The 144,179-nt window shown below is 40.4% G+C and overlaps 3 protein-coding genes, 1 long non-coding RNA gene and 2 pseudogenes across 14 annotated transcripts; 2 read left to right on the top strand and 4 right to left on the bottom strand.

Moving 5' to 3' along the window:
* Positions 1-16,241: 16,241 nt before the first annotated feature.
* On the bottom strand, positions 16,242-25,845 carry LOC115029032 (uncharacterized). Of its 3 annotated transcripts, XM_085841856.1 has the most exons (5): positions 18,508-18,628; positions 18,243-18,303; positions 17,059-17,459; positions 16,360-16,890; positions 16,242-16,279 (listed from the first exon to the last, which is right to left on the bottom strand). In XM_085841856.1, the coding sequence occupies exons 1-5, from the start codon at positions 18,539-18,541 to the stop codon at positions 16,242-16,244; spliced, it is 1,065 nt and encodes a 354-aa protein (XP_085697982.1). In that variant the 5' UTR covers positions 18,542-18,628. The 3 variants fall into 3 exon arrangements, with proteins under 3 accessions (XP_085697982.1, XP_085697980.1, XP_085697981.1); XM_085841854.1 differs by lacking the exon at positions 16,242-16,279 and adding an exon at positions 25,810-25,845 and having other exon boundaries at positions 16,334-17,459; positions 18,508-18,634; XM_085841855.1 differs by lacking the exon at positions 16,242-16,279 and having other exon boundaries at positions 16,334-16,437; positions 16,522-17,459.
* A 26,872-nt stretch (positions 25,846-52,717) lies between these two features.
* Positions 52,718-87,914, top strand: LOC110297180 (uncharacterized). Of its 2 annotated transcripts, none has more exons than XM_085841837.1 (7): positions 52,718-52,858; positions 56,733-56,800; positions 66,172-66,446; positions 66,896-67,022; positions 67,710-67,805; positions 80,382-80,491; positions 80,910-87,914. In XM_085841837.1, the coding sequence occupies exons 3-7, from the start codon at positions 66,402-66,404 to the stop codon at positions 83,034-83,036; spliced, it is 2,505 nt and encodes an 834-aa protein (XP_085697963.1). In that variant the 5' UTR covers positions 52,718-52,858; positions 56,733-56,800; positions 66,172-66,401; the 3' UTR covers positions 83,037-87,914. The 2 variants fall into 2 exon arrangements, with proteins under 2 accessions (XP_085697963.1, XP_029335194.1); XM_029479334.2 differs by lacking the exons at positions 52,718-52,858; positions 66,172-66,446 and adding exons at positions 52,867-52,927; positions 55,259-55,326.
* Positions 83,053-95,520, bottom strand: LOC147003305 (uncharacterized). The gene is made up of 3 exons (XR_015047967.1): positions 95,412-95,520; positions 94,767-94,908; positions 83,053-83,114 (listed from the first exon to the last, which is right to left on the bottom strand). It is a non-coding gene; the product is annotated as an uncharacterized LOC147003305 (long non-coding RNA).
* A 501-nt stretch (positions 95,521-96,021) lies between these two features.
* LOC110297179 (uncharacterized) lies at positions 96,022-114,701 on the top strand. Of its 8 annotated transcripts, XM_021165918.3 has the most exons (6): positions 96,022-96,171; positions 97,147-97,177; positions 106,358-106,457; positions 110,707-110,833; positions 111,035-111,095; positions 111,409-114,701. In XM_021165918.3, exons 3-6 carry the CDS (start codon positions 106,395-106,397, stop codon positions 113,810-113,812), a joined length of 2,655 nt encoding a protein of 884 aa, XP_021021577.1. In that variant the 5' UTR covers positions 96,022-96,171; positions 97,147-97,177; positions 106,358-106,394; the 3' UTR covers positions 113,813-114,701. The 8 variants fall into 8 exon arrangements, with proteins under 8 accessions (XP_021021577.1, XP_021021578.1, XP_085697956.1 ...); XM_021165919.3 differs by lacking the exon at positions 97,147-97,177; XM_085841830.1 differs by lacking the exon at positions 106,358-106,457.
* A 15,221-nt stretch (positions 114,702-129,922) lies between these two features.
* On the bottom strand, positions 129,923-131,551 carry LOC110299327 (D-3-phosphoglycerate dehydrogenase pseudogene; annotated as a pseudogene).
* A 249-nt stretch (positions 131,552-131,800) lies between these two features.
* On the bottom strand, positions 131,801-132,742 carry LOC147003304 (CTD nuclear envelope phosphatase 1 pseudogene; annotated as a pseudogene).
* Between the last annotated feature and the right edge of the window lie 11,437 nt (positions 132,743-144,179).

Below are 144,179 nucleotides of genomic sequence, written 5' to 3'. Positions count from 1 at the left end.
TTTCACCCAATGGGAAAGAATATACCATGTTCTTAGAATTTCATGAAACTTTCTCCAAAATTGAACACATACTGGCACACACTAAAAGTCTCAATAAAAAAAAAAACCCTGAAATGACCCACTGCATCCTATCAGATCATCATGGATTAAAGCTGGATATCAAAAAGAACACAACAAAAAGCTTACAAACTTGACAAATTGAACAACTAGTTACTGAATGAAAAATGTTTCACAATATAAAGAGATATATGAGATTTTCTAGAATTCAATAAAAATGAACACACAGAATATGCAAAATTATGTGATAATATGAGGAATGTAAGTGATGGTAAGAGAAAAGCGCATAAAACAAAGAATATATATATGTATATGTATATATATATATGTGTGTATATATATGTATGTGTATATATATATGTGTGTATATATATATATATACATATATATATTTACACACACACACACATACATATATATATATATATTTCAGTGGAAATTCCTAGGAATCTATGAAGGTGACCCTAGGGAGGACTTCTGGTAATGGAGGATATGAAGTCTGAACTGGCTATCTTTTACAAACAGGCAGGACTTCCAGTGCTAAGACTGGGTGATATTCGGTTGAGTTGTTGGCCTAGGAGGGCATGTGGGGAACACTAAACAAATCAGGCTGCTGCTAGGACAAAAGATTACTTTCTGAAAACTGAAACCGGTGCCCATTGCTCAGAACAATTTCCACAGTTTCCTGAGGTCAAGTGCATGCAGGCTTGGGAGCCCTCACCCTTGTGCTCTATTCTCTTTGTGGTGAGAAGGCACTCTATAGGCCATGGAGAGAAACTTGGAGAATAGACCAGGTAAAACATAAAACCCTCCATGTACAAGATATGCTGGAACATGAATGTCCAATGAATGGTTGGTTTAACTTGAGACCACACCATGCGTTACACTGCCTGGATGACCAGAAAGCACACAGAGATTAAATTGCAAGCCTTGAACATGCATGGGTGAAGTGGAAGTTCTGGTTCCTTTAAAAACTCTGGTGTATCCGGGTGTTGGTGGCACACGCCTTTAATCCTGGCACTTGGGAGGCAGAGGCAGGTGGATTTCTTGAGTTTGAGGCCAGCCTGGCCTACAGAGTGAGTTCCAGGACAGCCAGAGAGAGCTACACAGAGAAACCCTGTCTCAAAAAACAAAACAAAACAAAAGCCAACCAAACAAAAAAAAAAAAAAAAAAAAAAAAAAACCTCGGATGTATCACATGATTTTTTTTCTGGAAGCTGTCTTGGGAGAGAACATGTGATGTTTTGCTGAAAACAGACCCTTGAGAGGGCAAGTGATTTTAGAATGGATGTAAATAGATCCACACAGACAGTGAGAGGGCGCTCTTGCATTGCTACATGGTGCAATGCTTCACTGGTCTTTGCTGGTCTTAGCTGGTTTTGGATTCCTAGAGAGAAATGTGCCAAAGAACTTCTCATGGTTCAGAACAACAGCTGATTCTGGCCACTTTCACAGACTTGTCAAAGCTTTATTGTTTCTGCTGGATCATGGAATCACTACTAATTTGGTTTTGCTATTGGACTGAACTCCTGGTGTCTTGACAACAAAGAGTGGACTAGCCCCAAGTAACTAGTTTTTAATAGGTCCACAACCCCCTTCTCTAGTAACCTTCATTTCCTTCTACCTCTGGTCCATGGGCTAGAAGTGAGACTGAAGCTAAGTAAAGGGTTTGAAAATTCTCAGCCTATGCATGGTTCTGCACCATGTCCTCTGCTGATGTCTTAAAGCTGTTAGCTTGCTATTTTTGTGGTACCCCTAACAGCGTTAGCCAGTGTAGCTCTGACATTCATCTGCTCTTTAGATCTGTTTCCTCCTATTGGGTTGCTTGTCCAGTCTCAATATGAGGCCTTTTGCCTTTCCATTATATTTAGTATGACCTTTTTTAGCTGTCCTCTCGTAGAAGCCTGCACTTTTCTGAAGAGGAATCAGAGGAAAGGAAGAGGATCTGGGGAAGCAGGGAGGTAGGTTGTACCTAGAAAGAGTGTGTGTGTGTGGGGGGGGGGGAGATGGGGGAGTGGTCAGAATATATTGCATGAGTGAAGAATCTGTTTTCAATTTAAAAATGTGAATTCAATTTTTGCTAAATGAAAACACAAATGGAAGCAAAAATGAACAGAGAAGTGAGATAGTGAAGACAGGGAAAGCATGGTTTTGACAGAGACATGAGAATCTCATTTTTAGCACTTTCTAGATCTGTAAAGTCAGAAGTTTGGCTCTCCACAATGTGAAATATATACCATGGATGAAACACACTCAGGTCATTTTCTTGTGTTAGTCCAGCTCTTGCACAGCCTCTCAGGGGACAGCTATACTAGACTCCTGTCAGTAAGCACTTCTTGGCATCAGCAATAGTGTCTAGGTTTGGTGTCAGCAGATGTGATGGATCTCTAGATGGGGCAGTCTCTGGATGGCCTTTCTTTCCCTCTCTCTCTCTTCCACTCTTTATCCCTGCATTTCCTTTTGACAGAAATAATTCTGGATCAATTTTTTTAAGGTGGGTGGGTGGCCTCATCTCTCAAATGGGGGCTGTGCCTATTCACTGAATATGGTCTCTACAGGTTCTGTCTCCCCTTTGTTCAGTATTTCTGCTAATGTTCTCGCAGTTGGGTCTTGGGAACCTCTTGGGTCCCTGGCATCTTGGACTTCCACTGTTTTTTTTTTTTTTTTTTAATTGAGATTCTTGGGTGCCTGGTGTGTGGACATAAAAATGGCCAGTCCAGATACTTGTTGATCATCATTGCTAATATCAACAATTATCAAAGCAGGAAAATTTTCAATATCCTATCTTCCACATACCACTATTTGCTATGACTATACAAGCTTCAAAGTTAATCATAGAATGTAATTCTTGCATAGGTCTATTTTTATTTCTAAGTCCAAATAAAAACCAGAGAGAATGGAGGACACTCATTCACAGGTCTATTTTTCCTTTTCAGTGACCAGTCAGGGCCCTGCCTGGAAGAAGTTGCAAGACTGTCTATCTTCCCAGCACTTGGCAGCAGAGGCAGGGTTGCATGGTCAAAGCAGTTCTCAACTATATAGCAAAACCAAGCCTGAGATACAAAAGACACTGCTCTAAAAAAAATAATCAATAGCATTGTGAAAAAAGGAAAGAAATTCTTTTTTGTTTGTTTGTTAATTTGTTTCGAGACAGGGTTTCTCTGTGTAGCCCTGGCTGTCCTGGAACTCACTTTGTAGACCAGGCTGGCCTCGAACTCTGAAATCTGCCTGCCTCTGCCTCCCAAGTGCTGGGATTAAAGGCATGTGCCACCACCACCTGGCTAAGAAATTCTTAATAACCAGAAAACATTGGAGAATAAAATTAATTATGATAAGAGCAGTGATTTCCTGACATGGGGATGGCATTAAAAGATATGTTTGATCAACCAAACACAAAGCTACAGCCAATGTCCTTTTCAATTCTGTGTTGACTTAACTGTGCAAATAGATTGGACTAACCTACAAAGGAATGTCTACTAGTTGGAAATTCAATATCTATTGGATGAAGCTAATCTCCCCAAATAGTATACCCACCAATCTGGTCACCCTTCATTCACATAACATGGAATTAATACATGCTGGGAATTTTTTTTTAAAACTCTGCCACTTTCAGGTCCTCTTTCCTAACAGTGACTCCAGAAGCTGATTATCTACCCTGATGACTCCCACCAGTGGACACAATAAACTATTCCTCCTATTCTTGTTTGAAGGCAAAACCCATGCTCCTCTTGCAAATCCTTCCTGTGTGTGTGTGAGTGTGTGTGACTGTAATGGAGAGTTGACTACATGACTCAGGACTAGTACATCATTGTAGAGAATTCTGTTTTAAGCTTTTATTTTATGTATTGGGTACTTTCATGCATGTGTCTGTGAGCTATGTGATGCAGGTGCTATTGATCAAATTCTCCAGCTCTCAAATGTGTTACTGTAATGAAAAAAATGAAGGTGCTCCATTACTCCTGTGTCTGGATCACTTGAAAGTTATGATGGCTAGATGGCTGATGAAGGATTCAGTAGATTTCTATCCCTCTGTGAAGGGACTCTCCACATTGCTTATTTTCATGGATAACACAATTCTTTAGATGTGAGTAAAGTTTTACAAAGGTTTCCGTTTGGCTGGGTTTTCATCTGAGTCAGCTCATGGGTAAAGCTTCTCAGCACATAGCCATGCTAGATTCCTGTCTGCAAGCATTACAGAGTATCACTAATAGTGTCAGGAATCGGTACTTACCCATGGAATGGGGTCACTAGTTGGGCCCTTACTGGTTTGTCATTCCCTCAGTCCCAGCTCCTTCCTCAATTTCTGCATTTCTTATAATCAGGATAAGTTTTGGGTTGAAAATTTTAACAGTGGGTGGGTGTCCCTATCACTTCACCAGGGTTCATGCCTGGCCACAGGAAGCAGCCCCCCCAGAATCTACATCCCCAATGCTGTGAGTCACAACTAAGGACACCACCATTGATCCTTGGATGCCTCAGTTATCCCAATGGGAATTCCATAAGAAGACCAACAGAATTAACTAACCTGGACCCTTAGGGCTCTCAGAGACTGAACCACCAGCAAGGCCCTCCCTCACATATGTAGCAGATATGCAGCTTGGTCTTCATCTGGGTTCCAAACTGGACATGGGATTATACCAAAAGCTATTGCCTGCTGTATGTGGAATATGTTCTTCTAGCTGGACTGCCTTGTTTGGCCTCACTGAGAGGAAGCGCCTAGCCTTGTAGAAGTGATGTTTTAGGTTAGGGGGACATCCAGGGATGGGGAAAGGATGATGGAAAGGGGTAACTGGAGGAGGACAATAAAGAGAATGCAAAACAAACTAACTCACCAACTAAAGAAGGATTCTTTAAAATCAGTCAAAGTACAGCCAGATTATATAATTTGAGATATATTCTTTATTTAAGACAGGATAGCCTATACAGCCATGGCTGTGGTAGAACTCTGCATGGACCAAGTTGGCCTAAAACTCAGACAGATTGATCTGACAGTATCTCCCAAGCTCTGGGATTACAGGAAAGCACTTGTAAGCCCAGCTGAGAAACGTTTTTTTTTTGTTTGTTTGTTTAAATGACTTTCTTTTGAATAAAACAGTAAAATAATATTTAAAAAGAAACTATCACTGTCTTGATGAAAAGGAATATTTCCTGACACTCAATAACAACTTAAATTGGTGAATCACTCCATACATTCTCCTTAATTGGGTTATCTTTTTTACTCTGCTAATTTTACCAATTTAAAATCTTGGGCTCTTCCGGTCAGAAAAGCACCGGGGCAGCTGGGGCGCAGGGTCTGCTGACACTCGCCAGCTACCCACAACACCCGCCACAGGATCTTAAGACTTCTGGTGAGTGGAGCACAGCTTCTGCTCCAATCCAATTGCGCGGGACCTGAGACTGCATTAGTTAGGGAAGCAGAAACCGGCCTGAGTAGGACCACAGGCCTCATCCGGCTGGATCAGTGCCGGGGTAGCGGGAGCGCAGGGTTGCCTGACACCCGCCAGCTACCCACGACCCCCGCCGCAGGATTTTGGGACTGCTGGTGAGTGGAACACAGCTTCTGCTCCAGTCCAATCACGCGGGACCTGAGACTGCTCTGGTTGGGGAGAGAGAAATCCGGCCTACATAGGGCCACAACCCTCTTCCGGTCAGAAAAGCACCAGGGCAGCTGGGGCTCAGGGTCGGCTGACACTCACCAGCTACCCACAACACCCACCACAGGATCTTAAGACTTCTGGAGAGTGGAACACAGCTTCTGCTCCAATCCAATTGCACGCGGGACCAGAGACTGCATTAGTTAGGGAAGCAGAAAAACGGCCTGAGTAGGACCACAGGCCTCTTCCGGCTGGACCAGCACCGGGGTACCCTCAGCTACCCACGACCCCCGCCGCAGGATTTAGAGACTGCTTGTGAGTGGAACACAGCTTCTGCTCCAATCTTTAAACAGTGACAACGATAACAACTAACCCCAGAGATTACCAGATGGCGAAAGGTAAACGTAATAATCTTACTAACAGAAACCAAGACCACTCACCATCATCAGAACCCAGCACCCCCACTTCGCCCAGTCCAGGGCACCCCAACACACCGGAAAAGCTAGACATGGATTTAAAAGCATATCTCCTGATGATGATAGAGGACTTCAAGAAGGACTTTAATAACACACTTAAAGAAATGCAGGAGAACACTGCTAAACAGGCAGAAGACAATAAAGAGGAAGCACAAAAATCCCTTAAAGAATTGCAGGAGAACACTGCTAAAGAGTTACAAATCCTTAAAGAAAAACACGATAACATAATCAAACAGGTAGAAGTCCTTACAGAAAAACAGGAAAACACATCCAAACAGATGATGGAAATGAACAAAACCATACTAGACCTAAAAAGGGAAGTAGACACAATAAAGAAAACCCAAAATGAGGCAACACTGGAGATAGAAACCCTAGGAAAGAAATCTGGAACCATAGATACGAGCATCAGCAACAGAATACAAGAGATGGAAGAGAGAATCTCAGGTGCAGAAGATTCCATAGAGAACATCGGCACAACAATCAAGGAAAATGTAAAATGCAAAAAGATCCTAACTCAAAACATCCAGGAAATACAGGACACAATGAGAACACCAAACCTACGGATAATAGGAGTGGATGAGAATGAAGATTTTCAACTCAAAGGACCAGCAAACATCTTCAACAAAATTATAGAAGAAAACTTCCCAAATCTAAAGAAAGAGATGCCCATGAACATACAAGAAGCCTACAGAACTCCAAATAGACTGGACCAGAAAAGAAATACCTCCCGACACATAATAATCAGAGCAACAAATGCTCTAAATAAAGATAGAATACTAAAAGCAGTAAGAGAAAAAGGCCAAGTAACATATAAAGGCAAGCCTATCAGAATTACACCAGATTTTTCACCAGAGACTATGAAAGCCAGAAGATCCTGGACGGATGTTATACAGACACTAAAAGAACACAAATTCCAGCCCAGGCTACTATACCCAGCCAAACTCTCAATTAACATAGATGGAGAAACCAAAGTATTCCACGACAAAACCAAATTCACACATTATCTCTCCACGAATCCAGCCCTTCAAAGGATAATAACAGAAAAAAACCAATACAAGGACAGGAACCACGCCCTAGAAACAACAAGAAGGTAATCCCTCAACAAACCTAAAAGAAGACAGCCACAAGAACAAAATGCCAACTTTAACAACAAAAATAACAGGAAACAACAATTACTTTTCCTTAATATCTCTTAATATCAATGGACTCAACTCCCCGATAAAAAGACATAGACTAACAAACTGGCTACACAAACAAGACCCAACATTTTGCTGCTTACAGGAAACTCATCTCAGAGAAAAGGACAGACACTACCTCAGAATGAAAGGCTGGAAAACAATTTTCCAAGCAAATGGCATGAAGAAACAAGCTGGAGTAGCCATTCTAATATCTGATAAGATTGACTTCCAACCCAAAGTCATTAAAAAAGACAGGGAGGGACACTTCATACTCATCAAAGGTAAAATCCTCCAAGAGGAACTATCAATCCTGAATATCTATGCTCCAAATACAAAGACAGCCACATTCATTAAAGAAACTTTAGTAAAGCTCAAAGCACACATTGCACCTCATACAATAATAGTGGGAGACTTCAACACACCACTTTCACCAATGGACAGATCATGGAAACAGAAACTAAACAGGGACACAGTGAAACTAAGAGAAATTATGAATCAAATGGGTCTGGCAGATATCTACAGAACATTCTATCCTAAAACAAAAGGATATACCTTCTTCTCAGCACCTCATGGTACCTTCTCCAAAATTGACCACATAATTGGTCACAAAGCAGGCCTCAACAGATATAAAAATATTGAAATTGTCCCATGCATCCTATCAGATCACCATGGACTAAGGCTGATCTTCAATAACAAAATAAATAATAGAAAGCCAACCTTCACGTGGAAACTGAACAACACTCTTCTCAATGATACCTTGGTCAAGGAAGGAATAAAGAAAGAAATTAAGGACTTTTTAGAGTTCAATGAAAATGAAGCCACAACATACCCAAACTTATGGGACGCAATGAAAGCATTTCTAAGAGGAAAACTCATAGCTCTGAGTGCCTCCAAAAGGAAACTAGAGAGAGCACACATTAGCAACTTGACAACACACCTAAAAGCACTAGAACAAAAGGAAGCAAATTCACCCAAGAGGAGTAGACGGCAGGAAATAATCAAACTCAGGGGTGAAATCAACCAAGTGGAAACAAGAAAAACTATTCAAAGAATCAACCAATCAAGGAGCTGGTTCTTTGAGAAAATCAACAAGATAGATAAACCCTTAGCCAGACTCACTAGAGGGCACAGGGAAAGCATCCTAATTAACAAAATCAGAAATGAAAAAGGATACATAACAACAGATCCTGAAGACATCCAAAACACCATCAGATCCTTCTACCAAAGACTATACTCAACAAAACTGGAGAACCTGGATGAAATGGAGAAGTTCCTAGACAGATACCAGGTACCAAAGTTGAATCAAGATCAGGTTAATGATCTAAACAGCCCTATATCCCCCAAAGAAATAGAAGCAGTCATTAATAGTCTCCCAACTAAAAAAAGCCCAGGACCAGATGGGTTTAGTGCAGAGTTCTATCAGACCTTCAAAGAAGATCTAATCCCAGTTCTTCACAAACTATTCCACAAAATAGAAACAGAAGGTACTCTACCCAACTCATTCTATGAAGCCACAATTACTCTGATACCTAAACCACAAAAAGACCCAACAAAGATAGAAAACTTCAGACCAATATCCCTTATGAATATTGATGCAAAAATCCTCAATAAAGTTCTTGCTAACCGAATCCAAGAACACATCAAAACAATCATCCATCCTGACCAAGTAGGTTTCATCCCAGGGATGCAGGGATGGTTCAATATACGGAAATCCATCAACGTAATCCAGTATATAAACAAACTCAAAGACAAAAACCACATGGTCATCTCGTTAGATGCGGAGAAAGCATTTGACAAGATCCAACACCCATTCATGATAAAAGTCTTGGAAAGATCAGGAATTCAAGGCCCATACCTAAACATGATAAAAGCAATCTACAGCAAACCAGTAGCCAACATCAAAGTAAATGGTGAGAAGCTTGAAGCAATCCCTCTAAAATCAGGGACTAGACAAGGCTGTCCACTTTCTCCATACCTATTCAACATTGTACTTGAAGTCCTAGCCAGAGCAATTCGACAACAAAAGGAGATCAAAGGGATAAAATTGGAAAAGATGAAGTCAAAATATCACTTTTTGCAGATGATATGATAGTATATATAAGTGACCCTAAAAATTCCACCAGAGAACTCCTAAGCCTGATAAACAGCTTCGGTGAAGTAGCTGGATATAAAATTAACTCAAACAAATCAATGGCCTTTCTCTACACAAAGAATAAACAGGCTGAGAAAGAAATTAGGGAAACAACACCCTTCTCAATAGTCACAAATAATATAAAATATCTTGGCGTGACTCTAACTAAGGAAGTGAAAGATCTGTATAATAAAAACTTCAAGTCTCTGAAGAAAGAAATTATAGAAGATCTCAGAAGATGGAAAGATCTCCCATGCTCATGGATTGGCAGGATCAACATTGTAAAAATGGCTATCTTGCCAAAAGCAATCTACAGATTCAATGCAATCCCCATCAAAATTCCAAATCAATTCTTCAACGAATTAGAAAGTGCAATCTGCAAATTCATCTGGAATAACAAAAAACCTAGGATAGCAAAAACTCTTCTCAAGGATAAAAGAACCTCTGGTGGAATCACCATGCCGGACCTAAAGCTCTACTACAGAGCAATTGTGATAAAAACTGCATGGTACTGGTATAGTGACAGACAAATAGACCAATGGAATAGAATTGAAGACCCAGAAATGAACCCACACACCTATGGTCACTTGATCTTCGACAAGGGAGCTAAAAACATCCAGTGGAAGAAAGACAGCATTTTCAACAAATGGTGCTGGCACAACTGGTTGTTAACATGTAGAAGAATGCGAATCGATCCATTCCTATCTCCTTGTACTAAGGTCAAGTCTAAGTGGATCAAGGAACTTCACATAAAACCAGAGACACTGAAACTTATAGAGGAGAAAGTGGGGAAAAGCCTTGAAGATATGGGCACAGGGGAAAAATTTCTGAATAGAACAGTAATGGCTTGTGCTGTAAGATCGAGAATTGACAAGTGGGACCTCATGAAACTACAAAGCTTCTGCAAGGCTAAAGACACCATCAATAAGACAAAAAAACCACCAACAGATTGGGAAAGGATCTTCACCTATCCTAAATCAGATAAGGGACTAATATCCAATATATATAAAGAACTCAAGAAGGTGGACTCCAGAAAGTCAAATAACCCCATTAAAAAATGGGGCTCAGAACTGAACAAAGAATTCTCACCTGAGGAATACCGAATGGCAGAGAAGCACCTGAAAAAATGTTCAACATCCTTAATCATCAGGGAAATGCAAATCAAAACAACCCTGAGATTCCACCTCACACCAGTCAGAATGGCTAAGATCAAAAATTCAGGTGACAGCAGATGCTGGCGAGGATGTGGAGAAAGAGGAACACTCCTCCATTGTTGGTGGGATTGCAAGCTTGTACAACCACTCTGGAAATCAGTCTGGCGGTTCCTCAGAAAATTGGACATAGTACTACCGGAGGATCCAGCAATACCTCTCCTGGGCATATATCCAGAAGATGTCCCAACCGGTAAAAAGGACACATGCTCCACTATGTTCATAGCAGCCCTATTTATAATAGCCAGAAGCTGGAAAGAACCCAGATGTCCCTCAACAGAGGAATGGATACAGAAATTATGGTACATTTACACAATGGAGTACTACTCAGCTATTAAAAAGAATGAATTTATGAAATTCCTAGCCAAATGGATGGACCTGGAGGGCATCATCTTGAGTGAAGTAACACAATCACAAAAGAACTCACACAATATGTATTCATTGATAAGTGGATATTAGCCCAAAACTTAGGATACCCAAGATATAAGATACAATTTGATAAACGCATGAAACTCAAGAAGAATGAAGACCAAAGTGTGGACACTGTGCACCTTCTTAGAATTGGGAACAAAACACCCAGGGAAGGAGTTACAGAGACAAAGTTCGTAGCTGTGATGAAAGGATGGACCATTTAGAGACTGCTGTATCCAGGGATCCGTCCCATAATCAGCTTCTAAACGCTGACACCATTGCATACACTAGCAAGATTTTGCTGAAAGGACCCAAATATAGCTGTCTCTTGTGAGACGATGCCGGGGCCTAGCAAACACAGGAGTGGATGTTCACAGTCAGCTATTGGATGTATCACAGGGCTCCCAATGGAGAAGCTAGAGAAAGTACCCAAGGAGCTAAAGGGATCTGCAACCCTATTGTTGGAACAACATGATGTACTAACCAGAACCCTGGAGCTCTTGTCTCTAGCTGCATATGTATCGAAAGATGGCCTAGTCGGCCATCACTGGAAAGAGAGGCCCATTGGACTTGCAAACTTTATATGCCCCAATATAGGGGAATGCCAGGGCCAAAAGAATGGGAATGGGTGGGTAGGGAAGTGGGGGGCGCTATGGGGGACTTTTGGGATAGTATTGGAAATGTAATTGAGGAAAATATGTAATAAAAATATTAAAAAATAAATAAATAAAAAAAATAAATAAAAACAAAAAAAAAAATAAAATCTTGGGTCTGTTTGTGTGTACACTCCCATTCCATGGTGTGTATGTAGTAAGTTGTTCTGTTTCCCTCCATCCTTAACAGTGCAATACGTTTATAATCTGAAGACAATAACTTACTGATGTAATATTTCAAATAATCTTATTTGAGCATCAGTGAGATGGCTCAGAAGGAAACATCTATGGAGTGCAAAACTGGCAAGCTGATTGTGATTATCATATAAAGATGGCCAAAAATGCACCTCACTAAGTTGTCTTGCAGTCTCCACATAGCCACCATGGCCTCCTAACAACTTATAAGCTAATTGCATGTGTGTATGTGTGCGCACGCCACCAGATTTTTTAAATAAATCTTATTCCTGTTACATTGTCTGGCATTTCTAGGTAATTCTCTTAAAACTTCATAGTTCAAGATGATGTGTTCAATGGATAACTAAAGGGAAAATGAAGAGGCATGGAACACCAAATAATATATGCATATTTATAGCACATCATGCTATGTTGTGAATCTACATCTGATTGCAGATGATTCTACTTTCTTACATCTCTATCAGATAGGTGAAAACGTTACTTTGCTTACACAAATAATTTATTCATTTTTTCTTATATTCTCTTCTATTAAGCATTTTAACATTAATGTTGTTAAACTGTGACAGACAAAACAGGATATATTGTGGGTAAATCTTCTGTTTTTGGATTTGTACTCAGAAGGGTGACACATGAAAATCTAGAGTTCTATGCAGCCCTAATTACTGACATCCAAGCCAGGCTGAATAACAAACAACATCTCTAGGGAATTTGTGAAAATATGATGAACAATATCAAGAACAAGAGCCTCCACCCATTCACAGACACCCTTACTTGAAATGTATGATTACACACAGTCCAAATTTTAAATAGACAATGAACCATTTAGTTGACAGACATTATATTATATACATTGAAGCAAAAAGACATCTGCCACCAAGTAAAAACACAAGAGAAGACAACAGTAGCCACAGAAGCAATGTAAGAACCATCAAATACATGCTGGGGCCTAGCAAACTCAGAAGTGGATGCTCACAGTCAGCTATTGGATGGACCACAGGGCCCCCAATGGAGGAGCTAGAGAAAGTACCCAAGGAGCTAAAGGGAACTGCAACCCTATAGGTGGAACAAAAATATGAACTAGCCAGTACCCCGGAGCTCTTGTCTCTAGCTGCATATGTATCAAAAGATGGCCTAGTCGGCCATCAGTGGAAAGAGAGGCCCATTGGTCATGCAAACTTTATATGCCCCAGTACAGGGGAATGCCAGGGCCAAAAAGTGGTAGTGGGTGGGTAGGGGAGTGGGGGGAGGGTATGGGGCACTTTTGGGATAGCATTGGAAATGTAAATGAGGAAAATACCTAATTAAAAAAATGGAGCAATAAAAAAAAGAAAAGAACCATCAAATACACTTTAGGCTACACAGAGAAACCCTGCCTCGAAACAAACAAACAAAAAACAAGTATGCTTTAATAAAGGGATTTGTCACACATACAGCACACTTCAACACCAACTTCAAAATTGTCAAAACATAAACCACATGTGGAGATGAGAACCATCAAAAGTGTGTGAACATGGTGAATTATTTACTTGCTTCAAGGCTATTTTGAAAAAGAGGTGCAACAATAATTTTTCTGGTGATTGAATGTGATGTCAAAATCCTTACCAAATTGTTTGTAGGAACAGGATTTTTCTCTTGTATGAATGTTTTTATTATTACCTCATCTCAACATAATAGATAAATGCTTTCAAATATTTAAAGGGCTAGATACATGGCCAGACAAACATTTAAGACAAGTTTCTTTCTATGACTAAGGATCAGGATTTTTTTTTTTTTTGCCTTCCTGTACTTCCTGCTCCAAGATGACCCAAAGGGTTCTTGGAACCATCATGTATATGCACAAAGCCATATAAAAATACACTGACATCACGTAATTAAAATTAAAGAAATTATTAAACAAATTTTTGCTCACGAATATTTTTCTTGTGTAAGCATTCATTCCTTTAACAATGGTGTTGAGGCATCTAAAGGCTTACCTACAGTTTTTATTATCATGGTTTGATTCATGTAAGAGCAAGAATATATGTTTGGAGTCAGAAGAATCAATCCTTCTAATTGATTGTATTATTTGGGAAAATTGAAGAAATGCTGCCCTGGTGGAGGAAATATGTCACTTGAGAGTTTACATCTGCATGACATTTCTAGTTCCCACTCCTAGATACATGCTGCAGGTTGGAGATTTGAGCTCTGAGCTTTCCACTTTAGCTGCCATGTCTCACAACTGATTTAGTGATACTTAAATGGTGTGGAACCATAAGCCAAATTAAACTGTTTTATAAGTTGCCTTAGACATTGTTTTATCACAGCAACAGAAAAGACTTTAATACACACCTGGATATTAAAACCTGGATGAGTTTTTTGTGTAAAGTGAAGTGTGAAATCTAAAAGGGTTATTATTACCTTATCACTTAAATCCATAGTGATTTTGTCCAGATGAGTTTGCAGATGCATTTAAAATAAAAAGGAACACTGTGCTTGATTGAATAGAAGGATGACACTTGTCAGATTATTTTTCTCCACAGAATCTTGTGTAGCTGAACATAATGATCTTACCAAATCCTTTATAGTCAGATTCTCTTCATTATGAGCTCTTTCACATGCTCAAAGACTACTGTGATACGCAAAGGCTTTAACAGATTGGTTACACAGTAAAGATTTTACTGTTTTGTAAAAACTAAACTGAAATGTAAGAGTTTAACACATTTAATTACATTTATAGGGTTTCTCTGCTCTATGATTTCCTTTTATCATGAAAAACTACTGCTATATTCAAAGGCTTTACCACATTGTTTACATCCATACAGTTTCTCTCCAGTATGTGTTCTTTTATATATTCAAAGACTATTGTCGGGGCTGGAGAGATGGCTCAGTGGTTAAGAGTGCCGACTGCTCTTCCAGAGGTCCTGAGTTCAATTCCCAGCAACCACATGATGGCTCACAACCATTTGTAATAGGATCCGATGCCCTCTTCTGGTATGTCTGAAGAGAGCTACAGTGTACCCACATACATGAAATAAATAAATCTTTAAAAAAAAAAAGACTATTGTCACACACAAAAGTTTTATTACATTGATTACAATCATAGGGTTTCTCTCCAGAATGTGTTCTTGTATGTATTCAGACTCCTCTGATGTGTAAAGGCTTTAACACATTGAGCCCATTCCTATGGTTTCTCTACAGTATGTGTTCTTTTCTGCATTTGGTGATAAAAGATTTGCAATATTGCTTGCATTCACAGGACTTCTCTCCAGTAAGAACACTGTCATGGTGATGATTACAGAAATTTAGAAAGGCTTCACAATATTAAATATATTCATAAGGTTTCTCTCTAGTAAGATTCTTTGCATGCCTTTGAAGATGACTGTCATGTAATAAGGCTTTATCACACTGCTTACACTACTGGGGTCTCTCTCCAGTATGTGTTCTTTTATATATCTGAAGATGACTCTGATATGCAAAGATTTTACCACAGTGAGTCCATTCGTAAGGTTTCTCTCCATTATGCATTGTTTTCTGCATTTGCTGATAACAGTGATATTGCTTGCACTCACAGGGTTTTTTTCCACTATGAATACTGTCAAGATGATGGTTACAGAAATGTCCAAAAGATTTACAATAATATATACATTTATAAGGTTTCTCTCCAGGATGATTTTTTGCATGCCTTTGAAGATGACTGTGATGGAAAAAGGCTTTATCACACTGATTACATTTGGAGGTGTTTGCCCCAGTATATAATTTTTTACATATTTGAAGTTAACCTTAATATGAAAGGGCTTTACCACATTGCTTACACTCATGGGGTTTCTCTTCAGTATGTGTTCTTTGTTGTATTCAAACAAAACTGTGTCATAAAAATGGTTTATCTTGCCAACTATTATTTGTAGAGTTTCTCTCCAGTATTATTTCTTTGTGTATCTGGAGACAACTGTGACATGCAAAGACTTCACCATATTAACTACCTTCATAGTGTTCCTCTCCAGAACAAATGGTTTTATGCCTTTATTACATTGCTTACATCCATAAGGCTTCTTTCCAGTATATGTTCTTATATTCAAAGATGACCTTGTTATGCAATGGTTTCACTACATTGATTACATTCATTGTGTTTCTCACCACTACATTTTCTTTAATGTATTCCGGGATAACTGTGTTGTAAGAATGCTTTATAACATCTGTCATACTTGTATGATCTCTCTCTAATATCTGTTCTTTTCTACATTAAGAGATAACTTGATATGCAAAAGCTTTACATTTCTTTTGTTCATATGGTTTCTCTACAATATGAATACTTTCATAATGATGAAGAATATAGAAATGTGCAAAGACCTTACCATGTTAAATACCTTCATAGGGTTCTTCTCCCAAATGATTCCATTTGTTTCAGGAGACTATTGTGATTTTCAAAGGCTTCACCACAGTGATTATATTCACAGGGCTTCTTCAGTATGATTCTTTTTATGGTACTGGAGAGTACTGTGATATGCAAAGGCTTTACCACAGTGATTACATTCATAAGGTTTCTCTCCAGTATGTGTTCTTTTATGCAAGACCACAGAGGATCGATGGGTAAAGGCTTTACCACATTGATCACATATATAGGGTTTCTCTCCAGTATGTGTTCTTTTATGATATTGGAGATTACTGCTTTGTGCAAAGGCTTTATCACATTGATTGCATTTGTAGGGTTTCTCTCCAGTATGTGTTCTTTTATGCATTTGGAGACTATTGTGTTGTGAAAAGGCTTTATCACATTGATTACACTTGTAAGGTTTCTCTCCAGTATGAATTCTTCCATGACTTTGAAGATGACTATGAGATACAAATGATTTACCACACTGATTACATTTATAAGGTTTCTCTCCAGTATGTGTTCTTTCATGTATTCGGAGATGACTCTGTTGTGAAAAGGCTTTATCACATTGATTACATTTGTAGGGTTTCTCTCCAGTATGTACTACTTTATGTGTTCGGAGATGATTTCTTTGTGCAAAAGTTTTTCCACACTGATCACATTCATAAGGTTTCTCTCCAGTATGTGTTCTTTTATGCAAGACCAAAGCAGACTGATATGCAAAGGCTTTACCACATTGATCACATTCATAGGGTTTCTCTCCAGTATGTGTTCTTTTATGCAAGACCACAGTAAAGTGATGTGCAAAGGCTTTACCACATTGATCACATTCATAGGGTTTCTCTCCAGTATGTGTTCTTTTATGCAAGACCAAAGCAGACTGATATGCAAAGGCTTTACCACATTGATCACATTCATAAGGTTTCTCTCCAGTATGAGTTCTTTCATGTGTTCGGAGATGTCTCTGTTGTGAAAAGACTTTATCACATTGATTACATTTGTAGGGTTTCTTTCCAGTATCTGTTCTTTTATGTATTTGAAGACTACTATGACATGCAAGAGCTTCAATATGTTCAAAGCCTTCAGAGGGTTTCTCTTGAGTTTGAATTTCTTTATGCTTGTGAAGATGACTGTGATATGTGAAGACTTTATCATATTGTGTATATTCACAGTGTTTCTCTCCTGCATGACGTCTTTGGTGCCTGCAATAATAATTAGAACATGTAAAAGTTTTATCACACTCATTATACTGATGAATATTTTTTATGTGTACAAATTAATTTTATAATTTGGTCTAATTGTAAAGTAGAATGAGATCTTAAGGCTTTATCACATTGTTTACAGTCTTGATGTTCCCCTTCATTGTGGCTTGTTTTGCATCATTAGAGATAACTGTGATGGTAAGGGCATTTATTACATGGCTCACATTTATACTAGACTTTTTCTATATTAAGTTTGTCAGATATTTGAAGAAAACTGCAAGAATTCACAGATTTACCACTCTACATTCATAACTTTTCTTACACTGTGAGTCATACAATATTGGAAAAGTGAAGGACAAACAGAATTTCCATATTCCTAACGCTCATAGCAATTTTCTGCAGTATATGTTTGAGGTTGTGTTCCAAATGAAGTTGAAAAACTAAGTGATTACAAACTTGTATCACATTCTGAAAGTCTCCTCAAAGTCGGGACTACCAATAGTTCTACAAAAGAAAGATACTCTGTTTCTTTCAATATCCCTATGGTCATATGGCCTGTATCCATTATGACATATGATATACCTATTAAAAGAATAATAAAGGGTTTTGACCTTGTATTCACACAGCTTGACTATTTGTTCCTCATAGACATGAAGTATAAGGTAGGGACTAAGGTTTCTCTACAACATTCTTAACTCTCATAAACTTCCCCTCTCATTAAACATAGCAATTTTTCTTCAAAAGCACATTTGAATCAGGTTTCACAAAAAAAAAAAAAATTACCTTCCATGTCTTCTACCACTTTGACAATATTCTTCAATATTATGGTCTTCCCAATTGTATCCTAAAATGTAGTACCAGAAAATGTGTGATATATTGAAAATTAGTCAGTAAGCCATTATCTACAGTGAATCTTAGAAAATGCCTTTGTTCACCTTGTTGTTCCTTATTCTCATTCAAGATGACAGAAGAGCATCAATAATCAAGAAACAGCTGTAACCCCTCCCTGCCCCCTTATTTTAAAACTCAGAGGAAAATTCAGGTTTACCAATAGTGGTGAGATTCCTGTAGGTGTCCAGCATCACATCTTTGTAAAGTCTCTTCTGAGATGGATCCAGCAAGGACCACTCCTCTCGAGTGAAGTGTACATGCACATCATCAAAGGTCAATGAATCCTAAAATCCCATACATGTGTACAACACAAAGCATGATAGTGATAACACTGTAAGGAATACTTCATTGACAATATATTCATATAATTCTGGTGATTTGCATACTTAGTCCATGATAGAGAAATCCTGCTATAATCATGAAATCATTTTAGAAGAAAACCAAATTATGAGGTTCACCTGCCATTGCTGTGCCATTTGAACAGCAAATAGCCTAATAAACAAAATGCCACTTAACAGAGAGACAGTGACACAGACAGACAGATACAGAAAGGGAGGGAGGGAGAGAGGGAGAGAAAGAGGGAGAGAGAGAGAGAGAGAGAGAGAGAGAGAGAGAGAGAGAGAGAGAGAGAGAGAGAAGCAAACAGATTAGCACCACTGAGAAATCAATATAAACAATTATGAACTACAAAAAACTATGAACAAGCTGGGTATAGTTGTTCATGCCTTCAACTGCAGCACTCACCAAGTAGAGGCAGGTATATCTCGTTGACTTGGATGTCAGCCTGGCCTACTAAACAAGTTCCAAGAAAGCCAGCAATACCTATTTCAACCCTGTCTCTGCTGCAAAAATCATCAAAAAAATAAAAAAACCCAACCCCCCAAAAATAAAACAAACAAATAAACAAATAAACCCAACAACCAAAAAAAAAGGAAGAATGAAAAGAAAGAAAAAGAACAAAAACCAACCAACCAACAAACAAGAAAGATAGAAAGAAAGAAAGAAACTCAGAGGGTTTTACTGAACTTCCTACAAAGAATTAAACATTCACTATAGTACTGTATTTATAGTCTAGGAACATGATATTCCCCAGGTTAAACTCTAACATTAATAAGATCTTACTTTTAGGCAATAGATGTTTAAAGTAATAATGAACAAATGAAAACATGTAAATGTTGATCATAAATAAACAACTTAGTGCAAGAGAGATGGCTCAGTGTTTTATAGCTCTTGTTGGTCTTAGATATAGGAGGACTCAATGGCCGGTACTCAGAACTATTCATTACTCTAAGTTCAGGAGTTCCAGGGCCATCTTTTGAGTATTGTGAGAACCAGACACACAGAGGTACACATACATTCAAAATTATCAAAACAAAAACATGTAGGAAGAACGTCTCACTCTTAAAAATCAAGTGAATCAGAAGGATCAAGCAGTATTAATATCATGAATACATGTCATCACGGGAATTAGAATAATACACTCTGGTAAATTTCATTATTCAAGATGTAAGTGAAGTAAGCTAGAGAGATGGCTCAATTGTAGAGCACTGACTGCTCTTCCGGAGGTCCTGAGTTCAATTCCCAGCAACTACATGGTAGTTCACAAATATCTGTAATGGGATCTGATGTCCTGTTCTGCTGTGTCTGAAGACAGCTACGGTGTACTGGGTTTATCTATACAAAACTTCACTAATAACTTAGTTATGATTTTAAACCTTCAGTGAACCTGTGGAGCTGAGACAGATGATGAATGTTTAGCCATGGTAATGGTAATGCATGCTAATGGATGCATGTAAACATTCACTGTTGTAAACTTCTATTTATTACAATTTTTTATTTGATTTTTTGTATGAACTTGTGATGAACTTTGTAACATGTGATCATGTATGCTGAAAGATGTATAAGTACTGGGGACAAAGAGATAAGGAGATTCAGAAGATAGAAAAGAATTTTTTGCCTTTCCCCACTTAGAGTAGAAATCTTTTCCCTTTCCCCCCACTTAGAGAATGATTTCCCTTTCCCCGCTTAGAATCTCTTCGCTTTTCCCCTTAGATAGCTTTCATAGGATACTTTTATAACTTAGTAATAAATTCTATAATCACTTCTCTAAGTGTCTTCTTCTTCCTGCTGAAAGTTAGAGCCCAGCAGCAGTTCCAGACAGAACAAAGGCTATTTACTTAATCCTTTGTGGCTTGAGGGAGAGGTGCTAAGTGCCAGAAACTGCAGGTTAGCTACAGTAGCATAGTAACTTAGAATTGGACAAGTAAACTTTTTAGTATACAGCAACCCTAAATATCTTGTAAGACAAAGTCTTAACCCTGCCAACACTCTTGCACCTCCACTGCCTCAAGAAGAACAGACCAGAAAGAAGAATCCACTCCAGGGCTGGCCTCTGGCAACTCCAATCATCCAAGTCATACAACGACCCCCCCACCCCACCCCCACCCCCCCAAAAACGAGAACAAAACGAAAAAACAAAGCAAAACAAAAAACTCTGTGTAAGATTTTAGCTACCTAAAGTCCTGATATCTTCCACATTTATCAAAAAGACAAATTCTCAAGTTTTGTCCATCAACAAGATGACCTTTAAGGGACATTTTTGTCCTAATTTGCATCTCTGCTGTTGCGATTAAATCCTCTAACCAGAAACTTCTCACGTAATGAATGGGTTTATTTTGGCTGATTCTGTCAGACCACAGTTTATCACTTTGGGAGCTTAGAATAGAAACTCAAGCTACAAAATGAAGGAACAAAGATCATAGGCAAAAATTGTTATCTGGCTTTCTCTCTGGTTTGGTCACTGTCTCATGCTCAGTTATCTATATAATCTAAACAAGGACTACTTACATAGGGATGTTTTCACCCTCAGTAAAGGGACCTTTCTATATACATCACCAGCAAGTGGGGCTGAGCAAGTCTGACTAGAGTGAACAGGGCCAGAACCAACAGGACCGAGAAAACGGAAAAAACAAAAGTCCCCAAACAACAAAACCCAAGGAACTAATAACATAATATAGCAAATTTTCAAAGCACAAAAGTAGGTAAAGGTCTATCATTTTTCAGAGAAACAGCAATATAATTAAATTAGTTAGTAAAATAACATAACATAAATGGCACTATTGATAAAAGAAGACACAAAGATGGGCCTATACATGCAATAGTCCTTTGAACAAAACTCCACAGGACTATAGTCAAAATCAAAATCAAAGAAATCACTAGCCAGCACGGACCCCATGCACTCTGGTTCATTCCTTTACCAATTATAGATATTGTATTGAGGGTAGAGGAGTATCCTGATTGGGAGAGATTTCCTTAAAGCATTCTAATGTTTCAAAAACTGGACGACAACAGTTTTTACTGCTAAAAGTATCTCATTCTCTGATGAGAAAGAAAAGGGTGTCTGTTAGGATCACTTAGAAATCCTTTTGTTTCCTATGATTGATGATGATTGGATGTAAGTCTACAGCAGAGTGAGGAAATGCACACTTTTTAAAACTAAATGAAAGATAACAGATAAAGAAAAAACCTTGTCAGGGACTAGACAAGTCTGCCCACTCTCTCCCTATCTATTCAATATACTTCTTGAAGTTCTACCTAGAACAATTAGACAACAAAAGAAAGTCAAAGGGATACAAATTGGGGAAAAAAGAAGTCAAAATATCACTATTTGCAAATGATATGATAGTATACATAAGTGACCCAAAAAATTGAACCAGAGAACTCTGAAACCTGATAAACAACTTCAGCAAAGTGGCTGGATATAAAATTAGCTAAAACAGGCCGGGGCAGTGGTAGTGCACACCGTTAATCCAAGCACTTGGGAGGCAGAGGCAGGTGGATTTCTGAGTTCGAGGTCCCTGGTCTACAAAGTAAGTTCCAGGACAGCCAGAGCTATACAGAGAAACCCCGTCTTGAAAAAAAAAAAAAAAAAAAAAACCAAAACAAAACAACGAAAAAAAAACCCACCCTAAAACAAATCAGTAGCCTTCCTTTACTAAGGACATAGCAGGTGTTTGTGAGCGTCCTCACTTGAGTGTTGGTATCTGAATTCAGGTCAACTCCAAGAAGAAAATTTACTCAGTTACCTGCCCAGTCACACAGTACTTTTTATCTCATAAACAAAACGTCTATCACAGATCAATGACAACAAAAACCTAAAGAAGTAAAGAAATGAAGAAGTAAATACATGATCCCTGGGAACCTGATGTCTCAGTATTAAGATGTTGGGTATGGGACAAGGTAGGATGCCTCCAGACCTTCCCCACTCTCTGTTACCTGGGACCCAATACTCATGGTTGGCCCTAGTGCTGCAGCTTCCTCTCCTACTGTCCATTCCTCAGGCAGACACCACAGACAATCCCACCTTCCCATCCTGTAATGGCTATTCCTGTTTGTCAACTTAACTATATCTGGAATGAACTACAATCAAGAATTGGAGGGTGGGGGATCCCAGACCCAGGCATGCTGGTACACACCTTTAATCTGGGCCACACCTTCCCCTGGAGGCCTACATAAGGACACTGAAAGAAGGAAGATTCACTCTTCTTCACCTGCTTGCATTTACTTGTTGGAATCTACTTCTACACAAGACCAGCTAAAACAACTAGCCTCATGGGACTGAGCAACTACTAGATTCTTGGACTTACTTGAATTTACAGCCAACCATTGTTGGGAGGTAGACTACAGACTGTAAGTCATCACAATAAAATTTCCTTAATATAGTCAGACATTCCATAAGTTCTGTGACCCTAGAGAACACTCACTAATACACATCATTTCCTGGTGATCTCTTTGTCCTAGCTACAACCTATGATCAGACACCCCCTGATTAAACACGCGTACCAGAAGACTGGGTAGTCTGTACAAGACTTACCCCATTACCAGTTACCAGAGATTAATTCTCACAGTTTCCCTTAGCACTGGAACAGAATACCAGGGGAAGCTTCCTCTTCCCCTGTTTATGCCTTCATAGAAAAAACATACCATCCGGACTTGCCCTTCCTGTCCTACTTCATTTCTGTGTCCTAGCCCTAACTTGAGCTGTTAAACCCTGTTAAACCACATGCCATGCTTGCCAGAAGACCAGGTAGGCTGTCCACAGATCTACGAATGTGATGTTACCACAGACCTAATCTTCACAGTTGTCCTTAGCACTGGAAAAGAACAGCAGAGGAAACTTCACCATCCCCCTTCATCTATGCCTTGAAGGAATAGCTAAGATCGTATCTCCCTAGCCTTCCCTTCCTCAATCCTCTAACACCAGGAAGCATTCCCACTAGAACACACCAGCCAAGCATGCCAGTAAAGTAGGCAACATTTAGCCAACACACTCTGGAAATACAGAGGGCAAAAAGAACAGCAGGAACAAAACTCCCATTCAAACAAGACAAACCCAAAAATCAAAACCTAGACCGACAATCACCCCAAACCCAGATGCCTAGACAACAGCATAGGCAGATAATCATCAACACCCAGGGAAACAGGTGAGCAACAGAGCCAAACTATCCTATCCCAACAGGTCCTGAATATTCCAACATAGCTGAAAGCACAAGAAAAAGTCCTTAAAACCAACTATATGAAGATGATACAGGTCCTTAAAGTGGCAATGAATAAATCCCTTAAAGAAATCCAGGGAAACACAATCAAACAATGAGAGAAAAATCAACAAATCCATTAAAGACAGCCAGAAGGCAAACAAATAATTGGAGGAAACCAACAGCTCCCTTAAATAAAGCCATGAAAAAACAGTTGAAGTGAAACAGTTTAAGACCTTAAACTGAAAATAGAAGCAATAAAGAAAAAAACAGACTAAGAAAATCATGGAAATGAACAACTGAGGACTGTAAAGAACTACAATGGCAAGGTTGACCCACAGAATGGAGATGGAAGAAAGAGTATCAGACACTTATGATATAGTGGAAGAAATGGATACATTGGTCAATGAGAATATTAAATATAAAAATGTTGTAGCACAAAATATCCAGGAAGTTTGGAGTATTATGAGGAGACAAAAACTATGAATAACAGGAATAGAGAAGGATACCAGCTCAAATGTCTAGAAAATATTTTCAACAAAACCATATTTAAAAAAAATTAACCTACACAGCAAAACCCTGTCTTGAAAAACCAAAAAGAAAAAAAAAAAAAAGAAAGAAAGAAAGAAAAGAAAAAGAAAAAGATTTCCTAAAAGGCTGAAGATGCAGCTGTTCTAGAATTCACATGCCTTCTGTCTTAGTCAGGGTTTCTATTCCTGCACAAACATCATGACCAAGAAGCAAGTTGGGGAGGAAAGGGTTTACTTGGCTTACACTTCCATACTGCTGTTCATCATCAAGGAAGTCAGGACTGGAACTTAAGCAGGTCAGGAAGCAGGAACTAATGCAGAGGCCATGGAGGGATGTTCCTTACTGGCTTGCTTCTCCTGGCTTGCTCAGCCTGCTCTCTTATAGAACCAAGACTACCAGCCCAGAGATGGTCCCTTCCACAAGGGGCCTTTCCCCCTTGATCACTAATTGAGAAAATGCCTTACAATTGGATCTCATGGAGGCATTTCCTCAACTGAAGCTCCTTTCTTTGTGATAACTCCAGCTGTGTCAAGTTGACACACAAAACCAGCCAGTACACCTTCCAAGGGAGAAATCACTACACACATAATGAGAACATTAATTAAGAAATATCTCTTGGGGCTGGTGAGATGGCTCAGCAGGTAAGATCACCCGACTGCTCTTCTGAAGGTCCTGAGTTCAAGTCCCAGCAACCACATGGTGGCTCACAACCATCCATAAGAAGATCTGACTGGTGTGTCTGAAGACACCTTCAGTGTACTTACATATAATTAATAAATAAATATTTTTAAAAAAAGAAAAGAAATATCTCTTGGAGCTGGAGAGACGGCTCAGCGGTTAAGAGCACTGACTGCTGTTCTGAAGGTCGTGAGTTCAATCCCCAGCAACCACATGGTGGCTCACAACCATCCCTAACAAGATCTGGCGCCCTCTTCTGGAGTGTCTGAAGACAGCTACAGTGTACTTACATATAATAAATAAATAAATCTTTAAAAAAAAAAAAGAAAAGAAAAATAAATATCTCTTTAAGCAGACATGGACTGGTTGGAGGCACCTAGCACAAATGCAGGAGAGGACTACCTAGTCTGGCCTCACTGGGAGAGGTTGAGCCTAATCCTGGAAAAACTTCATGCCCCAGGGAAGAGGGATGGGGGGGGGTGTGTGGAGGTGGGAGTGGGGCTGTGGTTGGGGGAGGAGAGACTCATCTCAGAGGCCAAGGAGAGGGGGATGGAGTGAAGACTTTAGAAACCGGCCCAGGAATGGGAGCAACAATTGGAATGTAAATAAATAGAACAATTTTAAAAAAGAAAAGAGAGCCGGACTGTGGTGGCGCAAACCTTTAATCCCAGCACTCCGGAGGCAAAGGCAGGCGGATTTCTGAGGTCGAGGCCAGCCTGGTCTACAGAGTAAGTTCTAGGACAGTCAGGGCTACACAGAGAAACCCTGTCTCAAAAACCAAAAAAAAAAAAAAAAAAAAGAAAAATAAAAAGAAAAGAAATATCTCTTAAATAAATGCATGCATCAAGCACTGGTTAATGCTCAAAGAGGAGCCAGCATAGAACAGATTTTGCAGTCCAGATGCCACCATTCATAATTGTCTCTTATGTTCAGTCTCCAGGCTACACTTTGAACAGTTTAAACAGGGACAGAAGACCTCAGGTCTAGCTACTTAGGCAGAGGGAAGATGTACACAGCAAAGATATGCCCAGAAGTACTTCTTTTTTATATATATATATATATATATATATTTTATTACATCTTTTCCTCAATTACATTTCCAATGCTATCTCAAAAGTCCCCCATACCCTCCCCCTCCACTTCCCTACCCACCCATTCCCATTTTTTTGGCCCTGGCATTCCCCTGTACTGGGGCATATAAAGTTTGCATGTCCAATGGGCCTCTCTTTCCAGTGATGGCCGACTAGGCCATCTTTTGATACATATGCAGCTAGAGTCAAGAGCTCCAGGGTACTGGTACTGGATGTGGAGAAAGAGGAACGCTCCTCCATTGTTGGTGGGATTGCAAGCTTATACAACCACTCTGGAAATCAGTCTGGCGGTTCCTTAGAAAATTGGACATAGTACTACCGGAGGATCCAGCAATACCTCTCCTGGGCATATATCCAGAAGATGTCCCAACCGGTAAGAAGGACACATGCTCCACTATGTTCATACCAGCCTTATTTATAATAGCCAGAAGCTGGAAAGAACCCAGATGCCCCTCAACAGAGGAATGGATACAGAAAATGTGGTACATTTACACAATGGAGTACTACGCAGCTATTAAAAAGAATGAATTTATGAAATTCATAGCCAAATGGATGGACCTGAAGGGCATCATCCTGAGTGAGGTAACACAATCACAAAGGAACTCACACAATATGTACTCACTGATAAGTGGTTAATTAGCCCAAAACTTAGGATACCCAAGATATAAGATACAGTTTGCTAAACACATGAAACTCAAGAAGAATGAAGACTGAAGTGTGGACACTATACCCCTCCTTAGAATTGGGAACAGAACACCCATGGAAGGAGTTACAGAGACAAAGTTTGGAGCTGTGACGAAAGGATGGACCATCTAGAGACTTCCATATCCAGAGATCCATCCCATGATCAGCATCCAAACGCTGACACCATTGCGTTCACTAGCAAGATTTTGCTGAAAGGACCCAGATATAGCTGTCTCTTGTGAGACTATGCCGGGGCCTGGCAAACACAGAAGTGGATGCTCACAGTCAGCTAGTGAATGGATCACAGGGCCCCCAATGGTGGAGTTGGAGAAAGTACCCAAGGAGCTGAAGGGATCCCCAACCCTATGGGTGGAACATTATGAACTAACCAGAAGTACTTCTTAAGTACACCAGAGACCTGAAGCAGTGACAAAGTCCTAAATAGAAGATCCCAAAGAATGAAAAGAATAAGAAAAGTACTGCCAGGAACCACCCCAGCTAGGTATGAGAGTCCCTGGGTGGAGGGTCCTCGAAGGCTATGTGAGTAAGAATTCAGCAGTGACAAACAGAAAACAAACACAGAGGCAGTTTGAATCTGAATGTATTTTGCAGTTCTCAAGCAAGGATTTTTATGCATAAAGAAACAAGTATTACAACTCTGTCAGTTATTGTTTAACATCTAGTACCTGATTTTTTTTGTAAATCTTCAAAGAGTAAATTTAAACTATTTGAATTCTTTGTATTTAAGGCTTTCTTAAACAATACACCAAAGCCCACACGTGCGGCCATATGAAATTTTATTGTTGAGAAAGTTTTTATCTATCATGATAATATTATGTAATTTGGTAAGTGATTTATGAAGTAAAGCACTGGTTTTCTTGGAGGTAAGGTCATGGTTAGTGACCCCATCTCAAGGGGTGGTTTCTTACTCATTAGTCTTAAGATCTTAGCCTAGGCTATCAGGCACATCTCATAAATAAGAAAAAGAATAGAAGATAAAACAGATAAATTTCCATGAGAACCAATGCTCAATATTTTTCTTCCGGCCAAGATTTCCACAGCAGGGCTGGTGAGATGGCTCAATGGTTAAGAGCACTGACTGCTCTTCCGAATCCTGAGTTCAAATCCCAGCGACCACATGGTGGCTCACAACCATTCGTGATGAGGTCTGACGTCCTCTTCTGGTGTGTCTGAAGACAGCTACAGTGTAGTTACATATAAAAATAAATAAATCTTTAAAAAAAAAAAAAGATTTCCACAGCAGGTTCCAGGAGGCCTCCTTCTTTTGAAGTTTTCGCCTCAGTCTGTGGAACTTGTCACACAGATTCTACTGAGGTTGGTGTGGCAAAGTAGAAAGTACAAGGTACAAATGTTGGGATGGAGCGGTCTTACAACAGCTGCAACTTAAGACAAGTAAGCATCTTATGAAGAGTATCAGCTTTTATACTACCTACTGGCAGGGAAGGGGACGACCTGTGTGCAGTCGGCAGACACAATTACACAATCGGATAAACTAGGAGGAGTCTAAGACAGCTTCATATGGGACTGCCATGCAAGAGAAGAGGTGGCATTTACAACTCTCTCATGTTAACTCCAAATATATCTTACATCAAAATGTTAAAACAAAGTGCAATAATTGTAGAAGACACTGGCATTTCTGTGTATGTCATCTTGCCAAAGTTTCCACACACAAGCCCAGGCTCCAAAACCTGCACAAATGAAGCCCCGGAGCAGAGTTATTCAGAGCAGCTAAGACCACAAACAACCTCACACGTGGCCCTGTGGAGCTGAGGTTTGCGGAGCGCACTCAGCCCCAGGGAGGACTCACCATACTCGCTCCAGTTGTTCAATCGCCTGCCCCTTCCCATTGGAAGCAGCTGCCATATACTCACCATGTCGCGAGGTCAGAGCTCGCCTGAATTCCCCTCACAGCACCCAGCAGTAGCACACAGAGCAGGACACACAAACCTCTCCAGCCTCCTCAGCTACAGCATTGAACTAGCAACATGGCGCCTGGAAGCACCCACCTCCACTTCTGACTGGCAGCTCAGACTTGAGGCCCTGATTGGCCAGTGTGTCTTGAGTGACATGAACGCCTCCCTTAAGGTTAGAGTGTGATGAAGGGACACAGTATAAGGCTTCCAAGCCCATGCTGCTGGTCCAGGACCAACCCTTTTCCAGATAAGTAGGGTGAGAGTGCACTGAAAGGATAAGGCAAAGTGGTTCCAGTACCAGGCGTCCATTCCAGAGCTAGACCTTTTCCAGAGCTGGAGAGATTTGCGTTTCAGTAGCACTCCTGCCTGCCCTCTAACCCCCTATCCTTCTTGCTTCCAGCACTTTCCCTTCTCCATCCTGGAATTAATGCCAATAGCTTTCAGGGCTCATTATTCAACATGCAGTGAAGTAAACAATCCAGCTCACATGGGAAGGGTGCCCAGAATAGTAACCATTCAAGAGAGATTTTTAGGAAACACTAAGATTTTTGACCCATGGTTTCATGGTTGGGTCAGGTAAATTGCAGCTCCTTTTCCCTTGGTTAGCATGAGACTTTACACAATCCTGGGAGAAAAGCAGGAAGCAGATGGCAAATTCTATGGGACAGTATTGCTATCCAGCGCATCTTCCTCAGTGGGAAGGGGAAAAAAACCACAGCTGTATTAATAAGGGTATCTAGATGAACAGAACTGATGGAATGATCTCTCTATGTACGTAGAAAGTGGATTCATTGGAATTTCTTGCAAGCTCTGTCTGTTCCAACAAATCCAACAATGGCTGTGTGCAAATGAACAGATGAAGAATACTGTAGTGCTTCAGTCCATGTGGCTGGATATCTCTGGTGGTCTTCAGTCAATACCAGAATTACAAAGAAGTAGGCTCTAATGCTGGTTTTTAAAAATATATACTTGCTAGCCAGAGGTAGATCGTGAAGACAGAGAGAAAGAATTACCATCTTCAGTGACGTTTATAAATGAAGGCTACGTTAAAGGTATTTTTTTTTTTTTTTTTTTTTTTTTTTTGGTTTTTCAAGACAGGGTTTCTCTGTATAGCCCTGGCTGTCCTGGAACTCACTCTGTAGACCAGGCTGGCCTCGAACTCAGAAATCCACCTGCCTCTACCTCCCGAGTACTGGGATTAAAGGCGTGTGCCACCACGCCCGGCTTTAATTAGAATTTTTTAAATTATAAAGACCCCCCTCTTAATCTGGAACTTTTGAAGTAATAAGAAATACCTTTAGGGCTGGTGAGATGGCTCAGTGGGTAAGAGCACCCGACTGCTCTTCCGAAGGTCCAGAGTTCAAATCCCAGCAACCACATGGTGGCTCATAACCATCCGTAACAAGATCTGGCGCCCTCTTCTGGAGTGTCTGAAGACAGCTACAGTGTACTTACATATAATAAATAAATAAATCTTTAAAAAAAAAAAAAAAGAAAGAAATACCTTTAAACTGGGTGTGGTGGCGCATGCCTTTAATCCCAGCACTTGGGAGACAGAGACAGGCAGATTTCTGAGTTTGAGGCCAGCCTGGTATACAAAGTGAGTTCCAGGATAGCCAGGGCTATACAGAGAAACCCTGTCTCGAAAAACCAAAACCAAACCAAACCAAACCAAACCAAAACAAAACAAAACAACTCTAATTAAGAAAAATCCCTCACAGTACTGAACTGTTAAAGTTTTAGTTAATTCCATGTATAGCCAATTTGATCACCAAGAATAGCCATCAGGAGAACTAAGCCAGGCCAGGCAGTGGTGGTGCACGCCTTTAATCCCAGCACTTGGAAGGCAGAGGCAGGTGGATTTCTGAGTTTGAGGCCAGACTGGTCTACAGAGTGAGTTCCAGGATAGCCAGGGCTATCCAGAGAAACCCTGTTGAGAGAGAGAGAAAGAGAGAGAGAGAGAGAGAGAGAGAGAGAGAGAGAGAGAGAGAGAGAGAGAGAGAGAGAGAGAGAGAGAGAGAGCCAAGACAGAAGATCTGAGAAAGATTTCTTTCCTGTTGCAGGAAAGGGAGTCATTTCCAAAGCAATGCTTTATTTTTTATCAACAAAGGAAGCGTTAGAATTCTACTTAGGGAGTCTGGATATGTTCACATACAGAATCATTTATTCCTAAGAGTGCTAAGTTAAATAAATATAATTCTGAATGTGGTCACAGTGTAAAAAGCAGAGATATTTAAGGGCATTCTTAATTCAAAGTCCCTCAGGAACATATGTAAATTGTAAAAATGATGGACAGAAATCTCTCAGGAATGTTCACCTTATACTGTAAGGTCTTAGCAGAAAATCAAGTAGATGATGTTGTGAAAGTAGATTTCTGAGGAACCAATGTTACTTCTTAATCATAATGTCTGATTTAACAGATATATGCATCAATCAATGCCACAATTCTCATGTACAAAGAACAGAAAGCGCAAATATAGAAACTTCAAGGAAAAGTCATCTATCAGCACTGTGAATGTTGTTCTTAGATGAACAGCTATGCTGAACTATTCTAACTTCAAAACAAAGCTGCTTTTGCCTGTTAGGAGGCTGGCTCAAAGGAAGGCCATAGCTGATTCCATGAAGGACCAGAAGGAGTGTATTTTAACTAGCCTTGAGTGCTATCTATCTTCTTGCTATGACATCAAGGTAGGGTATGCTACTTTTTTAAAACTTTATTTTTATTTTACATGGGGGTGGGTGGGTATTTGCCTGCACTTGTCAGTACACAATACTAGCAGAGGCCAGAAAAGGACATTAGATCCCTTGGGACTGGAGTTCCAGCAGTTACTGGTTAGCTACAATATGGTTTCTGAGAATGGAATCTATATCCTCAGTAAAAACATGCAATGCTCTTGGCTGATAGGCCATTGGTCTAGCAACTGTCTTTTGCTTAGCATTTATTTATATATACTTCAATTAAATATGTTACATCACTTCCCACTTTCTCTCTCTAGCCCTTCCTAAATTCTACCCAGCCAATTTCTTTCTTGTTACATATGTGTAAATATGTCTGCTCAAATATGTTAATGTAATTTTCTGTCTCCATTTCTGTTGGTTGTGTGTATATGAATTCACTGAACATGTTGTATTTTGGCATAACCATGTAGGGAGCTCATCCTTGGATGAGGCTGCTTTTCCCACTTGCAAGAGACCTCCACTCCTTAATGAAGAACAGGATGTTGGGGCACAAAGGTACTTGTATCCACAAATCACCAGGGAAACCACAAATCTTAAATTTCCAGAGGCCTGCACACAGTGAAGAAAATAAGAAACCTACATTCAACCTTAAAGGCTGGAGGTGGATTTTCTTGTTTTTCTTTTTTTTTCTTCCTTTCTTTTTTGTTTGTTTGTTTGTTTGTTTTTTGAGACAGGGTTTCTCTGTGTAGCCCTGGCTGTCCTGGAACTCACTCTGTAGACCAGGCTGGCCTCGAACTCAGAAATCTGCCTGCCTCTGCCTCCCAAGTGCTGGGATTAAAGGCGAGCACCACCACCGCCCAGCCTGATCTTCCTTCTTCTTAGGCTTTATATGGTCTGTGAACTGAATCTTAGATATTCCAAACTTCTGGGCTAATATCCACTCTCAGTTAATGTATACCATGTGTGTTTTTTTGTGATTGGGTTACCTAACTCAGGAAGATATTTTTTCGTTCCATCCATTTGCCTAAGAATTTGATGAATTCACTGTTTTTTGTTTGTTTGTTTGTTTGTTTGTTTTTTTTGGTTTTTCGAGACAGGGTTTCTCTGTATAGCCCTGGCTGTCCTGGAACTCACTTTGTAGACCAGGCTGGCCTCGAACTCAGAAATCCGCCTGCCTCTGCCTCCAGAGTGCTGGGATTAAAGGCGTGCGCCACCACGCCTGGCTCGAATTCACTGTTTTTAATAGCTGTGTAGTTTTACATTGTGTAAATGTACCACATTTTCTGTATCCATTCCTCCGTTGAGGGACATCTGGGTTCTTTTCAGCTTCTGGCTATTATAAATAGGGCTGCTATGAACATAGTGGAGCATTTGTCTGTATTACATTTTGGAACATCTTCTAGGTATATGCCCTAGAGTGGTATAGCTGGGTCCTCCAGTAATACTATGTCCTATTTTCTGAGTAACTGCCAAACTGATTTCCAGAGTGGTTGTACCAGCTTGCAATTCCACCAGCAGTAGAGGAGTGTTCCTCTTTCTCCAAATCTTCACAAGCATCTGCTGTCACCTGAGTGTTTGATCTTAGCCATTCTGACTGGTGTGAGGTGCACTCTCAGGGTTGTTTTGATTTGCATTTCCCTGATGATTAAGGATGTTGAACATTTCTTTTTTCTTTTTTAAAGATTTATTTATTTAATGTATATGAGTACACTGTAGCTGTACAGATGGTTGTGGGCCTTCATGTGGTTGTTGGGAATTGAATTTTAGGACTTCTGCTCACTCTGGTCAACTCTGGTCAGCCCCGTTCTGGCCCAAAGATTTTTTTTTATTATTATTATACATAAGTACACTTCAGCTGTCTTTATATGTGCCAGAAGAGGACATCAAATTTCATTATGGGTGGTTGTGAGCCATCATGTGATTGCTGGGATTTGAACTCAGGACCTTCAGAAGAGCAGTCAGTGCTCTTACCCACTGAGCCATCTCACCAGCCCCTGAGCATTTCTTTTTATTTATTTATTTATTTATTTATTTATTTATTTATTATATGTGAGTACACTGTAGCTGTCTTCAGACACTCCAGAAGAGGGCGCCAGATCTTATTACAGATGGTTGTTAGCCACCATGTGGTTGCTGGGATTTGAACTCTGGACCTTTGGAAGAGCAGTCGGGTGCTCTTACCCACTGAGCCATCTCACCAGCCCCCCCTGAGCATTTCTTTAGGTGCTTCTCAGCACTGGAGCTTCCTCAGTTGAGAATTCTTTGTTTAGCTCTGTTCCCCATTTTTAATAGGGTTACTTCATTCTCTGGAGTCTAATTTCTTAAGTTTTTGTATATATTTGATATTAGCCCTCTATTGGATGAAGGGTTGGTAAAGATCTTTTCCCATTCTGTTGGTTGCTGCTTTGTCCTATGGGTCCTTGATGGAGGAGTTGGAGAAGGAACTAAAGGAGCTGAGGAGGTTTGTAGCCCTATGGAAGGGTCAACAGTGTCAACAAGCCAGATGCCCCCCACCCCAGAGCTCCCGGGGACTAGACCACCAAACAAAGAATACACATGGAGTGACCCATGGTGCTGGCCACATATGTGGCAAAGAATGGCCTTGTTGGACATCAGTGGGAGGAGAGGACCTTGGGCTTGAGGGTGTTTGATGCCCCATTATAGGGGAATGCTTGGGTGGAAGGATGGGAGTGGTTTGGTGAGGGAGCACCCTCATAGAGCAGGGGGAGGAGGGATGAGATGGGGGTTTCTGAAGAGGACACCTAGAAAGGGGAAAACATCTGAAATGTAAATAAAGAAAATATCCAATAAAAAATCAATTAAAAAAAAAACATATTGCTGTAGACCCTCTTGGTCCCTTGTCTGCGTGGAATGGGTCTCTGGTCACAGGTGGGAAGGAGTTGGTGGGAATTGACAGAATTGTCACAAGGGAGTGTGGATCTGAATGTAATTTGTCAAATCAAACTTTTTACACAGAAGCATCAAACTTTTTACACTGAAGAAAATAGGGAAGTTGGGTGACACACCAGCAAGGTACAAATAGGTTACTGGATTCTTACACAAAACAGAGGAATGCAAACATGGAAGAACTGGCAGGAACTAACTGGGTTAACAACTGGGATCAAAAACAGTTCCACCTAAGGTCCACTTAATCTTAGAAGCCAGGGGCTTCCTACTCTAGTCTATTGTATAGTCCTTCCCCCTAGGCCATTGTAAATACTTGTGCATGGGTGTAACTCAGCTACCTATAGTTCTAAGTATCTACTCTGGTTCCTCTTTAGGTCACAAACTTCCTTCTTCCTAGATAATGGTAAATTTCTGTGTAGGGCAGTGACTTAGCTATCCATGCCCAAGATCGGATCAAGGACTGCCTAGAATCTAACTTAGCTATATGTCAAAATATCAATCTTTAGGAGCACTTGTAATAAAGCAATATTAAGGGAAAGCACACAGATCCGTTTACCAACTAAAGCAAGGACATTGGAGCATTCTTTATACAGGATGCCACGGTTCCAGGAGACTAAGTTTCCATGAACTTTTCACCTAGGGACAGCGCCCAGGTTTTCGGGGCCTGTCACGCTTGTCACTACTGGGGTGCATGTAGCAACATATGAATCTATGGGAGCTGTACATAAATACAGCATAATGCAAAGTACTTGTAGTGTAAATTCAAAAGTCCCCATAGTCTTAAGCTGTCTCAAAAATGTTAAAAGTGTAAAGTTGAAAGCCTCTTATGAGATTCATCTAATCACTTAATTGTAGTCCCCAAAGCAAGGCATAAAACCAGCTGGGCAAACTCCAAACTCTGCATCTCCATTTCTAATTTCAAAGGGGTCTTCCATATTTCTACTAGGACAACCAATTAAGTCCCATTTAGAGCATTCCACTGTGTTCCAAATCCAAAGTCCCCAAATTCTTCCAAACAAAAGCATGGTCAGGCCTATCATAGCAATAACTCAGTTCCTGGTATCAACTTCTGTCTTAGGATTTAATGCTGTGAACAGATACCATGGCCAAGGCAACTCTTACAAGGACAACATTTAATTGGGGCTGGCTAAAAGGTTCTGAGGTACAGTCATTTATCATCAAGGCAGGAACATTTACCAACATCTAAATGTGCATTGGAGATTCAGGGACTTGCCTTCAGTAGGTGTGATGATTTGTATAAGCTTGGCCCAGGGAGTGGCACTATTGGAAGCTCTGGCCCTGTTGGAGTAGCTCTGGCACTGTGGGTGTGGGCTATAAGACCCTCATCCTAGCTACCTGGAAGTCAGTACTGTGCTAGCAGCCTTCAGATGAAGATATAGAACTCTCAGCTGCACCTGCACCATGCCTGCCTCCACATAACACCAGATATACTGAATCTAATAGAAGAGAATGTGGGAAGTAGCCTTAAACACATTGGCACAGGAGAAAATGATCTGTACAGAACACCAATGGCTAAGGATCTAAGATCAACCATTGTCAAATGGGACCTCATGAGACTGAAAAGCTTCTTAAGGCAAAGGACACTGTCAATACAGCACATGTCAACCTACAGTTTGGGAAAAGTTCTTCATTCACTAACCCTATATTTGATAGAGCGCTAATATCCAAAATATATAAATAACCCAAGACATTAGACTCCAAAAACATAAATAAACCAATTAAAAAATAGGCTAAACAGAGAATTATCAACAGAGGATTCTGGAATGGCCAAGAAGAAGCACTTAAAGATATATTCAACATCCTTAGTCGTCAGGAAAATGCAAATCAAAACTACCTTGAGTTTCTACCCTACACCAATAAGAATGGCCAAGATCAAAAACTCAAGTGACAGCACATGCTGTCAAGGATGTGAAATAGAGGAACACTCCTCCTTTGCTGGTAGAATTGCTTGTGGGAAGCCACATGTGCTATTACAGGGTGGCGCTGGCTACTGCTGGCCACCACACATACATAGGCAGTAAAGTTTTTTTGCCAAGATGAGGTTTTGAGAATTAACCAATCAGATGAGAGACAAGTTAACCAATCAGATGAGAGACAAGTTAACCAATCAGATGAGAGACAAGTTAACCAATCAGATGAGAGACAAGTTAACCAATTAGATGGGAGACAAGTTAACCAATCAGATGTAGACATGCAAATGAGGTGGTAAGCATAACCTATGCATAGCCAATCCGGGTGTGGGACATGCCTCTCCTAGGCCTATATAAGCAGCACCAGTTCTGGGCTTGTGGTCTCTTCGCCTCTGCAATCAAGCTCTCCCAATAAATGTGTGTGGACACACGTGGCACATCTCCAAAGAACGCATGCAGACTCTACATCAATTTTCAATAATTACTTTGTTAGCAAAAACGAGACTAAGACCTAAAAGAATGTATAGGAAAGTATAGAAAAAAACTTTTTGAAGATTGTAGATGTAAGATTGTGATAGAATCTTTGCTAATTCTACATCTGCAAGAGGATTAGTCTCTAAAATTTATAATGAACTCAAATTCTGTAAAATCAACAAGGTCCAAATAAAATAGCCCATTCAAGGGAGGTAGCATGCTAAGTAAATAGGTCATACTTGAAGAGGGAAGGAGAAAGAGGAGGAAGAAGAGGAGGAGAAATATGTCTAAGAAAGTTTACCATGTCTAGTAAGTGGAAAATGCAAATCCTAACAACTGTGAGATTTCTTCCTATTCTAATTTGAATGAGAAGAACAACAAAGCGTAGCAAACGTTAAGGAGGCATGAATGGAAAAGATGTTGTTTTAGAAGTGCAACTCCAGACAGACCACACCAGAGCAAACAATTCCACCTGAGGTTTACTGAAGGAGAAAAGGGCAAAGGTGGCAGAGAAGAAGAAGCAGGGTGTGTGTGGGTGGGGGTGGGAGGGTCTTCCTTTTATTTGGATAATGACGTAGCCATTCACAGGTAAAGGTGGGAAAGGAGCCAAGTGGATTTTGGGAATAGGGTGGTCGTCACCTTGGCTACAGATGTGCAGGTCGCTGTCACCTAGGTGTGATGTCACTGGTTTCCCAACCAATCCTGAAACCAACAGGACACAGCTTAAGGGATGTGTTAGAAAAACCAGAATTGCTAAATATCTAGGCTTTTTTCTCAGTGGGAAGAAAATGACTGATGCCTGTTCACCTGGAAGGCGGGAGTAGATCCTGACTAACAACCTGGAAATCTTTTGCTATTCTGTTCAGCTAGCCTTCACCTACATCCCTCAGATCCTGAACATTGTTAGGCCCTAATTCTGTCTCTGCCTCTAAGTGAATAAAAGCCATCTTTCTGAAACAAGTCCCACAATAGAACCCATTCTTATGCATATTACAAATCCTTTCTCCAGAGGGCCCCTGAACTGTTATATCTCAGTGTATAAGAACACATTCATATGGTAAATATCACAGGTGCTTCACTAAAGAGATGTACTTCACCTAGGAGTTTCCATGTAACTTTGTCTAAAGCTTTGTTGTGATCATTGTCACCAAGAATCCATTCCTCAAAGTTTTACTGTGTTTAAATGTGTAAGGAAAATAAACTACTTGGTTAGACTCTAGAGACTTTTGTCCTAGAGTCTAACCAAGAAACAGGATCCTCAGTCAGGTACAGGTTCAGGGACAGCTCCCATTCCAGTTCTTGGGGTATCACCCCACAAAGACCAGTCTGCACATTTGCTACATATGTGTAGGGGGCCTAGGTCCAGCTCATGCTTCATCTTTGGTTGGTGGTTCAGTCTCTGAGAGCCCCCAAGGATGTAGGTTAGTTGACTCTGTTGTGTTGGTCTTTTTGTGGAGTTCCTATCCCCTCTGGTTTCCTAAATCCTTCCCCCAAGTCTTTTTTTTTTTTTTTTTTTGGTTTTTCAAGACAGGGTTTCTCTGTATAGCCCTGGCTGTCCTGGAACTCACTTTGTAGACCAGGCTGGCCTCGAACTCAGAAACCCACCTGCCTCTGCCTCCTGAGTGCTGGGATTAAAGGCATGTGCCACCACATCCGGCCTTCCCCCAAGTCTTACACAAGATTTCCTAGCTCAGGCTAATGCTTGGTTGTGGGTCTCTGCATCTGTTTCTGTTGGTTGCTGGTTGGAGCCTCTCAGAGAACAGTTATGCTAGGCTCCTGTCTACAAGCTTAACAGAGTATCATTAACAGTGTCAGGGATTGGTTCTTTCTAATTGGATGGGTCTCAGTTTGGGCCAGTCATTGGCTGGCCATTCCCCATGTCTCTGCTCCATCTTAGTTCCTGTTTTTCTTGTAGGCAGGACACATTTTGTGTCAAAGGCTTTTTTGGGTGGGTTGGTGTCCTTTTTCCTCCACTGGGAATTATGCCTGGTTATAAGAGGTGGCCATTTCATGTGCCATATCTCGCAGTGCAAAGAGTTTCAGCTGAAATCACTCCCATAGACTACCTGAGATCTCCCTCCAACCCCAATATCGGTCACTTGCTAGAGATGATCCCTCCGCCCACCACCAATTTCCTTTCTCACTCCCCACATTTCCCTAAACCTGATACCTTTGCCCTGTTCCTCTCCCCATTCCTCCTCCTAACTAGTTCCTTCCTTCCATGTACCTTCACTATCTATTTTATTTATTTTATTTCCTATTCTGAGAAAGATTCAAGCATCCTCCCTTGGGCCCTCATTGTTACTTGGTTTCTTTGGTACTTTAGGGTTAATATCCACTAATAAGTGAGTATATGCCAAGCATGTCCTTTTTGTCTGGTATACCTCACTCATGATGATGTTTTTCTAGCTCCATCCATTCACCTGATTTTCATGCTGTCCTTTAAAAAAAAATAGCTGAGTTTATTCCCTTATTTAAAAGAACCACATTATCCATTCTTCAGTTGTGGATTATCTGGTTGTTTCCAGTTCTTGGGTATTATGAATAAAGCTGCTATGAACATTCTTGAGTAAGTGTCTTTGAGGGAGGTGGAACATCTTTTGGGTAAATGCTACTCCTGTGGTATAGCTGTATCTTGAGGCATAACTATTCCCAACTTTCTGAAAAACCACCAAATTGATTTCCAGAGTGGTTGTACAAGTTTGCAAGCCCACCGGCAATTATGAAATGTTCCCTTTGTTCTACATCCTTACGAGCATGTGCTCTCTATTGAGTTTTGATCTTAGCCATTCTGATGGGTGTAAGGTGGAATCACAATGTCATTTTGATTTGCATTTCCCAGATGACTAGGGACATTGATCATTTCTTTACCCACTTTTCAGCCACTAGAGATTCTTGTGTTGAGAATTCTGTTTATCTCTGACCCAATTTTATAATTAAGCTATTTTGGCTTTTCTTGAGTTCTTTATGTATTTTGGATATTAGCCCTTGGTCAGCTGTAAAGTTGGTGAAGATATTTTCCCAACCTATATACCTTCATTTGTTTTATCTTACTGATGGTATCCCTTTCCCTACAGAAGCTTTTCAATTTCATGAGGTCTCATTTATTAATTGTTCATCTTAATGCCTGAGCTATGGCTGCTTTGTTCAGGAAAATGTTTCCTGTACCAATATGTTCAAGGCAATTCTCCACTTCCTGTTATGTTAGATTTAGTCTATCTGGTTTTATGATGAGTCAATTTTGTATCCAGACACTTTGCTAAAGGTGTCTATCACTGGTAAAAATTCTCTGAGTTTTTCGGTTCATTTATATATACTATCACATCATCTACAATAGAGATATTTTGATTTCATCCTTCCAAATTTGTATACTATTGATCTCCTTTCTCTTTCTTTTTTTCTCTTTCTTTCTTTCTTTCTTTCTTTCTTTCTTTCTTTCTTTCTTTCTTTCTTTCTTTCTTTCTTTCTTTCTTCCTTCCTTCCTTCCTTCCTTCCTTCCTTCCTTCCTTCCTTCCTTCCTTCCTTTCTTTCTTTCTTTTTTTTGTTTTTTTGTTTGTTTGTTTGTTTTTTCGAGATGGGGTTTCTCTGTGTAGCCCTGGCTGTCCTGGAACTCACTCTGTAGACCAGGCTGACCTTGTACTCAGAAATCCACCTGCCTCTGCCTCCCTAGTGCTGGGATTAAAGGCATGAGCCACCACGCCTGGCTCCTTTCGGTTTCTTATTGCTTTAGCTAGAACTTAAAGTACTGTATTGAGGACATATGGAGGAGTAGCCAGCCTTGTCTTCTGCCTGATTTGAGTAGAATTGCTTTAAGTTTCTCTCCATTTAATTTGATGTTGACTGTTGGATTGCTGTATATTGCATTGTATTCCTGATCTTTCCAAGTCTTTTAACATGAAGGGGTGTTGGATTTTGTCAAAGGCTTTTTCAACATCTCATGAGATAATCATGTGTTTTTTTTTTTCCTTTCATTTTTTTTTTTTTTTTTTTTTTTGGTTTTTCGAGACAGGGTTTCTCTGTGTAGCCCTGGCTGTCCTGGCACTCACTTTGTAGACCAGGCTGGCCTCGAACTCAGAAATCCGCCTGCCTCTGCCTCCCAAGTGCTGGCCTTTCATTTTATATGGTAAATTATGTTGATAGATTTTTATATATTGAATCATCCCTGCATCCTTGGACTGAAGTTTATTTGATCATGGTAGATGTGTTTGATGTGCTCTTGGATTCGGTTTACTAGTATTTTATTGAGTGTATTTGTACTGATGTTCATAGGAGTTTCTCTGAAATTCTGTGTTTTGATTGAGTTCTTTGTGTGGTTTACTATCAGAGTTACAGTTGTCTTACAGAATGAGTTTGTCAATATTCCCTCTGTTTCAATTTTGTGAAATAGTTTGAGGAGTATTGGTCTTATCTCTTCTTTGGAAGTCTGGTAGAATTCAGGTATAAAACCATCTGGCCCTGCCTGGGCTTTTATTGGTTAATAAAAATAAAAAATAATTTAAGTAAGTGGTATCTGTCTAGAAAATTGTACATTTCATTTAGATTTTTGAATTTTGTGGAGTACTGGCTTTTGAAGAAAAACCTAATAATTCTTTGAATTTCCTCGGTGTCCATTGTTATGTTCCCCCTTTTCTTTCTGAATTTGTTAATTTGGGTACAGTCTCTCTGCATTTTAGGTAGTCTGACTAAGGGTTTATTGATTTTTTTTTTCAAGGAACCAGCTCTTGGTTTTGTCGAGTCTTTGTATTGTTCCCTTGGTTTCTAATTGACTGATAATTTCTCTTGTTTGATTATTTCTTGTGGTGTACTCCTCTTAGGTTCTTTGGTATTTTTTTTAAAGCTTTCTGGTGTATTTTTAAATTGTTAATATGAGAACTCTCGAATTCTTTTATGAAAACACTTAATACTGTGAACTTTCCTCTTAGCACTGCTTTCACTGTGCTCTATAAGTTAGGTATCTTGTACTGAAAAATTATAACGTAAAAGCAAAATTCTAGGCCTTTAGGCCCAGGCTTGAGAATGTGAACTCTATGACTCAATGCTCCAAGGTATGCTAATCATAAAACCGATGGTGACATTCCTCCACCCACCCACTTCCTTGGTTCAAGGAGTGTTCATTCAAAGAAAGTCACCCTGACCTGCCCTGACCATTGTTGGAACCCGCTAGCAAATGTGGTATTGTTAGGGGCTCTTAGAAACTGTCTTGAGAAATAATCCACACAATTACCAGGTATTCCTTGTGACTCTTGTGAGTTTGCACTTCCTTGTGACTCTTAACTGGTATTTTTGGTATTTTCCAACAACACCCTCCCCACTTCCTTGAGTTGTGGCTTCTTCCTTTAAATACCCCCTTACCCAGCTACTTGGGGTGCCACGGTCCTCTACCCCTGCGTGGTGTATGACTGTGGGCCCAAGAGCATTCTTGAAATAAATAAAAAGTCCTCTTTCAGTTTGCAGCAAGACCGTTTCTCATGAGTGATTTGGGGTGTCACCTCTCCTGAGTCAGAACGTGGGGGAGTCCTCACGTTGTGGGTCTTTCAGTACCCTCATTTTCATCGAATTCTGAGAACTCTTTACTTTCTCTCTTTCTTTCTTCCCTTAACCAGAGATCATTGAATTGGGAATTATTTACTTTCCGTGAGTAGGTAGCCTTTCTGCTGTTTCTGTTGTTGTAGTACACCTTTAATCAATGGTCTTCTAATAGGATACAAGAAGTTATTGCAATTTTCTTTCATCTGTTGAAACTTGTTTTGTCACTGAGTAGATCGTCAATTTTGCACAACGTTCTCTGAGATGCTGAGATGGTTGAAATGCTCTTTAGATATATGGTAGGTTTATTTCACCCATAAAGTCTGTTAATTTCATTATTTCTGTTTAGTTTCTTTCAATAACCTATCCACTGGTGAGAGAGGAATGCTCGAATAGCTGGTAGTTCCAAATGTCCACATAACACAAATATACTACTTTGAATACTGCTTCCTAATAACTCATATCATCCTGGCTCCTCAGAATAGGGTTGGGGTGGTTTGAGTGAGATGTCATCTTTCAGTCTTAGGCATTTGAATACTTGATCCCCAAATGGTGGCTCTCTGAAAAGGGGATAGGACTTTGTTGGATAGAGCATATCATTTGGGGTAGGTGTGGAGTTTCAAAAGTTACTAGGAAGCCCGGTGTGGTTGCGCACACCTTTGATCCCAGCACTCGGGAGGCAGAGGCAGGCGTATTTCTGAGTTCAAGGCCAGCCTGGTCTACAAAGTGAGTTCCAGGACAGCCAGAGCTACAGAGAAACCCTGTTTCGAAAAACCAAAAACCAAAACCCAAACAAATAAAAGTTACTAGGAACCTGTACTGGCTAGTTTTGTGTCAACTTGACACAGCTGGAGTTATCACAGAAAAAGGAGCTTCAGTTGAGGAAATGCCTACATGAGATCCAACTGTAAGGCATTTTCTCAATTAGTGATCAAGGGGGAAAGGCCCCTTGTGGGTGGGAACATCTCTGGGCTGGTAATCTTGGTTCTATAAGAGAGCAGGCTGAGCAAGCCAGGGGAGGCAAACCAGTAATGAACATCCCTCCATGGCCTCTGCATCAGCTCCTGCTTCCTGACCTGCTTGAGTTCCAGTCCTGACTTCTTTTAGTGATGAACAGCAATGTGCATAGTAAGCTGAATAAACCCTTTCCTCCCCAACTTGTTTCTTGGTCATGATGTTTGTGCAGGAATAGAAACCCTGACTAAGCAAACCCCCAGTTCTTTTTGTTAGTTCCCTGATTGTGGATCAGGATTTGATGCTGCTCTAGCCACCTGTCTTCATACCTTCACTCCACCATCACAAGATTCTAACCCTCTGTAAGCAGAGCACAATCAAACTCTTTCTTTTATAAGCTGCCTTGGTTACAGTGTGTTATCAGGGGAGGGGGGAAGGAACCTAATATGGTGGCCTTGTAAAAGTAAAATAGGAAAATACAATAAGATTCAACTTATAGATATCTGTTCTGGGTTGATTGGAGCCCTGAATTCTGTTTGCTTTATCCATGTAACAAACCTTGGGAAGACCCATCCTCTTCTTGTAGAGGGGTTCTGAGGAAGGGGTGTCTGGGAGCAGTGAAATAAAGGACTGAAATTGAAATGGTGAATTCCATTCCATTCAAATGGAAATCCAAGCTGGCAACCTATGTTCTGCTGGAGACAATTTTCAATCTGCTTTCTCTCTGGTCTGCTTTTCTGGAGCTCTCTAGACAACTTTATGTTTTGCTCCAGGAAGTTCTCTCTTGCATTCTAAACAATTCTTTGGACAGCTCATCTCCTGTAGATCATAAACCTAGACTTTTATTTTAGTGTCATTTACAATTTTCCAGTCATTTACTTCAGGTTTCCTTTTCACTGTACTATGAATCTGCATACTTTGACTCCAGCTCCTTTAATTCTTAGGAAACAGCAAGCATACTTTTTTTTTTCTTTAAATGTTGCAAAAGAATTCAGAGATCTGCCTGCCCGTGTTAAACAGATTCTAAAAACTAGATGGGTAGGACCCCACTCTGAAATTACCATTTCTCCCACACCTGGACCCAACCTTACTTTTTCCCTGGCTGAACATTTAACTCAGGGATTTGTCTGCCTTTGTAAATATAAACAAACAAACACACAAACAAACAAAACTTTGCTGGGTGGGTTCTCCTGCAATCATCACTCCCTAAATTTCTCTATCTCCTCCCTCAGTATCTTTCTAACAAGTTGGTTTATAGTGTAGCTGCCTGTTCCTTTAGATTTCTGAAGCCCCTCATATAATTTATATTCCATCCTTATTGTTTGCAAAATTGAGAAAGTATAAATTTTAAACTGTGTCTTTAGATATTTTTTTTATCATAGCCTTTAGAGCTGTCCTTAATGTACCAGAATTTCCCATTTTGCTAAGACATTAGCCACACCTTTGCCACCTGACGTTGTACATATTCTGATTATCTTAAAGTCATCTCAGTTAACAGGTAGGACATTTCTTAAAGGAGGAATTGTAAAATATGTATATTACTATACAAACAAGCCTTATGCCCATTGCTGCCATCAACACTTGTGGAGGCCCATGACCGATGGCCCCATCCCATGGACAGAAGACATGTCATTCTGTCCCCACCAAGGCCATGCTGGACCTGGCAACCCAGAACAAGAAAAGAAGATCACGGAGGCAAGGATGGTTATAACTTGAATCGGAGACATGAACTGTTGTGGAATCTCAGCAGATAAAATTACAGAGAGGCTGATTTCTTTCTCAGGAGTCTCCAGAAATGATCTCTTATTGATAAATTTCAAAATTCTGGCTCCAGACTGGCATGCTCACCCTGACATGCTCCCTCACTCTTTTGTCTCTCCAATCCTCTTTCATCCTCTTTACTTCTTGATCCATCCCCAACTATATATAACTCTGTGACCATTCTCTCGTTCCCATGTGCCTCACTCTGAGAAAACTCATCACCTGTTTTCTGTCTTTCTTCCTACATATGAATGGTCTTGAGTCTCCCAGATGTCTCTGCCTAGTCAGTTCCCAGACATTCTTTTCTTTTTTGCTTCTCTTTAAGAATCTCTGGACACCCCATTTCCCTTTTAGACCTTATTTTTTTGTTTTGTTATATTGTAGCTTTGGAGATCTGAGCTTGCATTCAAGTAGGCTGTGAGCTCCCTATTTAACCTACCCTAGCCTTGAACTCATGAGCCTTCCTGCCTCTGTCTCCTAAGTACACAACATAATAAACCAGGTAACTCTTGTTAACTGTTACAATCCTATTTTCTCTCCAGCATGTCCTCATGATGTAAATTAGATAACAATCTATATATTTGATAATCTCTCTTCAGTATCTGCAACTAAGAATGGCTTTTATCCTTGTTTCAATGCATCGGATATTGCAAAATGAAAATTATGTGGCTTTTAAGGCTACTTCATAAAACGTTATAGAGGGTCTTCATTGTTAATGTAAGTAAATACTTTCTCTTGAAGACTTCAGCTGCCATGTAAAATTCTGATTCACTCTGAGGTCACCAAGTTTAGGAAATACGAATTAGTGAAGATGGAGAGACCTTTAGTTGGGCGTGAAAAATACATTAGCCATCAATTTCCAAAGCTTCACCGTAGTGGTCCCAGGTTTATCACATATCATCAACAGCAGAAACACACGGATCACAGCCATCCAGCCAGGCCCCTCCAAATCTCCTATCGTATAAGAGGTAAGAGCTGCTCAAAGCTATTATGATTTAAGGAAATTGTAGCCATGCACCAGCAAGTAACTATAACACTTTCCTTCACCCATAATGACTGAGCTGACCATTTGCTTTTTTCTGTTTATAGATTCTGGCTTCTTTTCCAGAGATCCTTGCATGGATACCTGTGTGAGGTTAGTAAGGGTTTCTTTTATGTGTAGAAATGTAGGATAAGAAGATGGCTCTGTTGGCAGAACTTCTCTGAATTCTATAATATATTCACCTTTATGTCCTCTGTAAGATGTAGTATAGGTTGTTGCAACTAGCCTTCCCAAACTGAGTTTGCAGATAGTAGATGATAAATGGTCTCCTATGAAGAAGGCCATACATACACCCTCTTTCAGCATAGGCTTTCCAAGCCACTTTCAATAACACTGACAAAGTTTCGCTGGAGATGTTACATGTATAAAAATGAAAACACGGGCTGGAGAGATGACTCATTGGTTAAGAGCACAGGTGCTCTTCCAGAGGTTCTGAGTTCAATTCCCAGAAACCACTTGGTGGCTCACAACCATCTGTAATGGTATCCAATGCCCATTTCTGGTGTGTCTGAAGACAGTTACAGTGTACTCATATACATAAATAAATTAAAAAAAAAGAGTGCAGATAGATCTTTATCTCTCACCCGGAACAAGAATCTTTCCTAATCTAGGTATGTAAATCTAAAAGCTTCAATGTAAGAGAATCCAAGTTGAAACTGTTAGAGGAAAACATAAGGAAAATTATTCAGGATATAGGTAGAGGGGATGCTGTTCCTTAGGAAGTAATAGTGACAACCAGCTAATGAACTTCACAAAGTTCAGAAGCTCTGTAAAACAAAGGAAATGGTTAGTCAAGTGAACAGACAGCATAGAGAATGCAAGAAAAATCATTGCTAACTGTACAGCTGGCTGTACATCATAGATCCAGAGTATACTAAGAAATCAAAATAGGAACAATTCTCTAAAATGACAAAGGAGAAGAGGAGAGGTGCCTTCTATGTTTAGGCCTCTAAGAAAACATGGAGTTAAATATAGGAGAACTTATAGGAAAAGTGGTATTTTGATAAAAGAGGAATGGGTGTTGTTCACAAAGTAATGCCCCATAAAGGTCACCATGGCAGAAGTATGAGAGTCTACAGTGCACCTCAGCATGCTGTTGTCAGTTTAGTAAATGAGCAAATCAGGGGAAATAATGGTATTTGTTTGTCGTTTTGTTTTTTTGACACAAAGTCTCTCTGTACATACCGTGGAAACCTGAAAATCACTATGTAGACCTGAATGGCCACAACTTCACAGATATTTGCCTGTTTCTACCTCGTGAGTTTTTGGACTAAAGTCATGTGTCACTTCACCTGGCTAAGGACAAGATTGCTGCCATAGAATTAATATGCATATTGAGCATATATAGCATACTTTTAAAAAATTATCTTTGTTATACAACAATAACAACTTGAAGCCAGGAGTAGTGTGAAATACTCCTTTAATCCCAATACATGAGAGAAGAAGGAGAGAGATATTTGTGAACTCAATGCTAGCCTTGTCTACAGAGTGAGACTCTGCTAAAAAAAAAGAAAGAAAGATAGAAAAAAGAAAGGAAGAAAGGAAGAAAGAAAGGAAGAAGGAAAGAGAGGAAGAAAGGAAAAAGAAAGAAAGAAAGAAAGGAAGGAAGGAAGGAAGGAAGGAAGGAAGGAAGGAAGAAAGAAAGAAAGAAAGAAAGAAAGAAAGAAAGAAAGAAAGAAAGAAAGGAAGAAAGGAAGGAAGGAAGAAAGGAAGGAAGGACAAAGGAAGGAAGGAAAAAGAAAAAGCTTGCATCAGCAATAGTGTCAGAGTTTGGTGCCCTCCCATGGGATAAATCCCTAGTTGGGTTAGTCACTGGGTGGCCTTTCCTTCAGTCTCTGCTCCATTTTTTTTTGTCCCTGCATTTCTTTTAGACAGGAACAATTCTGGGTCAAAAAATTTAAAAGTAGGTTGGTGACCCCATCCCTCCAAGAGGGCCCTGTCTATCTACTAGAGATGGTCTATTCAGGTTCCATCTCCCCACTGTTGCGCATTTTAGGTAAGGTCACCTGCATTGAGTTCTGTGAGCCTCTCACTGCCCAGGTCTCTGGGATTTTCAAGTTGTTCTCCCCACACCACCCAACCAAACTACCCACCCTCTGGCAGCTTCATATTTCCATTCTTTCTCCTGTCTCTGTCCATACCTGATCCTGCCCCCACTTTCCCCTTCTAAGTGGGGTTGAAACACTTATTGTTTAACTTCTTAGGGTCTGTGGGTGTATCATGGGTACACTGGACTTTTTGGCCCTGGCATATAATGTAGAGGAGACTACCTCATTCAACTTCAGTGGGAAAGGATACGGCTAACCCTGTGGAGACTTGATGCCCCAGGGGTAGGGTATGCCTGGGGTAGAGGGTGGGGAACCCATTCAGAGGTGAAGGGGAGAGTGAAAGAAGTATAGGAGGGGGAACCTGAAGGAGGGGCATGTGGGATGTAACAAATAAAATAATTAATTAAAAAGCACAAAGCTTGCAAACAACAATAACACACCCAAATTAATCAAAATATATACCACTTACTGAACCTATTTACAATTAAATTTTGCATTTAAAATGGTTGTGTAGAGGATCACAATAAATTTTACACTTTGTATTAAATATATTTCATACACTTAACTTTCAGCAAAATGAAAATAAGCATTCCTAAGAGTCCTAGATAGTGTCCTGAAAAGGGTAAAGGGAAATAATCAGAATATAGAAAGCCAAAGAAGAGGGTACCTGGGTGGAGCTGAAGCTGCAGCCTGTTCCTCCCAGAGAGGAACACTTTGACAACAAATGGGAAAGATCCTAAGCTGCCTGATTCTAGTCCCGATGAATCAGGGCTTAATGGTCAAAAGAAATAAAAGAGTGTGAAAGAGAAATCAAATAAACAACAACAGAAAAAAACTAAACAAAACACCCAAACCATAAATAAAGGAAAAGGGATTGAACAGAAAATTCTCAGAAGATATACTTTAATTAATTAATTAATTTAGATATTTTTCATTTACATTTCAAATGCTATCTCCAAAGCCCCCTCTACCCTCCCCCAGCCCTGCTCCCCAACCCACCCACTCCTGTTTCCTGGCCCTGACATTCCCTTGTACTGTGTCATATGATCTTTGCAAGACCAAGGGCCTCTCCTCCCTCTGATAGCCAACTAGGCCATCCTCTGCTACATATGCAACTGGAGACATAGCTCTGGGGGAGGGGGTACTGGTTAGTTCATATCCTTGTTCCTCCTATAGGGTTGCAGACCCCTTGAGCTCCTTGGGTAAAGGAGCTAAAGCTCCTTTATTTCCTTTTCTCTAGTTTCTTCATTGGGGGCCCTGTGTTCCGTCCAATAGATGACTGTGAGCATCCACTTCTGTATTTGCCAGGCATTGGCATAGACTCAAACAAAAGATAGCTATGTCAGGGTCCTGTCAGAAAAATCTTTCTGGCATATGCAATAATGTCTGGGTTTGGTGGTTGTATATAGGATGGATCCCTGGGTGGAGTAGTCTCTGGATGGTCTTTCCTTTCATCTTAGCTCTGAACTTTGTCTCTGTAACTCCTTCCTTGGGTATTTTGTTTCCCATTCTAAGAAGGAATGAAGTATCTACACTTTGGTCATCCTTCTTCTTGAGTTTCATGTGTTTTGCAAATTGTATCTTGGATATTCTAAGTTTTGGGGCTAATATCTGCTTATCAGTGAGTGCATACCATGTGTGTTCTTTTGTGATTGGGTTACCTCACTCAGGATGATATCCTCCAGACACATCCATTTGCCTAAGAATTTCATGAATTCATTGTTTTTAATTGCTGAGTAGTACTTCATTGTGTAAATGTACCACATTTTCTATATCCATTCCTCTGTTGAGGGACATCTGGATTCTTTCTAGCTTCTGGCTATTATAAATAAGGCTGCTATAAACATAGTGGAGCATGTGTCCTTATTACAAGTTGGAACATCTTCTGGGTGTATGCCCAGGAGAGGCATTGCTGGCTCTTCCGGTAGTACTATGTCCAATTTTCTGAGGAACCACCAGACTGATTTCCAGAGTGGTTGTACCAGCTTGCAACCCACCAACAATGGAGGAGTGTCCCTCTTTTTCCACATCCTCTCCAGCATCTGCTGTCACCTGAATTTTTTATCTTAGTCATTCTGACTGGTGTGAGGTGGAATCTCAGGGTTGTTTTGATTTGTATTTCCCTGATGATTAAGGATGTTGAACATCCTTAAGCCATTCGGTATTCCTCAGTTGAGAATTCTTTGTTTGAAGATATTTCAATAAATATCTGTAGTGTTATAACCTCCTAACATATAAGGGAAATGCAAGTTTCAAATTAAACTGCCTTTTTTGTTTGTTTGTTTTGTTTTTTTTGAGACAGGGTTTCTCTGTGTAGCTCTGGCTGTCCTGGAACTCACTTTGTAGACCAGGCTGGCTTCGAACTCAGAAATCCATCTGCCTCTGCCTCCCCTGGGATAAAGGACAAAGGACAAACAAGTTCTGCTTAGACTGTCAGTGAAGGGGAACCCTTATTCACTGTTGGAAGGGAACTTAGGTTTTGGCAATCCTAATGAAGTCAGTTGGGGTTTTGGTTTTTGTTTCTTGGTTGTTTGTTTAGATGTGTTTTTGATGCAGGGATTTAGTATGCAGCCTTAGTCATGATTTCTAAAATTACTAAAACTAGCTCTACCCTGTGACCCAGCTAATCACATGTAGATATACATATGCTCTGGGAATCCGTATCATAGCAAAGAGATACTAACATGGTTACCACTACTCTTTCCACTCTTTTCATAAAAGTAAATAAATGGTATCAGTCTATATGTTCATCAATACAGACATATGTATAATGAAACTCTACCATAAATTTAATGGAATTTTTTACTGGGTCATCACAAATGAAACTTATAGAAAGATGGAATAAATTGGAAAAGATGAATGAGGCAATTGAGGATTTGGAAGACACTCACAATATGTTCTCTCTCATGTATAGATACTAACTTCTGATTTTATGCATGTGCAGCTTCAGTTTCTGCCTCTCGTTAGTGACTCATCGGCATCTATGAGGCAAGTGCTCCATCTTCTTGGTGAATGAGCTGTGGTTCAGGCTGATAGATGGAAAGGCCTTGTGCCACGTTTACTGACTACAGTGGTAATAGTAAGGAAAGAAACTCTGAAAAACAAGGTGGTGCTTTGTTGGTATAGTTATCAATAATGATATGCTTACAAGTAACAGATAAATGAGGAAAATTCACATTAGCATAATGCTTTCAAATAGTTTATTATAATTGTGACATGTGGTGAATGACATGGTAGCTGAGCCTAGTCCTTTGGGTTTCTTGATTTATATCTTTGACCATGAAGCTGTGTTCCCTACATCATCACCCTGTACTCTGTTCTCAGTGGGAAGATCTAGGCCATCTGTGAACTGGCTATGACACATGGCCACATTGCTGCATAATCCTAGCTTTTGAATAGTATAGACAATAAGATCAGAGTTAAATTCAAGGCCAGCTTGTCCTAAATAGTTCTAGACCATCCAGGGCTAGAGTGTAAATACTTACCCTATGTGTAGACACCTCACATGATCCTTGGCTTTAGTCTCATACTCTACATTAGGTCTACTGATTTATTTACAGTGCTGGATGCATTCCCTATTTTATTGCCTCTCCCCATTTACCATTATTTCTAATGTATACCTAGTTCTGCAATTGTTTCTATTATGCAACATACAAAGGAAAGTTTACTTCTCAGCAAGAAGAGAGCTCTATTCTCTGGGGATCATGAGATACTCCCAGTCAGAAGCACATGATGGTTCATCTCATATTTTCTCTTTTAATCTTCCATATGGCTTCCCTTTCCTGTTTCCTGATAATCCTTCCTAGTTTTCAATCTTTGAAAAATGAGAAAAGGTAAACAACTTTAATCCTAGCACCCAGAAGATAGAGGCCATGAGATGTCTGAGAGTGCAAAGCCAGAATGATCTCCATGGCCAGTTCCAAGCCTGTCAAGCCAACAAAGTGAGACAATCTCAAAAATAAATAAATGAGAACCCTTTTAAGGTGGGGTGAAAATAAAGAGAAAAGGCAAAGAAAAGGAGAGACATTGGCCAAGAGCAGTTGTTATTCTTGCAGATGTTCTGGCTTCCATTCACAGCACCCAGATGAGGACTCAAAATCATCTGTAGCTCCAGTCCCAGGGGGTCCTACCTTTTCTTCTGACCTCCACAGCCACTAGGCATGCACGGGGGTTAGGGAGGGGGCATGATTATACATGCAGGCAAAATATATGAAATAAGTCTAATAAAACTTTAAAAATCACCAGAAAAGGTACTTTTTGAGGATACAATGTCATACTCCTGTAAGTAGATACAAATACTGGTAGGCAACAACTCCCGTGGCCACGTGAGACAGCCTTGGGCTCTCAGTGCATCACCTTCCACCAGCCTTGCCTGGTTGTAAGGAACTGAGGCACTTTGATGGTGGCTTCCTTATCACTGGAGCGTGAGTGCGGCCATGGTACTTTCTGAAAGAGCAAGAGCCACTAGATGAGCCATAGTAAGTATTGGCAAGATTTACCTCTGCCAGTGGTAGCGCGCATGCGCGCTGTCCCCCAAGTGGGAGGTGTGTAAGCCTTGGTAACCATTACAAAACAACCGGAAGTGACCTGGGACGCACAACTTTTTGGATCGAGATGTAGTTTCCTGCTCGGACCGCTTGTGCTTGGAGTCTGGACCGTTGGGGTTGTGGATGTCTGCAGGCGGACTTCGTGCCCCACGTGCTTTGTGCCGGGCTCTGAGAGTTGCAGCGTGAGGTGAGTGGGGGTCAGGCTGTCCGGACACCGGGCTGTCCTGCCGCGGTTTGTGCTGCCTGATGGCTGCAGGTGGGCATCAGCTCTGTTTTCATTCTTCTCTTGCGGGGTTTTTGCTTCTGTTTTGTCACTTACCGATATGCTTTGCTGTGGGATTTTGCCACGTTGTTTGAGAACGTTGTGTGTTCAGGGACACAGTTTGGGCAGGAGTGAGTGCATGGGCGCTGCAGGATCCGAGCCTGAGATCATTGTGCGGTGCTTGCTGAGGGCGACCGCGCTGCTTTCTGGTCTCTTAGTGTTTGAGTAGCTGGTAAGTGGTCTGTGAGAGGAGAAAAACTCCAAGGAGTAAGAGAAAACGGGAAAATGAATTTATGTACATTTTGGCCCAAACTCGGACCAAACGTATTTATGTCGGCCTACGCAGTAGTAGCAATAGATTGCTTTTATTGAATAGAAGGAACTGTATGAAAGCCAGGGTATAGGGGTAAGCTGTTTAGTGTGGTCCCAGTCATCCAAGCAGGGATTTAAGCCTTAGTTTCACCCCAGACACCAGGTGTTCTGATCATTTCCTCCCCGTGTTATATTTCCTATATGGAGCTGGAGCTGAAAACAGAAAAGGGATTTAAAAACAAAAAACAAACAAACAAAAGAACTAAAGCGAACTCAATTTCTATTGTCAGTTTACATAACTACTGGGGTCCATATGTGTGGCTAAGTCAGAGGTCTGGCCTGTGCTAGGAGCAGAAAGGTGTGCTCTAAAGAGGTTTTAGGTTAGAAGCCTAGGTTTCTGCATCCAAACAGGCAAGGGCCAGCCTCAACCAGTAGCCTCCTGTAGAGACCAGTGAGGTGAAAAGCAGAAAGAGGGAGGGACTGAGATGTGGATGAGCACTGTTGGGTTCCCAGAATCCACATTCACAATGTGGCTTTGAGCTGCCAGGAACTGCAGTTCCTAGGAACCCACTGCTCCCCTCTGGCCTCCTGGTGCACACACAGACAGCCAACAATCCCTATAATTTTTTTCTTTTTCTTTTTCTTTTTCTTTTTCTTTTTCTTTTTCTTTTTCTTTTTCTCTTTCTCTTTCTCTTTCTTTTTCTTTCTTTTTTCTTTTGCTTTAGTTTTTGAATAGAAAGAATAGGCCTTTAACAAAAATCTTTTTTCCCCAGTGAGCTACTTTCTCCACCTAATCCCCCTCCCACACACACCATTTGGTTAAGAAAAGGGAAAGAAAACCAGAGGATGAGACTCCACACATTGGTTACATTAAGCAGAAGAACAGTTAAAGTGACCTAGTGACCCCATGTCTGTCTCTAGTGCACAGCTTTGAGGTTAAGTTTAGAAATCAAGCTTTATGTATTAAAGTAGTGCTGCAGGTTGTGGTGGCACAGGACTGTCCTGTAATCTTAGCACTCTGCACACAGAGGCTGCAGGATGACTGCATTATGGAGGCTGGGCTGGGCATGAAGTAGGTTAGGGGTCAGCAGAGTAGGAGTAAGAGCCAAAGTGCAGAAGACGCGCATAATGCTTTTTAGTAAAAGCAGATTTGTGTGTGTGCTTCATTTTCAAGGTTTGTTTTTATTTTACATATATGAATGAGTATTTGACGGGTTGTATATAGGTACACCAAGTATGTGCCTAATGCCCAGAGAAGCCAGAAGGGGAGATCTGAGACCCTGGAATTAGAGTTTGTGAGCCCCATGTGGGTACTGAACCTGGGACCTCTGCAAGGTCACCAAGTGCTCTTAATCTCTGAGCCATCATTTATGTTTATGACTTTTTGTTCTCTTACTACAACAATTTTGCCAAGCATATGATGAGATGGACAGCATTTAGTTCAAGCCTGGTAGGGCACAGGTTTGTCAGATTTCATATTGCTTGCCAGCCTCATGTCTATGAATGAAAATAGATTAGCTCAGGAGAACATGGCCACTCAGAGACATGTGTCTTTGACATGTATTGCCCTTGATTTTAAAAGTTGTTGTGGGTTAGTCTTATGCACTGTGTATTCAGATGCTGATTTCTGTGCCCAGAGATCTGCTTATACCCCAGCCATAGGCAATGTCATGAGGCAAGGGCACAAGAGAAGGCCATGAGGTAGAGGAAGAAGGGGATTGTTGCTATGAGGTCAGGCATGAGGAGGATTCACCAAGGGGGTTCTCTGTGTGCACATCTAGCTACACCAAGGAGCCAAGGAGAGACTAAATGTAAGTAACTCGGAGTATGTGGCTGGGAAGTAGAGTAGCTAGGTAGCATCAAGGCTTAAAAGTTTTGCTCAGCTATTCTGATTAAAGCTTACTGACTAAATCAGTGTATCCCTGTCTCAATTAGTTGGGAGCAAGGCCGGTTAGGAAAACTGCCACTTTTAAATTTAATCATATGAACCGTCTTTGGTTTTGAAACTTACAGTGACAACATGGTATGTGGTATGTGGTGCTTTCTGTGCACGGCCCAAGCCGACTGTTCACCTAACCTCAGTGAGTATGATGTCCATTCTTCGGGTGTAGAGTTGACGTGGTAGAGTCAGAGAGGAGGTGATACCACACATCTAATAGTGGTGCTATTAAGTTTTCAGATGTCTTTTTAGTAGCTATTATTTTACATTCAGTTACCCAAGAAATTACTGTGACCAAAAATCTGAGTTAATATGGGTTTACTTTCTTCCCTTCACTCTGAGTAAGGAGAAGCCTAGCATTGCTCCAGGAGAGCACGAATTCTCTCACTATAGTTCTGCCTAAATCTCTAAAGTGCTGGGTCTTTTTTTTTTTTTCCTACATAGAGGTTGTTTTGTTTTTGTTTTGTTTTTCTTCCTTCCTCCTCCTGTGGGCTGCTGTCTGTTCTTTTTTGACAGGCTCTTGGGGTGCAAAGCTGGACGTTGGTGTAGAGGCTTACTCCTTTATGTTGGATGTGCTTCCTATGAGACAATGTTGGAATAGTTTATCTTTAAATCTCTTTAGGGCCTTTTAAAGTTAAGTTTTCACTTTCATTTCTAACTTGAGGAATTGGTTATACACTGGAATAATAATGATTTCTTAAAATTCTATGGGTCTCTATCATTTGTAGTAATTTAAAACTTTTCAGCTTTCTGCTGATTAGGGATTGATGGGAGAAGGAGACATTTCAGGTTGAAGGCAGCAGGGAGGTTCAACCTCCTTGAACCGAACATCGAACAGGCACACAAAAGCATATTGACAGATTGCTAAACAATTTTTTTTTTTTTAAATTTGGTGAAACAAGTTCTTCATACCAAAGCCCATAATATAATCTATATGTTTCCTGAAGGAAAACATCACAGCTCTGGAACTTGTGTATGGCTCCAGGTGTGCCCGGAGTGTCTTGTTACCAAAGTTATGCAAAGGCTGTTAAGGTTTTCCAGAAAGACAACTCTATAGACAACAGAAAACAACCAGTGTTTTCTACAGTGATTTCTTTAAGGTCAAAGTACGTACAGCTGTTCATTCTGATGTCTATTCTAGAGATAGTGAAAAGCCTCTATTTCATCATAATGATTACTTTAGATATAATAATCCTACTAGAATTCCTACTATAAAAAATGAACTTTAAATCTCACCATGCGTCCTGCATTCTGCAGACTGAGCTGCATTGCATGCACCCTTGATCCTATGAGAAACCTTGCCTCAGTGGATGTCAGAGACAAGCTATTAGGAAAGCTTGAGCATCCCCTTTAAACATCAGGGGAGCGGCTAAACAGTTACTATCCAATTTCTATAGGAAATGAAGGCAAACTAAGTGTGTGTGGTGTCTGAATGATGTGCCAAGTCACTTCTCAGTGTTGTGTAGTGCATTCGTGGTGCAATTGAATTAATGAAGCTCTGTTTTGGAAAGAGGACTTAAACATGAGAGAATTTTTATCTTTTTATAGATGTTAAAGTGACACCAAGGACAGTGATGTTGGTGGATGGAGGTTGGTCGTCTACCTTAGCAGCAAAGGTATTTTACAATACAGAGAGCTCATATTTTGGTATGAATTTCACTTTCTGTTTCTTCATGTCTCTTACCTTGGTGCTTTTTTTTTTTAAAGATTTATTTATTTATTGTATGAAAATATACTGTAGCTGTCTTCAGACACACCAGAACAGGGTATTCGATTGTAAGCCACCATGTGGTTGCTGAGATTTGAACTGAGGACCTGTGGAAGAGCAGTCAGTGCTCTCAACCATTGAGCCATCTTTCCAACATCCCCCCGCCCACCCCACCCCCCTTTTTAATGGTTCTTTTTTTTTTTTTTTTAAAGTACACTGTAGCTGTCTTCAGACACTCCAGAAGAGGAGGTCAGATCTCATTACGGATGGTTGTGTGCCACCATGTGGTTGCTGGGAATTGAACTCAGGACCTCCGGAGAGCAGTCAAGTGCTCTTAACCTCTGAGCCATCTCTCCAGCCCCTTTAATGGTTCTTTTATCTAGGGTTCTATTAGACTCGGTAGTCAAGTCTGAGAAAGAGGTACAAAGAAATAGTGCAATTCCTTGACAAGAATGATGTTTGGAACAGAAGTATCAGAAGAGACTTCTTCCCTCCTATACTAAGGGGAAATATTTAAATGCATTACAAACTTGAAGGTCAGAAATGTGTCAGTCATATCTAGTCTCAACTTTTCTTATTTTGTTATCGTTACTAATTGTCTTGATTTTATGTGACTTGATACAAGGAGTTCTTTAGAGTTTTCTAGTTGTTAGCTACCAATATCACAGTGCTCAAGCAATGCCCTTCCTTTATGCTGACACCCACTTGCAATCTCTTAAAGGGGAGTTGATGCTGATTTTCTTGCTGTGGCTGAGGACCTTCACCATGACTCTTTTCCTCTTTAGCCGTGGTGACAGCCTTAAGAAATTTACAGAGCAATGTACAAAAAGAACCACACTTAATAAAAAAAGTAGGACATTCAGGAAAAAATACTGAAATATAATCATGAAAATTATTTTCCTTTTGATCAAAATAATTTATTAAAATCACAAATGGTAGAACAGAGTATTTATATTCAATGCTTTCCTTTTATTTTCTCATGAGCTTTCTTTATTTTATTTTATTTTATTTATTTATTAATGTATGTGAATACACTGTCACTCTCTTCAGGCACATTGGAAGAGGGCACCGGGGGGCCATTACAGATGGTTGTGAGCCACCATGTGGTTACTGGGATTTGAACTCAGGACCTCTGGAAGAACAGTCAGTGCTCTTAACCACTGGGCCATCTCTCCAGCCCTCTCATGAGCTTTCTATTCTGCTGCTTTTCATAAATGAATGGTTATTACCTCTTTATATAATCAAGTTTGTATTTAATCATTATTTGATGAAGTTCTGCTATGTTCTTATTTATAGTATTCTATTGAGAACAGAAAGTGTATATCAAAATTCCATTTTATTTCTATGCATGTCCTAGGACAGTACATACATTTTTACATTCTTACCACTCCAGTTGGCAACATGAACCTGGGGTTGGAGAACCTAAAAATGAAGCAGACTATGGTCTCAGGCAATAGACATCTTTATTTAGGGAATACAACAGTTTATATTTTGAGGGCTAAGTACATATAAGCAGAGTTCACTTGATTTGAAGTTATACAAAGTTAAAAGGGCAAGGTCACATAAATTATTGCCGTGTACAGTCACACCAGGAAGGTCATATTAGTATAAGTTATATACAGTCAAGAGGGCAAGGTCACATTAGGTCAAGCTGTACACCAGTGGTTCTCAACTTTTCTAATACTGATACAGGTTAATACAGTTCCATGTGCTCATGCAGGGGGGTATCTGCATGTTGGCAGACACATCTAGAGACAGAGCAATAATGTCTCAATTCCTACGCCCATCAGAAATAGTGTTTTCCAATGGTCTTAGGTAGAGAACTGCTGTTCTAGAACTTTCAGGTGAGCTGTTAAATTTATAAAATTAGATCTGTCCAGTTGTTTTAAGTAGGCACGTAGTGCTATGAACTTTCTCAGCATTGCTTTTGTTGTCTTTCATAAGTTTCTATATGTTGTGTTTTCATGTTCATTGAATTCTAGAGTCTTTAATTTTCTTCCTATATTTGTGTCTTGTCTGTCTTTTTCTTTTTTTATTTCTTTGTTTCTCTCTCTTCTTTCTCTCCTCTTCCCTCCCCTCCCCCCTCTTTCTTCCTTCCTTTCTTTCTTTCTTTCTTTCTTTCTTTCTTTCTTTCTTTCTTTCTTTCTTTCTTTTTCTTTTTATTTTTTCATACAATGCTTCCCAACCATGGTTTCCACTCTCTTTACTGATCCCAGTTTCCTCCCCCCATTCCATTCATCCTGTTTCCCTTTAAAAAAGAACATGCCTCCCAGGTACATCAGCTGAACATGGCCCGAGAAGACACAATAGGACTAGGCAGCCCAGTAGTAGGAAAAGAGTCCCAACAGCAGGCAAAAGATTCAGACCCCCTCGCCCCCTCCAACACACATAATACACACCTACTGTTAGGAGTCCCACAAGAGCACCAAGCTAAACAACCATACATATATGCAGAGAACCTAGTGTAGACAGGGCAGGCCCAATAATCGCCTCTTCATCTCCATGAGCCCCTATTAGCCCAGGTTAGTTGATTCTGTGGGCCTGTTCTCCTGGTGTCCTCAATCCCTTTGGCTCTGACAATTCCTCCTCCCTCTTTTCCACAGGGTTCCTTGAGTATTGCCTAACGTTTGGCTGTGGGTGTCTGCCTCTGCTTCCATCTGCTGTTGGAGGAAACCACTTTGATGAAATTTGAGCTAGGCACTGATCTATGAATATAGCAGAATATTATTAATAAGTTTCATTGATTTTGATTTTCTTTTTTTCAGTCATGTTTGGTTCTACCCTAGGTCTCTGGGCTCTCTCCTCTCCAGTTGCTATCCAGAAAGTCTCTGACATGGCCTTCCTCTTGTGGCATGAGCCTCAAGATAGAGCAATCATTGGCCACTCCCACAAGTTTAGTGCCTGCAGTGCCCCAGCACATCTTGCAGGCTGGAAAGATTGTAGGTCGAAAGATTTGTGACTGGATTGGTGTCTTAGTCCCACAACTGGAAGCCAAGCACAGAAGATGGCTTGTTAATACTCCATATGCCCCACTACTAGGAGTCTCCACTTAGGTTACCCTCATAGATTCGAGGGAATCTTTATAGCATTAGGCATCTATTTCACCCCCAAAATGTGCACCCCGTTTTTAGTAGTTGCCATGTACTCTCTCCCTCCATCATTCTCTCCATACCTAATCCCTTCTGTTGTCATTCCTCACACCCATCCCCAGTCTACCTACAAAATCTATTCTATTTCCCTTTTCCAGGGAAATCCCGAGAGATGTTTCAGGCATTAAAAGGTCAGGCTTAAAATCAAAATACCCTTAATTCATTTTTTAAATTCAATCTAGAATTGTTCAGTTTTCATGAGTTAGTAAGCTTTCTGTTGTTTCTGTTATTTTTTTTTAACATTAATCTATGGTGCTGTGATAGAATACAGGAATATTTCAATTTTCTTGTATTCTAAAGACTTATTATGTACCTGAGTATATCGCTAATTTTGGAGAAAGTTCAGTGACGTGCCAAGAAGTTATTTTCTTCATTGTTTAGGTGGAATGTACTGTAAATATCTGTTATGCCCATTTGGTTTATAAAATCTGTTAGCGCAAGCATCTCTCCATGTTGGTTTTGTCTGGATGACCACATCCACCTTCTGGCTTTTGTTGAAAAGCTGGTTATAATTCGAATAGGTTTGCCTGTATATGTTCCTTGGTCTTTTTCCCTTGCAACTTTTAATATTCTTTCTTTGTTCTGTATGTTTAGTGTTTGATTATTATGTGGCAAGTTTATTTTTCATTTCTGGATCTCCTTGGTGTTCTGTATGCTTTTTCTCATATATGCATCTCCTTTAGGCTGGGAAACTTTTCTTCTGAGGTTTTGTTAATTGTAGGAATGCACATGTGCAAGTATAGGTGAGGAAACAGAAGGGTATGTCATGTCACATACTGTGACAGCCTATTATATCCATGATCAGAGGTTTTTGTTTCCTTTTGTTGTTTTTTATTTTGTGTTTGCTTTTGGAAGGGAGGTTGCAAGGGAAGACGATGTATTTGAAGGGATAGGGAAATGAATGGGGTTGGGGTACTTGATGTAAAATTCACAAGGAATCAATAAAATGTTAAAAAACTTATTTCCTGGACCTTTGAACTGGGATTCTTCTCTTTTCTCTATTCTCATTCTTGAATTTGGTCTTTTCACCATCTCCCAGATTTCCTGGATAATTTTTTTAATACTTTTTATTAGGTATTTTCCTCATTTACATTTCCAATGCTATCCCAAAAGTCCCCCATACCCTCCCACCCACTCCCCTACCCACCCACTCCCCTACCCACCCCCCCGCCTTGGCCCTGGCATTCCCCTGTACTGGGGCATATAAAGTTTGCAAGTCCAATGGGCCTCTCTTTCCAGTGATGGCCGACTAGGCCATCTTTCGATACATATGCAGCTAGAGTCAAGAGCTCCGGGGTACTGGTTAGTTCATAATGTTGTTCTACCTATAGGGTTGCAGATCCCTTTAGCTCCTTGGGTACTTTCTCTAGCTCCTCCATTGGGGGCCCTGTGATCCATCCAATAGCTGACTGTGAGCATCCACTTCTGTGTTTGCTAGGCCCCGGCTCCTGGATATTTTGTGTCAGGAATAACACTTGCTTTGATTGATAGATCTCTTTGTTCTATGGTATCTTCAATGCCTGAGATTCTTTCTTTCTTCTCTTGTATTCTGTTGGTGAAGGTTGCCTCTGTAGTTCCTGTTTGCATCCTAATGTTTTCTTTTCTAGAATTCACTTAGTTTTGGTTTTCTTTGATTCTATTTTCATTTATGTATATATGTATGTATTTTGTATTTTTTAATTGGCTATTTTATTTATTTACATTTCAAATGTTATCCCCTTTCCTCATTTCCCTTCCGCAAACCTCCTATCCCATCCCCGCTCCCCTGCTTCTGTGAGGGTGCTCCCCTATCCATCCACCCATTTCTGCCTCACCACCCTAGCATTTCTCTACACTGGGGCATCGAACCTTCATAGGACCAAGGGCCTCCCCTCCCATTGATGCCAGATAAGGCCATCCTGTGCTACATATGCAGATGGAGCCATGGGTCTCTCCCATGGTGTACTCTTTGGTTGGTGGATTAGTGCCTGGGAGCTCTGAGAGTCTGGTTGGTTGATATTGTTGTTCTTCCTATAGGGCTGCAAACCCCTTCAGCTTCTTGAGTCCTTCCCCTAACTCCTCCATTGGCGTCCCCGTGTTCAGTCTGATTGTTGAATGCAAGCATCCACATCTGTATTAGTCAGTCTCTGGCAGAGCCTCTCAGGAGACAGCTATATCAGGTTCCTGTCAGCAAGTACTTCTTGGTATCAGCAATAGTGTTTGGGTTTGGTGTCTACATATGGGATGGATCCCTAGGTGGGCAGTCTCTGTTGAAGAAGCTTTATTAAATGCTGAACAAGATGAACTTTGGTCAGGACCACTCTCTTTATTACCCAGCTGAATGGCCCCAAGACATCTGTTGTAGGGGCTTTTATGGACAAAACCATTTGACCACCATATTTTCCCACGAGACTGTTGTTTTTTTTCAGAACTACAACTCCTAGCATTCCATGATGTTACTTGGTCCTTAATAATAGGTGGGGCTTACAGGTTAATCTAGGGCATTGCAATTTATTCATGTCCTCCAATTGTTTGTTTGTCTTTTCCTGGATTTTTTTTTTTCCTTTGAGACAGGGTTTCTCTATGTAGCCCTGACTGTCCTGGAACTCACTTTGTAGACCAGGCTGGCCTTAAACTTAGAAATCCGCCTGCCTCTGCCTCCCAAGTGCTGGATTTTTTTTCCTGTTTTCTTTTTTCTTTCTTTCTTTCTTTCCTTCTTTCTTTCTTTCTTTCTTTTTTTTTTTTTTTTGAGACAGGGTTTCTCTGTATAGCCATGGCTGTCCTGGAACTCACTCTGTAGACCAGGCTGGCCTCGAACTCAGAAATCTGCCTGCCTCTTCCTCCCAAGTGCTGGGATTAAAGGCATGCGCCACCATTGCCTGGCCTTGGATTTCTTTGAGGAATTTATTCATTTCCTTTTTAAGGTGCTCTATTATGCTCTTATATTTGGTTCTAAAATCTTTTTCTTGTGCTTCAGCTATGTTACAGTATTCAGGGCCTGTTGTGGTAGCATCTTTGGACTTGTTATGGGGTCTGATTAGATAGGTCCAGCACAACTCAAAGCACCAGGTCAATGCAGATGACAACTTTTATTTATTTATTTATTTATTTATTTATTTATTATCTGTAAGTACACTGTAGCTGTTCTCAGACACTCCAGAAGAGGGAGTCAGATCTTGTTATGGATGGTTGTGAGCCATCATGTAGTTGCTGGGATTTGAACTCCTGACCTTTGGAAGAGCAGTCGGGTGCTCTTACCCACTGAGCCATCTCTCCAGCCCGCAGATGACAACTTTATTGAAATCAAGCTATATCAATGTGCAGAACAGACTCAGGAGTTAAAGTGGGACTTCGAGCCAGAATGTTACAGAGCTTTTAAGCTTTTGAAAATCACAAACATCTGTGTCAAATTGCAGTCTACCAGTCAGCATTTAGGGATAGGGGACTTTCTTAGGAACATATCTCTGTGGTACACTTACCATATTTCTGTTTGGTTTATTCAATTGTGGCAAGGTTATTTGCCTAGCATTCTTGTCTCAACTTGCCATCCAGGATGTCAGTTATGCACACACATCTTTAGTCTTGTCAAGCAGGATGTCAGTTACCATGGGAGGTCTTGGGAACTTAAACATTATTTCACCCATATTCAAAAATGGAAGTTTTATTCAAAATGGCTTCTGTTTGTTTTCTTTTTCCAAACTTTGGTAGAGATACATTGCCCTGGCTGTTACTGATTGTGTTCTTGAGCTAGCATCTGGTTTGGGGGTGTTTATGGGTTGAGGTTCTGATTTCTGGGTTTGTTTTTGTTGGGAGGGTGTTTTGTTTCTTGGTTTCTGTCTTCTGTCTGCAATTCCAGAGAGTGCATTGCTTTGTGTTGCCTGTTTTATTGGCCTGTTCAGCTGCTGTGTTCATTGGGAGTGATTGTTTTTGTTGGAGGCTGGGGGAAGAGGAGCCCGCGGCAATGATTTGTTATAGTACTAGGAGTGACAGTGAGGATTATTAGGTTTGGGGAAATGGGATGGAGAAAGTTTATGGTCAGTCTACCTGGACATGTGGCAGGCATGGCCTATGGTTGAGCAGGGTGTGTTAGCTTAAGTTTAGTGCCGGGGCACACTGAGGAGGGAAGAGGAAGGCCAGGGGGTATGGCACGGGATATTCTTTCTGTGTTCAGATATTTTCCTCAATTTCTTCCTTCAGAGACTTGAAGGTCTTGCCATACAGGTTTTCAGTTGCTTAGTTAAGAGTTATACCAAGATATTTTATATTATTTTTGGCTAATGTAGAGGGTGTTCTTTCCCTAACTTTCTCAACCCATTTAATGTTTATAAACAGGAGGGCTACTGAGTTTTTCAATTTAATTTTGTATCCAACCACTTTGCTGAAGGTGTTTATCAACTGTAGGAGTTCTTGTTGAATTTTTGGAGTCGCTCATGTATACTATGTTATATCATCTATGAACAGTGATACTTTCATTTCTTCCTTTCCTTTTTTTATTTCCTTGATCTCCTTTAGTTGTCTTGTTGCTTTAGTAGAGCTTCAAGTACTATGTTGAATAGATAGGGAGAGAGTGGGCAGCCCTGTCTGTCTTTCAAAAGCTTGTACCCCCAGAAATTGGAAAATCTAAATGAAGTGGATGATTTTCTAGATAGCTACCACTTACCAAAGTTCAATCAAGGCCAGACAAACTAAACACTCCTATAACTAACTTCTGAGGAAATAAAAGCATCCATCAAAAGTCTCTAAACCAGAAAAGCCCATGGCCAGATGGTTTAGCACAGAATTCTACCTGACTTTTTTTTTTTTTAAAGATTTATTTATTTATTATATGTAAGTACACTGTAGCTGTCTTCAGACACTCCAGAAGAGGGAGTCAGATCTTGTTACAGATGGTTGTGAGCCACCATGTGGTTGCTGGGATTTGAACTCTGGACCTTCGGAAGAGCAGTCGGGTGCTCTTACCCACTGAGCCATCTCACCAGACCTCTACCTGACTTTTTAAGAAGAGTTAATACCTATACTCCTCAAATTATCCCCCAAAATAGAAACAGAAGGAACATTGCTAAACTCATTCTATGAGGCCACAGTCACCCTGATACTCAAACCACACAAAGACTCCACAAGGAAAGGGAACTGCATACCAATTTTTCATGTTGATGTAAAAATATTCAATAAAATACTCACAAAACAAATTCAGGGACACATCAAAAACATCACCCACCTTGATCAAGTAGGCTTCTAGTCCTAAGGCATCTAGGTCGCATTGCCAGTGTGAGAAATACTTTTAGCTGTTCTCTTGTGTAGTGTTCACCAGAGAAGTCCACTGTGACACGGCTTAAGAACGTCTCTGTTAACCATCGGATGACTCCAGTGGGTGTTTGGGATCCAAGTGTATTCCTGACCCTTTTTCAGGGTGCACTTTTAAGCACAAAGCCACATCCTTTGTTGACACCGCAGTTAGCAAGAACAGTTAAACAGAAGCAGAACTACACAAGCCGAAAAGGAAAGTTACATGTAGTCTTTCCCAGAACTAAGTACTTCGATGGATTAGGTTTTTTCGTTTTTTGTTTTTTGTTTTTTTTTTTTTTTGGCTGGTGGTGCTGCGTTTGTGCTGTGTTTAATGTCCTGAATGGTACTTCCACTGTGGCATCAGTTGTGTTAAGGTCTGGGTCTGGAGAGGCTATTATGGCTAGCCTGCAGATTCTGGCCATTATCCCAAATAGAGAAATAGATTTTGTTTTAATTAAGCATCCCAGACAAATTGAAAATAAGGAAAGGGTCACTAAGGTTTCTGCTGGACAGTGCTCAGTGTCCATTTTAAATGCCAACAAGCCTGTGTTAGGTTAAAGCTGGTCATGCAGCCACTTTGCCAGGTATAGAGAGAGGCACCCATCGTGTGCTTGAAGAAGGCCACCTCAGTATAGGAAAGGAACAACTTAAATTTTTTTGCAGACATTCATGGTTTCTGAGTGTCTGTTGTGGCACAGGGTATCAACTGGATAGGTGAACTAAGTGTTTCCTTCGGATTGGTAACAATTGGACCAGCCTCTTACCTTTTGCCCTATTAAAGGCCAGGCATGCCCCATATAAAGAAGTTCATGATCTTGTATTTATTTGTAGATTATTAACCCTTTACTCCTCAATTCCTTAATAGACCCTAAACAGATGTTTCAAGATGCTGTGCCCTTACCCATGTCTGAGCTTGTCCACACTTCCATCCTGATGTCCTTATGTGGGTGAAGAGGATTCCAACCTGGAGCCTGGAGCCAACACAGAAAAGCCCATAACCTGTGGTCCTCACCACCTCTACAGCAGTGTAGGTCGCCAGTGTCACCCTGTGGACCCACCACACCCAGCTGAAGAAGACTCCAGGAAATAACAGAGATGGGTGGTCACCAGGTCCTCCAACTCCCTAAAGATAGGACTAACGTGGGTCCTATTATTATCGTTGTCCTCTCTTTGTCCTTTTCATTATTCTGATAATTCTCAATATTAACCCTTTAAATATTGTCACCTGTGTGGTGTGCAGCCACTTGTTTCTCCGTCTCTTCTTTCTTGATCATTATTTCTCTCCAGGAATGCATGGCCTGAAATATTTACAAACCTTGTGGTATCAGATGAATGTAGATGCTAACTGCTGCAGAGAAGGATGTGGGTGATTGTTTATCACTGAGGAGATGCTCCTGCTCCTGAACTTTCATCTGAGGGCCTGAGGGTTTTTCTAGACAAGTCAAAATATCCTCCATCTCACATCATAGCTTTAGAAAAATGTGTATTGATTACTGATAACAGAACAAATTTTGTAATTACCTTAATTTCATTCACTTGGTAATGACTAAACCAGTGGACATAAGAGGAAATGTTAATTTTCATTTCAGGGTCTGTTAACTTTCAAAGATGTGGCCATAGAATTCTCCCAGGAGGAGTGGGAATGCCTGGACTCTGCTCAGCGGATGTTGTATAGAGATGTCATGTTAGAGATCTACAGCATCCTGGTCTCTGTGGGTGAGAATAGTTTTCTTTTGGGATTTCTACTTCATTCTACAGTGTCTATCAAATGTGTTTACTATTTGTATCTGTCCATTGTCTGAGTCTCAGCTCTCAGTCTGTCCTAGACAGTGCTGATTGACTTGTTTATACAAACATTTGAAACCAGTCTACCTTGTGTTTACATTTAGTAAAATCCTTCAATTTAGTAGTGCATTTATATGTATCTGACATTTAGTAGCACATAATGTGTGTATCTGACTGTAAAAGTTGATTTCTCCAGTTGTGTTTTTTCATGTGGTAATTTTAAAAAAAGATTTATTTATTCAATGTATATGAGGACACTGTAGCTGTCTTCAGACACACCAGAAGAGGGCATTGGATCCTATGACAGATGGTTGTGAGCCTCCATGTGGTTGCTGGGAATTGAACTCAGGACCTCTGCAAGAACAGTCAGTGCTCTTAACTGCTGAAACATCTCTCCAGCTCTTTTTGTGGTAATTTAAAGGAGAATAAATATATACAAAAACTTAAGTATTCATTTCAGGAATGTCTAAAATATGTGTCAGGAAGTAACAATTAGGAAGTCACTTGTGAATCTTCCATTCTGTTTCCTCTTATCCATTGGGTATTACCCAGTGTGTCAAAACCAACTATAATGAACATAAAGTAAGACCATGTCGTTTATCTCTCTCTGATACACAGGCCTTTCAGTATCAAAATTAGAGCTACTCACCTGTTTTGAACAAAATGAAGAACCCTCCATCACAGGCATAAAGGAGTTAAAAGGCATAGAACCAGGTAATTTGGAATGAAACAACGTCTCGTGGTGATTCTAATTTAAGTAGTAATTGTAACTTGTGGAGATATTAGCCTATCCCTTATCTAGGGATGATACTTAGGTAATATATCCAGAATATAATACACAGTGGAATTACATTGTTTATTTCTCCTTTTATCCAAATAGTGTTGAGTTAAAATATAGTACTACAGGTAGTACTGGTGAGATGGCTCAGCAGTTAAGAGCATTGACTGCACTTCCAGAGGTCCTGAGTTCAAATCCCAGCAACCACATGGTGGCTCACAGCCATCCGTAATGAGATCTGACACCCTCTTCTGGTGTGTTTAAAAGACAGCTACAGTATACTTACATATAACAATAAATAAATCTTTGGGCTGGAGCTAGCGGGGCCTAAGCGAGCAGGGCTGGAACTAGCAGAGGTCCTGAGTTCAATTCCCAACAACAACATGATGGCTCGCAACCATCTGTGTAGCTATAGTATACTCATATGCATTTAATAACTAACTAGCTACATACATACATAAATCTTACAGTTCCAACTTGGCAATGTTTGTGGGGTTATTGTGTGTTTTACTGCATGTTGGTTTGGTTTTTTTTTTGTTGTTGTTTTGTTTTGTTTTGTTTTGTTTTGTCTTTTTCGAGACAGGGTTTCTCTGTGTAGCCCTGGCTGTCCTGGAACTCACTCTGTAGACCAGGCTGGCCTCGGACTCAGAAATCCGCCTGCCTCTGCCTCCCAAGTGCTGGGATTAAAGGCTACTGCATGTTGTATTTGTCTGCAGTGGGCCAGTGCTGATTTGTTTGCTTAGGTTTTTTTCTTATTTATATATATAACACAGTATGTCATATTCTCTCTCCCCACCTCCCTGTCTACTTGCTCTCACCCACGCTGACATCATGATTTCTCTCTCACAGTCTTTCTGCCTCATTTTCAAAAATGAAAATAAGACTGGAAAATCGTAAAAGACCAAAGATTTGGATTTCTATTAGGAAAATGTACTTGCACATGAGGCGTTCTCTGAAATGTGGTTGATATACCCAATGTCATTCCACTGAAGAATACTGGCTTTTCCTCTCACAGATACTATAGTACTCTCTGGAGGTGGATGTTTGTGCCTATTTTCTCTTCTCTGAGCTGTGAGTTTCTCAGTCTTGAGCTTGTACAAGTGTTGCGTATGCGGTCATAGTCTCAGTGAGTATATGTGCTCATTAGTCCTGATGTGTCTGGAAAATGCTTTTTCTTTAGAGTTATTCATCGCCTCTTGTCTTTACAGCCTTTCTGCTTCCTCTTCTTTTTTGTTTGTTTGTTTGTTTTTCGAGACAGGGTTTCTCTGTGTAGCCCTGGCTGCCCTGGAACTCACTTTGTAGACCAGGCTGACTTCGAAACTGGAAATCTGCCTGCCTCTGCCTCCCAAGTGGTGAGATTGAAGGCGTGCTCCACCACTGCCTGGCCTTTCCGCTTCCTCTTATGCATGGGCCCTAAAGCCTTGATTGGAAGGTTTGGATAATGACAGATGTAGGTCCAAGCACTCTAAAGTATCTCATTCTTTGCACATTGTGTGTCTTGGGTGGTTGTGTTAAACTTTGCTGGTGAGTGTTGAGGGATGCACAGATCTGTGTTTATAATGACATATCATTAGGAATCACTGCTATGTGCATTTAGCAGAATTCTAATATCTTTTTTACCTAGGGCCTATGACTAAGCAAGTCTTAGGTTCCTGGCCTCATTAACAGTATTGTGTATCTGTTCCAACTCACCTAGCTATCTTTAGGCCAAGTCTGAAGGTTTGAATAAGAATTTCATTTATCGACTCATGTATTTCAATGCTTAGCCACCAGGGAGTAGCAGTACATGAGAAGGATTAGGAGGTGTGGCCTTCTTGGAGGAAGTGTGTCACTGGGGATGGGCTTTGAAGCTTCAAATGCCCAAGCCAGCACCAGCATCCCTCTCCCAGCATCCTGTGGATCTGTAGGTAGAATTCTCAGCTTCTTCAGCATCATACTTGCTGACATGCCACCATGTTCCCTGCCTTGATAGTTGATTAAAGCTCTCAAACTGCAAAAAAGCCCCAGTTACATGTTTTCCTTAACTAGAGTACTGTGGTCATAGTGACACTTCATATCAATAGAACAATAACCAAGACAGAAGTTAGTACCAAGAATGGGTTATTGCTGTGACAGGCCTGCCCATGCTGCTTGTTGGTGGAATGTAGACTTTGGGGTCTGAATTAGGAAAGCAGTTGAATTTGACAACCAGACCCTGATTGGCCACACTAGCAGGAGCATGGAACACAGTGGTACTAAGGGCAACATAGCTTAGGAGGTTTCTGAGAAGCATATTAAGTAGATTCTGTAGAAACAGTTACTGTTACATTTTGGTGAAGAATATGTGTACTTTTTGCCCTTGTCCAAAAATCTTTTTGAGGCTGAATTAAAGAATTTTGACTTAATGGCAAAGGCAGAGGAGATTTCAAGGCAGCCTAGAATTTTTGGTCACTCCAATGCATACAAATAATGAAGATGAGTAACCCGAGCAAGGAAAAAAAAGTATAGTAGATGAGAAAGGGAGCACCAGGAAATGTAATGGCACTAAGTCATAGCCTCAAGAAGACGAAAAGTTGAAAGAAAAACCTGATGCTAAATAAAGGAGTAAAGAGAATGGTGACTTTGGGGCAAGACCCCACCCAGGTAAACTTCCTACTTGTGAAAAGGAGTTAAAGAAATCCTTAAGCAGAGAAAGCAGAACGCTGATGAACAAGGGGCCAAGTTCCAGATCTAGCAACCAAAAGAACCTGACAGTTTGAGCTATGTGATTCTGGCTTTAGAGTCAAAACGGGCAACCTAGAATCTCCCTTCATGGTTAAGAAAAGTTACTGAAGCCAGGTATGTGGTAGGGGTGTCGCTGCAAGGAGGCTCAGAGAGGCCTTTCATGAATAAAACTGTAAAGTTGAAGTCAGTAATGCATTGGAGACTCCAAGATGTTGGAGATCCCAGAATTATGGAATTACTGCCTGAAGAGAGCTGCAGACTTAGTGTGGAACCAGGCTAAGAGACATGTGTTGCAGTCAACAAAGCTATAAGATTTGCAATTCTGAATCGTGCTTCATCATCAGCTATGGAAATGTATAATGTGGTGTTTTCCCTGCTTGTTTTCATTCCTGTTTGGGTCCAGTATGTCCTCATTATGATCCCTTTCGTCCCTTCTGGAATGGTAATATATGTCCTGTGCCATTGATTGTTGACAGTATGTGATCTGCATTTGTTTTGATTTCACAGCAGGTTACAGTTAAGAGATTGCCTTGAGTCTCAGAAAAGACTTTGAACTTTGGACTTTTAGACATTGTTGAGACTGTTACAGATGATGGGGACTTTGGAAATTTGACTGACTGCAATTATGATAGCGAAAATTATGATTTTTGCATTGTGATAAGGCTATAAGCCAATGGGGGGCTAATGAATGTGGTTTAAATAAGAATGGCCTCAAAGTCTCATATATTTGAATGCCTACAGCCATCTGAGGTAGTCTCAATTGAGGGTATGCCCCCATTAAAATGACTGGATGCTATGTCTATGAGAGTTTGTGTGGATTGATGATTGATGGAGGAAGACTCTTTCACTGAAGGTGGCAATATCCATGCCACTGGCTATACTTGTGAGAGATGTATCTTAGTGAAATTATGTGGAGTGGGAAAACCCACTATTAATCTGGTTCTTCTGATGTGGAAAGATCTTTTTATTTGGGGTGCATGTGTTTTCCGGACTGGGTTTGAAAGCATTATGAGTTTTTTTTAAATCTTCAAGAATCCAATATGGGTTCTAAAATAGTAGCACAAAACTATTTGAAGATCTGTCTTTGTTCAGATAGCCTGGGATATTTTGACTAATCAAGGTACCCTGGTTTTATTCTGGTTCTGTGGCAAATACAATGACTGAAAGCAATTTCGGGGAATGGAGGTTATATTTCAACTTAAACTTCCATATCACAGGCCAATTGCTCAGAGAAGTTAAGACAAGAACTGTCCCTCAGAGCCAAGGAACTACAGCACGAACAATGGAGGGATGCTGTAGGATGACTTGTTTGTCAGGCTGATGCTCAGATATCTTTCTCATTATAAGATATCTGATTATAAGTGGTTTCCCATAACCACTTGCTGAGGAAATGGAAGCACCCATAATGGGCTGGGTCGCTCTACCCAATAATCAATAAAGGCATTTCTATATCACAGATGGGTACAGAGATCAACCTTATTTAAAAAAAAAATTCCCCATTGAGAGTCTTTTTTTCCATTGATTCCAGGCTGTGTCAAGTTGACAGTTAATGCAAACTAGGGCACAAGGTTCTAGGGGGATGGAGGGTGACTGTTAGACTGCTGTCATTATGCCATAGCTTGCACAGACTGCCTGGACATTTCCTTTCTGCTCTGCTCCTAAGATGCCTTCTCTCTGCCTGGCCACTAATTACCATGGGAGCCAACTTCTTAACTGAATAATAGACACATGACAAAAGAGTACTGGAGACAGAAGAGAGCCATAATAACTCTCAAAGGATAGTGAAGAGCCTTGTTTGTATCAGGAAGCCTTCCTAAGAATAAGCTAGGAAGCAGAGTTGGTGAGAGAACTTCCTTCTGGGTCTGGGCAGTGGTAAACAGTTTGTTGAGTGTTTTATAAGATGCTCTTGAGGTTTGTGTGAAACATAAATTCTAGATGAGAGAGCTTGTGAACATATTTAATGTTTTAGGGTGGCTTTGATCAAGCACCTTAGCATGAACTAATTTCTGTAGTTTTCCCCTCCCTAGAAATGTAGTCTTTATAGCTATAGGGAAGTTGAATTGAAGCCATATTGGATTGTAGTGGACTGATGTGCTGCCTGGGTGGAGAAAAGCATTTGTACCAAGCCTGACGACCTAAGTTGAGTTTTGGGGACCTACATGGTAGAAGCAGAGATCCAACTCCTGTAAGATTTCCTCTAACTTCCATGTGCATACCCTCCATATGTACATAAATATCTTAAAAGAAGGAAATTTTGTTCTTGGGAGATGGTTTAGAAGATGCTTGTTTCACAGAATGTACAACTTCAGGTCAGATTCCCTAGAACCTGTATAAATGGCAGACCCCTTAGCACATGTCTATAATCCCAGCACTCTTCCCATGGGGCCACTAGAGGTAGGATAAGAGAATCTCTAGAAGGTGGAGGGCTAGCTATCCTGAGGCACCAGTACAGCAACAAACAACATGAAAGATCCTGCCTGAAGCAAGGCTAAATGTGGAGGCTGTTTTCTGCCACACATACACCCTCCTGTGTGAACATGTACACACACATATACAAAAGTAAATATTTTAAATACAGAAATTTGGACTCAGATCCCCATGGGGAAGACAGGCTATGAAGAGTAAGCAGAGGCTGGAAGAGTGCATGTACAATCCAGAGGAAAAAACATTAGTAACACGAGGACCAAGGCCTCATGACCTCCAGAAGGAACCTTTTGTTTTGAATTTTGGCCTACTTTTTATACAGATGTAAATGAATTAGGAATGACAGGTAAAAGTCAGGGAATATAAGTAAAGTAATTCAAAAAATCAGAACTAAGCTATTCTCATGGTTCTATTCATTTTCTGAAATATATTAATATAATTCTGACTTCAAAAATGCAGAAGGTGTTCTTTTGCATATAGAAACTGGTGAATAAGCCGGGCATGGTGGCACACGCCTTTAATCCCAGCACTTGGAAGGCAGAGGCAGGCGAATTTCTAAGTTCGAGACTGGCCTAGTCTACAGAGTGAGTTCCGGGACATCCAGGGCTACACAGAGAAACCCTGTCTCAGAAAAACAAAAACAAAAACAACAAAAAAGGAACTGGTGAATATTTCAGATGATTCAGAATTAACTTTGTTATTTGTACAACAACAACAATGTCGATTCTAACTTTAGGGGTCTGACCTGGAGTAGATTATTTTTAGGTTCAGTTAAGCACAGCAAAATTTGTGAACACTTTCCTGGTTATAATCACTTTGTTCAATCCTGTGCGAACAGTAAATTCAAAGTGAGGTAAATAAAGATTGGACGTGATTATACTGAAATTCTTTGTAAAGTAAGTGGTAGCCTTCTGTAAGGTTGGGTTCTATAAATTGATTGAGAACGAGATATTTATAACAAGAATAGGACCCCTGTGGTTTTAGCCACAAGACTGCGCAAACACTGCAAGGCTATTCACCTCCTCTGCTCCTAGCCTTCTAGGTGCATAAAAAATTATATATTCCTTACTTTAAAGGAATAGCCTTGTGCATTTAACATTGAAATTTCTCCTAGTGTGTATCTGTGAGCACAAAGATCTCCTTGCCACCTATATATACCCCCTTTTTATTTTTTAAAGAGAAAATTGTGGTTATAACAGATGCCAAAGTAAATGAATTGCCTACATGTCTAGTCTCTATAGGCAAATGTAATAGAATTATATAAATATCTAATAGGACCAAGGAAAGGGGAAAGCTATCTTAATCACAGTGGTTACTCAAAGGTCACTTGAAAGATTTTATCTCTTGATGAAGATCATTTATTTGACCATCAATAGTATGACAAATCTAACACATTAAAGTAACTCATGCCAGAAAATTGTTGACAACCAAGATTACATGTGAACAACAAATAATAACTTTTTTGCCCATCTCTTGGATGATTTCTGCTAAAATATTTGTTTTTAGTGTATTTTGCCAATCTCTTAAATAATTTCTCCTGATATATTTGACTTTAGTAGTTTTACTAATTTTACAGTCATGTTTTCATCTTATATTAGTATGTTAATAATCACTACTGGTATTGACAATTAAAAAAAAAACAAAAATAATCCTTAGCCTTTGTCTTAGTCAGGGTTTCTATTCCTGGACAAAACATCATGACCAAGAAGCAAGTTGGGGAGGAAAGGGTTTATTCAGCTTACACTTCCACATTGCTGTTCATCAATGAAAGAAGTCAGGACTGGAACTCAAGCAGGTCAGGGAGCAGGAGCTGATACAGAGGCCACGGAGGGATGTTCTTTATTGCCTTGCTTCCCCTGGCTTGCTCAGCCTGCTCTCTTATAGAACCAAGACTACCAGCCCAGAGATGGTCCCTTCCACAAGGGGCCTTTCCCCCTTGATCACTAATTGAGAAAATGCCTTACAGTTGTATGTCATGGAGGCATTTCCTCAACTGAAGCTCCTTTCTCTGTGATAACTCCAGCTGTGTCAAGTTTACACAAAACTAGCCAGTACAGCATTTAAGAAAAAGATTTATTCATTTATTTATGTATATAGTACACACTGTAGCTATACAGATAGTTGTGAGCCTTCATCTGCTTGTTGGGAATTGAATTTAGTACTTCTGCTCGCTTTGGTCAGCCCCATTCGCTCAGGTCGGCCCTTCTTGCACTGGCACAAAGATTTATTTATTACTATTATTTATTATTATAAATAAGTATACTGTAGCTGTCTTCAGACGCACCAGAAGAGGGCATCAGATCTTGTTACGGGTGGTTGTGAACCACCATGTGGTTTCTGGAATTTGAACTCAGGCCCTTTAGAAGAGCAGTTAGTGCTCTTACTCACTAAGCCATCTCACCAGCCCCAATCCTTAGCATTTGAAAACAACATTATATTATTTCCTATTACACAGATGCCTTTCACCCTCCCTGACTCAGTTTGCATTGACAAGCTGAGTATTAGCGTGTAGTGAGTAAGAATAAAACCATAGTTTTGGGATTAGTAGTATTGTGTCCTGATGTCTTTCCCAAGTCATCAGCTTATTCTTCCTCTTAGGTTGTATTTTCTTATACACTTGTCTTCTTCATTCATACACTTTATTATTCTGTTGGTCTCCAGGATAGGGTTGTGGTTGGAGGCATTAGAGCAGGTGCCATCTGGGACTTCATTTCCTGGAAAGACAAATATTGTGTCTCCCTGATACTTGGAGGACATATGGTTCTTTCCATTGGTTATTTTCTAGTCTTTCTTTCTTCTTCTTCTTTTTTTTTTTTTTTTCCGAGACAGGGTTTCTCTGTGTAGCCCTGGCTGTCCTGGAACTCACTCTGTAGACCAGGCTGGCCTCCAACTTAGAAATCCGCCTGCTTCTGCCTCCCAAGTGCTGGGATTAAAGGCGTGCGCCACCACTGCCCAGCCTAGTCTTTCCATTTTTAATATATTTAGACTGTGTCTCCTTTGGTGTAAAATAGTTTGGGCAACGGAAAAGATATCAGCCTTTAATGTTAACAGATTTGAAACTGAGATAGCTAAATGCAGCATAGTATTTGGTGATTTGGGTGACTGTATGACCCTCTTCTTTATTTTTAAAGATTGTTGTTTAAATATTTGACAGCCTCCTAATTCTGATGTCACTCGGGAATCATAGTAGGATGGGAGTCTTGGCTGGGAAGCTCCCATTGCTTTTATAATAGTGTTTATACCTCAGAGGTCATGTAATAGTCAAAATATATTTTTGGCCCTTCATAAATTAGAAAAATGGGGGCTGGTGAGATGGCTCAGTGGGTAAGAGCACCCGACTGCTCTTCCGATGGTCCAGAGTTCAAATCCCAGCAACCACATGGTGGCTCACAGCCATCCGCAATGAGATCTGGCGCCCTCTTCTGGAATGTCTGAAGACAGCTACAGTGTACTTACATATAATAAATAAATAAATCTTAAAAAACAAAACAAAACAAAACAAAAAAACGGCCGGGCGTGGTGGCGCACACCTTTAATCCCAGCACTCGAGAGGCAGAGGCAGGCGGATTTCTGAGTTCGAGGCCAGCCTGGTCTACAGGGTGAGTTCCAGGACAGCCAGGGCTAGACAGAGAAACCCTGACTCGAAAAACCAAAAAAAAAAAAAAAAAAAAAAAAAAAAAAAAAGTTAAAAAAAAAATTAGAAAAATATTCTAAGGAATAGTGAAATTTCTATATGTGCTAGTTGTAATTGGTTTTTTTTTTTTTTTTTTTTTTTTTTGGTTTTTTGAGACAGGGTTTCTCTGTGTAGTCGTGGCTGTCCTGGAACTCACTCTGTAGCCCAGGCTGGCCTCGAACTCAAGAAATCCGCCTGCCTCTGCCTCCCGAGTGCTGGGATTAAAGGCGTGCGCCACCACGCCCGGCTGTAATTGTTTTTATACTAGAAGTTAGGCCTGTTTTAATATTTAGTATTTCCTCATAAAGGGACTGCTGATCATTCCGTACTGCGTCATTCCCACTTTGAGGGCACACAAAAACCTAAGCAGTGGGACTGCCTAGTCCTGGTGCTCACTCATAGCTCTGTCCACCGCTCCACTGATCCCAGGTGATGCAGGGCAGTCTTTGCTCAGTTTACACAAGAAGGTGAGCTCCAAATGCTCAGACAAACAATCGCCTGGAAACCTGAACCGCCACGGAGTCCTCTGAGCTGGTGGTACCAAGATGTGTCAAGCAGCTTTTTTTTTTTTTTTTTCCTTTTTACAATCTTCCTGAGAGGGTCCACACAATACATTGCTCTTGTCTAGATTGCAAAATAATTGATTAGAATTTGTTCACCATTACATGGGCTCTTTTTATATTAGCTCCTGTGGAATCCTAATTTGCAACATCCATGGTTCCTTGTCCAGGAAATCAAAGACTAAAATTTACAGTAATTTGTACAAAGGTGCAGAGCTGTTGCTTTGAACATTTTGTTGCTTTGGATCTTACTGAACATTTCAACAGTTGTACAAAATGCTTTGGCCTCACAGACTGAGAGGAACATATGCTATTTCTCTTTCACCTTTGTGAGTCTCCTTGGGTGATGGAACTAGCCACTGCTACTGAAAACATTTTTTGTCGTTACCTTTGGTGAGGGCTCTGCCCTGAACTTTGAATGCCAGTTACTGGATTCTCTGTGACCACCTAGGCTAGTAGAATAACAGTTTAGGGTAAAGAAGAAGCAGCTTGATTCAATACAACGAAGAGCTGGCGTTGATTCAAACTTGACCTTCAATAGTTTATTTTAGGCACACTTAAGCACAAGAAAATCTGGTGGTTTGTTTCCTGGTAATAAGTAACTATATCCCGTATGTACAATAAAGGTCTAGACATGTCCACATCAAAAACTCTTTGTACAGCACATTGTGACATCCTCCATAAAGATGGGTTCTTTAGATTGACTTCATGTGATACCTCCCATAAAGATAGGTTATATATATTGACAAGCTTACACCAAGAGTCTGGGGAGGGATCCTTGGCTTTGGCCGCACGCACAAACTACACCAGGCAGTTATCCATACCTTCTCCCAATGCTATGGGCTCATAACAAGTTGTGTGTACGCCACATTTAAAGGAACAATTCTATGTGTTGAACATTCCGGGTTTCCCTAATGCTAATCTCTGAACACAAAGATTTTTTGTTTGTTTGTTTGTTTCTTACACCTTCTAGGGACACACGCTGTAAGACAAAAAATAAAATAAAAAAAATAAATCTATATCACCTCATTAGACGGAGAAATGGCCTTTGAAAAAATATAACATCTCTTCACGATAAGTATCTGGAAGATATTAGGGACATGAGCAGCATATCTACACATTAGAAAATGTAGATCCAGATCTAAAATTATTCTAGAGAAGAGAACTGCAAACTGTCTCTCTAAAATCAGGAACCAATAAGGATGCCCATCTAACACCAGGAACAAACAATGTTGTCCACTGTCTTTCCCTGACTTCTATACTGTTGAAGTCTTACCTATTGGTCTAAAAGAGCTTGAGGTAGTTTAAGATGGTAGAGATTGAAAAGGGGAAAAAAGTGAAATCATCCTTATTTTCAGATAGTGATTATATACAAAAAAATGTTTTAATGAGGTTTCTCACACTCAGTACTGGGATTATTGACAGTCTGGTTCTTTTGGGGCCTATTGTCATCCCAAGTAGCATAATTTCATATATCTCACATATGTACTGTGTAGAATTTCACACATATAAAATAAATAAAACATAATATAATATATACTATATAATAAATTGTATATGTAAATTAAATGTTATGTATATAATGAGATAAAATAAAAATATTTACTTGAGGGACTATCAGACAACGTCATTTTCATTCTGTATTGATTTACCTACTTGCAGAAATGAAGTCCCTTCTTGTTGTTTTGTTTTCCAGTTCATGTCATCTGTCTATGTCTTGTCCTAGCCAAAGAACTAAGTAACTCATGACTCCTAAGAGATGGAAAATTAGCCTCTCTCAGGGCTGAGCACTTTTATTAGTTGTTTTAATACTCAGTGGCCTGCCCTGAACCCATATGCATATAAACTACAAAGACTTACTAAAAGTTTTTATTTATATATTTGTGCATGTGTGTATTTGTGTGTATGTGTGTGTATTTGTGTGTATGTGTGTTGTGTGTGTGTATGTGTGTGTATTTGTGTGTATGTGTGTTGTGTGTGTGTATGTGTGTGTAAGTGTGTGTATGTGTGTTGTGTGTGTGTATGTGTGTTGTGTGTGTGTATGTGTGTGTATTTGTGTGTATGTGTGTTAATAAAACCCTGATAATAAGAAAAGGAGGTTATCTTGAGGATAGCACTTGGTAGAGTTGCATGGAGAGTGTCTGGGATGAGCTCGAGGCAGGAAAGGAAGACAAAAGAGAGTTTTCTTTCAGTTAAAATTACATTAAAAATAATATGTGTATTTGCACATATAAACTCTGTTTTCTTATATGTTATGTTTCAATTTCGTTCTACATTGCAGTGTGGTTGAAAATTTTGATTTGTACACCAAAGGGCTTTTCTTGTTTTAAAAAAATTTCTAGATATCTGAAAAAGTGAACTGTCCTAAAAACTATGATTATTTGGAAATTTTAAAACTTGTGTCATGGCGTCCACTGAGTTCTGTGGCTTGGTAGCTCTCATTTGTTTCATGTGTTCTCTTTGTTTTCCTAGTTACTCAGTGTTTTCAAATATATTGGATAATCTGACATGTTGTGAAATATATTGCTTAATCTAAAACTAAGAATCTATTCTAGAATAACTATATGTTGTAGTTATTCATTTTTTATTATTTCCCTTGTGTGTTTAGAAAGTTATTTTATGTCCAATCTGATAATTCACTTTCAAAGTGAAGAGACTCTTTTTTTTTTTTTTTTGGTTTTTTGAGACAGGGTTTCTCTGTGCAGTCCTGGCTGTCCTCGAACTCACACTGTAGTCCAGGCTGGCCTCAAACTCAGAAATCCACCTTCCTCTGCCTCCCAAGTGCTGGGATTAAAGGCGTGCACCACCACTGCCCGGCTGAAGAGACTCTTTTTAAAATTTTTTTTTTAATTTTTATTTTTTTTTACCAAATAATACTTTCAGTTTTCACCATAACACAATTCTGTATGAATTGTCTGTTACACTACAGAGTTCAGGCCAGCCTTTCCGTTTATTACAAATTATATGCTATGTCTCCATGTGCTATCCTCTTGCATCCATCATGTTCAGCACACTTGTTTCCTGACAGCAGAAGAGCTGAAGGTTGGGTGAGATCATCTTGGCACAGTCCTTGTACCTTTTATATCATGTTTCTATATTATTTTCATGGAAGCCCACAAAGTGAAATAATGATTTTCTTTCATTTCTTCCAGTCCTGTCTTGCTTTCATAACAAGGAACTGTTCAAAATAGAGAGCAAACAAGAATCCGCCCAGAGAGAAGGACCAGGACAATTTGGAAGTTCCAGGCTTGGAAAGTTACACGTAAGGAAGTTCTGGGAATGTAGAGGTGACAGTGGAGAGCATGAGTTCTGGGATGATGGATCTGATCTGTATGCAACTCCCACTGCTGACATTCCTGACAGGGGAGATAAAGAAACTCAGTCTTCTCCTCACGCAGCTCACTCTGGGCCACATCCACATTCACAGTGGGATGCTCTTTTAGGAAAACACTCCCATCAGTCTTTGAAACGGAACTTTAGTCTTCACAGAAGTGTGAATTCACTGAGAAGTAACATGGGGGGGGGGGTACATATGATCTTTGAGATATTTTTATGTAGTATGGGAGTAAGCAGTATTTCAGTATTCTGTGACGAAAAGGGGATTAATACCACAGGACAACACATAATGATATCAGAGCGAGACGTATTTGACTGAAAATTCTTTACAACTTCCTCAACAGGTAAATCTACCTAATGACACGGACTGCAATGTAGATCAACATAAGACTGTGTGTGGAAATCTAGTAGGACATGAAAGCCATCATTGGTTGGGTATTTCGGAATACTGCCACAGATATCAGGAAGATAATAAAGGCCTTACTACAGATGCTGCACTGCATAATAACCACAACAGTCAGTTTGCAGAGATTGCTTACCAAGGTAACGACTCCTGGAATACCTATAAACAAGATGTAACTCCTCGTGAAGGACAGAGAAGTAATTGTTTTCTGGAGAATTGTTACAATAATGACAAATGTACGGATGTCCCTGGTCAGTGCACACAGTCACCTTTGTACCAGCAGGACTATAGCCAAGAGAAGCTGTCCACAAGCAGCCAGCAGGATAAAATTGCAAATGAGTCTTCAAATTGTGGTCAATGTACTGAAATTAAGGCTAGAGGAGAATTTAACAGACAGAGATATGATAAGTACAGCAAAGTCTCTGTTGAATCACCAAGCATTGATAGGGATAAGGTAAATGATATTCAAAGAAAACCATGCCTGTTTATGGGGAGTGATAAATCCTTCAATTTATATTTAAATATGACTCAAAATGATTCAAGCCACACTAGAGAGAAAACTCAAAAATATAAAGTATATAAACTGGAGATTACCTCTCCTACGAAACTTGTTGGGCATCCGAGATCCTTTGTTCAACAAAAATACAGGAAATCTGGGAAATGCTCCAGGAGTTCTTCAGGCCTCAGTAGACTTAAGATGCTTCAACTTGGAGGAACGCCATGCAAATCTACAGAATGTGGGAAGTCCTTTTCTCAGTTCTCAGGCTACAGAGAGAATTATACAATCCATACTGGAGAAAAACCTTATAAATGTAAAATATGTAAAAGGTCTTTTACTACAGGTTCATATCTGCAAGCTCATCAGAGAATCCACACTGGTGAGAAACCATACAGATGTAAAGAGTGTGGCAAGTCCTTTACTCATGGCTACTCTCTTCAAATTCATCTAAGGCTTCATACTGGAGAGAAACCTTACAAATGTACAGACTGTGGCAAGGCTTTTGCCGAGGGCTCAACTCTTAAATCCCACCACAGAATCCATACAGGAGAGAAACCCTACAAATGTAAAGAATGTGGAAAGTCCTTTGCCACACGATCAAATCTTCAAGGTCATAGCAGAATTCATACTGGAGATAGACCTTACAAATGTGCAGATTGTGGCAAGTCCTTTACCAGCAGATCCTGTCTTCGAACACATCACAAAACCCATACTGGAGAGAAAGCTTATAAATGTAAAGAATGTGGCAGGTCTTTTGCCGAGGGCTCAACTCTTAAATCCCACCACAGAATCCATACTGGAGAAAAACCCTACAAATGTAAAGAATGTGAAAAGTCCTTTGCCAAACGATCAAATCTTCAAGTTCATAGCAGAATTCATACTGGAGATAAGCCTTACAAGTGTGCAGATTGTGGCAAGGCTTTTATCAGCAGCTCCTGTCTTCGAACACATCACAGAACCCATACTGGAGAGAAATCTTATAAATGTAAAGAATGTGGCAAGTCCTTTACCCAGCACTCCCATCTACAAACCCACTACAGAATCCATACTGGAGAGAAACCTTACATATGTACAGATTGTGGCAAGTCCTTTTCTAATAGCTATTCTCTTCAAAGGCATCACAAAACCCACACAGGAGAGAAATCTTATAAATGTAAAGAATGTGGCAAATCCTTTTCCCAGGGCTCACATCTTCAAGCCCACCACAGAATACACAGTAGAAACAAACCTTGCAAGTGTAAGGAATGTGGCAAGGCTTTTGCAGAGGGTTCAACTCTTAAAACCCACCACAGAATCCATACTGGAGAGAAACCCTACAAATGTAAAGAATGTGGCAAGTCTTTTACCGAGGGCTCAACTCTTAAAGCCCACCACAGAATCCACACTGGAGAGAAACCTTACAAATGTAAAGAATGTGGCAAATCTTTTACCATGGCCTCAGCTCTTAAAATTCATCACAGAATCCATACTGGTGAGAAACCTTACAAATGCACAGATTGTGGCAAGTCATTTACCCAGCACTCACATCTTCAAAGACACTGCAGAATCCATACAGGAGAGAAACCTTAAAAATGCAAAGAATGTGGCAAGTCTTTTGCTGAGGGCTCATCTCTTCAAAAACATCACAGAATCCATTCATAAGAGAACCTTTACAGATGTAAAGAATGTTCAAAATCTATTACCTGATTTGCAAATCTTAAAAATCATCCTGGAATCCATACTGGAAAAAAACTTTTCAAATGTAAAGAATGTTTTGAATACATTACCAAAGACTGTAAATTTAGAACACATTATAAAATTCACGTATGAGACAAAAGCAAGGGTAATTACTGACATATTTGTTCACCCAAGAAAAATGTTCTTTAAAATATGAAGTATAAATAGAAGCCTTTAACCAATATTTAACCCTTCCTCAATATCAGAGAGTCACACTAGGAAGCTCTATACTGGTATGAATTTGAAAACATTTTACCTAGAAATACATCGTATATTCACTCTGGTAGTTTGACTGAAAGTGGCCTGCACAGATATATAAGAAGTGACATTATTAGAGGGTGTGGCCTTGTTGGAGTATGTGTGGTTTTATTGGAAGAAGTCACTGGGGGGTGGACCTTAAGGTTTCAGATGCTCAAGCAAGGCCCACCCATTGTCATTCTTCCTGCCTCCTCTCCATCCATGTGTAGAATTCTCAGCTACCTCTTCAACACCATGTCTGCCTGCGTGCCACCATGCTTCCCAAATGGAGATAACTGACAAAACCTCTAAAACTGTAAGTGTGCCCCTTCAGTATTTTCCTCTATAGGAGTTACTATGGTTATGATGTCTCCCACAGCAATAGAAACCCTAAATAAATATGATATCCACTAAGCAATTTCTTTGAAAATAGGTTACATATGTACTAATGTTTCGTACAGAATTATTCTGAAATCAACTACTAGTAATGGTATAGAATTCATGTTACATTTGACTAAACTTGTAATAATTTAAAACATAAAGACTTGTAACAGTAATATTTCTTATAACCATCTAAAATCAAAATTGTTGCACATTTATGTACTTCAGTGGAACAGGATATTTATATTTGTATGATATAGCTTTGATGTAAAGATATTATAGGATATTATAGGATTTGTGCTTTAAGTATATGTTATAGATTATGTATAATATTAAATTAACTTTCTGTCTCAATTACTAATAAATAAATTACAGCTTGTGTTTGTTTACTGCTACCTTGGGGTAATGAATTTTTATTTTATACTGGAAAGGTATCATTAATGTTAGCCATTCTATGAGTGATATTTTTAACAAAAACATGTCACAAAAACACAATGGGTAATTGGGAGCATTTTAGGGATGTGCAGTGAGGTAAATGTGGGATGTAAAGGTGAATATCACAGCACAAAGGATCTGGTAATGGAAATAGGAACGAAGCTTCCTGAGGGAAGCAAATACAGAAGGAAGAGGAAGGACGGTAACTTAATAAAAAGGTGCCTGAAACAGTCATGGTGCATAAGTGATGTGATAGGGGAAACAGAAAAGGAGGCTTCCTAAGGGAAGGGGAAGGGAGGCGAATATGCATGGATGGACGGTACCATGTCTGGATGTCTAAAACAACTGCAAAGAATCATAGTACTAACTTAACTATTTGCCTTGAAACCAAACTTCACATCATTCTGTTTATAAAGCTACACACATAGTTATGTATCATACTTGACCTGAGAACCCTCTCTCCGAGAACTGAAGACCACTTAATTAAAATCCTAATAACAGTCCTGAGAAGTTCTTTTGAATTGTTTACCAGGGCTCTCTAAGAGACTCCCAAAACCTACAGCCCATTGCTGCATTACTTTTCTGGCCAGAGAAGTAGAAAGGATGTACCCATTGCTAAAGACACAGATCATGCACTTCAAAAAACAAGGCCCAGAGATTCCTGAGCTGGCACTGTGCTGAATGCTCCCACCCTGGGACTAGCTATTATGGTACCAAATAGTTTCCAAAGAGACAAGCAACCAAGTCTTTCCTAGCTGTGATGCCTATTAGCTACATCAGTGACCAGCATTGCACAAGAAATAAGGGTAAGGTAGTGGCGCATATACCTTGACAGTAAGCAACAGCTCTAATTAGACTTAAGACCTACTCAACCAGAGGGAAAACACATGCCACTCCTAGTGCTAGTGAAGTCATGGTTATTGAAGGAGACTCCACAGCACTAATTTATTAAACCAGCGACGGGTGTGGTGGCGCACGTCTTTAATCCCAGCACTCGGGAGGCAGAGGCAGGCGTATTTCTGAGTTCGAGGCCAGCCTGGTCTACAGAGTGAGTTCCAGGACAGCCAGGGCTACACAGAGAAACCCCCTGACTCGAAAAACCAAAAAAAAAAAAAAAAAAAAAAAAAAATTTATTAAACCAGCAAAATCCACACCATCTGTAAATATCTGTCCTTATACCTACAAATAAATATCATCTTTACCCCTCATCAAGGAAACTTCTGTTTGCAACACACAGAGATCACTACAGAAAAGCACAACCAATCAACATGCAGAGTTCTGGAGCCTAGTATCAGTGATACATGTAGAGAAACATTTTTTTTTTTTTTTAGATTTATTTATTCTATAGCTGTCTTCAGACACTCTAGAAGAAAGTGACAGATCTCACTACTGATGGCTGTGAGCCACCATGTGGTTGCTGGGATTTGAACTCAGTACCTTCAGAAGAGCAATCAGTGCTCTTAACCTCTGCACCATCTCTCTAGCCCTAGAGAAACATTTGTATATCAAAGGCCTAGAGACCATTTCAGAAGAGGAAACAGAAAAACCAGACCATAAGAGCCAGAGGATCAGGAAGTTTGCAGGAGATCATGTTTCCCAATAACAACAAAAATGACACCCTTAAAGTGCCACCGTCATGTTAGCTAAGCATGAGCTGAATAAGGACACCAGTGGACAGGGAAAAGACCAAGAGGTCTTACCCCTACACAGAATCACTATAAATAACTGAAGAAAGGTCCATCTTCAATAAAGTTTTTCCTCTGAGATTCTCTTGGAACTTTACAGATAAGTCACAGTATCTTCCCTCTTAGAACATAAGTTTTCAAATAGTTTATATAGATTACTGATAGTAGAACAAGACCTTTAGTTACAAACATTCCCTCAGCAAAGTAAATGACTCATCCAGCACACCCCATGGGAACTTAATTTTCATGTCAGGGTCCATCACTTTTCAAAGAGCATAGACTTCTCCCAATAAAAGTGATGATGCCTGGACGCTGCTCAGAGGGCTTTGTTCAGTATGCCATGTGGGAGAACTACAGTGATCTGGTCTCTGTGGGTGAGGATATATTTCCTTCATGATTCCCACTTCATCTTAGGGCTGTCTTTCAATCACTATTAATGAAGATTAGACTTGAAATATAAAAATCATATACTAGGTAAAGGACAACTTATTCTTGTGTAAAAGACATCCCCTGTGTGGATACAGGGTAAAGATTTAAGTAATGACAATAATGAAGTGGGAAGTAAAAAATAAACTAAAATGGTGGATATCATGACGGCTGGACTTGAATGAATGGAAGGAGTGAGTATCTATAATTATTCTCCTTGCTTCACTGGTAAGAATGGCCTTTGTTTTCCCAAGGAGTGTCTTCTGTAGTTTGAGGTAGGAAAAGTGCAATTAGTTGGTTAATCCAAGTTTGGATGGAGAAATCTGTGTACTCTGTTGTAGATAGGGGCTGGAGGGGAGGTAATGCTGCAGAACATACGTTGTTACAGAGCTGTGGATGAAACTTGGGGCATAGGTTTGGAAGAGCAGAGGGAGAAGTGAAGATCAGCAGTTAGCCTACCTACTTCCCTGTCCAGTGTAGACTTTGTGTCTTTGATTCTGCTCTATATTTGGTGTGGGACAATGCACCCAGTAGGAGAGAGTAGGTTAGGGGGGAGAAAAGCAGGACCCACTAGAAATTAGATGAACAGAGGGGTCCAAAAACAGAGATAGCAACAAAGTCAGAGATAGCTCCCATTCCAATTGTTAAGGGAACAACAGGAACACCAAGCTGCACATCAACTACAAATATGTATGGGACCTAGATCTACCCCTGGATGCTCTTTGCTTGGTGGCTTAATTGCTGTGAACCCTCATGGGCCCAGGTTAGAGGACCCTGTATGTCTTCTTGTGGTATTCTTGAAACCTTTGCCTCCCTCAATCCTTCCCTCTTCTACCTATCTCCCTGATCTCCACCTAATGTTTGTCTATGAGTCTCTGCATCTGTTTCTATTAGCTGTTGGATGAAGCCTCTTAGAAGACAGTTAGGCTAGGCTTCTGTCTGTAAGCATAGCAGAGTATCATTAATAGTATCAGTGGTAGGCTCTCTCCCATGCATGCGTCTCAATTTAGGCCAGTCACTGGTTGGCCAGTCCCACAATCTTTACTTCATCTTTATTCCTGCACATCTTGTAGGCAGGACAGATTTTGGGTCAAAAGTTTTGAGAGTGGCTTGGTGTTCTCATCCCTCTACTTGAAATCCCACCTGGCTACAGGAGGTGGCCACTTTTATCTCCAAATCTCCAGCTGCTTGGAGTCCCAGCTAGGGTCATCCCCATAGACTCCTGGTAGCCTTCCCCATCCCACATCTTTGTCTTATCCAAGAGGTACTCCACCCATTGATTTTTGTTCTCTCTCCCAGCCTTCTCCAGCCCGTCCACCCCCAGTGTCCACGTGATCTCCACCCCTGTTTCCCTTCCTACTCATCTCCCACTCAGTTTTCTCTGTCCATCCACTTCTGATACACACACACACACACACACACACACACACACACACACACAAACATATATATGCGTGTGTGTATATATGTATATATAGGCACACACACACACACATATATATATATATATGTATATGTATACACACACACACACATATATCTGTATATAAAGACAAGGAGTAATGGGGAGGGGTTTGAGAACAGGGGTGGCAGGAGAGGAGGGAGGGCTGAGATAGGGTTGTAAAGTGAATAAAAACAAGTAAATAAATGAACTATTAAGGTAAAGAAAAGCTTCTCTTGGGTATGGTCTTGTTGGTATGAAGAAGACTGTGAGTATTGTTCATAGACATTCTGACATCTGTCATTCTTATAACGATTTTTCAAGAACAGTTGCAGGAGGATGCTGTCTTAGTTGGGTTTTCATTGCTGTGAAAAGACACCATGACCATGGCAATTCTTACAAGACACAACATTTACTTGGGACTAGCATACAAGTTAAGAGGTTCAGTCCATTATCAAGGTAGGCAACTGGCAGCATCCCTCCAGCATGGAAGATGAGGAAGTGAGTGTTCTAGATATTCATCCAAAGGAACCCAGGAGCCAACTGGCTTCCTAGCAGCTACGAAGAGGGACTACATGCCCATCTCTACAGTGCCATACTTCCTTCAACAAGGCCATATGTACTCCAGTGAGGCCACACCTCCTAATGGTGCTACTCTGTGGGCCAAGCATATTCAAACCACCACAGATGCATACATTCAATATATATAAAACAGAATTTTTTAATTTCATTACTTATTGTGAAATTAATACTGTCTATGTTGGAAACAGCCTCTTCCCTTGGGCCTTCCCTGTTGCTTAGTTTCTTTGGGTCTGTGAATTATAGCGTGATTACCCTGTACATTATGGCTAATATCTACTTATAAATGAGTATATATCATGCATGACATTTTGGGTCTGTGGTACCTCACTCAGAATGATATTTTCTAGTTCCAGTCATTTGACTGCAAATTTCATGATGTCTTTGTTTTCAGTAGCTGAGTAATATTGCATTATGCAAAATATGCCACGTTTTCTTTATCAGTTGAGGGATATCTAGTTTGCTTCTACTGTCTGGATATTATGAATAAAGTTGCTATGGACACAGCTGAGGAAATGTCCTAATGCTGTGGTGGAGCATCTTTTGGGCTTATAACCATGAGTGATATATCCGGGTCTTGAGATAGAACACCAAACTAATTTCAAAAGTGGTTGTATAAGTTTGCACCCCCACCAGCACAGAGGAGTGTTCCATTGCTCTACAACTTCTCCAGCATGTGCTATCACTTTGAGTTTTGATCTTAGGCATTCTAACTAGCGCAAGATGGAATCTCAGAGATGTTTTGATTTGCATTTTTCTGAAGACTGGAGATTTTGAACATTTCTTTAAGTGCTTCTTGGCCATTAGAGATTCCTTGGTTGAGAATTCTCAGTTTAGTTCTACACACCATTTTTAATTGGGTTATTTGGTTTGTTGGTGTTTAATTTCTTGTACACAGTGTATGATCTGACATGGATCCCAGCATACCAGTGGGACAACACAAAGTACACAAGGCCAGGGCAATGGTTGCTTCCCCCTTTCTTCATGGAAATCTCCCTGGGATTGGGCCTTCTTCTATAAGCTGCTGGACAGGCTCATGAACTGGCAAGTTAGATTCTGCTAAACAACACCTTTTGCATTCTGATTTGCCCTTGAAAACATAAACATGTACTAATTGGCTAAAAATACATAACAATAAAGTTAGATCTGTACTCTGATTCTGGTCTTTGGAGGCTCAATCCCTGTCATTTTCATATACTCCATCATTTACCCCTGCCTTCAACACACACTTCCTGTTTCTTGTTCACACAGCTATTGTGAAGGGTGTTGTTTCCCTAATTTCTTTCTTAGTCTATTTCTTTTTTGTATATAAGAGGGCTACTGTATTATTTATTTGTTTATTTATTTTTAGTTAATTTTGTTTTTGGCCACTTTGCTGAAAGTGTTTATCATCTTTAAGAATTCTCGTAGAATTTTAGATATTCTACCATATTACCTACAGATATTTTGACTTCTTCCTTTCCTATTTGTATCCCCCTTTTCTCAGCCAATTGTCTTGTTGCTCTAGCTAGAATTTCAAGTACTGTATTTAATATATATGGGAAGAGTGGGCAGCCTTGACTTGTCCTTAACTTTAGTGGAATTGCTTTAAGTTTTTCTCCATTTAATTTGATGTTTTCTATCAGCTTGCTATATACCTTGATTTTATTCAGGTATGGATGGGTCTTGTTTCCCCGATCTCTCCAAGACTTTTATCATGAAGGAGTGTTGGATTTTGTCAAAGGCTTTTTTAGCACCTCATAAGATGATCATGAGTTCTTCTTTTCTTTGTTTGTTTATATAGTGGATTACATTGATGGATGTTTGTATGTTGAGCCACCCCTGCATTCCCTGGGATAAATCCTACTTCATGATGTATTTGATGAATTCTTAGATTTGGTTTGTAAGTATTTTATTGGGAATTTTTTGCATCAGTTTTTATAAGGTAATCACCTTAACATCATACTTTTATTTTTGCTTTGTGGTAATTCAATACACACTGTATATAGAAAGGAAAACTGAAAATTTTCTTGATATTCTCAAATATTTACCAAGGCAATGGCAAAATAAAAAATGAATCTTTGCTAATTTCCTTTTATCCAGTGGGTTTAATCATGATTTAGAAATCCAAATACATACAGAATCATAAAAAACCTATGCCATATTTCTATCCCAATGTACAGAATTTTGTGTATCAATACCTGCATAGACTAAAACAAAGAATACTGAAATGAGGACCAAGAGAAAACAGAAGCTAAGGAACTTTGTAAGTTGTAATAAAGAGTTGACTCAGTTCAGGGTACAGAACAAGGCAAATTCAGTCTTGCATTTGGCAGAGGCAAGATGGTAAGTAGAAAGGATTCTTGAAATTTTCAGGTAGAATAATATCTTCAAGATGTATCCTAAGTTATATATTAGATGATCTTTGTCATGTGACTAGTGTTAATTTGAAATGCCGAATCTCAATATAACGTTGGAAATGTGCACAAGGGCCTATTTTATGTCCCTCTGCATGTCTGTATTTGTTATCATTGGTGCCATTATTAAATTGCTATAGAGTCTATTGTCACAAAACAGATGAAATGAAGGAATACATACCCAGGAGCTTTTTTCTATTTAAAACATTTCTGAGTTATTCATGATTACATGGATTTCCTCAATATAGTCAAAATTAATTTACCTATCTTTGCAAACAAACATCAGGTGACAGATGGTTAAAATTGATTAGGTTTCAAAATAATGTGGGATTATTTTAGAATTTCTCTTTAATCCTCAGAGAATCTGTGATGTTAAGTTGAATTGCTTTGTGGCCTGATAGGATAACATAGAGTTATTTCAATTTTACTGAAATGACTGATTTGTCATGTCTTTTAGGATAGAGTCTATTTTAGAGGTGATCTCATGGATTATGGAGTAGAATGTATTATCTTAGATATTTGTAAGAGATATTTTATATATAACTTCTTTATTTGATGTACTATATCATTTAATTTAATGTTTATCTTTTTTTGTTTTTATACTTGTCTATCTGAGAAAGAAAGTGCTGAAATCCCTTACCATTAAAGGATTGATGCTAACCTGTGTGTTTCATTTCTAGTATTGAGTTTATTATAAAATATGCTATGCCACAATTTGATTCATAAACATTTAGAATACTAATGTCATCTTGATTGATTGTTGTATTAATTGGGATAAAAATTCCTTATCATTTCTGATCTGTTTTCCTTTAAAGTTTATTTTGTCTCATGTGTTAGGATAACAACACCAACTGGTTTCCTGGTCCCATTTATTTGAATACATGTTTCATTCTTTCAGTTTATTGTGGTGCCTATCTTTAAAGCTGAGTATCACTGGGCAGTGGTGGTGTGTGCCTTTAATCCCAGCACTTGGGAGGCAGAGTCAGGTGGATTTCTGAGTTTGAGGCCAGCCTGGTCTACAGAGTGAGTTCCAGAATAGCCAGGGCTACACAGAGAAGCCCTATTTCGAAAAAAAGAAAAGAGAGAGAGAGAGAAAAAAAGCTGAGTATCTTAGAAAGACTGGTTTTGTTTCTTTTTAGTTTTTTGGGTTTTTTTTTTTTTTCTTTTTTGGTTTTTTGAGACAGGGTTTCTCTGTGTAGCCCTGGCTGTCCTGGAACTCACTTTGTAGAACAGGTTAGCCTCGAACTCAGAAATCCACCTGCCTCTACCTCCCGAGTGCTGGGATTAAAGGCGTGCACCACCACTGCCAGGCCTGGTTTTATTTCTTAATCCAATCACGTGACATGTTTCATTTGATTTGAAAATTGAGGCTATTATTACTTTAAGTTATTCTTGAAAGGTGTGTGACCATTAAAAAAATGTTTTAGTCTTGATTTTGATGCTCTTTGTACTTTGTGTTTGAGTAGTTATAGCTGACATTGTTTCCTTTCTTTAGTCTCTTGGCTATCCTTCTTCTCTTAGTCTTATTTTTTCCTTTTTATTATTTAAAACAATTTTTAATTTTAAATATATTTTGATCACATTCTTCCTCTCCCCCAAGTTCTTCCAGATCCTTTCCCTCTCCCTACATACTGAACTGTGTTTTTTCCTCAAAAACAAAAGAAAACCTAATAGAACATCAAACCCTCCAAAACCAAGAAAATAAGATAAAACCTACACACACACACACACACACACACACACACACACACACGCTCACTACCAACCTGTAAACAAAAGAACACCAAAAACTATGTCCATTATTTTATTGGTCAATTACTCCTGAACATGAAACCTGTCCTTGAGTGTTTGGTAAACTGTCACTTTGATGAACAAAACTTATTTGTCTGCTCACAGCAGGTGAAGTGACAGTTCAGTTGTTCACATAGTGGTTAGGTTTTCAGTAGTTCATTTGGTCATTCATTCACTCATTCATTGAGTTTCCGAAGAAGCCAGAAATTTCTACTTTATCAGCCTTTCAGTCTTTGAGGGAGACTGTCCTGGGAAGAACAGGACTTTCATGCCCTGGGAGACCCTTCTGCCTCATGATGCTGAGCTCCTGGATGGTTCCTTGCCTTTGGGAACCCTTCACCAAACACACCTAAGGTTTACAGACATTGCTTTCTGCTCCCCTTCACCCTCACCCCATTTCCCAGCTCTGCTTCACAAAAGCACTGTAAAATCTCTGCACTTTGTAGCCTGTTCTTCTGCAGTTCGCATCTTCCCTTCACATGCTCTGCTACGTTCTCTGATCTCAGCAGAACTCCACTGTGGATCTGCTCTCGAACCCAGTAGCTTCCCGCAGCTCAGATAATGGGAACACCAGCAGCTTTGGGCCCAGGACTCAGGGCTCCTTCCTCTTGGAGTGGTCACTCCAGGCTGAGAAAGGTCGGCCTGTTGCTGGGTCCTTTAGTCCTTAGCACCTATAGGCACCTCTAGACTTTGCTTCTCATTGCTAACCAGCAGCTACTGTTTGCCTTCCTTGCCCTGCCTCTTCAGCCACATCTGCCCCATCAGAACAGCCTTGGCCTCAAGTTTCAGGTGTGCTATGTGGCTTTTGCCATGGTGCTGGAGATGTCTGCATGCTTGTTTTGTGGCTGCATCTGGACATAGAGGCAGCACCTGACTGTACTGCCTAAGCTGGCCTCAAACTCCTAGTCTCAAGAGAGTCTCCTGCCTCAGCCTTGCAAGTGCTAGGATAACATTTGTGTGCCACCATGCCAGCTAGAAAATAGGTTTGATCAAAGACAGGGATCATTTTAAAAGTTATACTTAAAAGACAATCAAAGGAAGCCTGAAATCTTAAACTTATGATTATGGAAGTGGATCAGATAGTATAATGTTTTATCAGAGTTAGGTTAATTTATCAGAACACCATTAATTGTTAGAATTCTGAACTTTTGAAGTCTTAATATAGTGAGGGGAAGAAATCTGAAGCATTTTGTACCTGAAATAATTTTCCTATTACCATCTTAGGTTTTTTTGTTTGTTTTGTTTTGTTTTGTTTTTTTGAGACTGGTTTTCTCTGTATAGCCCTGACTGTCCTGGAACTCACTTTGTGGACCAGGCTGGCCTTGAACTCAGAAATCCGCCTGCCTCTGCCTCCCAAGTACTGGGACTAAAGGCGTGCACCACCACTGCCCGGCTCTAAGGTTTTGTTTTTGTATTTTTATGTACTCCAACTTTTATATCTTTTAATTATTGAACTCAAGACACTTTCTACCCTCAAATGTTTTCTTGGATCCTCATAAGTTAAGCTTATATCCTCAGACCTTTCATAAAGTTACATCTTTCTATACAGCTATTGACCATGAGACATAGGTGGTTGATCACTGGGGAACAGTCACTGAAAACCGAGTTTTTTAGATAAGGGACTAGCAGAAGGTTACATCTTGGAAAGATTACATCTGGAACTTGTATATCTTCTATCATGAAGCCTGTGAGCAAGGCTACCAGTCTGCCTTTTTGATAAGCAATCTGGTAGTCTTAACTGTCTAATGAATTGACTAAAGAGCTAATACAGTGGTGGATTACCTTGGGGTAAGGGGCTGGTTGCCCTATCTAGCTGTCAAGCTGCAGTTAGCTTAGCTGTCAATGTAGTCAGAGATCTGAGAAGAATAAATTACAATCTAGATGTCATATATTAATTTTAATGTGTTTTATAAAACGGAGCCAGTGGTACTGAAGGGAGTGCCTGCCTGGCTAGGCCCATGCCAAAGAGTTCCCTCTGAGAAATCAGCTATAGGATGAGCTTAGTATGAAAAGGAGTTTATTTGGAACCTGGGGAAGTGGGTAGAGAGAAGAGGGGGACAGAGAAGAACAGAAGGAGAAGAGAGAAAGAGGGGAAGAGGCTGGCTGGGGACATCTAAATGGAGAGAGAGAGAGAGAGAGAGAGAGAGAGAGAGAGAGAGAGAGAGAGAGAGAGAGAGAGAGAGAGATCTTTTATATCAAGCCAGGCTCTTACCTGACTGTTGCTAGGTAACTGTTGGGTGGATCCTCAAGGAAGTGACCATTACTGATGGATGTTTGATGTTTGTTCCCACATACATAGACAGAAATCTTTGAATTTGTCCCAACATTACAATAATCAAAAAGGTGTACTAACACTTGGGAAAGAACAGAGTAACAAAACAGTATAATCAGAAACTTAAACACAAAGAAACTAGCTGCCTTATGGTCCAACTCTAAAACTCCACCTATTCCAGTCAGAGTAGTAAGTAGCCCATGCCTTCATTCAACAATCAGAACGCGTAGACAGACAGATCTATTGAGTTCTAGGCCAGCTTGGTCTACATGCCAAGTTCTGGCTAGTGAAAGTTACTTAATGAGACTCGGTCTTTTTTTTTTTTTTTTAAAATACACAATAAGAACCGCTAAAATCATCACTGCTGCAGGGCCCACACAGCATCAGAGTCCTCAATGGAAGCTTCTGGCCCGTCCAGACAGATCTGCCCAGGGGCCACTCGGAGGGGTCAATCTCAGGTTTCTGAAAACTACAGGACGCTGGCTGTCCCACTGTCACCCCGCCCCTATCCCAGGAAAGATGACCATAGCCAACTCTGTCGGATGCCCTACTCCATCAGGGATCAGTAAGCTGCTACTCGCTTACATAAGTTTCACCACGGCGGGGTTCTGCGCTGTCCTCATGGCTCCGCAGCGGGCCCACAGTGCACTGTATTCCTGTCCATTGCGTACCTTCAGAGGCAAAGCAGAACACTGAGCACCGCCTGCAGGGAAGACCCGCCTCCTATCTGTGCTTCTGAGGGAACTGCATGTCCCGATGCTCTGATTGGCTAAAGAGGCGTGAGTGACAAACGTTCCCTTTGATGGAAAGGAGAGCTAAAGGCGTAGGGAGAGCCACACTCCTTACCAGTTGTGTGTTCGCTAAAGGGTGCAGACCTGTTCCAGATCCAGGGAGATTTGCATTTAAGCAGAATTGTGTAGTGAGCAGTGCACATGAGCGACCCTGTGCTCTGAAGCAAGGGGTGCCTACTAAGTCCAAGAAGACAGCCGATCCAGTTCTGGGAGGAAGAAACACGTTCTGTGTAAAAGTAGATCTTACTGGAGCTCATTCAGGTCCGCACATAGGGCTGAAGGCAGGGCTGGAAGTGACTAGCAGTACTGATCCCTTCAGTCATGTGCAGCTTAAGGATGCTATCACTCAAACATTGCTAGCCAATCAGAGCTTCCAAGTAGACAGTCCAATCGAGTGCCAGCGGGAGGCGGGATTTCTTGGCCGCCATGCCACCTTCCAAGCTCTAAGACTGAGGTAGTCGCGTTGGAGACGTTGCTCTGTACGGACTGCACCGCTGTGGCAATTATGAGGCAAATTATGTGAAGAGAGCAAATGAGCCTGCAACCGCGCTATGGTGAGCAAGGGACCCTTGTCCCCAGATGGGGTGGATCCGATGTGGTGCATCCTCACTGGGGTTGGGGCGGGGCTTTCAGTACTGGGACCAGGATTCCCCCTCCCCGCGGGTTTAGAGTTACTCCCCACCCCCACGCCCTTGCGGGCCTTGGGGGACTTGATAAGCTCTGTCCAGCAAGAGGAGTGCCTCGATGTTGGTGACGTCAGTTCCCTGTTTGTGAGCACTGGTAGTGTTGTTGGCGTTTCACCCGAGAGCAGCACACTGCTAAACTTAAGACCCTCTAGGTTTTCTGTGTTATGTTCTAGACGTTCTGAATGCGTGGTGCAGGCTGTATTTAGATTTAGGTACACCCCCCCCCCCGGGGGGGAGGGAGGGTATAGGGGGCTTTCGGGATAGCATTTGAAATGTAAATGGAGAAAATATCTAATAAAAAAAGAAAAAAAAAGAAACATATTCTTTTTTTTTCTTTTACAGTCTTTTGGGGCAGCACTCCCCATGTTTTAAATCCATATTTATTTATTGCGGGCTGGCAAGTGTGCCAGTGTGCCTGTGGAAGTCAGAGGATAATTCGTGAGAATAGGTTCTTCCCCTGTGCTGGCCCAGGGCTTGAATTCAGGGCAGCAGTCTTGGAGATAGTTACCTTTACCAGGTCTTTCCAGGCCCTCTCCTATTTTTAACTTTTTTGAAGGTTTATTTTTATTTTATGTGTATGAGTATGTGCTTGCATGTGTGTATATACCACATGCATGTGCAGGCCAGAACAGGATTTGGATCTCCAAGAACAGAAGTTTTAGATGCTTTTCAGGTGCCATGTATGTGCTAGAAATTAAACTTGGGTTCTCTTTAAGAGCAAGGAGTGGTTTAAACCACTAAGCCGTCTCTTCAGAACCCTAATTATTAGTTTAAGGATTATTTATGTTTTGTATATGTATGTGTCTCTCAGTATAAATGCTACATGTGTGTGATTCCCCACAGAGGCCTGAAGAGGATGTCGGAGGCCTTGAAGGTAATGTTAAATGCTGTCATCAGCCACTGAAGTGAGTGCTGGGAACCAAACTCAGGTGTTCCAAAATAGCACACTGAACTGCTGAGCCATCCCTCCAGCCCTCCGTGTACTTCAGGGGACACTGAAAGACAAGTGTTAAGGTCTCTGGAGAGAGGTGTCCTTCATATTCTCATCTGTCTGACTCCGTAAGCCCTAGTACTGAGCTTTTCTGTCCTACACAGTTTTCTCTAGGTGGGGCTGAATGGAACTACAGGAGAGTCTGAGATCCTAGCTTGAGTCCCCAACACCCTCTGTGGCAGTTCCTTTTAACCTCTCTAATGCCAGCCTTTAATACAGTTCCTCATATTCTTGTGACTCACAACCAAAAAATTATTTTTTCATTCATTCATTCATTCATTCATTCATTCAATTTACATTCTGATCAAAACCTCCCTCTTCGTCTCCTCCCAATTCCATCTTTACAAATCCCTCCCCTCATTGCCTCCTCCCTTCCTGGGGCATCTAGTCCCAGCAGAACTAAGCATGTCCTTTCCCACTGAGGCCCAACCAGGCAGTTCAGTTAGGGGAAGGAGATCTAGTGGCAGGCAACTAAGTAAAAGACAGCCCCCACTCTAACTGTTAGGGAACCCAGATCAAGACCAAGCTGCTCATCTGCTCCAAATGTGTAGGGGATATAGGTCCAGCCCCTACATGCTTTTTGGTTGGTAGTTCAGTCTCTGTGGGCCCCCATGGTCCCAGGTTTGTTGGTTCTGTAGGTCTTCTTGTGACATCTTGATCCTTCTTTCTTGCTCAATCCTATCCCCTACTCTTCCAAGCTCCTCCTGATGTTTGGCTCTGGGTGTCTGCATCTGTTTAAATCTGCATGTGGCTCCTGTCTACAAGCATAGCCGAGTATTCACTAATAGTGTCAGGATTTGGTTGTGTCCCATTTGGGGTGGGTCTCAAGTTGGGGTAGTCATTGGTTCCCTCAGACTCTGCTCCATCTTTATCCCTGCATCTTTTGTAGGCAGGATAAACTGGGTTGACGATTTTGTGGATGGGATGATGTCCACCTCCCTCCACCAGAAGTCCTGCCTGGCTACACTAGGTGACCACTTTAATCTTCATATTCTTCACTCGTAGAAAAGAACCTCAGCTAGGGTCACCCCCATAGACTCTCTTTGGCCTCCTCCATCCATGTCTATAAGTTAGTCCCAGAGATGTCTTAGATCCATTTCCATTTCTTTGCCCAGCACTCCCCTGCCTACTTCCAGCCATACCTGATCCCCATCCCCACTGCTCACTTCACCTCCTTTCCCACCCAGTTCCTTCTTTTTTATCCACCTCCAGTGACTATTTTGTTTCCTCTTCATGCATTCCTCCTTGGGCATGCCCTGTTAATTTCTTTGGTTTTGTGGATTGTAGCATAGGTATCCTGTACTTTACAGTTAATGTCCAATTAATTATAAGTGAGTACATGTCTTTCTGGGTCTGGGTTACCTCACTCAGAATAATATTTTTCAAGTTTCATCCATTGCCTGCAGTTTTCATGATGCTCTTGCTTTTAGTAGCTAAAGAGTAGATGTACTACATTTTTAAAATCCAATCTTCAGTTGAAGGGCATCTAGATTGTTTCCAGTTTCTGACTATTACAAATAAAGCTGTTATGAACATAGTTAAGCAAGGATCCTTGTGGTATAATGGAGCATCTTTTGGGTTTATGCCCAGGAGTAGGATAGCCAGGTCTTGAGGTAGAACTATTCCCAGTTTTCTGAGAAATCACCAAATTGATTTCCAGTGGTAGTACAAGTCTGCACTCCAACCAGCAATGAAGGCATGTTCTCCTTGCTACACATCCACATCAACAGGTGCTGTCACTTCAGTTTTTGATCTTAGCCATTCTGACTGCATCTCAGAGTCTTTTTGATTTGCATTTTTTTGATAACTAAGGACATTGAACATTTGTTTAAGTGCTTCATGGCCATTCAAGATTCCTCTGTTGAGAATTCTCTATTGAGTTCTGTACCTCAATTTTAATTGGGTGGTATCTAATTTCTTGAGTTCTTTATATATTTTGAATATTAGGCCTCTATTGGATGTAGGATTAGTGAAGATATTTTCCCATAATGTAGGGTTCTATTTTGTCCTTTTGATGGTATCTTTAGCCTTATAAAAACTTTCCAGTTTCATGAGGCCCCATTTATTAATTGTTGATCTTAGTACCTGAGCTATTAGTGCTCTGTTCAGGAATTTGTCTACTGTGTTCAAGGCAGTTCCCCACTTTCTCTTCTATTAGATTTTTAGTGTGTTTGATTTTATATTGAAGTCTTTGATCCACTTGGAGTTGAGTTTTTTGCAGGATGATAGCTATGCATTGTCTTAATTGGTGTTTCCATTGCTACGAAGCGACATCATGACCAAGGCAACTGTCATAAAAGGAGTTAATAATTGGGGCTGACTTACAGTTTCTGAAGTTCCATCCATTATCATCATGGTAGGAAGCATGGTAGTATGCAGGTAGACATGATGCAGGAGGAGCCTGGAGTTCATCTTGATTTAAAGGCAGCCAGTGAGGACTCTCTTCTGTAGGCAGCCTGGAGGAGACTCTCTCTCCAACTGTGTGGAACTTGGGGATAGAGACCTCAGACCCCATTCCCACAGTGAAACACTTCCTGTATAAGGGCACACTTCTTTCAATAAGGCCACAATCCTAATAGTGCCACTCACCATGAGCTAAGCATATTCAAATCACCACTTGGGTCTATTTGCATTCTTTTACAAGAAGACATCTAGCTAAATCAGCACCATTTGTTGAAGATGCTTTCATTTTTCCAATGTAAGGTTTTGGCTCCTTTGTCAAATATCAAGCATTCATAGTTCATAAGTATATAGGTTTATTTTTGAGTCTTCAATTCTATTATATCAATCAGCCTGTCTGTGTTTATGTGAATACCATGCATTTTAATTAGTATTGCTCTGTAGTGTAGTTTGAAATCAGGGATGGTGATACCTTCAGAAATTCTCTTATTGTACAGGATTGTTTTAGTTATCCTGGAGTTTTTGTTTTTCCATATGAAGTTGAGAATTGCATTTTTTTTAAATTTATTTTTTATGTTTATATGTAAGTACATTGTAGCTGTCTTCAGACACACCAGGAGAGGGTGTCAGATGATATTAAGGATGGTTGTAAGCCACCATGTGGTTGCTGGGATTTGAACTCAGGACCTTCGGAAGAGCTGTCAGTGCTCTTAACCGCTGAGCCATCTCTTCAGCCCTGAGAGTTACATTTTTAAGGTCTGTAAAAAATTGTATTGGAATTTTGATGGGAATTGCATAGAATATGTAGATTGCTTTTGGTAAGATGGCTATTTTTACTATGTTAATTCTACAGATCCATGAACTTGGGAGATCTTTCCATCTTTGGATGTCTTCCTTCATTTCTTCAGAGACTTGAAGTTCTTCTCATATAGATCTTTCACTTGCTTGGTTAGAGTTACACCAAGGTATTTTATATTATTTGTGGCTCTTGTAAAGGGTGTTATTTCCATAATTTCTTTTCTCATTTGTATAAAGAAGGGCTACTGATTTTGAGTTAATTTTGTATTGAACCACTTTGCTAAATGTGTTTATCACCTGAAGGACTTCTCTGGTAGAAATTTTGGGATCACTTATATACTATCATATCATCTGCAAAAAGCGATATTTTCTCTTCTTCCTTTCCAGTTTGTAACCCTTATCTCCTTTACTTGTTTTATTGCTCTAGGTATAACTTCTAGTTCTATGTTGATTGGATAGGGAGAGAGTGGACAGCCTTGTCTTGTCCCTCATCTAAGGCGAATTGCTCTCAGTTTCTCTTCATTTAATTTGATGTTGGCTATTGGTTTGATAAATTGCTTTCGTTATGTTTAGGTATGCACTTTGTATCCCTGATCTCTTTATTTTTTTACTTTTAAATTATTCGATATTTTCTTTTTTTATATTTCAAATGTTATCCTCTTTCCTGGTTTCTGTTCTGAAAAATCCCCAACCTATCCCCCTTCCCTCTGTTCACCAACCCACCTACTCCCGCTTCCTGGCCCTGGCATTCCCCTACACTGGGGCATAGAGTCTTCACAGGACCAAGGGCTTCTTCTCCCATTGATGTCCAACAAGGCCATCCTGTGCTACATATGCAGCTGGAGCTTTGAGTCCCTCCTTGTGTACTCTTTGGTTGGTGGTTTAGTCCCTGGGAGCTCTGGGGATACTGGTTGGTTCATACTGTTGTTTCTTCTATGGAGCTGCAAGCTCCTTTAGCTCCTTCAGTCCTTTCTCTAGCTCCTCAATTGGGGACCTTGTGTTCAGTCCAATGGTTGGCTGAGAACATCCACCTTTGTATTTGTCAGGCACTGGCAGAGCCTCTCAGGAAACAGCTATATCAGGCTCCTGTCAGTAAGCATTTGTTGGCATCCACAATAGTGTCTGGGTTTGGTGACTGTATATGGGATTGATCCCCAGATGGTGCAGTCTCTGTATGGCCTTTCCTTCAGTCTCTGCTTCACACTTTATCTCGGCATCTCCTCACATGAGTATTTTGTTCCCCCTTCTAAGAAGGATTGAAGTATCCATACTTTGGTCTTCCTTCTTCTTGAGCTTCATGTGATCTGTGAATTGTATCTTGGGTATTCCGAGCTTCTGGGCTAATATCCACTTATCAGTGAGTGCATACCATGTGTGTTCTTTTGTGACTGGGTTACCTCATTCAGGATGATATTTTCTAGTTCCATCCATTTGGCTAAGAATTTCATGAATCATTGTTTTTAATAGCTGAGTAGTATTCCATTGTGTAAATGTGTACTGGCTGGTTTTGTGTCTACTTGACACAGGCTGGAGTTATCACAGAGAAAGGAGCTTCAGTTGGGGAAATGCCTCCACAAGGTCCAGCTGTAAGGCATTTTCTCAATTAGTGATCAAGGGGGGAGGTCCCCTTGTGGGTGGTGCCGTCCCTGGGCTGGTAGTCTTGGTTCTATAAGAGAGCAGCCTGAGCAAGCCAGGGGAGGCAAGCCAGTAAGTAATATCCCTCCATGACCTCTGCATCAGCTCCTGCTTCCTGACCTGCTTGAGTTCCAGTCCTGCATCCTTTGGTGATAACAGCAGTGTGGAAGTGTAAGCTGAATAAACCCTTTCCTCCCCAACTTGCTTCTTGGTCATGATGTTTTGTCCAGGAATAGAAACCCTGACTAAGACAAAATGTATCACATTTTTGGTATCCATTCCTCTCTTGAGGGACATTTGGGGTCTTTACAGCTTCTGGCTATTATAAATAATGCTGTTATGAACAAAGTGGAGCATGTGTCCTTTTTTATATGTTTCTCCAAGAGTTTTAGATGTAGGTGTTTTAGATTTTGTCAAAGGCTTTTTCAACATCTAATGAGATAGTCATGTAACTTTTTTCTTTCACTTTCTTTATATAGTGGGTTACGTTGATGGATTTTCATATATTAAACTATACCTGTATCCCTGGAATGAAGCCTACTTGATTATGGTGGATGATGTTTTTTAGGTGTTCTTAGTGTCAGTTTGCCATTATTGAGTACATTTCCATCTGTGTTTATAGTAGAAATTGATCTAAAATTATCTTTCTTTGTTGATTTTTATGTTGTTTATCAGGGTGACTGTGGCCTCATAGAATGAGTTTGACAAAAAATGTTCCTTTTCTTTCTATTTTATGGAATAGTTTGAGGAGTATTGGTATTAGCTCTCTATCGAAAGTCTGGTAGAATTCTGCACTAAAACTATCTGCCCCTAGACTTTTTTTGGTTGGGAGACTTTTAATATCTACTTCTATTTTCTTAGGAGTAATGGGACTGTTTAGATAGCTTATATGATCTTGATTTAACATTGGTGTTATCTGTCTAGAAAACCATCCATTTCTTTTAGATTTTCCTTGAGAACTTGTTTGGTGGTTCTAAAAGGGAAATGCAGGTACTCTTATTCTCCTGACCAAAGACCTGTCTTCCTTTTATGATATCTATCTAGAAAATCACCCATTTCATTCAGATTTACCAAGTTTGTGGAGTATAGGTTTTCTTTCTTTTTTTTTTTTTGGTTTTTCGAGACAGGGTTTCTCTGTGTAGCCCTGGCTGTCCTGGAACTCACTTTGTAGACCAGGCTGGCCTCGAACTCAGAAATCCGCCTGCCTCTGCCTCCCGAGTGCTGGGATTAAAGGCGTGTGCCACCACGCCCGGCGAGTATAGGTTTTCAAAGTAAGACTGAATGATTCTTTGGATTTCCTCAGTGTCTGATGTTATGTCTCCCTTTTCATTTCTGATTTTGTGAATTGGAGACTGTCTGCCTTTTAGTTAGTTTGGCTAAGGGTTTGTCTATCTTGTTGATTTCTTAAAGAACCATCTCTGCATTGTTCTTTTTGTTTCTAAATCATTGATTTTAGCTCTGTATTTGATTATTTTGATCTCAGCACCCTCCATCCCTCCCATGATTACCTATTCCCTTTTCCCTCAGAGAATGAGCACCCCTTCTTGGATACTACACCACTCTGGGACATGTAGGCCCAGCAGGACTAGGACATCTCCCACTGAGGTTCAGCTACGTAATCCAGAAAGGGGGAAGGGATCCAGTGGCAGACAACAGAGATAACCCTGCTTCAATTGTTAGGGGACCCAGATGTTCTTGGTGTAGCTGGTCTCAGATGGGCAGCCTTGGGCAGAACAATGGAACTCAGGGGATAGTGCACTTTTCAGCCAACTCAACATGCTGGGGCTGAGGATGGTGCTGCAGTCAGCTTCAGTTTCTATTGTGGCTTTGACCAACACCTCAAAAAGAACTTAAATCACAAAGAGACTTGTTTCCTTTTCTCTCTTTCCGAGGTGTATTTGATGTCCCAAGACTCCCTAATAGGTACCCGTTTCACCTATCTAAATATCTACTTCTCTTGATTTCCATATCACAGTTGCAAGAGTTCTGGAATCATTTATGTCCAGGCCTTCTTCCTTTGCTGCCTATTTCCCTTTCACTCTCTGATCCTCTTGTGCTTGTGGTAATTAACTGATTGCCCTACAAGCTAAGGAGCCTCTCTGGCCCTATGTAAGGGTGAAGAACTACTGTTCTTCTTTCTGTTGTCTTCCTTTACTCTGTAAGACTTCTAATTTTCCTCCCTTCTCTCCATTTCTTTCCTGCAAGACTGATGCTGAGACTTATCCTCAACCTGTCCAGATTTTGTCTGTATCAGGAATGAAGAGTGGCTGACACTGTTTATCTACAGTATTCTTCCCAGCCACAGATCCACCCTTACGTAGTTAGTCATCCTTCAGATTCTCCAAAATGAAATTTCTGAATCAAAAGACTTCATCAGTTTGTCTTTGACAACTTATAGGAATTAGTAAAAGTAAAATTTCTGTTGAGAAAATACCCCAACAAAACAGAATTCAACAAATCCAACTCCAAATGGTTTTACAATAAACAGTACCCTCTTGAAGTTTAATTACAGATAGCCTCTAACCCCAGGGCCACCAACTTGATGATCTATCATAGGACAGGGAGTCCCATCCCAATTCAGCCCCACCCCAGTTCAGTAAGAAGCCAAATTGATTTCATTGCCCATTAATACCACAGCTCTGCCCCCATTTCTCTCTCTCTCTCTCTCTCTCTCTCTCTCCCTCCCTCCCTCCCTCTTTTCTTTTCTTTTCTTTTCTTTTCTTTTCTTTTCTTTTCTTTTCTTTTCTTTTCTTTTCCTTTTCTCTTTTTTCTCTTTTCTCTTTTCTCTTTTCTTTTTCTTTTTTTTTTTTTTTGGTTTTTCGAGACAGGGTTTCTCTGTGTAGCCCTGGCTGTTCTGGCACTCACTTTGTAGACCAGGCTGGCCTCGAACTCAGAAATCCACCTGCCTCTGCCTCCCGAGTGCTGGGATTAAAGGTGTGCGCCACCACGCCCGGCTTCTCTTTTCTTTTCTTTTCTTTTCTTTTCTTTTCTTTTCTTTTTCTTTTCCTTTTCCTTTTCCTTTTCCTTTTCCTTTTGCTTTTCCTTTTCCTTTTCCTTTTGCTTTTGCTTTTCCTTTCCTCTTCTTTTCTTTCCTTTCCTTTTCTTTTCTTTTCTTTTCTTTTCTTTTCTTTTCTTTTCTTTTCTTTTCTTTCAATAACTAAGAAGGCTGGAAATATTAGAAAGCCCAACTACCAAATGTGGTGGTACACACCTTTACTCCTAGGACTCAAGATGCAAAGGCAGACAGATATCTGTGAATTCAAGGTCAGCTGCTCTACAAAGTAATTCCAAGACACCCAGGGCTGTTACACAGAGGAATCCTGGTTTGGGGGGAGGAAAAGAAAAGAAAAGAGGAGAAAAGAAAAGGAAAGAAAAGTCAGGTCTATACCATCTAAGGTAACTGGGCCCTAGCAGATAGAACTATGAACAGGGTGGGCAATACCCAGTCCTCTGATGCCTGGATATCAAGGCAGTTTTACTCTACTCACACATTTACTAAGCTCTGCCTCTCCGACTTAAAGCACTTCTGTGACCCTGGTCATGTAACCTAAAATCCTGTTCCTTCACCTTATCCCAAAGCATAAGTTACGTTCTGTGTAAACCTGCTACTGTCTGTTGTAAGACTTTTCTCCCCCCCCCCCCCCAAATAAAAAATCTTTAAGAATGCACAACTTGATGGATGTGGTGGCTCACATCTTTAGCATCAGCACTCAGGGGGTAAACATAGGTAGAACTCTGTGAGTTTGAGACCAGCCTGGCACGTAGTGAGTTCCAACACTCAGTTGTACATAGTAAGACCCTTGACTTTTAAGTTTTTTTTTTACTTTTTTATTTTTATTTTTTATTAGATATTTTCTTCATTTACATTTCAAATGCTATCCCAAAAGTCCCCTATACCCTCCTACCACCCTGCTCCCCATCCCACCCACTCCTGCTTCCTGGCCCTGGCAGTCCCCTGTACTGAGGCATATGATCTTTGCAAGACCAAGGCTAGAATCTAGAAGCAGGATCTGAAGCAGAGACCAGAGAGGAACACTGCTTATTAGCTTGCTTTCCATCCTTACTCAGCCTGCTTTCTTATAGAACTCAGAAGTATCTGCCCAGGACTGGTACTATTCACAAATGAACTGAACCCTCAAATGCCAATAATTAATCAGTAAAATGCCCCCACAGAGTTGTCTACAGACCAATCTGATGGTGACATTTTCTCCTTTGATTTTCTCTTCTTAGATGACTTTCCTGTATTAAGTTGACAAAGATAGCACACATGTCAAGAGAAGGGTCTCAAGACACACCTGGCCTGGGTGGTATAACATTGGTTGCTGTCGAGGTATGAAGACACCTGATATTTTGGCCCACCAGAAATCTGTAATGCCAGCTATTACTAAGAGCTAAGGATCCTGACTTTCTAGGCTTATATAGAAACATAATTGTAGAGTTTACAGTCCTAATATCGTAGTCAACATCTTAAATTAGGTTATAACTCCATATGAGGTCACGTAAACAGTCTGAGTGAAGGTAGTGTCATATTGGATAACAGTAAACCGTGTCCTGAATATGCAGTGACCATAAATTCAGAATCAAATGTGATAAATCTAAGCTATTTTCTGAGCAACCTTGGTCATGAGCCACAGGCTGTTTATATTATATATACCATCTTACTACAAAATGGTAATTTTGCCTGAAACACCTACATTCAGAGCTGAGATTATTGCATGCTATGAACAGTGGTATTTTTATTACTCGTTCAGTTTTCTGCTCTTAGAATGTTTTAATTCTGGAGAACAAGGACCTTTAGTTTATTACTGTTGCTAAGCATCTAAGTATAAAATTAGTGTGTCTTTTTATTGTGTAAGGATATTTGATTTGATTTTTTTTAAATTTTAAATTATGTGTGGTTTGATAGGTTTGTACATGTTACAATGTCCATGTACAGGTCATAGGACAACTTGCAGGAAACCATTATTCCCTTCTACCATGTGGGAGTGCCCAATAGTCATGATGTAAAGGGAAAGAATGAAGACAGAGTGACTTTTAATAGTTCTGTCTAACCTGTGTGAATTTCCTGAATGAATGTGGTAGGAGGAATGCATCTAGGTAGGTAGGGAAGAGGTTGGAAACAGTTTTACATGTAAAAAGGAAGGACAGAGGAAGAGAGGTGAAAGGGGAGGGTAGTAGCAGAATTGGTAGTAGCAGACTCAGTTAAGGATGTTTGAGTTTGTGCTTGAAAATGTCGTAAAAAAGGATTTTCAAGAGTATCATTAAGGGCTGGATTTAAGGAAGATGGGCTAGTGAAGAGGCTTTATTAAGAAAACAAATTATTTCTGTTAAAGCTTTCCATGAAAGCCTAGATAGGAGGAAACTAGGACTCTAGACCAACAAAGGAGATTTACTTTCAGCATGGTGTTTAATGTGTAATGCTTCAGGCATGTATACAGTAGAACTATGTTCTTTCTTTTTGAGTGTTGGTATCAAGTTTAGGCTTCATTGCTATGATGGTGTCACAGGGTGAGGGAGAAGGAATGGATGGCATGAGACCCATTCTGGATCCTAAGAGTTCACTGTCCCTTCAAAGAGCAGTCCTAGATTAGGGCAGTCCTCCTGTTTAGCCCTAAGGGATTACAGACAGTGCTTAGGCTGGGGTACTAGACAAAGAAGAGTAGATTTCTAGCTCACAAAAGTGAAACCCAGTTTTATATAGGAGCCTATTGTCGTATATATGTGGCCTCAAATTCGTAAAAGTATATAGAATCTTTTTAGTTATTTTATTCTGATTTGACATTTCTCAATGGAAATTCAAACATCATTCCATTATGATTGGGCCTAAAATAAACTGTTTTGGGGCTTCTAAATATTTTTTCTGGGTGTGGTCATATAGGGTATACTCAAATTCCATTTAAGAAGATGTGACATGTAAAAGTTTCTATGAGGGAGTCCAGTTAGACTTCCTCTTCCCTGCCTCAGGACCCCAACCTAAGGAATGTCACAGAGTCCTTGGCAAAATTACAGATTCAGCTTCCTCCCTCCAGATAAGAATCAGCTTAGCAAGCACCTGGGATTTTTTTTTTAATTTATATATACATACATATATATGTGTATACACACACACACAAACACATATTTATACATATGTATGTATATATAATTGGATATATTCTTTATTTACATTTGAAATGTTTTCTCATTCCCAGGTTTCCCCTTCAGAAACCCCATCCCATCACCGCTCCCCTACTGCCTCTGTGAGGGAGCCCCACCCCATTCCTGTCTTCCCATTCTGGGGTTCCCCTACACTGGGGCTTCAAACAGCCTCAGGCCCAAGGCCCTCTCCTTCCACTGATGTCCAACAAAACCATGCTCTGCCACATATGAGGCTGGAGCCATGGGTTCCTCCATGTGTACTATTTGGTTGGTGGTCCAGTCCCTGGGAGCTCGGGAGTGGGGGTGTATCTAGCCAGTTGACACTGTTGCACCTTCCATGGGGCTGCAGACCCCCTCAGCTCCTTCAGTCCCTTCTCCAACTCCTCCATCTGGGACCCTGAGCTCAGCCCAACGGTTGGCTGCACACATCCACCTATGTATTTGTCAGGCTCTGGCAGAACCTCTCAGGAGACAGCCCTATCAGACTCCCTTCAACAAGCACTTCCCAGCATCCACAATAGCAACTGAATATCGGATGGCTAATATCCATTTATCAGTGAGTGTATACCATGTCTGTTCTTTTGTGACTGAGTTACCTCACTCAGGATGATAATTTCAAGTTCCATCAATTTGCCTGTGAATTTCATGAAGTCATTGTTTTTAATAGTTGAGTAATATTCCATTGTGTAAATGTACCACATTTTCTGTATCCATTCCTCTGTTGAGGGACATCTGGGTTGTTTCCAGTTTTTGGCTATTATAAATATGGCTGGTATGAACATAGTAGAGCATGTGTCCTTATTACATGTTGGAGCATCTTCTGGGTATATGCCCAGGAGTGGTATAGCTGTGCCCTTAGGTAGTAGTACTATGTCCAATTTTCTGAGGAACTGCCAGACTGATTTCTAGAATGGTTGTACCAGCTTATAATCCCACCAGCAATGGAGGAGTGTTCCTCTTTCTCCACATCCTCACCAGCATCTGCTGTCACCTGAGTTTTTGATCTTAGCCACTCTGGTGTGAGGTGGAATCTCAGGGATGCTTTGATTTGCATTTCCCTGATGACTAAGGGTGTTGAACATTTTTTTAGGTGCTCCTCTGCCATACGTGGCTCCTCAGTTGAGAATTCTCTGTTTAGCTCTGTTCCTCATTTTTTAATAGGGTTATTTGGTCTCTGGAATCTAACTTTTTGAGTTCTTTGTATATATTGGATATTAGCTCTCTATCGGATGTAGGATTGGTAAATATCTTTTCCCAATATGTTGCTTGCTGTTTTGTCCTATTGACAGTATCCTTTGCCTTACTTTGTAGAAGAAGCTTTGTAATTTTATGAGGTTCCATTTGTTGATTCTTCGTCTTAGAGCATAAGCCATTGTTGTTCTGTTCATGAAATTTCCTCTGGGTCCATGTGTTCAAGGATTTGCCCCACTTTCTCTTCTATTAGATTTAGTGTATCTGGTTTTAAAGCACCAGATTTATGGAATTGGATTTATGGAATGTCTCTTCATGCAAATGAGGTATTGCCAGAACCTTAAGTCACAATAAAACTTCACCCTAAGATTTATAATAGCCTTGATTTACCCTGAATAAAGGGTATGCACACAAGCCATTACATCGAATATCATCTGAGAAATGATAAGAGAGCTGTAATATTAAAATCCTCAGAGGAGGACCAAGATTCTGTAGACTACCCATTCTCAGCTCTTCTGTATCCTTCCAGCCTGGTGTATAATGGCTCCTGGACACACTAAGGGAGGAAGCAGAACATGGAATCACAAGGAGGCAGACCTTCTAAATACTATAGTTTGTGTTAGACTGAGAAGGATAACAGGAATTCAGAAAATGCTACACTTGCATAAATCATTTAGGCTGAGTGAATTAATCTTCTAGTTTATGTGCATGAAATCTGTGTTAGAACTTATTATTCCCTTATGACTTCAAAGCTTAAGCTTTTTTGTTTGTTTGTTTGTTTGTTTTTGGTTTTTTTTTGAGACAGGGTTTCTCTGTATAGCCCTGGCTGTCCTGGAACTCACTTTGTAGACCAGGCTGGCCTCGAACTCAGAAATCTGCCTGCCTCTGCCTCCTGAGTGCTGGGATTAAAGGCGTGTGCCACCACGCCCAGCTCGCTTAAGCTTTTTTATTAGAAATTTCTAAGTACCAGCAACAATGCTCTATAGATGACAGAATGATAGATTTTTTTTTTTTTTTTAATGGAAGGACTAGAGATCCATCTTAAAGAGAAAAATTGGTGTAGCCCAGCAGTGTATCCTACTCCCTGTGCCCAGGTATAAGAGGAGTCTCAACACTATCTGTAGCCTATCTGTACACGAGATAAAATGTTTGGAGACTACAGAATTCATCAATTTCTTGTCAGTTGAATTTAGGTGTATAGTGCCTTACATCTCACAATTTCTCTTGCACATATTTATGGAGTGCTTTAGGATTTAGTTGTCTTTGAGGATGTGGCTGTGAACTTCACCGAGGAAGAGTGGGCTTTGCTGAATTCTTCTCAGAAGCATCTGTACAGAGATGTAATGCTGGAAATCTACAATAACCTTGCTTGTGTCGGTAAGAGTATCATCATTCCTTCACTTACTCACTAGAGAACAAGTATTTCGGTTATCCATGTTCTACTGTGTCGTGGCTGTGTAAAGGACAGAATTTGGTGAATAAGTCAGACATAGTTACAATGTACACTGAAAGTATAAGATGATAGTTTTTGTGAAATATATAATAATTTTTCATGATTTATCTGACATTCCTTTTTAGGAAACAAATGGGAAGACCAAAGCATGGAAGATGAGCACACAAATCCTAGGAGAAGTCAAAGGTAAGGTCCATATAGAGGCAGAGGTTCCATGAGTTAATCTTAATATATTGTGAAATTTAAGGAAAAGGAAATACGCAGAGATTAAACTTAGTCATCTTTAGATCATTTGGAAGCAATTCTAAGAAATGTATTTTAAGACAACTCTGTGGGAACCACATCAGAAAATCACAAGTTCCCTTGATTGCAAACCATTCACCTGTACCAGAATGTTTAAATTTTCTTTTATTTTGGACTAGTCCATATCCAAGACTGACTAATAATCAAAAAGTTAGTAAAAGCACTATTGCTAATGTGTGTTTCATTATCCTAACAGAATGTGTACGTTTGAGAGACTCTATGAGAGTACTGAAAGTGATCAATCTGGAGAAATCTTCACCAAGACACCAAATCTGACAAACATCTTCCCTGGTCTAAAATCTGAGCTTGATGAAAGTGGCGGGATGCAATATAAATGTGAACAGACCTGGAAAACAGACCTGAATTCTGTTACAAGTATTCCAACATATACACAAAGTCTCAGTATGAGTAGGTCTTATAACGTTTGTGCCACATCCTTTGGTTTTCCCAGCTCATTTGGAAGATATCAAGAAACTCCTGTTGGGGAACAGCACTGTGAACAGAAGGTAAAAAACTGTCCTACAGCTAAATCATTTTACATCCATGAAATGAATGACAATGCAGACATCGATAATGAACACAAACCATTTGGTAGAGCTCAGAGTTCTTTTGGTTCCTGTGAAAGTCGTGGAAGAATTAATACAAGGAAAAAGTCCTATGAATGTAGGCTATGTAGTAAATCTTTCATGTATCCTTCTTTACTTCAAAAACATGAAATAACTCATTCCAATGAAAAACCCTATGGGTGCCTACAATGTGGTAAAGCTTTCAGAAATTTCAGTTCTCTTCAAAAACATAAAATAGCTCATACTGAGGAAAAGCCTTATAAATGTCATTATTGTAATAAAGTGTTCATCTGTCAGGCATCACTTCAGTCACATATAAGAGTTCATACTGGGGAAAAGCCTTACGAATGTAAACAATGTGGTAAAGCCTTTAGAGTTAACAGTTCCTTTTGGCGCCATAAAAAAGTTCATACTGGGGAAAAACCCTATGAATGTAAACAATGTGGTAAGTCCTTTATTTATCCTTCTCTACTTCAAACACATGAAAAAACTCACAGTGCAGAAAAGCCCTATAACTGTAAACAATGTGGCAAAGCCTTTAAATCTCACAGTTCCCTTCGAGTCCATGAAAGAAACCATACTGGGAAAAAGCCCTATGAATGTAAACAGTGTGGCAGGTCCTTTATTTATCCCTGCTTACTCCAGATTCATGAACGAACTCACAGTGGTGTGAAACCCTACGGATGTAAACAGTGTGGGAAAGCGTTCAGACGCCTCAGTGACCTTCGAGTACATGAAAGAACTCATACTGGAGAAAAACCTTATGAATGTAAACAGTGTGCTAAATCTTTTATTAATCGGTATTTACTTAAAATGCATCAAAAGTCTCATACTGGTGAGAAACCCTATAAATGTAAGATTTGCAGCAAAGCCTTCGTTTATCCCTCCTTACTTAAACTGCATGAGAGATCTCACACTGGGGAAAAGCCCTATCCATGTAAACAATGTGATAAAGCCTTCATTTTCCCCTCCTTACTTAAACTGCATGAAAGAACTCACACTGGGGAAAAACCCTATGCCTGTAAACAGTGTGGTGAAGCCTTCAAAAGTTACAATTCCCTTCAGAGACATAAAAGAATTCATACTGACATAAAGGCTTATGTATGTAAACATTGTAGCAAAACCTTCATATGCCAGAGGTCCCTTCAGTTACATAATAGAACTCATACTGGAGAAAAACCATATAAATGTGAACAGTGTGGTAACTCCTTCAGATATCACAATTCCCTTCAAAGACATAAAATAATTCATACTGGGAAAAACCTCTATGAATGTAAACAGTGTGACAGGTCCTTCATTTATCCATATTTACTCCAAATACATGATAGAACTCACTCTGGGGGAAAACCATATGAATGTACACAGTGTGGTAAGTCCTATATTTATCCTTCTTTACTTCGAATACATGAAAGAACTCACAGTGCAGAAAAACCCTATAACTGTAAACAATGTGGTAAAGCCTTTAAATCTCACAGTTCCCTTCGGGTCCATGAAAGAAACCATACTGGGGAAAAGCCCTATGAATGTAAACAATGTGGCAGGTCCTTTATTTATCCTTGCTTACTCCAGACCCATGAAAGAATTCACAGTGGTGTGAAACCCTATGAATGTAAACAGTGTGGGAAAGCCTTTAGAGGTCACAGTTCCTTTCGGGTCCATAAAAAACTTCACAGTGGGGAAAAGCCCTATGAATGTAAGCAATGTGGTAAATGCTTCATTTATCCATCCTTACTTCGAATGCATGAAAGAACTCATAGTAGTGAAAAACCCTATGATTGTAAACAATGTGGTAAGGCCTTTAAATCTCGTAGTTCCCTCCGAGAACATGAAAGAAACCATATTGAGGAAAAATCCTATCAGTGTCAACAGTGTGGTAAAATCTTCAGACGTTATAGTTCATTTCAAAACCATAAACAAATCCATGCTATACAAAAACTCAATGAATGCAAACAATGTGGTAAGATCTTCATTTATCCTTCTTTTCTTCAGAGGCATGAAAGAACTCACATTTGTGAAAGAACCCTATGTATGTAAACAATGTGATTAAATCTTTACCATATCACAATTCTTTTAGGAGAGATAAATTTCATTTGGGAGAATAGATATTGAATAATGTGATAAATTCTTTTTACAGTTATCAACTGCAGAGAAAAATTTATATGTAACAGTATGAGTATAAAGTGGGATAGCCTTCTGAAGTAATCGTCCTTTTCAAATGTATGGAATAACTCATAATGAAGTAGAACCATTGTTTCCTAAGACAATAAAAAAATGTTATGTTAGAAGGGAATTCTGTGAATATAAACAATGTGAAAACTCATATGTGGTGAAAATTTTGGAGTTTTTTATTTTTAAAAGATGGAAATATTATAAGAATATGTTTTCATTTTTCTCCCAGATATGGAGTATGGGGCTGCGTCACAGCAGCCAATTATGATTTGCCTTGTGTTCTAGGAGGGGTATGGTTTTTTTCAGCTGCAGGTTGTTTCTGTGATTATGTGACATTTGGAATTCTGGGGACTTTTCAGAGGATATATAAATGCTGGGGTCCCAAGACACGAGGCTGTTGGTGGTGGGTTGCTGGTTGCTCTTGGTCACCATTTGTTATGTAGTCTTGTGCAAAGAAACCAGAAGCAGTTAGAGATCCTGACAGCAATGATCAAACTTGCCCCCAGGAACTCCACACCCCTGATAAGCAGGAAATAGTCTAATAATGACATTGCTCCCTTTCCCCCCTATCCTTTTTTCCTCTCCTATCTAGTGTTAGGGGTTTGAAAGGGTTGAAGAAAAGGAGTGGAGAAGGGTAGAAGAAAGAAGATCCCATGAACTAGCATAAGCCCACTATAAGTAGTGCCCAGATGTATGGCTAGCAGAATGGGAAATTTGATTTCAAATGTCATAGAGAAAACAGCAGAGACAAAGGAATGGCTTTTTTTTTTTTTTTTTTTTTTTTTTTTTGAGACACCAGCAACAAAATGTATTGCAGCTGCTTCCACTGGGATATCTCTTGCTCTGCTCCCAGAGATGATTTTCTGGTTTTTCTTTTTCTTCCTCCTGTATTCTTTTTCAAAAAAGTTTGGGAGAATAGATGGAAACACTGCAGCTGGAAATGGAGGAACCCGGAAAACAATAAATGGCTGACATGGGAAAACAAAAGTGTTCACTCTGCTCTGTCTTTTCTGAAAAGTTTGCAGAGGTGGCTGTGAAACTGGAAAAAATGTGGGTGGAAGTGAAAGTGCTACAGAGTCAAGGAGCACCAGAAACGGGAGAACAAAAAGGCTAAGTCCCAGAGATTAAACAAAGGAGTGGGAGTTTCCAGAGGAGGAAAGAGAGAAAGAAACTGTACCAGAGCTCTGTTAGGTCAGAGAAAAGCTGACAAGGCAAGAGGACAATCTGATGAAACAGTCCATTGTAAAAGAAAGGGTTCATCTTAAACATGGCCTCAGGTTATGAAATCAGCTTTCCCAGTAGTCATACATCATATGCCTGCTAATGGGGAGGAACAAGGTTATGACAAGATAGGATGGTGTCCCATAGAAATGATAAATCTAAGGAATTTTAAAGAGGCTATGATTTCAAATAGGATGCACTTGTCTTATATAAAACAAATTCTAAACTGGATTATTCAAAATAGAATTATTCTCCAAGACTGGAAGGGATTGGTGACAGCTGTACTGGAGGCCAGTCCACAGTCACAGCGATGAATGTGGTGGAGGGAAAGAGCTGTGGACATTGAACAGCAAAATAGAAGGGAATGAATATAATATAGTCATAGGTTGGTTTCTGGTGAAGAGCAGTACACTAATATAAAAGAACAAATTCAATTTGGTGATACTACTACAGAACAATGACATTTACTGGCCCTAGGAGCTTCGGACAAAATTGCAACACGCAGTGAAATGTCCTCCTCATTTACAAAGATTATACCAGGCTCTGAAGAGGCAAAGTTTGGAGCTGAGATGAAACAAAGGACCATCCAGAGACTGCCCCACCTGGGGATCCATCCCATAAACAGCCCCCAAACTCATACACTATTGCATAAGCCAGCAAGATATTGCTGACAGGACCCTGATATAGCTGTCTCTTGTGAGGCTATGCCAGTGCCTGGCAAATACAGAAGTGAATGCTCACAGTCTTCTATTGGATGAAACCCAGGGCCCCCAATTGAGGAACTAGAGAAAGTACCCAAGGAGCTGAAGGGTTCTGCAACCCTATAGGAAGAACAACAATATGAACTAACCAGTACCCCCAGAGCTCTTGTCTCTATCTGCATATGTAGCAGAAGATGGCCTAGTCAGCCATCATTGGGAAGAGAGGCCCCTTGGTCTTGCAAACTTCATATGTCCCAGTACAGGGGAACACCAGGGCCAAGAAGTGGGAGTGGGTGGGTAGGGGAGCGGGGGTGGGGGAGGGTATAGGGGACTTTCAGGATAGCTTTTTAAAATGTAAATGAAGAAAATATCTACTAATAAAAAAAAAGAAAAAAATTTGATGACGATTGCATTGAATCTGTAGATTATTTTGGTAAAATGACAATATTCACTATGTTAATCCTGACTGTTCATGAGCATGGGAAATATTTCCATCTTCTGATATGTTCTTCAATTTCTTTCTTCAGGGACTTGAAGTTCTTGTCATAAGGTTATTTAATTTGCTTGCCTAGAGTTACACCAAGATATTTTATATTCATTACTATTGTAAAGGGTATTGTTATCCCTAATTTCTTTCTCAGCCCATTTATCATTTGTATAAAGGAAGGCTACTGATTTCTTTGAGTTAATTTTGTATTTAGCTACTTAGCTGAAGGTGTTCTTCAGCTGTAAGTGTTCTCTGGTAGAAATTTGGGGTCACATCTATACTATACCATCTGTAAATAGAGATACTTTGACATCTTTCCAATTTTTATCCCCATGATATTTTTTAGTTGTGTTTTTGCTCCACTTAGAATTTTAATTACTATATTGAACACATAGTAAGAGAGTGGACTGCCTTGTCTTGTCCCTGATTTTACTGGAATTGTTTAAGATTCTTTCCATTTAGTTTGAGGTTGGATGTTGGCTTGCCGTATTTTGCTTTGATTATGTTTAGGTATGTGCCCTGTATCCCTGATTTCTCTAATATCTTTAAACATGAAAAGGTGTTGGATTTTATCAAAGTTTTTTCAGTGTTTAATGAGATAATCATGGGATTTTTTCTTTCAGTTTGTTAATTTGATGGATTTTTATATATTGAACCATCCCTTCATCCCTGGGATGAAGCCTACTTTATCCTGATGGGAGAAGTCATTGATGTGTTCCTAGATTCAGGGTGTATTTTATTGAGCATTTTTGCATCAATGGTCATAAGAGAAATAGTCTGAAATTCTCTCTTTTTTTTTTTTTGAGTCTTTGTGTGGTTTAGGTAACAGAGTAACTGTTTCCTCATAGAATGAGTTTGACAGTAATCCTTCTGTTTTTATTTTGTGGAATAGTTTGAGGAGTATTGGTATTAGCTCATCTTTGAAAGTCTGATGGAATTCTGAACTAAAACCACCTGGCCCTAGGCTCTTTTTGGTTGGGAAACTTTTAATGACTGCTAGTATTTGTTTAGGAGTTGTGGGGATGTTCAGATAATTTACCTGATCATGATGTAACTTTGGTAAGTGATATTTATCTGGAAATCATCCATTGCATTAAGATTTTCCAATTTTGTGGAGTACAAGCTTTTGAAATAAGACCTAGTTATTATTATTATTCTAATTTTCTAAGAGTCAGATGAGTGCATATCGTGTGAACTCTTTTGTGATTGGGTTTCCTCACTCAGAATGATATCCCCCAGATCCATCCATTTGCTTAAGAATTTCATAAATTCATTGTTTTTAATAGCTGAGTAGTACATTATTTAGTAAATGTACAACATTTTCTGTATCCATTCTTCTGTTGAAGGACATCTGGGTTATTTTCACCTTCTGCTTGTTATAAATAAGGCTGCTATGAACATAGTGGAGCATGTATCCTTATTACAAGTTGGAACATGTTCTGGGTATATGCCCAGGAGAGGTATTGCTGGATCTTCCAGTAGTACTATGTCCAGTTTTCGGAGGAAACGCCAGACTGATTTCCAGAGTGGTTGTACCAGCTTGCAATCACACCAGCAATGGAGCAGTGTTCCTATTTCTCCACATCCTCACCAGCATCTGCTATCACCTGAATTTTTGACCCTAGTCATTCTGACTGGTGTGAGGTGGAATCTCAGGGTTGTTTTGATTTGCATTTCCATGATGATTAAGGATGTTGAACATTTTTTCAGGTGCTTCTCAGCCATTCGGTATTCCTCAGTTGAGAATTCTTTGTTTAGCTCTGTATCCCATTTTTTAATAGGGTTATTTGTTTTTCTGTAGACTAGCTTCTTGAGTTCTTTGTATATATTGGATATTAGTTCCCTATGAGATTTAGGATTGTTAAACATCCTTTCCCAATCAGTTGGTTGCCTTTTTGTCTTATTAATAGTGTCTTTTACCTTACAGAAGCTTTGCAATTTTATAAGGTCCCATTTGTGGATTCTCGATCTTACAGCACAAGCCATTGTTCTTCTGTTCAGGAATTTTTCCCCTGTGCCCATATCTTCGAGGCTTTTACCCATTTTCTCCTCTATAAGTTTCAGAGTGTCTGGTTTTATGTGCAGTTCCTTGATCCACTTAGACTTGAGCTTTGTACAAGGAGATAAGAATGGATCAATTCACATTCTTCTATATGATAATCTCCAGTTGAGCCAGCACCATTTGTTGAAAATGCTGTCTTTTTTCCACTGGATGGTTTTAGCTCCTTTGTCAAAGATCAAGTGACCATAGATGTGTAGGTACATTTCTGTGCCTTCAAATATATTCCATTGATCTACCTATCTGTCGTTGTACCAATACCATGCAGTGTTTATTACAATTGCTCTGTAGTACAGCTTGAGGTCACGCATTGTGATTCCACCAGAGGATCTTTTATTGTTGAGAACAGTTTTTGGTATCCTAGGTTTTTTATTATTCCAGATGAATTTTCAAATTGCCCTTTCTAACTTGGTGAAAAATTGAGTTCGAGTTTTGATGGGGATTGCATTGAATCTGTAGGTTGCTTTCGGCAAGATAGCCATTCTTACTATATTAATCCTGCCAACCATGAGCATGGGAGATTTTTTTATCTTCTGAGATATTCTTCGATTTCTTTCTTCAGAGACTTGAAGTTCTTATCATACAGACCTTTCACTTCCTTAGAGTCACACCAAGGTATTTTATATTATTTGTGACTACTCTGAAGGGTATTGTTTCACTAATTTTTTTTTCTCATCCTGTTCATCCTTTGTGTAGAGAAAGGCCACTGATTTGTTTGAGTTAATTTTATATTCAGCTACTTCTCTGAAGCTGTTTATCAGGTTTAGGAGTTCTCTGGTGGAATTTTTGGTCACTTATATATACTATCATATCATCAGCAAATAGTAGTATTTTGACTTCTTCCTTTCCAATTTGTATCCCCTTGATCTCCTTTTGTCGTCGAATTGCTTTGGCTAGGACTTCAAGTACTATATTGAATAGGTAGGGAGATAGCGGGTAGCCTTGTCTAGTTCCTGATTTTAGTGGGATTGCTTCAAGTTTCTCTCCATTTATTTTGGTTTGCTGTATATTGCTTTGATTATGTTTAGGTATAAGCCTTGAATTCCTGATCTTTCCAAGACTTTTATCATGAAGGGGTGTTGGATTTTGTCAATGCTTTCTCAGCATCTAATGAGATGATCATGTGGTTTTTGTCTTTGAGTTTGTTTATATACTGGATTACATTGATGGATTTCCGTATATTGGACCATCCCTGCATCCCTGGGATGAAACCTACTTGATGGTGATGGATGATCATTTTGATGTGTTCTTGGATTCGGTTTGCAAGAATTTTATTGAATATTTTTACATCGATATTCATAAGGGAAATTGGTCTGAAGTTCTCTTTGTTCGGTCTTCATGTGGTTTAGGTATCAGAGTAATTGTGGCTTCATAGAATGAATTGGGTAGAGTACCTTCTGTTTCTATTTTGTGGAAAGTTTGAGGAGAATTGGAATTTGGTCTTCTTTGAAGGTCTGATAGAACTTTGCACTAAACCCATCTGGTCCTGGGCTTTTTTTGGTTGGGAGGTGATTAATGACCACTTCTATTTCTTTAGGGGGAAAATTAGATCGTTAATTTGATCCTGATTTAACTTTGGTACCTGGTATCTGTCTAGGAAATTGACCATTTCATCCAGGTTTTCCAGTGTTGTTGAGTATAGTCTTTTGTAGTAGCATGTGATTATGGTTTGGATTTCCTCAGGTTCTGTTGTTATGTCCCTTTTTTCACTTCTGGTTTTGTTAATTAGGATACTGACCCTGTGCCCTCTAGTTAGTCTGGCTAAGGGATTATCTATCTTTTGATTTTCTCAAAGAACCAACTCCTGGTTTGGTTGATTCTTTGCATAGTTCTTTTTTTCCCACTTGTTTGATTTCAGTCTTAAGTTTGATTATTTCCTGCGGTCTACTCCTCTTGGATGAATCTGCTTGTTTTTGTTCTAGAGCTTCCGGATGTGCTGTCAAGTGTATGCTCTCTCTAGTTTTTTTTTTTTTTTTTTTTTTTTTTTTTTTTTTTTTTTTGGCACTTAGAGCTATGGGTTTTCCTCATAGCAGTGCTTTCATTGTTTCCCATTAGTTCAAGTATTTTGTGCCTTCATTTTCAGTAAACTCTAAAAAGTCTTTAATCTCTTTCTTTATTTCTTCCTTGAACAAGTTATCATTGAGTACAGCATTGTTCAGCTTTTAAGTGTATGTTGGCTTTCTATTATTTATGCTGTTATTGAAGATCAGCATTAGTCCTTGGTGATCTGATAGGATGCATGGGATAATTTCAAAATTTTTGTATTTGTTGAGCCCTGTTTTGTGACCAATTATATGGTCAATTTTGGATGAGGTACCATGAGGTGCTGAGAAGAAGGTACATTCTTTTGTTTTAGCATAAAATGTTCTGTAGATATCTGTTAAATCCATTTCTTTCATTACTTCTGTTAATTTCAATGTGTCCCTGTTTAGTTTCTGTGTCTAGGATCTGTACATTGATGAGAGTGGGGTCTTGAGGTCTCCCACTGTTATTGTGTGACATACAATCTATGCTTTGAGCTTCACTAGAGTTTCCTTAATAAATGTGGATGCCCTTGCCTTTGGAGCATAGATATTTAGAATTGAGAGTTCATCTTGGAAGATTTTACCTTTGATGAGTATGAAGTGCCTCTCCTTGTCTTTTTGATAACTTTGGGTTCAAAGTCAATTTTATTCCATATTAGAATGGCTACTCCAGCTTGTTCCTTCTGACTGTTTGCTAGGAAAATTGTTTTCCAGTCTTTTACTCTGAGATAGTGTCTGTCTTTGTCCCTGAGGTGGGTTTCTTGTATGCAGCAAAATGTTTGGTGTTGTTTATATAACCAGTCTGTTAGTCTATGTATTTTTAATTAGGGAATTGAGTCCATTGATGTTAAGTGGTATTAAGGAAAAGTAATTGTTGCTTCCTGTTATTTTTGTTTTAGAGTTGGGATTCTCTTTGTGCGACTATCTTGTTTTAGGCTTGTTGAAGGATTACTTTCTTGCCTTTTCTTAAGCATAGTTTCCCTCCTTGTGTTGGAGTTTTCCCTTTATTATCCTTTGAATGGCTGGATTCATGGGAAGATATTGGGTGAATTCGGTTTTGTCATGGAATACTTTGGTTTCTCCTGAAAGACTCTGAAAGGAGCCCCTCGCTCAGGCCTCAGGACAATAGTGGACACCTAAGAACTCATGACAGACTGAGCTTGTTGCAAACCACATGAGGCTTTATTCGGAGAAAGCCAAAGCTCTGGGGATGACTCATATCCCACGCAGGGGTAGAGGAGTCAACCTCCAGGGGAAAGAGGTCCCAGTTTTTATAGGCCCTCAGGGGGGAAAGGAGAAGGGGGAGAGTAGGGGATTTCCAGATCTAAACAATGTCTATTTTCAAGAAATGGGTATGGGAGGGGTACAAGGAAAGAGTCTAATGAAGGTGCAGCAATGGGCACACACCTGGTCAGAACATTGCCAGACACACAGGTTCAAGGAGTGGCCAGAGCATTGTGCACCTCTTTTTCTAAATCAGTGAAGCTAGTTCTGCTAACACTGACGTCTATCTTGCCAATTTCAGGGCTTCTGTGTCCTTTTACATTCTGCCAGGATCTTTCACTCCATGTATGGTAATTTAAAGGTTTGCTGGGTATAGTAGCCTGGGCTGGCATTTGTGTTTTCTTAAGATCTGTCCAGGATCTTCTAGCTTTCATTGTCTATGCTGAGAAGTCTGGTGTAATTCTAATAGGTCTGCCTTTATATGTTACTTGACCTTTTTCCCTTACTGCTTTTAATATTCTATCTTATTTAATCCATTTGTTGTTCTGAGTATTATGTGTCGGGAGGAATTTCTTTTCTGGTCCAGTCTATTTGTAGTTCTGTAGGCTTCTTGTATAATTATGGGCATCTCTCTCTTTAGGTTAGGGAAATGTTCTTCTATAATTTTGTTGAAGAGATTTACTGGCCCTTTATGTTGAAAATCTTCATTCTCATCTATACCTATTATCCTAAGGTTTGGTCTTTTCATTGTGTCCTGGATGTTTTGAGATAGGATCTTTTTGCATTTTCTTTGATTTTTGTGGTGTTTTGTTTTGTTTTTCAAGACAGGGTTTCTCTGTATAGTCTTGGCTCTCCTGGAACACATTTTGTGGACCAGGCTGGCCTCAAACTCAGAAATCCACTTGCCTCTGCCTCCCAAGTGCTGGGATTAAAGGCATGTGCCACCACCGCCTGGCGATTTTTGTGGTTTCTAAGTGTTATCACAGCAGCAATCATGGTGGAATGCAGGCAGACGTGGTGCTTTAGGAGCCAAGGGTTCTCCTTCAGCAGGCAGTAGGAAAACAATATACTGAGCCTGGCTTAAACAGATGAGAATTCAAAGCCCATCCACAGTGTCGTACTTCTCCAATATGGCCACAACTCTTAATATGGTTACTTCCTATGAGCCTATGGCGTCATTTTCTTTCTTTCTTTCTTTCTTTCTTTCTTTCTTTCTTTCTTTCTTTCTTTCTTTCTTTCTTTCTTTCTTTCTTTCTATTAGATATTTTCTTTATTTACATTTCAAATTTTACCCCCATTCCCAATTTTCCCTCTGAAAACCCCTCTATTGTATCCACCCTCCCCCTATTCACTAACACATCCATTCCTGCTCCCCTGTCCTGGGATTCCCCTACACTGGGACATGGAGCCCTCACAAGACCAAGGACCTCTCCTCTCATTGATGTCCCACAAGGACATCCTCTGCTACATATGTGGCTGGAGCCATGAGTCCCCCCTTGTACCACTTGTATACTCTTTTGTTGGTGGTTTAGTCCCTGGGAGCTCTGGAACTACTGGTTGGTTCATATTGTTGTTCCTCCTATGGGGCTGCAAACCCCTTCAGCTCCTTGGTTCCTTTCTCTAGATCCTTCATTGGGGACCCTGTACACAGTCCAATGGATGGCTGTGAGCATCCACTTCTGTATTTGTCAGGCATTGTCAGAGCCTCTCAGGAGACAGCTTTATCAGGCCCCTGTCAGCAAGCACTTATTGGCATCCACAATAGTGTCTGGGTGTGGTGGTTGTTTATGGGATGGATCCCCAGGTGGAGCAGTCTCTGGATGGCCATTCCTTCAGTTTCTGCTACGAACTTTGTCTCTGTAACTCCTTCCATGGTTATTTTGTTCCCCCTTCTATGAAGGACTGAAGTATACACACTGTGGTCTTCCTTCTTCTTGAGCTTCATGTGGTCTGTGGATTATATCTTGGGTATTCTTAAATTTTGGGCCAATATCTACTTTTCAGTGAGTGCATACCATGTGTGATCTTTTGTGATTGGGTTACCTCACTCTGGTTGATATTTTCTAGTTCCATCCATTTGCCTAAGAAATTCAAGAATTCATTGTTTTTAGTAGCTAAGTAATACTCTATTTTGTAGAAATCTGGTTTGTTTCCAGCTTCTGACTCTCATAAATAAGGCTGCTATGACCATAGTGGAGCATGTGTTCTTATTACATGCTGGAGAATCTTCTGGGTATATTCCCAGGAGTGGTATAGCTGGGTTCTCAGGTAGCACTATGTCCAATTTTCTGAGGAACTGCCAAACTGATTTCTAGAGTTGTACCAGCTTCCAATCCCACCAGCAATGGAGGAGTGTTCCTCTTTCTCCACATCCTTGCCAACATCTGCTGTCACCTGAGTTTTTAATCTTAGCTACTCTGACTGGTGTGAGGTGGAATCTCAGGGTTGTTTTGATCTGATAGGATGAATGGGATTATTTCAATCTTCTTGTATGTGTTGAGGCCTGTTTTATGACCAATTTTATGCTCGATTTTGGAGAAGGTACTGTGAGGTGCTGAGAAGAAGGTATATTCCTTTGTTAGTAGGATAAGATGTTCTATAGCTATGTTAAATCGATTTGGTTCATTCATAACTTCTGTTAGTTTCACTGTGTCTCTGTTTAGTTTCTGTTTGCAAGATCAGTCTATTGATGAGAGTGGGGTATTGGAGTCTTGCACTATTACTGTGTGAGGTGCAATGGGTGCTTTGAGCTTTAGCAAAATTTCACTTATGAATGTGGGTGCCCTTTTATTTGGAGCATAGATGTTCAGAATTGAGAGTTCATCTTGGTAGCTTTACCTTTGATGTGTACGAAGTGTCCCTTCTTTTTTTTTTTTTGATAACTTTAGATTGAAAGTTGATTTTATTGGAAATTAGAATGGCTACTTCAGCTTTTTTCTTGGAATCATTTGCTTGAAAAATTGTTTTGCAGCCTTTTACTCTGAGGTAGTGTCTGTCTTTGTCACTAAGGTGGGTTTCCTGTAAGCAGCAAAATGTTGGGTGTTATTTACTTAACCAGTTCTGTTTGTCTATGTCTTTTTATTGAGAAATTATATCCATTAATGTTAAGAGATATTAAGGAAACATGATTATTGCTTCCTGTTATTTTTGTTGTTAGATGTGGAATTATATTTATGTGGCTATCTTCTTTATGGTTTGTTAAAAGAAGATTATTTTCTTGCTACTTCTAGGGTGTAGTTTTCCTCCTTGTGTTGGAGTTTTCCATTTATTATCCTGTGAGGTGCTGGATTTGTGGAAAGATATTATATAAATTTGTTTTTGTCATGGAATACCTTGGTTTCTCCATCTATGGCAATTGAGAATTTTTCTGCGTATAGGAGCCTGGTCTGGCATTTTTTTCTCTTCTTAATCACCGCTAATTTCTTAGCTCCAGCTAACCAGCATCAATAGTCCCAGTAATGCAAAGTTTTTGCTTTAGTAGTTCTGGTATCTTGTTAATCACAGCTGATTCTTCAGCCCCAGCTAACCAGAACTACAAAATCTTCACAATCAAAACAGCAATGGCCCTGAAAAGAGTCTTTAATTTTCCCTCTGAAATTTCACAAGCCAGGCCCCCATCTTCTGCACTGTTCTCAACATTATCTTCCAAGCTCCTACACAACATTCAACAGAGCTCTTTTTTTTAATTAATTTATTTATTTTTTATTTTATTTATTTATTTTTTTTTTTTTTTGGTTTTTCGAGACAGGGTTTCTCTGTGTAGTCCTGGATGTCCTGGAACTCACTCTGTAGCCCAGGCTGGCCTCGAACTCAGAAATCCGCCTGCCTCTGCCTCCCGAGTGCTGGGATTAAAGGCGTGCGCCACTACGTCCGGCTTTATTTTTTATTTTTATTATTGTTTTTTACTGGATATTTTTTTTTAATTAGGTATTTATTTCATTTACATTTCCAATGCTATCCCAAAAGTCCCCCCCCCCCCACTCCCACTTCTTGGCACTGGCATTCCCCTGTTTTGAGGCATATAAAGTTTGCACGACCAATGGGCCTCTCTTTCCACTGATGGCCGACTAGGCTATCTTCTGATACATATGCAGCTAGAGACACAAGCTCCGGGAGGTACTGGTTAGTTCATATTGTTGTTCCACCTATAGGGTTGCAGATACCCCCCAGCTCCTTGGGTACTTTCTCTAGCTCCTCCATTGGGGGCCCTGTGATCCATCCAATAGCTGATTGTGAGCATCTATTTCTGTTTTTGCTAGGTCCTGGCATAGTCTCGCAAGAGACAGCTATTCGACAGAGCTCTTAACACTGAATGGATCTTCTGGCCCAAAGTTCCAAAGTCCTTCCACAGTCCTCCCCAAAACATGGTCAGGTTGTCACAGGAATACCCCAATCCTGATACCAATTTGTCTTAGTCAGGGTTTCTATTCCTGTACAAACATCATGACCAAGAAACAAGTTGGGGAGGAAAGTGTTTATTTGGCTTACACTTCCATACTGCTGTTCATCACAAAGGAAGTCAGGACTGGAACTCAAGCAGGTCAGGGAGCAGGAGCTGAGGTAGAGGCCATGGAGGGATGTTTCTTACTGGCTTGCTTTTTCTGGCTTCCTCAGCCTGCTCTCTTATAGAACCAAGATTACCAGCCCAGAGATGGTCCCACCCACAAGGGGCCTTTCCCCCTTGACCACTATTTGAGAAAATGCCTTACAGTTGGATCTCATGGAGGCATTTCCTCAACTGAAGCTCCTTTTTCTGTGATAAATCCAGCTGTGTCAAGTTGACACAAAACTAACCAGTGCACTCTCCTATACCTTTCATCCTTAGATTTGGTCTTATCACTGTGCCCTGGATTTTCTGGTTTGGGGTTAAGTTCTGTTTGCATTTTGCATTTTTTGACTATTGTGTCAATGTTTTCTATGGTATCTTCTGCACTTGAAATCATCTCTACTATCTTTTGTATTGTGTTGGTAATCCTCGAATCTATTACTCCTGACCTCTTTACTAGCTTTTTTATCTCCAGAGTTGTCTCCCTTTGTGATTTCTTTATTGTTTCCACTTCCATTTTTAGATCCTGAATGGTTTTGTTCAATTCCTTCACCTGTTTGATTGTGTTTCCCTGTAATTCTTTAAGAGATTTTTGTGTTTCCTCTTAAAGGCTTCTACCTGTTTATGTGTGTTCTCCTGTAGTTCTTTAAGGGAGTTATTTATGTCTTCCTTAAATTCCTCTACCATCATTATGAGATGTGATTTTAAATCAGAGTCTTGTTTTTCTTGTGTGTTTGGGTAAACAGGGTTCACTGTGGTGGGAGACCTGAGTTCTGATGATGTCAATTAGTCTTGTTTTCTGTTGCTTATGTTCCTGCACTTGCCTTTCAAGTCTATTTATCTTTGGTGTTAGTTGGTCTTGCTATCTCTGGCTTGAGCTTGTCCTTCCTGTGGGCCTGTATGCCTATGTCAGCACTTCTGGGAGACCAGGTCTTCCTTAGCAGGTTCATGGAGAGGACTGTAGAACAGCCCCAGCTCTTGGGTGCAGATGGAGGCAGGAAGAACCCTGTCTCAGCTGCTTTACTGCTCCTGTGGCCTGGTCATTTTCTTTCAAAGCAAGGTATTTTTATACATTTTCTTAAGACATAGGGATGCCAAACCTTTTGAAGAGGCAATGTAAAAACCTTCTGCAGTATAAACTTCCTACAATCTAATGAGTGATCCTAAAAATGTTTCCTAGTACTGTGGGATCTGAAGTCTGAATTGACCATGTTATACTCTCAGGCTCCTAGCAGGGGACTAGGATATCAACCCAGCCACAAAAACATTTAACTTACAATCTGTCATGCTTACAAGATTTGCTGTAGTAGTAGAAGAATTTGTGGGAATGGCCAACCATTGACTGGTCCAAACTGTGCCCTCCATCTTGAGAGGGGTACCATATCTCACACTGCATGGATGACTATGAACCAGAGGCAGAACAGCCTAGAGACCCCAGATTGAACTAAGTATGACTGGCAAAAAAATGTCAAAAAAATTCTCAGCCTTTTGTGTTTCTTCTTTGAGAACTCTGTTTAGTTTTATGTCCCATTCTTAAACTAGGATTTTCCTTTTCTTGTGTTTAGATTTTATTTTATTTATTGTTATATTTTTTATTGATTATGTTGTTTATTTACATTTTAAATGTTATCCCCCTTCTCTGTTTCCCCCCGCAAAAACTCCCCTACCCACTCCTACCTCTCTGCCCTATCATTTCCCTATGCTGAGGCCTTAAGCCTTCACAGGACCCAGGACTTCCCCTCCCATTGGTGCCAGACAAAGCCATCCTCTGCTCCATATGCAGCTGGTTGCTCCATGTATATTCTTTGGTTGGTGGTTTAGTTCCTGTTAGCTCTGGTGTGTGTGTGTGTCTGGTTTGTTGATATTGCTGTTCTTCCTTCAGTCCTACCTCTATCTCCTCCATTGGGGTTTCCATGCTCAGCCTAATGGTTGGCTGCAAGCATCCACATCTCTATCAGTAAAGTTCTGACAGAGCCTCTCAGGAGACATCCATACCAGGCTCCTATCAATACTTCTTGGCATCAGCGCTGGTGTTGGGATTTGGTGGCTGCATATGCGATGCACCCCTAGGTGGAGTAGTTTCTGGATGGCCTTTCCTTCAGTCCCTGTGGGCCTGAGTACCAGAAGTTTTCCACGGAGATCTCTGTCCAAGCCGGGTGGGAAGGTTCCAGCGAAGGGACGTGAGTGCAGGCAGGGAGACAAAGTCTCTGCTACACCTTCTAGGTTGCTTGGTAACTCTGAGCTTCTCTGAACTTGGCCAGGTCAGGCTGGGCTGACAAAAATCCAACAATCCATTGAGGAGTGTGGCAGGACCTCAGGTGACTCTTCTGGAGAGAAGATCTCTTCCCAAGTGTTACATAAAGCTCTTGGAACAAAAGACTCAGACAAAGGAATAGTTCTCACATACTTTAATACCTTGCATGGATTTATATACAGTTCTGGGGGTGATTCAGGGTTTGACAGTAGGCACCTCTCATTGGCTTGGACTGAGAGTTTGGGGGAAACATATTTGCATGTGGGAAGGCTTGGCATTGTTCCTACATGGCTGATAGCCACGCCTCTCCTTTGGGGTTGTGGGGACAGTAACTTCGACAGGAGCCAGGGTCCAGGAGACATGAGAGAACTCCTTCAGTCCCATGTAAGTGAATTATCACCACTGGTCCCAGGGTTCAAGATCTAGCCTTGACTGGAAACCAGGCTGTCTGCACGTAGCCTGTTGCCCCACAAGTGCCTGCTCCATTCTTTGTCCCTGTATTTCCTTTAGACAGGAGCAATTCTGGATTACATTTTTGTGAAGGGTGGGTGGTCTCATCCATCAAATGGGGGACATGCCTAACTTCTGGATATGGTCTCTATAGGTTCTCTCTCCCCTTTGCTGGGTATTTCAGCTAATGCCATCCTCATTGGATCCTGAGAGCTTCTTGTTTTTCTGGGATCTGGTACTTTCTGGTGGCTATCCCCAGTTCCCTATCCCCCATTGCTAAACATCTCTGTTCAATTCCACGACTCTCTGTACATCTCACCTGTCTCCTCCCACACCTAATCCTGACCCCCTTTTCCTTTTCCCCTTCTCTCTCCCTCTCAAGTCCTATCCACCCTCAATCTCCCATGATTATTTTGTTCCCCCTTCTAAGTAGGACTGAGGCACCCACACTTTGGTCTTCCTTTTTCTTGTCCTTCACATGGGCTGTAAGTTTTATTATGAAAATTCTGAGCTTTTCTCCTAATACCCACTTACCAGTGAGTCCATACTATGTGTGTTCTTCTGTGACTACGTTACCTCACTCAGGATGATGTTTTGATGTTTTCTAGTGTCATCCATTTGCCTGCAAATTTCATGAAGCCACCATTTTTTTTTTTTTTTTTGGTTTCAAAGTTATAGTGCATGGTTTAAAAGAGGAAAGAAGAAAGGAGCCGATTACAGGCATCGGGGAATTGGAGAAAGAAAAAAAAATGAGGAAAAGTAAGGGAGGGACAAGTCTGAAGAAGATCCAGTGGCCTGAAATCCCAGTCCCCACCCACAGCCCAGCCCTTGGAGCAGGAGTGAAGAATTAGATCAGGTTTTTTTTTTTTTTTTTTTTTTTGAGTTAAGATTCTTTACTAGATATTAGTTCAGGCAGACGCCCTGGTTCTTCGATGCCCTCTCCCTACAGGTCACAGTGAGTGGGTTTCTTCACAAGAGCCTGTAGGGCTGAGCGTGCTGAGCCCCAGGGTCAGAAGCAGAACTGGAAAGCTGCTTCCATGTTTCCAGGCTGGGCAGTAGGAAGGAGAGGCCCATGACGTGCCAGGGCTCTCCGTCAGACAACATGGAGGTTTGGTAGGACAGCAGCCGTACACCCACCTCCGCTAGGAGGCCAATCATAGTGGGCAGCATCACAGGTTTGGAGGGCTGAGCGCGGAATATGAGCAGGGGTTGGCCCCTTCGTAGTGGCACCTCTGGTCTGAAGACAGCTCCGTTGAGCATCTACAGCATTGGTGTGGTGCCCTGGACCAAGCCCACAGCTTGGTAGGGGGCACCTGCCAGGGCCACAGTCAGGAGGCATTCCCTGCTGCCCTGCTCCCCTGGAACGCCAGGGTTGTGGGAGGTGGTGACATTGAGGCCAGCCTCTTTCACCATTAGCTTAGCGGTCTCCAAGTTCACGTCTGCCTGCTTAGATGCTTCTCTCAGAAGGCCGACAATGACTGCAGGGCTCAGGCAGGTCCCAGCATTCTTCAGAGATGTTCCTTGTGTAACCACCTGGATGGTCCCTTTAGGGGAGCGTGCCCAATGCTTCTGCCAGACCAACCCAAGGCTTGGTGTGTGGAGAGAAGGCACTGGTGAGGGCCTGGGCGTTCACGACGCCTGTTAGAGATTTCCCCTTCACCATGTCCACAAACTGGACTGCGATTTCCTCCCCACAGTGGCTCTGGGCTTCCTTGGTGCTGGCATCCAGGTTGGGGGCAGCTGATGACATTCTTGTGGTCCACTAAGGTCTGGTCCCGTGGTGGCTCTTCTGTAAACACATCCAGTGCAGCCCCAGAACACTGACCAGACTGCAGGGCACTCAGCAGGGCACCTTCATCCACAATGCCTCCTCGAGCACAGTTCACCACGCTCAACCCTTTCTTGCACTGAGCAAAGATGATGCCATTCAGTAAGCCTATGGTGGAGGGAAGGAGTGGGGTATGAACAGTTATAAAGTCACAGAGAGGCCAGATCTCCTCCAGCGGCAGCTACTGAACACCAAAGGAGGCCGTGACTTCAGGAGAGATGATGGGGTCATAGCCTACAGTCTTCATTCCAAAGGACTGCATTCGTGTGGCCACCTCTCTTCTGATTCTGCTGAGGCCAAGCATTCCCAGTGTCTTCCCGTTCAGTTCTGTCCCCGTGAACTTCTTCCAGTCCCATTTGTCATCTTTCATCGAAGCTGTTGCCTGGGGAATCTGCCTGGCCAGGCACATGATCATCCCACAGGTGAGCTCCGCAGCACTGAGGCTGTTCCCGTTGGGGTTGTTCATGGCTAGGATGCCCTTCCTCGTGGCAGCCTCCAGATACACATTGTCCACGCCTGGGCCAGCCCTGACCACCACCTTCTCTGCTGCATTGATGACATCAGCAGTGACCTTAGTAGCTGACCGGACAATGAGGCCTTCACAGTCCTGGAGTTCAGCTATCAGCTCCTCCTTGCCCAAGTTCTGCCTCTCCACCACCTGCAGCCCTCCATCTTGCAGGATCTTCCGGCAGCAGGGGTCCAGGCTGTCACTGATGAGTACTTTACACAGATTTGCGAAGGCCATTGCTAGAGTCAGGCCTTAGAATCAGTTGCTCTGGGTGGGCAGAAGCACTTAGTTCAGGAAACTGCAGGCAGGTCTGCCTCCGGTGACTGTGCGAATTAGATCAATTTTGTATAAGAGGTTTTTTTTGTTTTGTTTTGTTTTTGTTTTTGTTTTTTGTTTTTTTGTTTTTTTTTGTTTTTTTTTAAATTAAATCACAACGAAGTTGAAGTGGCTTCCTTTGAGCCTCTGGGAGAGTCTGTCACTCTGGCCAGTGTTGCCTCTTCAACAGACGGTTTCGGCTCCTCTAGGCCTTCGCCTGTCCTAATCTGGCATTTCTACAGAGTGTGCACAGAGTGAGGCAGCTTCACAGTCTGCCCATGTGTCCATCCAGACTCCATAGTGGAGTGTAGGGCTCCCAGGGCAGAGGGCTGGGAGGGGCAGATTCTGCTCAGGCAGTCCTCACATTGGACAGGGCGACAGACGGTGTCCCAAGAGCTCTCCCTCCCTTTCCCCTCCACCCAACTCAGGGGGAGGGGGAACAGCTGACACCAGAGCCTATGTTGGTGAACTTTTCGGCTCAGCACTGATCAGACATCAGCAGTGAACCTGAGGGCATCCAGCATTGGGAGAAGGTTGAGAAGAGCTGTGTCACTGGGATTACTGAACCAGGATTTGATGGGGAAGGCATTGTCTGGGTGGCTCCTGTAAGCCCCCGGGGGAGTTATCCAGGATCACGATGCTGGAAAGGTCACTGTGGACCACAGAGAGGTCTTTGATGTAGCTGCCCAACTCCGAAGTGCAGTGCTGTCTGAAGTATCTCCTCTTAAGAATGATTCAGCTTTTGTCCAGTTTATCTGCCACAGCAGAGCCATAAATTTCCATGCTTGCTGTGAACACTACAAACTCATACCACTGGCTTACCACTTCTAAGAAGAAATCCACATGGGGTCTCTTATGTACAAAATACCGGACAGGGTGTTTGTCTATTACCACCTTGAGGATGAAGTCGGGAGGTGTCCCAGGTCTCACTGTAGGCCTCAGGACCCCATTGTGGTGAGAGTGAATCAGGGTTTCATCCATATCCACACCAGGATCTTCCTCTTCACCTGGGCTAGGCGATCCCGGGACAAAGGAGATAAGGGCAGGATATCATATCGAACAGTCTGATACTGAATTACCGTGTGGATCTGCCTCCGCAAAATGTAAATAAAGAAGTTCCAGAGCTTGGAAGTGAAGGCCACGAACCTGCGCAGCCCCAGCAAACACTGTGTTTGCATCACCTTGATGACGGCCACTGGGAGGGGGAATGGGCCCCAAGTGGCAGGAGAGGCTGCAGAGATGAGCACAGAGTGGGTGGCTTAGAAAGCCACCCCCAGCGAAGGGAAAACCCAGCTGAACTGGGAACTGGGGTACTGGTGTGGGCAGCCCACCGGAAGGAAATGGCACCAAAGGCTTCGCAGGCCGAAACAGGTCGGGTTGAGACAGGGTCCTCTGAAACCAGGAGGGAAGGGGATGGAGAGTTGGGGGAGGGGGCAGTGGAGAAGGGGGCTAGGGAGAAAGGAGGGAGGGAGACGGGAGGGGAAGGGGGAAGTGAAGGGTCGAAGCCATCATTTTTAACGGCTGAGTAGTACTCCATTGTGCAAATGTACCACATTTTTTTTTTGTATCCATCTTCTGTTAAGGGACATCTGGGTTGCTTCCAGCTTTTGGCTTTTATAAATAAGGCTGCTATAAACACAGTGGAGAATATGTACTTGTTATATGTTGGAACATCTTTTGGATATTTGCCCAGGAGCAGTATAGCTGAATCCTCAGGTAGTACTATGTCCAATTTTCTGAGTAACTGCAAAACTGATTTCCAGAGTGGTTGTACCGGCTTGCAATCCCACCAGCAATGGAGTAGTATTTCTCTTTCTCCACATCTATGCTGTCACCTGGTTTTTGTTTGTTTGTGGTTTTTTTTTTTTTTTTTTTTTTTATCTTAGTCATTCTGACTGGTGTGAGGTGGAATCTCAGGGTCATTTTGATTTCCATTTTCCTAATGACTAAGGATGTTGAACATTTCTTTTTTTTTTTTTTTTTTTTTTTTTTTTTTTTTTTTTTGGATTTCTCTGTGTAGCCTTGGCTGTCCTGGAACTCACTTTGTAGACCAGGCTGGTCTCGAACTCAGAAATCCGCCTGCCTCTGCCTCCCAAGTGCTGGGACTAAAGGTGTGCGCCACCACCGCCCAGCGTTGAACATTTCCTTAAGTGTTTCTCAGTCGTGTGAGAGTCGTCAGTTGAGAATTCTCTGTTTAGCTATGTATCTCATTTTTAATAGGGTTGTTTGGTTCTCTGGAGTCTAGTTCCTTGAATTCTTTGTATATTTTGGATACTAGCCCTCTATTAAATGTAGGGTGTGTAAAGATTTTTTTTTTCTGAATCTGTGGGTTGCTGTTTTGTCTTATTGACAGTGTCCTTGGCCTTATAGAAGCTTTGCAATTTGTTGATTCTTGATCTTACAGCACAAGCCATTGCTGTTCTGTTCAGGAATTTTTCCCCTGTGCCCATATGTTTGAGGTTCTTCCCCACTGCCTCCTCTACAAGTTTCAGTGTCTCTGGTTTTATGTGGAGTTCATTGATCGACTTAGACTTGAGCTTTGTATGAGGAGATAAGAATGGATCAATTTGCATTCTTCTACATGCAGCCTGGCAGTTGAACCAGCACCATTTATTGAAAATGCTGTCTTTTTTTCCAGTTGATGGTTGTAACTCCTCTGTCAAAGATCAAATGACCATAGATGTATTGGTTCATTTCTGGGTCTTCAATGATCTTCCATTGATCTTCTTGCCTGTCTTTATACTAATACAGTTTTTAATCACTATTGCTCAATAGTATAGCTTGAGGTCAGGGATGGTGATTCCCTCAGAATTTCTTTTATTGTTGAGAATAGTTTTCCATCTCCTGGATTTATTGTTATTCAAAATGAATATGAGAATTGCTCTTTCTAACACTATAAAGAACTGAGTTGGTATTTTGATGGGCATTGCACTGAATATGTAGATTGCTTTTGGAAAGATGGCCATTTTTTACTATATTAATCTTGCCAATCATGAGCCTGGGAGATCTGTCCATATTTAGAGGTCTTCTTTGATTTTTTTTTCTTCAGGGATTTAAAGTTCTTGTTATACTGATCTTTTACTTGCTTGGTTAGAGTCATATTGCAAAGGGTGACATTTCCCTAATTTCCTTCTCAGCCCTTTTATTTTTTGCATAGAGGAAGACTAATGGTTTGTTAGAGTTAATTTTATATCCTGCCACTTAGCTGAAGTTGTTTATCAGCTGTAGGAGCTCTCTCATAGAATTTTTGTTGTTACTTATGTGTACTATCATATGCAAATAGTGATATCTTGACTACCTTGCTCCCAATTTGTATCTCTTTGATCTCCATTGACTGTCTTATTGCTCTGGCTAGAACATTGAGGATGATATTTTATAGGTAGGAAGAGAGTGGGCAGACTTGTCCCTGATTTTAATGGGATTTCTTTGAGTTTCTCTACATTTAGTTTGTTGTTGACTATTAGTTTGCTGTATATTGCTTTTATTATATTTATGTAGGAACCTTGGTTTCCTGATGTTTCCAATATGCTTAGCATGAATGGATGTTGGATTATTTTTCAAAGGCTTTTTCAGAATCTAGTGAGATGATCATATTTTTTCTCTTTGAGTTCTTTATATTGTGGATCACATTGATGGATTTCTATTCATTGAAACAGCTCTGCATTTCTGGGATGAAGGCTACTTGATCATGGTGGATGATCCTTTTAATGTGTTCTTGAATTCAGTTTGTGAGAATTCTATTTATAATTTTGCATTGATATTCATCAGGGAAATTAGTCTGTAACAACAGAAACTGAGGAAATTAAAAAAATAATCAAATCCTACTACAAAAGTCTATACTCAACAAACCTGGAAAACCTTGATGAACTAGATGATTTTCTAGACAGATACCAGGTACCAAAGTTAAATCAGGATCAAATAAACCATCTAAACAGCCCCATAATGCCCAAGAATATAGAAGCAAACATTAGAAGTTTCCCAAACCAAGTTAAATCAGGATCAGATATACCATCTAAACAATTCTGTAACCCCTAAAGAAATAGAAACCGTCATGAAAAGTCTCCCAACCAAAAAAGCCCAGGACCAGATGGTTTTAGTTCAGAATTCTATCAGATCTTCAAAGAAGATCTAATACCAATATTCTTTAAACTATTCTACAAAATAGAAACAGAACAAACTACCTAATTTGTTCTTTGAAGAAATTACACTGAGAACTTCAGATCAATTTCCCTTATGAATATTGATGCAAAAATACTCAATAAAATTCTTGCCAACCAAACCCAAGAACACATCAAAATGATCATTCACAACAGTCAAGGAGGCTTCATCCCAGGGATGCAGGGATGGTTCAATATATGGAAATCTATCAAAGTAATCCACTACATAAACAAACAAACAAACAAATAAACAAACAAACCCCTCATGATCATTTCATTAGATGCTGAAAAAACATTTGACAAAATTCAACATCCCTTTATGTTAAAAGTCTTGGAAAGATATACAGCAAACCAGTAGCCAATATTAAACTAAATGGAGAGAAACTTGAAGCGATCCCACTAAAATCAGGGACTAGACAAGACTGTGCTCTCTCTCCCTATCTATTCAATATAGTACTTGAAGTTCTAGCTAGAGCAATTAGTTAACAAAAGGTGGTCAAAGAATACAGATTGGAAAGGAAGAAGTCAAAGTATTGCTATTTGAAGGTGATATGATAGTATATTTAAGTGACCCCCAAAACTCCACCAGAGAACTCCACAGCTAATAAACAACTTCCGAAAAATGGAAAGATATAAAATTAACTCAAACAAATCAGTAGCTTTCCTATACTCAAAGGATAAACAGACTGAGAAAGAAATTAGGGAAACAACACCCTTCACATTAGTCACAAACAGTATAAAGTATCTTGGTGTGACTCTAACTAAACAAGTGAAAGATCTGTGTGACAAGCACTTCAAGTGTCTGAAGAAAGAAATCAATGAAGACCTCAGAAGATGGAGAGTTCTCCCTTACTTATGGGTTGGCAGCATTAATATAGGAAAAATGGCCATCTTGTTGAAAGCAATCTACAGATTCAATGCAGTCCGCATCAAAATTCCAAATCAATTTTTCCTAGACTTAGAAGGAGCATTTCTCAAATTCATCTGGAATAACAAAAAACCAAGGATGGCAAAAACTATTCTCAACAATAAAAGAACTTCTGGTGGAATCACCATCTCTGACCTCAAGGTACACTACAGAGCCATAGTGATTAAAACTGCATAGTATTGGTATAGTGACAGGCAGGTAGAACAATGGAATAGAAGTGAAGACCTATAAATGTACCCACACACCTACGGTCACTTAATCTTTGACAAAGGAGCTAAAACCATTCAGTGGAAAAAAGACAGAATTTTCAACAAATGGTGCTGGCCCAAGTGGTGGTCAACATGTAGAAGAGTGCAACTTGATCCATTCTTATCTTCTTGTACAAAGCTCAAGTCTGCTATGCACACTCCACTGGAGTCTGCTTGGCAGGCCAAGAGGCCTGGGGGCACTCACGAGGCAGGGAGTTTCAAGGAAACTCAACCTCCTGGAACCAAGCATTCTTATAACCCATATACTCATACCTTATCCCCATGTTAGTCTGGTGTATGGATCCACATGCTCTCTTTTTGTATTATTTATTATAAGTGCCTTTAAGGATTGAATTCTGACATAAGTAAGCCTCCACCAGTGTTCCAACATCCTAAAAAATCCTTGAAGCTGACAAACTTGGAATTCAGTAGGAATTCAGTGAGAAGGTTACCTATTCAGTAACATTCAAATTTACTTCTAGTAGGGACAGTGAAACTAATTAGGCATTAAAAAGAATGGAGCTGGAATAGCTCAGGGCTGATCTGCAGAGTGTTAACTTGGGACAATAGCCAGTCTTACCCAGAAAAGGGAATTCACAATGGCATAGCAAATAGGTGGGTTTACCATGAAAGAATTAGGGTATCCCCCTGAGACAGGTTTCTTCACTAGGCCCAAAGAAACAGCATAATCAGGCATTTACTAAGAACCTCTGGTGGTGGGCTTAACAATAGACTAACATTACACCTGGTTCCCTTCTTAGTGGCAGTGGCCTGGTCGCCACCTTCTTTTGATGTATACATTCCTTTTGTGTTGTGTCACTGTAACTAGGTGGATGTATCTCGCCTGGTTTCTTGTCACTTTTCTGTATAAAAAGTATGATGCTCGACTTGAAAAATTAAATTCAGATTCTACACAATCTTTTGTGTTGCTTCTGTCTGTCATTCATTCACCAACTCCTTGTCCACCTGCTACCAGAGACCCGTTCTACGAAGACAGGGACTAAAAAGGGTCTGTGGCACAAGTCCAAGTTGTTCAAGGACCTCCACAAAAAAGCAGAAACACTAAAACTATCAGAAAAGAAAATGAGGAAGAGCCTCAAGCATATGGGCACAGGGGGAAATTTCCTGAACAGAACACCAATAGTTTATGCTCTAAGATTAAGAATTGACAAATGGGACCTCATAAAATTACAAGCTTCTGTAAGGCAAAGGACACTGTCAATAGGAATAAATGGCAACCAACAGATTGGGAAAAGATCTCTATCAACCCTACATCTGATAGTGGGCTAATATACAGTGTAAACAATGAACTCAAGGAGTCAGACTCCAGAGAACAAAATAACCCTATTAAGAATGAGGTACAGAGCTAAAGAAAGAATTCTCTACCAAGGGATATTGAATGGCTGAGAAACACCTAAAGAAATGTTCACCATCCCCAGTTATCAGGGAAATGCAAATCAAGACAACCCTGAGATTCCACCTCACATCAGTAGTTAGAATGGGTAAGATCAAAAACTCAGGTGACAGCAGATGCTTGGAAGGATTTGTAGAAAGATGAACACTCCTCCACTACTGATGGGATTGCAAACTGGTACAACCACTCTAGAAATCAGTTTGGCAGTTACTCAGAAAGTAGGACATAGTACTACTGGGGGACTCAGCTCTATCACTCCTGGGCATTTACCCAGAAGATGTTCCAACATGTAATAAGGTCACATGCTCCACTATGTTCATAGCAGCCTTATTTATAATAGCTAGAAGCTGGAAAGAATACAGATGTCCCTCAACAAGGGAATGGATACAGAAAATGTGGTACCTTTACACAATGGAATACTACTCAGCTACTAAAACCAATGAATTCATGAAATTTTTTTGCCAAATGGATGGAACTAGAAAATATCATCCTGAGTTAGGTAACCCAATCACATAAGAACACACATGGTATACACTCACTGATAAATGGATATTAGCCCAGAAGCTTGGAATATTCAAGATACAATTCTCAGACCAAATGATGCTGAAGAAGAAAGAAGACCACAGTATGGATTCTCCAGTCCTTCTTAGAATGAGGAACAAATTCTCATGTGAAGAGATAAAGAGACCAAACGTGGAGCAGAGACTGAAGGAAAGACCATCCAGAGACTGCCTCACCTGGGGATCCATCCCTCATACGCACACCAAACAAAGACTCTATTGTTGATACCAACACATGCTTGCTGACAGGAGCCTGACATAGCTGTCTCCTGAGAGTCTCTGACAGTGCCTGACAAATACAGAGGTGAATGCTCTCAGCCAACCATTGGACTGGGCACATGGTCCCCAGTGGAGGAGCTAGAGAAAGGATCCGAGGAGATAAAGGAGCTTGCAGCTCCATAGGAGGAACAACAATATGAACCAACCAGTACCCCAGAGCTCCCAGGGACTAAACCACCAACAAAAGAGTACATATGGAGGCACCTATGGATCCAGTTACATATGTAGCAGAGTATGTTCTTTTTGGCCACCAATGGGAGGAGAGGCCCTTGGTCCTGGGAATGTTTAATGCCCTAGTTTAGGGGAATGCTAGGACAGGGAAGCAGAAGTGGGAGAGTTGTTTAGCATGGAGAGGGGAGATTCAGAGGGGGGAAACCTGGAAAAGGGATATCATTTGAAATGTAAATAAAAATATCTAATAAAAAAAAAGATTCATTTCTTGCTTTTTCTTGGATGCTTTCCATCTTGCATTGGACTTTTCCTTATCGTCTGTAGGGCTGGATTAGTGGGAAGATATTGTTTAAATTTTGTTTTGTTTTGGAATACCTTGTTTTATTTTTTCCATCTAAGGTAATTGCAATTTTACTAGGCATAGTAGCCTGGGCTGGCATTTTTGATCTCTTAGGATCTGTATGACATCTGCTGAGGATCTTCAGGTTTTTATAGTTCCTAGTGAGAAGTCTGATGTAATTCTGTTAGGTCTACCTTTTTATGTTACTTGACCCCTTTCCCTTACTGCTTTCAATATTCTTTCTTTGTTCTGTGCATTTGTTGTTTTGGTTATTATGTGATGATAGGAATTTCTTCTCTGGTCATCTCTGGTATTCTGTAAGCTTGTATGTGTATGGGCATTTCTTTTTTAAGGTTAGGTAGTTTTCTTCTATAATTTTGTTAAGATGTTTGCTGGTCCTTTGAGTTAGGAATCTTCACTCTCTTCTATACCTATTATTCTCAGGCTCAGGCTTTTTATTGTGTCCTGAATTTCTTGAAAGTTTTGAGATTATGGGCTTTTTGGTTTTGTATTTTCCTTGACTGTTGTGTTGATGTCTTCTTTTTTTTTTATTGGGTATTTATTTCAATTACATTTCCAATGCTATCCCAAAAGTCCCCCACACATTCCCCCACCAACTCCCCTACCCACCCACTCCCATTTCTTGGCCCTGGCGTTCCCCTGTACTGAGGCATATAAAGTTTTCACGACCAATGGGCCTCTCTTTCCACTGATGGCTGACTAGGCCATCTTCTGATTCATATGCAGCTAGAGACACAAGCTCCGGGGGAGGGGGAAGGGGGGTATTGGTTAGTTCATACTGTTGTTCCACCTATAGGATTGCAGATCCCTTCAGCTCCTTGAGTATTTTCCCTAGTTCCTCCATTGGGGGCCCTGTGATCCATCCAATAGCTGACTGTGAGCATCCACTTCTGTGTTTGCCAGGCCCCAGCATAGTCTCACAAGAGACAGCCATATCTGGGTTCTTTCAGCAAAATCTTGCTAGTGTATGCAATGGTGTCATCGTTTGGAAGCTGATTATGGGATGGATCCCCGGATATGGCAGTCTCTAGATGGTCCATCATTTTGCCTCAGCTCCAAACTTTGTCTCTGTAACTCCTTCCATGGGTGTTTTGTTCCCAATTCTAAGAAGGGGCAAAGTGTCCACACTTTGGTCTTCATTCTTCTTGAGTTTCACGTGTTTTGCAAATTGTATCTTATATCTTGGGTATTCTAAGTTTTGGGCTAATACCCACTTCTCAGTGAGTACATATTGTGTGAGTTCTTTTGTGATTAGGTTACCTCACTCAGGATGATGCCCTCCAGGTGCATCCGTTTGCCTAGGAATTTCATAAATTCATTCTTTTTAATAGCTGAAGTACTCCATTGTGTAAATGTACCATATTTTCTGTATCCATTCTTCTGTTGAGGGGCATCTGGGTTCTTTCCAGCTTCTGGCTATTATAAATAAGGCTGCTATGAACATAGTGGAGCATGTGTCCTTCTTATCCGTTGGAACATCTTCTGGATATATGCCCAGGAGAGGTATTGTGGGATCCTCTGGTAGTACTATGTCCCATTTTCTGAGGAACTGCCAGAGTGATTTCTAGAGTGGTTGTACAAGCTTGCAATCCCAACAACAATGGAAGACTGTTCCTCTTTCTCCATATCCTCGCCAGCATCTGCTGTCACCTGAATTTTTGATCTTAGCCGTTCTGACTGGTGTGAGGTGGAATCTCAGGGTTGTTTTGATTTGCATTTCCCTGATGATTAAGGATGCTGAACATTTTTTCAGGTGCTTCTCAGCCATTTGGTATTCCTCAGGTGAGAATTCTTTGTTTAGCTCTGAGCCCCATTTTTTAATGGGGTTATTTGATTTTCTGGAGTCCACCTTCTTGAGTTCTTTATATATATTGGATATTACTCCCCTATCTGATTTAGGATAGGTAAAGATCCTTTACCAATCTGTTGGTGGCCTTTTTGTCTTATTGACGGTGTCTTTTGCCTTCCAGAAGCTTTGCAATTTTATGAGGTCCCATTTGTAGATTCTCGATCTTACAGCACAAGCCATTGCTGTTCTGTTCAGGAATTTTTTCCCTGTACTCATATCTTCAAGGCTTTTCCCTACTTTCTCCTCTATAAGTTTCAGTGTCTCAGGTTTTATGTGGAGTTCCTTGATCCACTTAGATTTGACCTTTGTACAAGGAGATAGGAATGCATCAAATCACATTCTTCTACATGATAACTGCCAGTTGTGCCAGCACCATTTGTTGAAAATGCTGTCTTTTTTCCACTGGATGGTTTTAGCACCCTTGTCAAAGATAAAGTGACCATAGGTGTGTGGGTTCATCGCAGGGTCTTCAATTCTATTCCATTGGTCTACTCCTCTGTTGCTATACCAGTACCATGCAGTTTTTATTACAATTGCTCTGTAATATAGCTTTAGGTCAGGCATGGTGATTCCACCAGAGGCTTTTTTATCCTTGAGCAGAGTTTTTGTTATCCTAGGTTTTTTGTTATTCCAGATGAATTTGCAGATTGCCCTTTCTAATTCGTTGAAGAATTGAGTTGGAATTTTGATGGGGATTGCATTGAATCTGCAGATTGCGTTTGGCAAGATAGCCATTTTTACTATATTGATCCTGCCAATCCATGAGCATGGGAGATCTTTCCATCCTCTGAGATCTTCTTTAATTTTTTTCTTCAAAGACTTGAAGTTCTTATCATATAGATTTTTCACTTCCTTAGTTAGAGTCACGTCAACGTATTTTATATTATTTGTGACTATTGAGAAGGGTGTTGTTTCCCTAATTTCTTTCTCAGCCTGTTTATCCCTTGTGTAGAGAAAGGTCATTGACTTGTTTGAGTTAATTTTATATCCAGCTACTACACTGAAGCTGTTTATCAGTTCTCTGGTGGAATTTTTAGGGTCACTTTATATATATATATATATATATATATATATATATATATATATATATATATATATATATCATATCATTGCAAAAAGTGATATTTTGACTTCTTCCTTTTCAATTTGTAATCCCTTGATCTCCTTTTGTTGTTGAATTGCTCTGGCTAGGACTTTAAGTACAATGTTAAATAGGTAGGGAGAAAGTGGGCAGCCTTGTATAGTCCCCGATTTTAGTGGGATTGTTTCCAGCTTCTCACCATATACTTTGATGTTGGCTACTGGTTTGCTGTAGATTGCTTTTATCATGTTTAGTTATGGGCCTTGAATTCCTGATCTTTCCAAGACTTTTATCATACATTTGTGTTGGATTTTGTCAAATGCTTTCTTAGCATTTAAGGAGATGATCATGTGTTTTTTGTCTTTGAGTTTGTTTATATACTGGATTACATTGATGGATTTCTGTATATTGAACCATCCCTGCATCCCTGGAATGAATCCTACTTGGTCAGGATGGATGATTGTTTTGATGTGTTTTTGGATTCGTTTAACGAGAACTTTGTTGAGGATTTTTGCATTGATATTCATAAGGGAAATTGGTGTGAAGTTCTCTATCTTTGTTGGGTCTTTTTGTGGTTTAGGTATCAGAGTAATTGTGGCTTCATAGAATGAGTTGTGTAGAATACATTCTGCTTATATCATGTGGAATAGTTTGTGAAGAACTGGGATTAGATATACTTTGAAAGTCTGACAGAACCCTGCATTAAACCCTTTAGTCCTGGGCTTTTTTTTTTTTTTTTGGTTCAGAGACTATTAATGACTGCTTCTATTTCTTAAAGGGATATAAGACTGCTTAGATCATTAACCTGATCCTGATTTAACTTTGGTACCTGGTATCTGTCTAGAAATTTGTCCATTTCATCCAGTTTTTCCAGTTTTATTGAGTATAGCCTTTGGTAGAGGAACTGATGGTGTTATGAATTTCTTCAGGATCTGTTGTTATGTCTACCTTTTCATTCCTTATTTTGTTAATTAGGATGCTGTTCCTGTGTCCTCTAGTGAGTCTGGCTAAGGGTTTATCTATCTTGTTGAATTTCTCAAAGAACCAGCTCCTCCTTTGGTTGATTCTTTGAATAGTTCTTCTTGTTTCCACTTGGTTGATTTTGCCCCTGAGTTTGATTATTTCTGGCAGTCTACTCCTCTTGGGTGAATTTGCTTCTGTTTGTTCTAGAGTTTTTAGGTGTGTTGTCAAGCTGCTAGTGTGTGCTCTCTCTAGTCTCTTTTTGGAGGCACTGAGAGCTATGAGTTTCCCTCTTAGAAATGCTTTCATTGTGTCCCATAAGTTTGGGTACGTTGTGGCTTCATTTTCATTTAAGTCTAAAAAGTCTTTAATTTCTTTCTTTATTCCTTCGTTGACCAAGGGATCACTGAGAAGGGTGTTGTTCAGTTTCCACTTGAATGCTGGCTTTCTATTATTTGTGCTGTTATTGAAGATCAGCCTTAGTCCATGGTGATTGGATAGGATGTATGAGACAATTTCAATATTTTTGTATCTGTTGAGGCCTGTTTTGTGACCAATTATATGGTCAATTTTGGAGAAGTTACCATGAGGTGCTAAGAAGGTATAT

Source organism: Mus caroli, unplaced genomic scaffold (genome assembly GCF_978045245.1).
Source record: "Mus caroli unplaced genomic scaffold, Mus_caroli_1 scaffold_8, whole genome shotgun sequence".
Classification (NCBI taxonomy): domain Eukaryota; kingdom Metazoa; phylum Chordata; class Mammalia; order Rodentia; family Muridae; genus Mus; species Mus caroli.
The sequence above is the reverse complement of the archived record's forward strand: the minus strand, read 5'-3'. Positions and strand labels throughout refer to the sequence as shown.

Excerpts from the sequence above, each read along its gene's own strand:
- LOC115029032 (XM_085841854.1), bottom strand. The coding sequence starts at position 18,541 with ATGCTGGACACCTACAGGAATCTCACCACTATTG. Across the intron at positions 18,304-18,507 it reads CAGGAATCTCACCACTATTG|GATACAATTGGGAAGACCAT; the intron begins GTAAACCTGAAT and ends ACTACATTTTAG. Across the intron at positions 17,460-18,242 it reads AGTGGTAGAAGACATGGAAG|GCACCAAAGACGTCATGCAG; the intron begins GTAATTTTTTTT and ends TTATTATTGCAG.
- LOC110297180 (XM_029479334.2), top strand. The coding sequence starts at position 55,266 with ATGGTATGTGGTATGTGGTGCTTTCTGTGCACGGCCCAAGCCGACTGT. Across the intron at positions 67,023-67,709 it reads CAGCATCCTGGTCTCTGTGG|GCCTTTCAGTATCAAAATTA; the intron begins GTGAGAATAGTT and ends TCTGATACACAG. Across the intron at positions 67,806-80,381 it reads GTTAAAAGGCATAGAACCAG|TCCTGTCTTGCTTTCATAAC; the intron begins GTAATTTGGAAT and ends CATTTCTTCCAG.
- LOC110297179 (XM_021165919.3), top strand. The coding sequence starts at position 106,395 with ATGTCAAGAGAAGGGTCTCAAGACACACCTGGCCTGGGTGGTATAACA. Across the intron at positions 106,458-110,706 it reads TAACATTGGTTGCTGTCGAG|GATTTAGTTGTCTTTGAGGA; the intron begins GTATGAAGACAC and ends GGAGTGCTTTAG. Across the intron at positions 110,834-111,034 it reads CAATAACCTTGCTTGTGTCG|GAAACAAATGGGAAGACCAA; the intron begins GTAAGAGTATCA and ends ATTCCTTTTTAG.